Genomic DNA, 106,253 nt, shown 5'->3' on the forward strand with positions numbered 1-106,253 from the left:
CGGAGGCTCAGGGGTAGAGATCCTGTCTTAGAACACAGAAGGTTCCCAGTTCGATCCCGGGCACCCCCAGAGTTAGTGTTGAAGAGTCCTTGAGCAAGACTCTGAACCCCTAACTGCTCCTGATGAGCAGGTTGGTGCCTTGCATGGTTTCCTCTGCCATCGGTGTATGAATGTGTGTGTGTGAATGGGTGAATGTAATGCACAATCTATGCAAAGCACCTTGCATAAAGGCGCTATAGGCTACACATTTACCATTTACTCCTTTCAACATGCAACTCAGTGCAACCATTATCCCAGATGGTATAGGAGTTGCATTGATGTGGACTGGCCTTAAAACCAGCACCTCATGGTGATTAATTATCATCTGCTGTCCTGGTTTATAGAAAACCTCCCTAGAGCTTCAATTTGAGCCCAAGATGACCTTTCTGTCTTGGATATTATTATTGCTGTTGGTGGGGCAAACAAAGGCGGGGCACAATTTCAGAAAATGCTGAAGTCAAATCATGTTAATTCATGACTTAGGCCTACTGTATGTGTTGGTTTTATTTTGTTGATTGGAGATTGGTTTATCTCTTTGTCCTTCAACACAGGGATGGAGTTTGTTAAGTTTTATTGATAATGAGCACCTTATTGATCCTGCTTATTGAGCCGGGCTTTTATCCAGACCACTATTGAGAGTTTTATAATATTTTGTGGACAGATATGAGACGACACATTCTGAACAGAACTGGTATCTTTTATTATTGGCCAGTTGTTGCGACTGTGAGTTTGTTGCTGACCACCATCTATGAAGATGACAATAATGACAAAAGTAACAAATATCATTAAATATCATTAAAACAATCATTCATTTATAGTGTGCAATAAGCTTTAAATGGCTTTATATTATTATGGATAGTACTGTAATCATTTCTTGATTGTTTAAACATGACATCATGGGCCGCTATGCTCCATAACAAGCTTGATAAGCCCAAAGCTTATTGATACCGGGTACTCAATAAATGTGTTATGGGGTTATCGAGCTACCCTCGTTTAGGGCTCCATCCCTATTCAACACGAGTGGGAGCTGATTGGTCAGTGTCTGTGTCATTCAACAGGAGGAGGGAGCCGATTGGTCAGTCCTTCTTCATGCGTTTCACTGCACCGGGAAGCTTGTCCTGGAGCCTGAGAGAGAGAGAGAGAGAGAGAGAGAGATGTTTCATTATTCAAGTATTTTTAAGTTAGTATACTTAAGCAATATTACACGAGAGGGTGTGCCTTATCGCGGTTATTTGGCCCGACAGCCTTGCTGCAGGAACGAGCCGCAGGCGAGTTCCGTAGGCAGGACTGAAGGGATAAATAACCGCGATAAGGCAGACCCTCGAGTGTAATATTGCGATTATACAACTGTTGCCCTTAGAAGAAAAAAAACACGTCAACTTAATTTCATTGTAATTAAGATATTCGATAGGAATTTGTAATTTTTTTTTAATGCCTAATTTAGCGACTATGTCCCTGAACTTCACATGAAAACTATGCTAGCCTAGCCGCCTAGCATAGTTTGCTCTCTTTCGTGACAAACACAGCTGATTTCTTTATTTGATGAGACAGTGCAGTAGTGCTCAATATATGCACGGTAGGAGAGCCTGTTTTCCATTGAGAGCCCGACTGTACCTGTTGTATAATGGTTTCTACTGTCTGTCTGTCCTACGCTGTCTCCCTCTCAGCTGTCCTACTTTCTTTCTTTCTTTCTTTCTTTCTTTCTTCAACTCACCGTATCATTGTCTCCTCCAACCTGGAACCAACCAGCTGAATGTAGCGATCTATCTGAATCTGGAATACACACACACAGCACGCGCGCGCACACACACACACACACACACACACGCGCACGCACGCACGCACGCACGCACGCACGCACGCACGCACGCACGCACGCACGCACGCACGCACGCACACACACACACACACACACACACACACACACACACACACACACATATTAGCATGAGGGGGAACATTAGCCAAAACAGCCGATCTACAAGCACACAACGCCTCGCGCTGCGAGTCATTGTGAGCTTGTAGATCTGCTACTTTTGGCAAAGAGGTTTGGTGTAGAGGGGGGAAAAAGAGCAGAACCAAGTCATTGTAAGCTTGTAGATCTTCTATTTAGATCTGCTATTGTTGGCAAAGAGGTTTGGTGTAGAGGTAAAGGGGAAAAAAGAGCAGACCAAGTACAGAGCCAATGGTCAAAGTTTAGTATCCAGGCTTTTAGTGGTTAAATATCTGAAAATACACATGAAGCTATGAACAGTTTACAGTTTAAGCATTTAGCAGATGCTCTTAAAGGGATATTCCACTTTCAACAGGGAAACAGCTTATGGGATTTTCTCCACACACACACCCATTGTAACTTCAAACTCCATTTTAACCATTATAGATTCATTAAAAAACACCCATTATTTTTTTCTGGTGACTCATAATACCCTCCTAATATGTAAGCAGGCCGTGTTTTAGGGCGAAAAGCGCCCTAAAGGGTGAGGTCGCGCCATGTCTTGGCCATCTGGCCAGTGATGTATATCGGACCAGTTACCCATACAGTATATGGAGACCCCTGGTACCCATAGATATTCACAGATATGGGCTTAATATTGATGACATCATGGATCTCCATATATGGGCATAAAAGGGATTTAGTTCCCCTGGCATCACTGGGATCTCCATATATGGGCACAAAAGGGATTTGGTTCCTGTGACATCACTGTGATGTCAGAGCGTGAGAGTCAGCGTGATGTCAGAGCCGTAAAACCGTAAAAAACGTACACGGACGGACGGACACGGACATGATGTGCCGTTTCTCATATTAAACTGCGACCTTTGGTGGCAATAAGATTTACAATACATCAATACATGAGCATCAACACATCAAATGCACAGCAATAGTAATGATCAAATGATCTGTTATTTAATGAGACTTTAAATTACGCTCGACATTTAGACTGGAGTTCATAAATTATAAGCAAGGAGTTCTGCCTCAACGCACGCACGCACACACACGCACGCACACACACACACACACACACACACACACACACACACACACACACACACACACACACACACACACACACACAGGCACATACCTTGTGCTTCTGGTAGATCAGAGGGGAGGTGAAAGCGATGATGTCAGCTGTACACAGACACATGGTGACATGGTTCATTTATTATGTCAATTTATTTATTTACATATTTTATTTTTTAAATATATATAGCAGCTATAGAGTGTACAGTTGTCATCATTGCCTGGCATCATCAGACCAATGTCACTGCGTAGAAAGATAATAGTCTGGAACTTCTGTGTAATACAACTACTACTACTAATAATAACCCTAATACTACTACTACTATACCAATACTACTACTACTACTACTACTACTACTACTACTACGGGTAATAATAATATTAACAATAATAATAATTATAATACCTAGGATGAGGATGGTGATGCCGTTGAAGATGGATCCAATGTAGGTCATCACCCACATCACACCTGCAAGCTGTCACACAATGATTGATTTATTGATTGATTGAGCACTTTATTGAACATGGATTAAAACTGATAAATACACAAGAAAGACCCAGAAAACCTAACCTTATTCCTAACCCAGTAAAACTATGCCTAAACCTAACCTTATTCTTATACTTGTACTGTTCTCCACTTTTGTCTAATAAAATAATCAATCAATCAATCAAGAGTAAAAGTACTCATGTCCTCTCGGACCTTCAGGGAGTCCACCAGGTCCTCCACCAATAGGAGCCTCCTGCTGTGATGCAGGAAGTGGTTGAGGTGGACCAAGCCCTGGTCCACGGCCCCTCCCAGGGTCTCCTGAGACACAGAGATGTCCTTCTGTAGCAGAGACCTGAAGAGGAGAGGAGAGGAGAGGTTATATAGCATCTGATACACCTAGAGAGAGGAGAGGAGAGGAGAGGAGAGGTTATATAGCATCTGATACACCTAGAGAGAGGAGAGGAGAGGAGAGGAGAGGAGAGGAGAGGAGAGGAGAGGAGAGGAGAGGAGAGGAGAGGAGAGGAGAGGAGAGGTTATATAGCATCTGATACACCTAGAGAGAGGAGAGGAGAGGAGGGGAGGGGAGGGGAGAGGAGAGGAGAGGAGAGGAGAGGAGAGGAGAGTTATGGAGAGTTATGGAGAGGAGAGGAGAGGTTATATAGCATCTGATACACCTAGAGAGAGGAGAGGAGAGGAGAGGAGAGGAGAGGAGAGGAGAGGAGAGGAGAGGAGAGGAGAGGAGAGGTTATATAGCATCTGATACACCTAGAGAGAGGAGAGGAGAGGAGGGGAGGGGAGGGGAGAGGAGAGGAGAGGAGAGGAGAGGAGAGGAGAGTTATGGAGAGTTATGGAGAGGAGAGGAGAGGTTATATAGCATCTGATACACCTAGAGAGAGGAGAGGAGAGGAGAGGAGAGGAGAGGTTATACACCATATACAGTATAGGCATGGGGCCAATTCTGACAAATTGGTACCACTCAAGGTGCCCGTACGTTTTTTACATTTTTGTCTTCCTACATGTCTCTAGTTTACATTTTGGTATGATAACCCTTTCTGAGACCCAGCTTAATTGGTGTCATGTAGTAATTCTGAGGACCCCCTAGGGGTCCCGGACCCCCTGTTGAAGACCACTTGTCACTGTGGCAGAATAACTATGTGATCAAGGTGACTGATTAGATTACAAAGTGATAAGAAACCTAATGTGCAACATTAAAACAAACCAACATAAAGTTTAGGTGGATAGAGGGTATCTGCACATTTCTAAAGTGACAATTTAAGGACTTTTTTTTAATACCTCTAAAATTACAAATTAAACATTGGGAAAACTGTCAAATAACTGAGGCAAAAATTGTGAAAATAGACGATCTATCATCATGTAGATCTGCTATTTTCACAATGGAACCGCGTTATACAACATGTAATGCCTCAACTCTTAGTGCTCGTCAGGGTGGGGGGTCACCAGTTAAAACATGATTATTTTGGGGGTCGCGGCCTGAAAAGGTTGAGAACCACTGATATAGGCTGCTTATTAGGTGAGAAAGCCCAATGTTCAAGGTTGGCGACTAAACATGTAGCAGCCTGTCACCAAATGAGGGACAACGGGGGAACAATATAAGTGTTGAACACAGTTTAATAGAATGTTTTTCCTTGTCTTGTTTGGTGTGTTATTATTTGTTCTGATTCAGAATGCATTGTTATTATTATTTTGTATCACACAGTATGTACCCGTTTGGTAATATAAGAATTGCTTTTCATGCCGTATTTGAATTGAAGAGGAAGAGAGAGAGAGAAAGAGAGAGAGAGAGAGAGAGAGAGAGAGAGAGAGAGAGAGAGAGAGAGAGAGAGAGAGAGAGAATCACAAGCACCCCCCTACTCGTGACAGTATTATAAATTCATAGACTATTATTTCGTCGTTGTCGGGTCCAAAACCGTTCGTTTTGCATTTTTCATTTTAAAAATTATTTAAACTAGTGAAAACAGACGATCTACAAGCACACAACGCCTCGCACCGCGAGGCGTTGTGTGCTTGTAGATCTGCTGTTTTCACTACTTTTGTGCGACGGCCTTCTACGATGAAGCAGGGCTTTACTTTGCAAAAGAACATACAAATTTGAAACTTGGAGATACGAGGTTTACACCCGACAATGACAAATTATGTATTTTGTCATTTCCAATATATTAGGAGTCTCTAATCGCCTAATCTATGGCCCCCCTAACAGCAGTACAGGGTGCTTTTGATCTGAAAACCCATGCAGAATAAGATCTAATCTCGCCCCTGGAGATAATGAAAAAGCATCACATGGGTGCACCTGGGACGTAGCCTGAACTCATCTGGGTCTCACAACATCATACCCCTCATCCAGGTGAACCAGCCGGGATTGATCAAGTCCCGACTGTACGTCCCAGTAGCGACCCATGGTCAGTCCCAATTAGGGAAAGACAGGACCATTCACTCCCCCGCTCTGGTATACTCTGCCGAGACTGAAAGAGGAAATCTGGCGTGTAAGGACTATTAGGCCAGGGCCCAATTCTGATATCTCCACAAATTGGTACCACTGAAGGTGACCGTACGTTTTTTACATTTTCGTCTTCCTACATGTCTTAATTGGTGTTATCAGCTGCTAGAGTCGGTGTCCCATTAACTTTACTATACAGGGAAAAAAAGCAAAAAATAATCTGCTTTAAGTAGCATATGAGGGTTCTAACTAGGGGTTTTTCATGATTCAGAATCCATTGCAAGCATCTGTTTTGCACGAAAAACATTAATTTGGCTACAAATGGACCCACAATACTATGGTTTAGTGAAAGGCCTAGCCGTGGGTTTGTTGGGCTTCTTCCTCACGGAAGACACAGGCTGGGGCGCCGACCCAACCTGCTCCCGGGTGCCGCCTACATTCCAGCTGTCACCCGTCTCTCCAGTGGTCACCAGACTATTCCTGGTTGTCACGTAGTCTATTCCTATGAGTCAGTATAAATAGAATAACTATAGACAGAGACACAGAGAGACATCTTACTTGAATGGATGGCCCTCATCAGACTGAGATAGAGAGAGAGAGAGAGAGAGAGAGAGAGAGAGAGAGAGAGAGAGAGAGGTAGAGAGACATCTTACTTGAATGGATGGCCCTCATCAGACTTCTGCACAGCTTGGATCACAGACTTGTAGACCCTGGGGAGGAAATGAGGGATATCGTCAATATGAGCCTGGCTCGTGCCAATAAAGCTCCTTTAAATTGAATTCTCCTCTTGCCACAAAGGTTTACATTGTACAGTGCCTCTGGGGAAAGAGGGAGTCCTGCCTCTGATTGGCCTACCGGACTTCCGTCTCTGTGACGCACACCGAAGGATTCCGTAAAAAATGCCAATACTTTTTCACAGACGTCCCAGAGCCAGAGGGGGCGTCTACCTGAAGGTGATGATGTCATACAGGCCAGCCAATAGCAGGCAGGGTTATATACCTGAAGGTGATGATGTCATACAGGCCAGCCAATAGCAGGCAGGGTTATATACCTGAATGTGATGATGTCATACAGGCCAGCCAATAGCAGGCAGGGTTATATACCTGAATGTGATGGTGACACACAGGCCAGCCAATAGGAGGTAAGAAACCACGCTGATGAGGGAGAAGGTTGCCAAGGAAATCAAGACCAGCAGTGATAGGCCGAACACCGAGGCTGTCTTCTTAGGCTCCGCCCAGTAGACCAGCTGGAAGACTGACACACACACACACACACACACACACACACGCACGCGTGCACGCACGCACGCACGCACACACATTTTTGCCATTGTATTCATTTCCACATAAAAGAGAAATATACAAGGACAAGGACACAAATATTAAACCAGTAAGACTCCTTAATCGGGAGATAAGCGACCGTCAGAAGGACAGATCCATGTTGATGACATGACTTTAGAGCAGGGGTTCCCAAGCTTTTTTGTCTCAGGGCACCCCACGAATATTTTTCTTCATATGAGGCGCCCCTACATTATATCACCGTTGTCGGGTGGAAACCTTGTCCAAAACATTCTCTTTTTGTGTGCTTGTAGGTCTGCTATTTTCACTACTTGTGTGACACTTTTGTATGATGAAGTAGGGCTTTTATTTTACCAAAAACATACACATTTGAACTAAGGAGATGCAAGGGTTTTTGCCTGACAGTGACAAAATCGATAATTTTCACTCCCAGCACCTTATATTTATAGCATATCTTAGCGATTATGTTGCGAGGAAATCATTGAGATAATTTTGGTTAGAACTGACTGAAAATAACTTTGTACTTCACGTTTAAAATTATACTAAATACTTTTTTAAGTGTCCAAATAAATTCCAAATATTATAAAATGTTCTCGCTGCACCCCTGGAATGCCGTCACGGCACTCCAGGGTGCCCCGTCATCCACTTTGAAAACCTCTGCTTTAGAGATACCGTGTACCCCTTTGTGTGTTTTGTGGGCAAACTCTGTATGACGGACCCAAATATAAACCATGACATTATGTCTTCATTGAAACAATCATTTTGTCATTCATTACTCTATTTGATTGATTGAATAATTTATTAGAAGGTTGCATATAGGGGAAAAAAGTACAGTTTCATGACGGTACAAATCACTGTTACAAGGTCAACTAAAAGAAGATCCTAGTAAGCTTTACGGTTTATTTACACAGGAATGGATTCCTGTGTAAATAATGGATTATAACTGTGATCAATCATGACACACTATACATTATTATAATGTATTACTATGATAACTATAATACACCAACATAGATTATAACAGTGATAATAACAGAATATAATCTATTATCATGTATTACAACTATATATTGGTGGTCTAAATGAAACGTCAGTGAGTGATCAGTCATTATGAAGTGTTTGGCCCTTTTTGGCCTAGCTCAGACCTACTCTGGAGTGGATACTTTTTTACTTGTTACCATGTTTAGTACCACTTTGACACCACGCTACCCAGGTCCTTGTAGTGGAAAACCTGGCATATAGTCTGCACCTACAGCTACAGCCCAGCTCTGAGTCTGAGATGTGTTGGAATTTGACCTCGGTCATAAAGGCTTCCTCTATGCCAAGGTCAAAGGTGCAGGCAGGGGCGTCACAAGGGGTAGGAAAGTGGGACTGAGTTACCGGGGCCCAAGGTGGAGGGGCCCTAGTAACTTTAGCTATTGAAAAATAGCAGATCTACAAGCTGTAGATCTGCTATTTTTGAAAAGTTGTGAAAATGTGTGAAAATCTTATTATGTATTTTGCTTCTGGGGGTCCCTGGAACTAAATATTTTGAGATTGGGGTCCGTGGCCAAATACATATCATCTTGGGGGTCCTTGACATAGGTTTCTTGCACACATTTTCACGATTTAAAAAAAATAGCAGATATACAAGCTCGCAGCGCGGCACTCGGTGCCGCGCTGTGAGCTTGTATATCTGCTATTTTTCAATAGTTAACATTCATGGGGGGCCCGCAGTGAATGCTTGTACCCAGGGCCCAGAATTTGGTGTGACGCCCCTGGGTGCAGGTTATCTCTAAAAGCCATTCCACTCCAAAGCAACGTAGACCTTCAGATGTGCTACTACTTGCCACTACACTATGTGCAACCATTTCCCCCAGTGGCAGACAGATTCGCAGCAACGGTACACACACTTCTCTAGTGCAGGGGTCTTCAACGTTTTCAGGCCAAGGACCCCTTAGTTGAGAGAGAGATGAAGCAAGGACCCCCAGATTCCATCGGTGTTTGGATTTTGGATTCATGTCAATGTGTGTGTTCAGATATTTAACCACTTGAATCGTCAATACTTAATAAACTTGACCTTTCACTCTGTACTAAGTCTGCTCTTTTCTCCCTCTACACCAAACCTCTTTGCCGACAATAGCCGATCTACAAGCTCACAACGCCTCGTGCTGCGCGGCGTTGTAAGCTTGTAGATCTGCTATTTTTGGCTACAGTTCTCAGAATATGGACACTAGGTTTCAAGTTGTTAATTAATAAAATAAAAATCAAACCTCGGTTCGAAGTGAAGCGGAGAACTTTTAATCTGTGTATTGTAGAGCTATGAACTCTGTGATCTATACATTCTTCCAATTCTGAATGAATGAATGATTTTATCTGGAGGGCCAAATTGTCATGTGAAGCTTGACCATCCTCAAAGTATGGTCTCATTGGACATTTTTAATCATCCAATCATCAGACCGTGACGGACATTTCACACATACAGTATTCTGGACGTACGGGACAGATAAAACCTGTTAATTCTGGACTGAAATGACCATATATGGACATGAACGGGACACACAAAGCCACTCCTTGGAAGCGGCTTTCACCGCTTCAAAAAGGATTGGAAGATTTGGAGGACATCCTGTAGTGACTCTGAGGACCCCCTGTTGAAGACCCCTGCTCTAGTGGACTCTTCATCGACCACAACAACATCTGTATCGGCTGTCAAAGATATATCTGGGTTATCACAGAGATGTAAAGAATGTTTGTACATGTACGTACCGTATATGTTCTTGCCCTTGGTTATGATTGCCACTATTCTATTGTGACATGCTACAGTTTGTGCATCCCTTTGTATGCACAACAGCCATTCAACACACACACACGCACGCACACACGCACGCACACACACACACACACACACACACACACACACACACACACACACACACACACACACACACACACACACACACACACACAGCATTCTTGTACAGATCAGAGTATGTGAACCTCTTAGCAGAGCAACAGGGTTACAAGCTGCTTAAACGGGTCACGACACGCAGAAAAACATGTATTCTGCTGATTGGCTAATGTGATTGATGACATCACAGTTTTATACTGTAAGCATCCCCCGCATGTATAATGTAACTGGTATCTACTGTATTGTTGTAAGCTCTAAAAAAATATCCTTTTGGTGGAAATATCGAAAATAGTCAATGCGTTGTGAGCTTGGAGGTCGGCTATTTTCAGTGCTTGATACCACACTAAACTAAGCATAGATTTCTACACAGAGAGGGCAATTATTTCGACATAAGATTGAATGCTGCCTTCAGGTATGAAATGGAATGGAAAGAGGGCATTTGCATTTCTTTCACGATAGTAAAAACATTAAAAGCATTAATGGTCTGGAGAGGGCAGGGGCTCAAGCCCCCTTTGATGCCTCTGTGTGCACATGCCTGCATGGTCCCAGCCTGCTCCCACTGAACAGAGAGAAGTTTAGTCCATCCCTTGTTCCCCTGCTCCCACAACTAACATGACAATGTATTTTAATTGCCCTTTAGGGCGAGGTCGCTTCTTGCCCTTATAGGGCGTCTTACTTGGCCTAGTTCCAGACCCTGAATCGCTAGCCACACCCCTTTAATTTTTTGTTTTGGCGATTCAGGGGTCTTGAAGTGCTCTCATTGAAGAGTCCTCCCTCGGTTGAAAATCCGTACGGCGAATCAGCGTCGTGAATCAGTGTCTTGTGATCAGCGTGGGTGGGGGTTTCCCAGAACTCATGTGTGTTTCCAATGCAATGGCTCTGGCTCACTTAAAAGAGCCGTTCAAAAGACTGGCTCATTTGGCTCTTTTGGCTCATTGCATATTTAAAATATTTTCGTTGAAACATGAATCCACAAGGTGGCACGGTCTGGCACCACATTCCTCTGCTGACAGTTGAGATCACAATTTTGTATTTACCCTGTTAGGATAAATTATGATACATAATTATGTTATTGGTGTATGACGCTCATATGACCATATAAGGTTATATATTATGAACTGAACTCACAGTATAGAAACCACATTTTGTGGATACTGTAAAGCTCAGGCTAATAGATTACAGGTCATAGTAACTTTGGTTGCCCCGACTGTAATCATGTTTTGATATACTGTGATACTATGATATAAGTCACGAGTGGTGGAAAATTACCAACACTACGTGTCACTTTCTTCCTGTTACTTCCTTGTTATGATATAGGAACGAATCAATGAGTTCCTACTACTTCCTTGTTATGATATGGGAACAAATGAATAAGTTCCACGACTTCTTACTGTCATAACTGTACTCTTTATATACATGTTAAACTTCCATTTTGGAAGAGAGAGAATCCTCTGTCCTGCCGTTAGGGTGGGGAGAGATTTATCAAGCATACCACTAGGATGATATGCGCACTGTTTTGTCTTCTTTGTCTGCTCTCTCAAGAATACAGCAATCTAAAGAAATATAGTCCTTTGGCTCTTTGTCTTATTTTAACTATGGATTTAGAGATCCATAATTTATTAATAATGGTCCTTCTCGACTGGAAAAGCTGCGGTGCGTTTGACCAGCCAGGGGGGGACTTGAGGACCGGTACGGTCCTTCTCTCACCAGGGCTGGTCAAAGCGCTCCGACACGCTTTAAAAGTACCAGCCAGGATTTTATCTCTAATTGCTGTATTTTCAGACAAAGGATTTTATTTGACAACAGTGTTATGAGTTTTCGATTAATGTGGAACCGCGTGGACATCCATCAGCACCGGACCGTGACGAAAGGCTGGATATTCCACCGACGCTCCCCGTGTCCGGCTGCTTTGGGATTTCCACGCATCGGCAAATTCCTAAGTGATTAAGATAAGTACATATTTACTAAATCCCTGTAACGTGTCGTGTCTGTTGAATTTTGAATTAACGATGTTAATGTAATGATAATTAATTAAATATGAATGATGTTCTCCCTCTGTCTGGAGGAGTCTAATAATGTTTTGGTTTGACACGCGTCGTAAATTAACCCTTATCTATAGATACCGAATGGTCGTAACTCTTTGTTTCATCTTACAAAGTTTCAGGGAGGTGTACACAATCCCTATTCTATTTTTATCTATTTCTCATGGTTTGGTCTCCCTCTCTCGTCGTGATGAGGAGACAATACTGATTTTCAAACTTTAACTTTTTTCGGTACAGTTGTTTTTGTCATTATTTGTTTGTCTGGACCCTATGAAGGGTCATTATTTGTTTAATACCCACTGTTGACCCAGGCAGTTTTTCTGTAGACCCAGTACAGTTATCCCCACTGTAGACCCAGGCAGAATCTCTGTATAGTACAGTTGGATGTTATTTGTCCTCCGCAAGTCAGCGGAGTGTTTAGTTATCAGTTCACTGTACCGATAATACTGTGTTTATTTAGGTCTCTCACTTTCATGGCTTGGCCCAGCCATTTGGAAAGTGAGAAACAATATTTTTATCTTTAAGACTATGTTACTGACCAGTTCTGTTTTCTGTAATATTAAGTACTTTTAAGACATTTTAAAATGTCTCTGAGAAATTAAAGTTAAGATTTAAGACTAAGAATAACTAACTCATTATTTATGTCTAAATTAATATAATATGTTGTAACGTTAAGATTTAAAACCTCCAGAGGCTTCTGGGTGTGTATTATAGTATAATATCATTTATTTGATGAGTTCTCTCTGAGTATGAGTTTGTTATACAGTATGTGTGCGTGCGTGCATGCATGTGCGTGTGAGGTAGAGGGGGAATGTGTGAGCTCCACCCCCCCCTCTCTCTTGGTCAATGTGCGTGCCGCTCCAGTACTGTATGTGTGAGTGCGGGCATGCGCCTGTGTGTGTGCGTAAATGTCGCTTTAAGCCCTTATCTTTTTTTTCACTCCCTCTCCCCCACTCTTGTGTGAGTGTGTGCGTGAGCGTGCATGTGACTGTGATCCATTTTAGTTGAGGTGTGTGTGTGTGCACTTCTGAGTGCAGCGTCTGGTTGACTGTCTGTGAGAAACCACCTGGATCTGTCAAGGTCAGATGGTCTGTGTGTGAGAGAATTGTTTTGGGAACATGTCTCTGTTTAGACTTTCCTTTCTCCTATTTTTCGTAAACGTTCTGATTGTTTACTGTCTAAGGTATTTTGTTTAATTGTTCTGTTCTCTTACTGTTAAAAACTCCATTACCCATAAATCTCTTGTTTTGGAACTTCCTGTTCCCTGGTTACCATAACAACCAAATTAGACACAAGGTCGCTTCTCGCCCCTGAGGCGTATTACTTATCACTGACAGTTTCAACTGACTCCCCTGTGCCCAAGCTGCTACTGTACTGTACTGTAGTGTATGATTTAAAGCTCATTTCATTGATTTAAATAATTTAAATTATTTTATTTAACTTTTACAACTTGTTGTAAAAAAGGGGGGAGTCTAAGGATTAATTTGATTTTAATTTTGTTTTTGATTAATTTAATTTGGTTTTTCATTGATTTAAGATTTATTTGAAACTTAATTTGAAATATTTCTGTTTACATGGGCTTGAGACTGGACGGAGAGAGGAATGCAGAGTGTGGGGAGGAAGGAATCGGGTCATCATCATCGAAAACAACCTGACTGAGGCGGGCTGCAGACGAACCACCATCTGAGAGGCCAGACCAGTGCACGAGCCAATCCACCGCAATCGGCACGATGTAAAAATCGTGCCTGGTCGGTGAGTTTCTGTTGCACTGTTGAAACACAGCCATGTAGTACAAACGCTACCTGAATTAAATTGTTATGAACAAATTACTGGCCGAAGTTTCGTCCCCCGTAGGAAACACCTGAGAAAGAAGACCCAGAAGAACCCACAGCATACTGCAGGTCCTCTCCCCGACGTCTCTCCAAGCCCCACCGATCATCATCATCACCCTCATCATCATCATCGTCATCATCGTCATCCGATCAATGGTCATCCAATCAACTCATATTTTCTTTTTTCATTTTTCATTCTTTATTCTTTATTTTTATCTGTTTATTCAATTTTAATTCTGTCTTCATTCATCTGTAAGAAACGATGAATGAAGGTGTCAAGTTTCTTTAACTTTAAGGATTTATTACAGTTCTCTTTTGTCTTCATATTATTATTATTATTACCCTGATAAAATGTTTAATATGGAGGTCATATGAACCTCATACAAAAATTAAAAGGATAGATTGTTAGGATAAATTATGATACATAATTATGTTATTGGTGTATGACGCTCATATGACCATATAAGGTTATATATTATGAACTGAACTCACAGTATAGAAACCACATTTTGTGGATACTGTAAAGCTCAGGCTAATAGATTACAGGTCATAGTAACTTTGGTTGCCCCGACTGTAATCATGTTTTGATATACTGTGATACTATGATATAAGTCACGAGTGGTGGAAAATTACCAACACTACGTGTCACTTTCTTCCTGTTACTTCCTTGTTATGATATAGGAACGAATCAATGAGTTCCTACTACTTCCTTGTTATGATATGGGAACAAATGAATAAGTTCCACGACTTCTTACTGTCATAACTGTACTCTTTATATACATGTTAAACTTCCATTTTGGAAGAGAGAGAATCCTCTGTCCTGCCGTTAGGGTGGGGAGAGATTTATCAAGCATACCACTAGGATGATATGCGCACTGTTTTGTCTTCTTTGTCTGCTCTCTCAAGAATACAGCAATCTAAAGAAATATAGTCCTTTGGCTCTTTGTCTTATTTTAACTATGGATTTAGAGATCCATAATTTATTATTATACCCTTTTTATAAAACATGTGTGTGTAAATTAAGCTACCTTGACTAATGTTATTCATGCAACACCAAGCAGGCAACAATGAACTCGCTCCTCCCTAGCGGCGTATATAGCCAGGATTTACCAACTGGCTAGGCCTGGTACAATGTGAGCTTGTACATCGGCTATTTTAAAATAGCAAACATTTAAATATTTACAGGGACATAATACAGTCATTTGTCATGGAAGTGGACTTCCCAAGCAATATGGAGACGTTTTAATGATAGAAATCGCTTAATAATTGTCTAAGCTATGATCAAATCAAACTGTAGTGTCTTATTTGCTTCCTAGATAGCTGCACATTGCCGCGCCGCACCTCGCATCGCGGCGCCGCACCGCATCGCGAGCCAATTCAGTCAAATGAACGGCTCCCTACTCCGCGAACCGGATCCCATCGTTCACTTCAAAGAGCCGTTCAAAAGATTCGATTCGTTCGCGAACGTTGCATCTCTAGTACCGTACCGCGCATCGCGTCGCGATAAAATGCGGTAAATTGCGGTAAAATGCGATCGTATCGATCTCGCTATGAAACACCAGTAGCAGGCATGTTATGTTGTGTTTGATTACTAGTTCGTAGTGCTCCTATTCTGACTGTTTCTTTGGTTAGCAAGTAGCACTAGCAAGCAACAGGCTAGCCACTAGCCAGCCACACTATGTCATGTGTTGGTCGGTGAACCAATCGCTGAAGACTGCCTCTTTTTGGCAACGCCCATCCCTGCAATCGCCTTGGGGGAAAGAACTTTCAGACTGAATAATGAAGTGAAACGAAATGTCAATTCAGGCTGAGTGTCAGGCTACGTCTTACTTACTTTTATGCCCATATATGGAGATCACTGATGTCATCAATATCAAGCCCATATCTGGGAATGCCCATATATGGACATAATTTGTGTCAGTCTCATTTGGTCTATGACATCAAACATCTATATTTCCATATTTGGGAAAATATGGCCACATTTTGGGCCACATCTTGTCCAACATAAACAACCAACCAGGTCTGTGCATTGTTTTGGTCAAAGTTGATCCCATGCCAAAGCGCCAGCGGCCAGCGCTCGCCCAGCAGTCTGCTGTCACCCAGGAGGATGCCTACGTGCAGGCGCCCATGTGCACGACCTCGCCCACACTGCAATATTGATGATGATGTATTGACGTATTGACGTTCGGGATAAGGAAATCTTGAAGTCTCGACCCGATTTTGGATAAGCGGTTGTAGATGGATGGATGGATGGTATTGACGTTTACTGAAGTAAAACGTTTGAGTATTTATTTCTTCCACGACTGGGTCCGTTGATCAAAACCTTGGCATGCACGCAGGCACGCACACACGCATCCACAGCTCAACAGTTGTGAGCCAATAAGTAAGGCCAGTTTCAACACTAAGTCCTTCAGTCAGCTGATTGATCCACAACAAGGCTCCTTTGTTTAATAGGACTAGGATCAAATAATTATGTACCTTTATTTACAGTATCTAGGATAAAATAAAGATATAATAAATACAGTTTTGGGTGTGATTCTGATCCCAAGACCCAGAAACACCCATTACTGATTTTATGATCAAATTGACGGGAAAATACAAATACAAATACAGAACATTAATAAATATCCAATCTACAAGCTCACAGTGTGTTGCAGTGAGCTTGTAGGAGAGGAAAGTGTCAGGTTCTATTAATTAAATGTTATTCTCCACTGATGATGTCACTGAGGCAAGTTTCTGAACTGTGCACAGCCCTCCAATGAAACACAGAATGATGTTGATTTCATGGTTTTAAAGAATATTTGACTTTTTATAGATGTTTTATAGATAGTTATGGTCATGATTCACCATGGATCCTGGATGGCTTGATAATATTCATAGCAATTTGCAACTATGGATTTTTTTTAAACAACTTGGCCTTATAGGCTATATTAAGATTTGATAATAGCAGATATACAATCTCACGCTTATCACGACATGACACAATGTGAGCATGTAGATCTGTTTGAATAAATTAATAAATGAATGAATAAATAAATGAATAAGAAAATACACTTTTTAAAAATATATATATTTTCACCTGTATAATAACAAGCTCAAAATAGGGATGCCAGAATTAAGTGTTTGAAAAAGGGAAATCAATTATATCAGCCCTATTGTATTCCATAGCCAACCATGGTCAACAACTAGTGAAAATAGCAGATCTACAAGCTCACAACACATCACATCTTGAGTCTTGACACATTGTGAGCTTCTAGATCTGCTATTTTCCATATAGTTACAAGAAAGTGAAACATATATAGAATAAAAAACTAAAAACTAAACATAGGCCTAATCTTGTGACATTTTCCCCCAGAATGTCATGCCCAACATAGAAGCCGATAATCCATTATTTTGATTAAGATATTGATTATGTTTTTTTTTAAAAACTCTATTAAATTGATTAGTTTGGTTCACTGTTACTCATTAATAATCATGAATGAATGATTTGTAGGCTATTTATATTTCCTACCTGTGGCGGTCTTCTCTTTGATCAGGGAGGCCGTGGACTCGTCACTGGGTGTAGTGGAATCAGCCATCTTTTAGTTCTTAATTTAAATTCTAACTTAATTCAAGTCCTCTCCACCTGGTGCTGAAGTTGTTGTTGTGATGAACTTTAATAAAAGAGTAGATCAGAGGTGGCCGGTCTGGTCCTGGTCACTCAGACTGTCGATGCTTCCCCTGCTCCACTCTGTCTGTTCCCCGTGTTACAGCAACATTGGTGACCCTGTCCAATCCCGTGACTTTGTAAGAGCTCTTGATAATATCATCTCCTTTCGTTCAAAATAAATAAAATAAAATAAATATAATAATTTGTTTGATTATGGTAAATATTCAATGACGTTTTATGGGGGAGGAGCAGCAACAATAAATGTTGTATGGCTTATTCATGCTTTTATATGTCTGTAAATATCAATGTAAAGACCTATGTCAAAACATAAATTGAGACAAAGCGATAGTCACAGAGTAGATATAATGCTGACCAAAACATAGATATATTTTATTTAATATCAGAACAATTAATAATGAAACATAAAAATGCCCTTTCGGACTTTGAAAATAGGAAAACACCAAACCATTTACCACAGCAAGGTGACCCTGAAAACATTCAGAAACCATTCTCGGTGTAACACCGGGATGCAGGCTACCTAGAGGAGTCGCCCCCTAGCGGTGGCCTGGTGACATGGTTTGATCACAAAGTAACTATATAATATATAATATAGTAACTATATAATAGTACTCAAGTACTGTACTTGAGTACAATTCTGGAAGTAAAACAGAAATGTGGGAAAAAGAAAATGTTTGGTAAATAATTAACAATTCCAGGAGTCACTGCATAATTCCCAGCATAATTAATTAATACAGAATCACAATCATTTAACCACTTTATACATTATATATTAATTTTACATAATAATAATAAATAATAATACATTTTGTTTGGGGGGGGGGCTTATTAATAAAGGCTTGTTACTTGAGTAAAAGTAGGCCTATAAAAGTATTGGCATCAAAATGTACAGTAACAAAAGTGGAAAGTGCTCATTATGCAGAATGTCCAATTTCACACGTTTTCAAGTGCATGAACGTGTATAAAAGAATATAGCTGATCTACAAGCTCACAAAGCGTAATACAAACTCGTTTCCAGTACTTGAGTAAATGTAGCCTACTCACAGTTACTTTCCACCAGTAGCGTCAGTTCAGAAAAAGCCCAATTAAGGTATGGCAACATGACTGGTGTCGCATGCAAGACACAATCATGTTGCCATACCTTAGCAACAGGCATGATACATTTATTTTAAAAAGTACATTCTATTTCCCCCCCAGTTTCTACGGTTTCTTGGGCTGGATATGGCAGCCTGGAACGGTTGTTCAAGTGCAGCAAAACTAAACTTGGCATGTTAGTAAACGTGACCATTTTGTTACATTTTGCATTTGCAGCTATTTTACTGTAATTCAACAACATAATAACCAGAACAGATAGACAAAGAGACATTCATGGATTTATATTGTAAAAGTAACTTTTATTTCCCCCCCTGGACCCAGGGTATGGCAGCTGCATACCCCTGCCATACCCAATTGACGCTCCTGCTCATGTTGTCCTTTGTTTGACCAGAAAGTGAACCTCTCGCAGCACCCGCGGGAAGCCTCGGTCTCTATTACCAATCAACCAGTGTGTTCCGGTCTAGAGCCCGCCTACTCAATTCTGTCATGTACAACGCACACATACATGAGAGAAACGTTTCCGTATCCGGTCCACAGACCCAGACCGGATCAGCAACTCTACTCTATCCCAGTCTAAAGTTGAGAGAATCTCTCTCTAATTAAGAGCTTCATTAAGAACAGCTGTGTGTGTTAAACTGCCTCTTCTCACACAGGCTGCTAAACAAACAACAACAAACACAACGTTTGTTGCTTTATCGCGTTTTCATACGTTATAGATAATATCCACAGGTGTATCATTATTAAATATTAATAGTAGTAATAGATAATAAGACACATGTATCCCCAGGACAGCAGCATTATGATGCAGAAGGGACTGAAGAAGTACTTCGTCAACATGGACGAGTATCTGTCCAGCCTGGGGCTGTACAGAAAGATGATGGCCAGGGACGCCTCGTGTCTGTTTAGAGCCGTGTCTGAACAGGTAATATTATTATTAATATTATTATTCATATGTTTAGAGCCGTATCTGAACAGGTATGCATGGAGACATTACTCATATTATTGTTAATATTGTTAATTAATGTCTGCAACTAAGGGAACTAACGGAACTTATTTTTTTCTTTGCGCTTTCTCCATTTACGTCCCGTCCATCTGACTAAATGTTCATATTTCAAATATAAAGTACTTAAACCATGGCCAGGGATGTCACATTCATGTACGGCTCTTCAGAAGTAGCAGTTTGTTCCGTATTGTTGAATAAAAAGCCATTTTAATCCGTTCAGTGGCCATTTCCTCATAGTTGTAACGATGTGCCAGAGCGCAGTACACCTTCCCGACCGGTAGGATAACGTAGTTGAAAGTGGAGAAATAAGGAGAAAATGGCCACTGATATGATTAAAATGCATTTTAGTGAACAATGCGTAATAAACGGGTATTTCTGAGTGGCCGTACACAACTGTACCGTCCAAGACCATGAGGTCAGCGCTATGGAGATGAAATATGAAGGTTTATGTAAATGTAAGAACCGAAAATAGAGAAAGTGCAAACACCAGGGTCAAATTAATCCATGACGGTCATGGGAATCTCGTTCGTTCAGGACTGTTGCTGAACAGGTGTTAAAGTTCATTTGTTCATACATGTATCAAATTAAATGAATTGCATTTGTGCTTAAATGTCTGTATAAGTCGTGTAGGAAGCAGATTAAACGTTGCATTAGTGTTTAAGCTAACTAATTAACTCACTTAACTAGTAGCCTACTCGGCCATATGATATGACGCAGATAAAGTTTGTTTACACATTTATTTGACTCAGCTCTGGTGTTAGTAAATATATTCACGTCAGGGACCCCCGAATTGGCTCTTGGGACCCCCTGTTTTTTTGTAAATGTCAACAGAACATTCTCAATAGCAATATTTTAGGAGGCAATACTTGGTTCTGAAACTGTTTTAGCAGGGTTTCTTCAACCAACGTTTTTCAGCCCAGGGACCCCTTAGGGGGGAGAGAGAGAGAGAGAGAGAGAGAGAGAGAGAGAGAGAGAGAGAGAGAGAGAGAGAGAGAGAGAGAGAGAGAGAGAGAGAGAGAGAGATGAAGCAGGGACCCCTTAGATACTTTATAACGCCTCTTGACTTGTGAGCTTGTAGATCGGCTATTTTTTCGGCTATGTTCCTTCAGAATGGGGATGCTAGGGTTCAATTGGTAAAAAATAAAATAAAAATCCATATCATACAAATATTTGTTGACTGGTGATGCAAACATAAGCAGACACAAGTTTGGATATCCAGACCTGACAGCAAAAGTTAAGAATCAAGTGCCGGACTGAGTGAGACCAAGCTTGCAAATGCACACCAACGAGCATGAGTTCGATTTTTGATAAGGTTGAGTAATCGGGGAAAATTGACTAATAAAAACATTTGATGAGTGGACTCATCCAACTCAACCAGTGCTGATATATTTTTCCAATCGCCCAACCTTAGTACTTTGTGTGTGTGTTTACAGTTGTACTACTCTGAGTGTGTGTGTTGTGTATTTTACAGTTGTACTACTCTGTCTCAGTGTGTGTGGTGTTGTGTATTTTACAGTTGTACTACTCTCAGTCTCAGTGTGTGTGTTGTTGTGTATTTTACAGTTGTACTACTCTGTCTCAGTGTGTGTGTTGTTGTGTATTTTACAGTTGTACTACTCCCAGAGCTACCACCTGAAGATTCGCCGGGCCTGTGCCAACTTCATGAGCATCAACCGTGCCAACTTTGAACCAGTGAGTCTCCTCAACATAACAAAACCTGTGTGTGTGTGGGTGTGGGTGTGGGTGTGGGTGTTACGAACCATGACAGATCTAGGGGCATAGCCCGTAACGAAGGAGTTGACAGGACATCAATTTATCAAAAGACTACAAGATTTATTTACAAATAGTCCCATTAAAAGCATGATGGTCCTGCCATTTGCAGCAAAGGTCAAAGTTCTCAATGATGTTTCACAGTAGTAATAGTAATAAATGACATTAGATAGTCAATATTATATCATTACATGTTAGGGTTTAGACATAAAGGCAACACTAAAGATACCACTCAAAATAGGCCATTACCAGAGAACAGAAGCATAACTCAAATCAAAGCAAAACATCCCTTTCCGAAGGGGAATTAACTGAACACAATGGGGCTTTTAAGCCGTGACATCATTTTGTAGGCAGAGGAGAACTCTGCCCCCAGAGCATTTTCTGTCCCTCGCTATTTCAACAGATCCGAGACAAAAATAACGACTAAAGTATAATTCTAACACTTTCCTTTCAACAACAAAGAGAAGAAAAATGTGTAAATAGTAAAAATAGTAAAAAGATTCACGGAAACTTGGGGCAGAAATTCTCCTCTGCCTACAAGATGATGTCATACTTAACAGCCCCATACAAAAGAGTGGGCGGGGAGAGGGAGACAGGGTAACCGTCCCTGTGTGCAGTAGCACCATGCTGCTTCCTCCCCAGAGCCCAAGCAAACACTGAAGCTTTTATACTGCTGCTCTCAATCAGGCAATCAGTGTCGGTGGGCGTTGCCAGGATCCGTGGGTGGATCACCAACCAGGCAGGGGCCCCTCCCAGGCCAGATCTCCACGCCCCCGTCTCCATGACAACCTCCACCGACTGATCTATGAACAGAGGAAACACATGTCAGACTCAATTCATAGCATACAAGGAGACTAATAGTAATAAGAATCAATACCTAAGCCCAGCGGCTGAACTGTGTGTGTGTGTGTGTGTGTGTGTGTGTGTGTGTGTGTGTGTGTGTGTGTGTGTGTGTGTGTGTGTGTGTGTGTGTGTGTGTGTGTGTGTGTGTGTGTGTGTGTGATGGGATTCTTGATTATTGCCAGGACCAGTGTTGAGGGTTACAGCATTAAAATTAACAGCGTTACTGTCAATTCAGACAAGTTTTATTGGCATGAGAAAACAAACGTTTACATTGCTAATGGTAGTGCCTCTGATTGGATAACTTAACGTCCCCTTCTGTGATAGGCCAGTCAACCTAAGCCAATAAAAAATGCAAAAAAACACAAAATAAATTGCAGTAGTAATGTGATATAGTTTTTTGAGGTACCCGTATTCCCAACACCCATTTGTTTGCCGCATTTGGCACTCACAGTTTGTGCCACACTGCTCATATGGGAGTAAAATGATCTAACATCGTATAAATTGTTCCTTATAGACAATTATGACCCCTTAATAGTAACCCCTATTACATGTATTTTATGAAAAAAGGGGGACACATGACGGCTGCGCGCACGTAGTAGGTATATTAAAGGTATATTCAGTGATTGTATTTCATTCAAATAAAAATATAATTGGTACATTTTCCATTCATTCTCCTCACTAGAATGTGTGCTGACCATATAAGGACTTCCACCATGGCCCGTGTTGCGAGCATAGCTAGATTTGGTTTTCAGAGGTGGCCAGACAGTCCTCGACCAATCAGAGTAGAGTATGGCCATAGTTATGTTATGATGGTCAAAATAAAAGTTTTCAGAACCACAGTCGCTCTGAATTAAGAACGCCTGCCAAATGCCTAGATTGTAAACTACTGAACTCATAAAATGCCAGTCTCGTAGTAAATCAGTATCATACGTATCCTGAAGCTGGAGACGGGTTAGGGTTAGGGTTAGGGTTAGGAAGTACCCTAACCCTAACCCGAACATTATAATGGTGTAAAAAATCTATAAAAAAACTAAACATTTCCACGCTGTAAGGCCAGTAAGGGACAAGATGACCCCCGGCCACTTTCATTATCACTGAATACACCTTTAAGGGCTATGTCATCTCGGGTGGGCAGAGGGGAGCATGATATTTGGTGTTGGCCAAAAGTCTGCTTTCCATAAGCTTGTAAAAGGAGACCCTGTCCTTCGGTTTTGAGGGGGGTGATAGCTGAATGAGTATACAACCCCTGTCCATGAGAATGGAGAAAGCTGAAAACTCAATTTCCCCCCACAGAATTAGCCTCTTCCCCCCCCCCCCCCCTGTGCCAAAGCATTCACTGCACCTAACCATACCAAAGATGTGATTGAGGACTTGGATGCCAAATAATGGCTTTCCTCTTCAGTGGAAAGTGCACAGATTTTCCCAAAACATTGCCCTGTAAAGCTCAAACAACACAAACACACTTTTAAGGACACTCCTTGCAAATGCCATCGGTGATGATAATGGTTGCATGCAACTACTCGCAACCGCTTGGTTGCAAGGAGTTGCATGGCGAATGATTGCTGTGGTTCATGAGCTTAACACCGTTCAGCTTTATCGCTTGTAAGTTACGCCCCAACTCTACCTGATACCAAACTTCATAGTCTTAGGCCGGCTTTACACTGCCACTGAAATCTAGCCTGAATCAGATCTGAATCACTTCAAAAGTGGAATCCGATTTTTTTTAAATAGTCTAAATCCAAACATGTCACATGCAGGTCACATGAAATCCGATTTTGAAAAACCACATCCAGAGGTAGTTTCAAATCCGATCCATATCGGATCTGAGGACATCTGACTCAGTCTGAAAGCAGCAACCACATCCACCCCATAGAGTTATATGCAGGTCACATGTAAGTCACATCAAACTGGCCAAGCGTCACTTGCTGCGCGAGCAGCGCAACCCGAGCGTGGCTGTAAATTACATCATTACAGAGCGCGAGTATTTACTATTTGATTACAGCCCACTGAGCACATGAGAAAAACAAAAGAGAAGAGAGAAAACACGTGAGCTAAACAGTGAAAACGAGAGAGAAGAGCGAAACACAAGAGCAAAGAAAAGAAGAGAGAAAAACAATATTAACGTGTGTTTACTATGGTCTATTATGTCGCATTTCCTGAACGTAATCAGAACGTAATCAACCAGCGTCGACGTAGTGACGTAACGTCATGATGCCTACGTCGTTACCACGGTAACCAAAGCATACATGTCGCCGCAGGGCAGCTTTGGGCTAACACTGTCTGAACGCACAGATCAGATCTGTGTCACTTGCAAATTCGGGCCAAAAAAGATCAGATTTGACAACGAAATCGGATTTGGGCTGGATTTGACTGCAGTGTAAAGCCGGCCCTAGAGTTTGGTCTGGAAGGGGAAATAAGAGAGTATAGGGGTGGGATCTGAATGAACAGTCTCTTGGAGGTCATTACACTGTAACTGCTCCACTGCCTGCAAGACACGCTGCTATTCTTGTTGAATTACATGGACTACAATATAATAATGTCTATGGGTTGAGTCAACTTGAGGAATATGCTATCATAATGTTTTGATAATAACCAGTTAATAGTTCATCTTTTTGTGTGTGTGTGTGTGTGTGTGTGTGTGTGTGTGTGTGTGTGTGTGTGTGTGTGTGTGTGTGTGTGTGTGTGTGTGTGTGTGTGTGTGTGTGTGTGTGTGTGTGTGTGTGTGTGTGTGTGTGTGTGTGTGTGTGTGTGTGTGTGTGTGTGTGTGTGTGTGTGTGTGTGTGTGTGTGTGTGCGCGCGCGCGTCTTTCAGTTTGTTGAAGGTTCATTTGACAAGTATCTGGAACGGCTGGTCGACCCAAAGGTAACATAGTGGGTTTATTGTATACATATATTTATTACTGTTAGTTTAAAGATTGAGCTAATTACAACCTCAACCTTAGATGATTAAAGTTTTAGTTAATTGAAGTTTCAGTTAATTATACAGTTTTGAGGAGGTAGATGATTAACCCATTTAGGGTTAGAATCATTTTTGCAAGTCTTTGACTATATCTTTTTAAAAGTGAACATTTTTAACTCAAATATTTGCTTCTGGGGGGTCCCTGGAGGCTGGAACAACATATTTTGAGATGGGGGTCCGCGGCCAAATACATGTAATTTTGGGGGTCCTTGACATGAAAAAGTTTGAGAACCACTGATTTAGAAGACATTTATAGAATCGGTTCAAAAACATTTAAAGACTTAACTACAAATGTTCATGATTTTTCAAAAATAGCAGATCTACAAGCTTGCGGGCTTGTATATCTGCAATGTTTTAATAGTTAAAGCATAATATAATGGTTAAAGTGGTTCAAATAGTGTCTAAATGGTTAAAATTAAAGGAGTAGTTCACCCACAAAATGACTTCATTCTATTGATTACTCACGCCATGGAGACTTGAGTTCAATAATATTGTTTTGTATTCGTCGCATTCCTCAGACAAAAAATGAATTGTAATAAATTTACCCCCATTGATAACGGATGGAGACCCAAATGCATTTGGGTCTCCATCCGGAATCAGTGGGGGTAAATCTGTTGTTATCAAATTATTTTCTTAGCAATGTGACAAAAACTCAAAAATATGATTGAACTCAAGTCTCCATAGCGTGAGTAATCAATAGAGAAAAGGTCATTTTGGGGGTGAACTACTCCTTTAAATGAAATTACTGATGATCTTTATTTCGTCCAATCAGGAGACAGCAGGTCAGGTGGAGATCAAAGCCTTGTCTCAGCTGTACAGGTGAGAATGTCACATGACCACACGTCACATGACCACAGAACACATCTATGCATCCACAGCACGCGGGTGAAATCATCCAACAAGGACATTCTGCTTCAGACATATCAGCCTGCGCTCGTTACTTTGAATGGCATTTCCGTGCGTTTTTCTTTAATCAGATTTAACAGCCAACAGTTGTTAGCCAACAGACTTACATTGATTCCTTTGTTGCCAACAAAAAAAAGGTCTCTATTAACTACTTAGAATTCACTACGACATAAACATTATTGATGACTCAATGGCTGTTGTTTTTTGATATCATTAAGTTTAATTGATATCTACCAGGCGATTAAACACGCGCAACTGTGCATTATGTACAGTAGCGCTTTGGAGGCCGGACGCGACCGGACGCCGTGTGGTCGGAAAAATTCCCACACGGACGGCACCGAACGGTGCACGACCGTGTAAACGCGTGCACATGACGTCAATAAAAGACCGTCCGCCCGGAAAAGAAAATCCCAAAGCACCACTGATTATGTAATCATGTTTTGTAACACGGAGGGAGAAGGAGATGGGGGGGGAGAGAGAGAAACAGATCTCTTGTGCAACTTGAGAGGCATGTGATAATGATGTCAGGAAAATCTTACTCTGATTATAAACCACTTGAACCCCAGGATAGTTGTAGGCCAATTAAGTAGGCTACCTGTACCCGAGGAAGGTAGCTTAATAATGACTGCTAGCCTGCACCTAGTGTTAGCCATTCATAATAGTCTTGTATCTTAATAATAAGCCAACTTTCTGAGGGCGAGTTACGTACACCATATAACTCTGAGGCTGATCGTGTGTGTGTGTGTGTGTGTGTGTGTGTGTGTGTGTGTGTGTGTGTGTGTGTGTGTGTGTGTGTGTGTGTGTGTGTGTGTGTGTGTGTGTGTGTGTGTGTGTGTGTGTGTTTGTGTGTGCAGTCGGTGTTTTCATATCTATCGTTACCCAGGGAAACAGCCTACAGTCATCAGCGAAGACGACTATGAGGACAAAGTGAGTGTTTCTCCACTTTCTCCCCAAAATAAGACAATCTACAAGTAACTGTAACCAGCTAAACGTGTCCAATATAGTGTCAAAATCAATTGAACAACTTAAACCCCGGCTATTATTAAAGATCGGCTATTTGAAAATAGCTGATCTACAAGGTAACAATGCGTTGCTGATCTACAAGGTAATGAATGTTTTGCACTGCGACACTTTTCAAGCTTGTAGATCAGCTATTTTAATGGTCAATGTTTGAGAACCACCAATCTAGATCTGTGGTTCTTTACCTGTGGGTGATTAACTTAATGTGCAACATTGATTTGTCACTCAACAGTAAAAAGACCAACATAAGGTTTAAGTGTAGGGTATCTGCACAATTCTAAAGTGACAATTTAAGGACTTTTTAATACCTCTAAAATGACAAATATTGGCCAAATTGTCAAATATTAGAGGAAGAAATTGTGAAAATACATGCTCACAAGGCCTCGCAAAGCAAGTCGTTGTGAGCTGTAGATCTGCTATTTTCACAATAGAACCGTGTTATACAAAATGTAATGCCTCAACTCTTAGTGCTCGTCAGGGTGAGGGGGGGGGGGGGGGGGTGTCCCCAGTTAAAAGATGATTATTTTTTGGGTCGCGGACTGAAAAGGTTGAGAACCACTGGTCTAGATGATAGCTGTGTTGCTACAACAACGGCTGTCAAGGATACTGTGTTGTTGATGCTGTGTTGCTATAACAACGGTTGTCATGGTTACTGTGTTGCAGTTGATGCTGTGCTGTTCCAACAATGGTCACTATGACATTGTGTACCCTCGCTGCTACCCCACCACTGCTGCCCTCTGTCAGTGTGAGTAGGAACTGCACCCTGTCTGTCTGTCTGTCTGTCTGTCTGTCTGTCTGTCTGTCTGTCTGTCTGTCTGTCTGTCTGTCTGTCTTGTTCCTAGATTACTATTTCTATGCATTTGATGTATTGATTGTATTATTGATGTTGATGTATTGACCTTGCTTATTGTCACTCTGGATTAAGAACGTCTTCTAAATTCCATAAATTGTACATTTTAGTCCTTGAGTTGTACACATTAAAGGAACACGTCACCCATTTTCAACACTGTCTTCATGGTGTGTGTGTTTGTGTACGTGCACAGCTCTCTGAGCCCCTCTACACTGTAACATTGTTGTGTGTGTGCGTGCACAGCGCTCCTCTATGAGCTGTAACATTGTTGTGTGTGTGCGTGCACAGCGCTCCTCTATGAGCGGTAACATTGTTGTGTGTGTGCGTGCACAGCGCTCCTCTTTAAGCTGTAACATTGTTGTGTGTGTGCGTGCACAGCTCTCTGTAACATTGTTGTGTGTGTGCGTGCACAGCTCTCTGTAACATTGTTGTGTGTGTGCGTGCACAGCTCTCTGTAACATTGTTGTGTGTGTGCGTGCACAGTCCTCTATGAGCTGTAATATTGTTGTGTGTGTGCGTGCACAGCTCTCTGTAACATTGTTGTGTGTGTGCGTGCACAGCTCTCTGTAACATTGTTGTGTGTGTGCGTGCACAGCTCTCTGTAACATTGTTGTGTGTGTGCGTGCACAGCGCTCCTCTATGAGCTGCTCTACACGCGGGTTCTGGGCGTGGAGGGGGCGGAGCTACACCAGGCTCTGGAGAGCTTCCGGGTCGGAGGTCGTCGCTATAGAAACAGCCCGTCTGCATGCAGCGATGGAGACGCAGGGTAACACACACACACACACACACACACACACACACACACACACACACACACACACACACACACACACACACACACACACACACACACACACACCAGTTTATTTTGTAACTTGCCATTAACCCTACGCGGGCCGGTCAGAGTGAACCAAAGGGCCGCACAATGCCCAGGTCTGTCTATACACTTAAACTTCATGTTGGTTTGTTTACTGTTGAGTGAGAAAACAATGTTTCACATTAAGTTAATCATCTGGGGGACCCCCCGAAAAAATGTGGGGACCCCCGACCCACAGGTTGAGAACCACTGACTTAAACTACATCATTTGTTTGTTTGTTTGTTTTATCTTGCAGGGAGGAGTGGGATTCAGGAGGAGTCGACGACAAGGCCCGATCCCCCCCAGACGATAAGGTGGTCTTATAGATCTGTGAACCAGAGATCTGCTGTTTTTCACCATGACTTTCTTATTCCTGATTCTTATGAAAAAGTTCTAAATGTCAAAACCATCTCTCTCTCCGTCTCGCTCTGTCTCTCTCTCCCCCTCTTTCTCTCCCCAGCCCCTGGGCGAACAAGGCCCTCCCCCTCCCAGACTTTCTCTTCCATATAAGGTGTTGAAGTCTTTGGATGGAGAACTTTATCGGAACCTGGAGTTTGACGTTTGGCACGAGTCCCGCAAAGGTAAATAGTTGCATTTATGCACTATAGCGCTTTCTATCCAAAGCACTTTACAACGATGCATTACATTCACCCATTCACACACACATTCACACCCATTCACACACACATTAACACCCATTCACACACACATTCATACACTGATGTCAGAGTAAACCATGCGCTGCACCAACCTGCTCATCAGGAGCAACTAGGGGTTCAGAGTCTTGCTCAAGGACTCTTCAACACTAACTCTGGGGGAGCCCAGGATCGAACCCTGCGTAGAGCAGCTAGTCTCAACAGTCACATTACACGAATATGGATCTTATTCTATAATCGCACATTTTGTTGTGCCATCGGGGCTTGCAGCCACACAAAGCTGGAGATTTTGTCGGCTAAACCAGGATCTTTTTTTAACCGGATAAACAAGTGAAGATTTACAAAAATATCCGATTCACAGTGGATCTGTGTAGGCATGGATTTCTTTAGACCTAAATATTTTTGTTGTGTGGACCTAGATTTTTTTCTATGTGGGTAAATCTGAAGTCTGAGTTTAGAAAAAGATCCAGACTAGTGACGGGATGGTGTTTTCTGCTGGTGTTTCAGTCCGAGTGTATCAAAGGGTGCGTTCGGAAATGCGCACCGGGTGTGTGCTCAGTGTAGTGAGTGCCTAAACCTAACCCTAATCCTAACCCTAACCCCAGTAAAAATATGCCTAAACCTAACCATAACCCCTAACCCTAACCACACCCGGTGTGCATTTACGGACACACCCTTTGATACGCTCTGACTGAATCACCAGCAGAAAACACTCTCCCGACTAGTGACAGAGCAGCTAGTCTCATCAGTACACGGTTTCCTGGATATGATTTGGAATAAATAATTAAACTAATGAATGAATGTGTGTGTGTCCTTCCAGAGATGCAGAAGACAGACTACATGGTGTTTGCAGGCAGACAGTACTTTCTGGGAGACAAGTGCCAGGTACACACACACGCACGCACTCACGTACACGCGCACACACATACACAAACACAAGCCGTCCTCAGAAAAATGAGCTGATATCAAAATCACTTTTCCAGCTTGAACCCTGCTGTATATCCATAGACAATTTGAAAATAGCAGATCTACAAGCTCTCGGCGTGTCACGATGCAACGCGTTGTGAGCCTGGGATCAGTACCAAGATCTGCTTTTCTGATCCGGTCTGGAGGGGAAATCAATCTTCATTGTCTTCAACTACGGGCTTAACTCATTCACTGTGTGTGTGTGTGCGTGTGTGTGCGTGTGTGTGTGTGTGTGTGTGTGTGTGTGTGTGTGTGTGTGTGCGTGTGTGTGTGTGTACACGTGTCAGGTGCGTCTGGAGCCTAAGGGGAAGTACTACAACGCCTTCATCCAGGAAGTAGGAACTCACACCTCTGCTGTGACCGTCTTCATAGAGGAGCTGGGAGAGAAGTACACACACACACACACACACACACACACACACACACACACACACACACTTACTTTCATTCAAAGGGCTTTATTGGCATGAGAAAACATACGTTTTTACATTGCCAAAGCAGAAGTGTACACAGTACAATACAATCAATCAACATGATACAATCGAAATAAAATATGTACAATTGAAGGGAGTGGAACAGTTTTCATGTATGGAGCGTACTCCATGCAGAGAGTGCAGGGATATTATAGACACACTTTAGAGGACGCCGCCCGCCATTTCAACTTGTAGCCTACATTTACTTAACTACTGTACTTAAGTAGAATTTTGAGTATTTGTACTTTACTTGAGTATTCCCCATTTTCAATAATTTTACTTCTACTCCACCACTGGCTGCTGTTTGCGCCGCAGAAATGGTCGCCGGCGCTGTCTACAGGGAAGCACTCAGGAAAACGGTCTATACACAGTGATTAGTTGTCTAGTCTTTAAGGTGCTTGTGATATCCTTCTCCTATCACAGCAGCTCACCAGTCTTGCTGCTGTGTTTGCACATTGTTGTACTTCACCCAGCAGAAACACACACACTGTGTCTCTCATATTTCTCATATCAGACTTCTACTTGTCAAAGCAAATTGCACAGATAGGAACCATTCGATACCATTTTGATTTCTCTCTCCTCTCTCTCTCTCTCTCTCTCTCTCTCTCTCTCTCTCTCTCTCTCTCTCTCTCTCTCTCTCTCTCTCTCTCTCTCTCTCTCTCAGACACCTGGTTCCCTTGGCTCATCTCAAACCAGTGAACCCGGTGCCAGCCTGGAATGTGACCACGCCCACCCGCAAAGGAGAGCTGGGTAAGAACACTGACCTATGACCCCTGACCCCTAACCCAGTGTCTCAGGAGGTAGAGTGAACTATGAAGCTTCATAAACGCACCATTCAACCTAATAGTCGAGGACCCACATGGCCAAAAGCTCAAAGAAAAGAGGGGTACCTGTGATTTTCTGCCGTACTTTTTATTTCAGTTTTATCTATTAGGTTGGTCATTAAGGTCCACAGAATGAGAGGCCTGCTCTGCCGGAAACATCGCGAAAAACAGTTATGGCCATTTGTATATTCACTGTCCCATTGACTCCACTAGAAATATTAAAAAAAGAAAAAAAGTCTGCTTTAATTAGCATGTGAGGGGTCAAATTAGGGATTCTTCGTGATTCTGAATCCATTGCAAGCATTTGTTTTGCATGAAAAACATTCCTTGGGCAAGATATCAACCCCCCAAAACAGTCAAAAGTGATGAGTCATCACTTTTTTTCCACTTTTCACAGCTTTGGGCTGCCGAAAAGTAACCCAAGTAATGTTTTTTATGCAAAACAAATGCTTGCAATGGATTCAGAATCATGAAGAACCCCTAGTTTGACCCCTCACATGCTAATTAAAGCAGATGTTTTTCCTTTTTTTAATATTTCTAGTGGAGTCAATGGGACAGTGAATATACAAATGGCCATAACTTTTTTTCGCGATGTTTCCGGCAGAGCAGGCCTCTCATTCTGTGGACCTTAATGACCAAACTAATAGATAAAACAGAAATAAAAAGTACGGCAGAAAATCACAGGTCCTCTCCCATTTTGGGGACTGGGTCCCCGACTATAAGCACACCATCCTAACCCTGAAGACGCCAACTAGGCTGTTGCCTTATCCATTTACATAAATACATATTAACTCATTGAGTGCCTATCCCGAACTAGTTCGGGATTATTATCGCATCCCAGAGTGCTTATCCCGAACTAGTTCGGGATATAAAAAAAAAAAAAAAAAATTTAGAAAAAAATTTTTTGAATTTTTTTTTTTGGACCCCATCAAATCTAGTGAACATGATTTCAATCGCGATTTTGCATGTTCCACCCCCATACAACCCCATCTAACATACAGGGCAGCCATTTTTGTTTACATAACATGTAAAACATAATGGCTATTATCTCAAGAATGCCTGAACGGATTTCCAATCGGATTTTGTTGTTTGAAAGCTGTGAACAAACTGCACAAATCTACTCCAATGCAATCCAGGATTGCATTGGATTTTTTAGAGCTCATTCTTCTCTGTTTTTTCCCATGCATGAGGTGTGCAAGGTTTAATCGTGGCTAAATTGCCGAAAATAGATCTTCTAAAATGCTTGGTAGCCAATAGCTAACTTCAAGCTAACTTCATTCTCTTCCTGTACATGCACAAAGGAAAGTGTTCTGGCAAGTCATGGCTCCAGGGCTTGGGCATGCATTACCAGCATATCTCTATTATTCTATGGCCACTGGGCGCCCTCTAGTGGTGATAGGGTGGCACTAAATGAGTTAAAGGACCGCTTCACCTCTGGGACAACCAGATCTTATTTTATTGGTGTTTGGGACACGATCAGGACAATCCCGAGTTATTTTTTGTGTTCAATCTGTGTTTTTAGATATTTTAGTATTTCAGCATGCTAGAAAGCATCATATGATGCATTAGATGATGCAATATCATTCTACAAAGCATCATATGACCAGTTGTAGCATGCTGAAATACTAAAATATCTAAAAACACAGATTGAACACAAAAAATAGCTCAGGATTGTGTTGATCGTGTCCCAAACAACAATAAAATAAGATCTGGTTGTCCCAGAGGTGAAGTGGTCCTTTAACTCGTCTTTCTGACGCTTTATCAAGCCTGTAGGAGCCAGGGGAAAGCCCCAAGCTGGCAGTAGAAGCTGTAAAGCAGGGCTGCCCAAAAGGTAGATTGTGATCTACCAGTAGATTACAAAGGCTGTGCAGGTAGATCACATGGCATGCCCCTAAAAATATGTATAATTAAAATCACTAAACCCCCTTTTTTGACATCTGTCAATTAAGGTAACTTGCTTGAATTTAATCAAGGGCATGTCTGCTCCATCATGGTTTCTAAAGTAGGCAAACACCCACAATGCAATGCTTTGTTTTCAAGAGTCAGTAGCATTACAAAGAACCCGAACACCTACCGCTTTCATATAGAATAGGATGAAAACTTTTCCTCCCCAATATTTCCCATTTCAAGTGTGTTTGTCTTATATGTAACACCAGTGTTGCCATTCCAAAGCCCCCTAAGTTAAAAAATGTTTGGGGTGGGTAGATCATGTTGTGCTGGTCATTTTAAAAGTAGCTCTCAAGTCCAAAAAGTGTGGGCACCTCTGCTGTAAAGAGTGGAACTCCGCCACCTATAGCAGCATTACTGCCGTACCTTTGAACTTGTTAAAAACTTATATAAAAAAAAAAAAAGTGTGTAGAAAGAGCAACACAGCCAAAACGTGTGTGTAGCACCGTAGCACAGACCATAGATTTGCCAAAATGGCCTGCAAAACTGTTGGTATTCACCTTTGTTACTTGGAGCATTGAAGACTTATAGATAGATAGATACCTTTATTATCCCAAGGGGACACTAAGGTCCCTGACACTGAGTGTCAGGGACCTCAGTAGCATGAGGAAGATCCATACGCAGCCACAACAGCTTGGCTCCTCCTCCTCATGCTGGTCACCAACCTGTGGGATGGCATCCCATTCCTCAACCAGGATGGTTGGTCACTCTAGCACGTACAGCTCACCCAAGCTGATCCCACAAGTGTTCAACTGGGTTGAGGTCTGGACTCACGGCAGGCCATTCCATCCTCTCCACTCACACATTCTGGAGGTTCTCTCTGATGATCCTGGCTCTGTGGGGGCGAGCCTTGTCATCCTGGAGGATAGCATTAGAACCCATGCTCAGGTGCCTGGCACACACCTGTGACTGGTACACACCTGTAACTGGTACACACCTGTGACTGGTACACACCTGTGGCTGGCACACACCTGTGACTGGCACACACCTGTGACTGGTACACACCTGTGACTGGCACACACCTGTGACTGGTACACACCTGTGACTGGCACACACCTGTGACTGGCACACACCTGCCAGCACTTGAAGCCCAAGTGCTGGCAGGTGTGATCGGCGATCATACTTTTGATAGCTGCGACCGTCAGGTCGCAGTTACTTTGCACACACACTCCTTGGCTGCCAAACCACAACCTCCACCCCTCATTCCTCACATGGCCCTCTTCTAGCGCCACCATGAGGCACATTTTGAACACATTTTTGGACTACAGATTTTGCCCTAAAATCACGCAAAGCGGTACACAGTATCTCTAAATTATAAATATCTCTAAGTCATGTCATCAACATGGATCTGTCCCATTTCCCATATTCCCTCCTGATTGGCTACCACTGCCTTCTAAAGTTTGTGGATGCGACCTGACGGTCGTTTATCTCCCGATTAGGGAGTCTTACTGGTTTTATTCAGATTAAAGCACATTCAATTCACGGATTTCTCAGGCCTGACGTCCTGAAACGTCTTTTTCTCTGGTGTCTCGAATGGGGGCAGTGAATGAGTTAATGGGGAGATTGTGGACCCAAGTCAAGTTTTCCTTACGTTTTGTGCACAGTTTATAAACTTATGACTAACTTCTGACCTCCGCCCTGCAGAGGGGGATGGGCGCGGCCCGCGGCCTCGCCACCACCGCTACTTCCGGAAGACGCGGGGGGGCAAGGGGGGCGGCGGGGGGGAGCTGGTGCTGATCCACCGCCCCCCCTCCCCCTCCTCGCACTCCTCGCAGGCCGCCGTGCCCCCCCGCTTCCAGCCCGGCCTGCACCACCCCCCGCACCCCCCCCACGACCTACGACCCATGGCCTACGACCCCTACCACCACCCCCACCATCACCACCACCACCCGCAGGCCCGGCCCCCCCGATACGGAGCGCCCAGGTTGGTCACTTGTTGTTTTTTAACCAAACTACTAACCACTGCCAGCTATTATTGCTTTTCGCTTTTTTCGCTTTTCACAGGCATGCAAAATTGTAGCATCTCGGCTAAAATCGCCGATTTGAATCCAAAATTCGGTAATTTGTGTGAATTGTGCAGATCTGATGAGAAAATGTTTTCATTGATTAACTCATTGCATGCCAGGCCCGATAGTCCCGAGATTATTTCAATGTCTTTCCCTGCCAGGCCCGATAATCCAGAGAAAAAGAAAAAAAACTTTTTTTTTTATTATTTTTTTTGCCTTTAACTTGGTTAGAATCGTGCAAAGACACCAGACGAAAAAATAAATAAAAAAAAGTCTTGCGCCTTTTTCACCTTGGGGCTGTCTGCTTGTCACAGAATATCTTCCTATTTTTCGATCGATTTACCCGGTCGATCACAGACACTCACGTGCTTTCTCTGCTTCAGTGGGGGGGAAACACCAATCCATAGTTATCCACCATTGCAGGTCCCAGTGTCAGAGAAAGATGCCGCGCGATAAAAGGAAGCGGAGAAATGTTTTCACGGTTTTATTTTATTTTAAATTGTCACAGAATCCAAGGTTTTATGGTTCATGATTCACCAGGATCCTGGATGTCTTGATTCTTGGCTTAATCTAAAAATTGATTTTTCTTGGGGTTGATTATATTTTTCTGCCAACTGCAAGGGGGCAATGGACATCTTCTGAGAGCTTATTTTTTTCAAAAAAATGTTTTTTATTTTTTTTATTTTCATTTTAATTTTTTGTAAAAAGCCTGACCGTTCTTAGATAGATTTTTTTTTAACCCTTGGCAGGCAAGTTGTTAAAATAATTGGTATCAACATTTTTGTAAATCTCTATTCGAAAAATGAATGGCCAATTTATAGACCACACTGCTACGTCCTTGGCTTTTAAGCCGTGACATCATTTTGTAGTCAGACCTCCAAGCAGATTTATTGTCAATATCTGTCCCTCGCTATTTCAACAGATCAGAGACAAAAAAAAAAGATTCGCTTTTTTGGGGGGCAAAAGTTCTCCTCTGCCTACAAAATGATGTCAGACTTAAAGGTGATACACCATGCATTTAAAAAGTATTTATGTCATATTGTTTATGTCCCAAAAACGTTTTTCAAAAGGTTTGAGGCTAAATTACCACTCCTGAATAGAGAGCCTCTCATTTTTGAATGGCTCTCAGAGCATTTTCAGCTGCAGTACCACCTTTGGCCTGAACTGCGCCACCCCCCCAAAAATCCTTTTGAAAAAAAAAATGTTTTTGAAAAAAAAAAATGTTGAAAAAAAAAATGTTTTTGATTTTTTTTTTTTTTTTGTGATGACGTCACAATCGGCAGATGACGTCACAATCGGCAGCAAATCTGGACAGCCTGTTTTGAGAACCCGTGGGATACTTTTAACCTTCGCCTTCTCAAAACCAGAGAAAGACACGACGGTCAGAAATGGGACTTTGTGAGGATAGAAGGTGCTAGTGGGACCCCAAAAAAAGGTTTTAAAATAGGAAAAGTTAATTTTCATGGTGTATCACCTTTAACAGCCCCATAGTCCATATTGTCTATTGTCTGTTTAGTAATGTGTGTGTGTGTGTGTGTGTGTGTGTGTGTGTGTGTGTGTGTGTGTGTGTGTGTGGTCCTATCAGAAGCTCGGTCCGGTTCATGAACCGCCACCTGATTGGTCCCCAGCTGGCCTATTACCACCCTGGGAGGCGCTATTACCATGGTTACGACAACTACTCCTTCCGGTCCCGGTGAGCTCAACTGATGAAAACATTCATTATTATATATGAATATTAGGGATTACTGTGATTATGGTAAGATGTAGCTCACGTTTCATATCGCGCAAACCATACCTATAACGTTCATTAGCCTCCACAAAAAAAACGATTTTGGATTTTTTTTTTTTTTTTTTTTTTTTTTAATCTCTTTTTTTTTTCTTTTTTCTTAAATTGCTCCAGGGGCCACAAGGAAGGTCCCCGCGGGCCGCCAGTTGAATACCCATGGTCTATACACTTAAACTTAATTGTTTTCGTTGGTTTGTTTACTGTTGAGTGAGAAAACTATGTTGCACATTAAGTTCATCTGGGGACCCCCCAAAATAATTTGGGGACCCCCTGGGGGTCCCGACGCCACAGATTGAAAACCACTGCATTAAGTGAAATCTGAAGTTTAAGTATAACATAAGTGTGTGTGTGTGTGTGTGTGTGTGTGTGTGTGTGTGTGTGTGTGTGTGTGTGTGTGTGTGTGTGTGTGTGTGTGTGTGTGTGTGTGTGTGTGTGTGTGCACGTGCGTGTCAGTCGCAGTCGTCGTCAGATGGCCTCCATCAACAAGGACTGTCAGTTTGGTTTCCCGGGCAACGCGGGGGAGGAGTCATCTCAGGAGCTGGAAGGTTCCATCACCTACTATCACCTGGAGGAGGGGGGCGAGGCCGTGTTCCCCCCGATCAGCGTAAGAATGGTTCAACCCATTTACTATCACCTGTTCTTTTCCCCCTGCTCAGCGTAAGAATGGTTCAACCCATTTACTATCACCTGTTCCCCCCCGCTCAGCGTAAGAATGGTTCAACCCATTTACTATCACCTGTTCCCCTTCGCTCAGCGTAAGAATGGTTCAACCCATTTACTATCACCTGTTCTGTTCCCCCTGCTCAGCGTAAGAATGGTTCAACCCATTTACTATCACCTGTTCTGTTCCCCCTGCTCAGCGTAAGAATGGTTCAACCCATTTACTATCACCTGTTCTTTTCCCCCTGCTCAGCGTAAGAATGGTTCAACCCATTTACTATCACCTGTTCCCCCCCGCTCAGCGTAAGAATGGTTCAACCCATTTACTATCACCTGTTCTGTCCCCCCCCCCCCCCCCCCCCCCCCGCTAGTTGCGCTGTTATGGTACAAAAAGCAAGTGTTCGTATTGGCTTTGCGCCGCGCTCAGAATTGGGACGAGCGTTAACGTTCAAAGCAGTAAAAGAGTCAATATACATTGTCATAAATACTTCATGGTTCCTGTCGCTAGTTTAAAGCCTCGTTTCAATCACCATGATATGCATTTTGTGAAAATATGGTCCAGTTACAATTGATGTTATAGCAGGGTATGCTGTAGGAGGGGCTTGTGATCATAGGCTTGTGATGATGATTCTTTGTGTGTTTTATTTTCGGCAAGCTCAAGACAATGTTCCAAGTATCCCTCCGGTTGCACGTGACAGTTGGCAGCCAATAGCATTCCAGATGGTATCATTTCTACCAATGAACGTTGATTTCTATAATGATGGCGGCACCCGTACAAGGGCCAAAAAAAGCGTTGTTTTTGCAGCATAAAAACCAATGGCTTCCCACCATCCATATTTTTTACACACAGGATAGGGCACCCTGTGTGTCCGCATCATCAGTGCCCACACCCTAGGTTGGGGTTGGTGAAAAGGGCCTTTCTGTGTGGAGTCTGCATGTTCTCCCCATGTCCCCTAGGACAGCGGTTCTCAACCGTTTCAGGCCGTGACCCCCAAAATAATCACTGGGGACCCCCAGTTCACATTCACCCTGACGAGCACTAAGAGTTGAGGCATTACATTTGATTTTGTATAACACGGTTCTATTGTGAAAATAGCAGATCTACATGCTCACAAGTTTGCGAGGCGTTGTGAGCAATATTGATCGGCTATTTTTTTAAATGTTTGCCTCTAATATTTGGCAATTTGGCCAATGTTTAATTTGTCATCTTTATTGTCACTTTAGAAATGTGCAGATACCCTCTCTACACTTAAAACTTTATGTTGGTCTGTTTACTGATGAGTGAGGAAACCTTTGCACATTAAGTCAATCATCTGGGGACCCCCCAAAATAATTTGAGGACCCCCCTGGGGGTCCCGACCCACAGGTTGAGAACCACTGCCCTAGGATAGGTACACTCAGGAAAAAAAACATGCATTAATCCTGGTCTCTACGGCTGAACGCAAAACTCTAAAATGACACTTGATGATGCTTTTCCTGGTTTTAAATCTGCAATAGCGGCTGATACAACCAACATGATTCGTTGTTCCAGGGTCAGGCCGTAGCCCCGCCCCCTCCCCTGATGGGCCCGCCCCCGTCTCACGGCCCCTCCTACTGGGTCCAGAGGGAGTCCCACCCCTCCTCACCCCCCCACCCTGCGGGGGGGAAGCCCCCGGTGACATCATCAGAGGAGGAGCCGGAGGACACCAGCACCCTGGGGGACCAAGGTGAGCGCAGCGGGGTTGTTTTTGACAGCACATTTTGATTTAGTTTTAGTCATAATTTAGTCTCCTGAAACGTTTTCGTTTTAGTCTAATTTTAGTCGACTAAATGTCATGAGATTTTAGTTGACTAAATCTACAGTTGATTTAGTCAACTAAAATGTATTTTGGCGGGCCTTGATGGCATCGTAATGACTGATTTTACACTTGGTTGCCTGCTGAAAATAGCCGATCTACAAGCTCAAAACGCGTCGCAGCAGCGCGTTGTGAGCTTGTAGATCTGCTATTTTCAGCAAGCAACACCTGAGAGCAACCAAACATAAAATGACTTTCTCCTCCACTAGTCCCTCCCTAACGTTTTAGTCTAGTTTTTATTTTGTTGACGAAATTGTCAATAATATTTAGTCTTTGTTTTAGTCATCACAGCTTAGTTTTTTTTTTAGTTTTTATTTCGTTTTCGTCAGTGAAAGAAACGCAGTCGACAAACATTTTTCGTCATAGTTTAGGTCGACGAAATCTGGAGCGCAGAGTAGACGTACTCAACTCAATCATACGTCTGGGTCACCACTTTAACCATTATGTTATGCTTTAACTATTGAAAAATAGCAGATATACAAGCTCACAGCCACGCTGCAAGCTTGTAGATCTGCTATTTTTTGAGGGGGGGGAGGCTGTGTTCCCCCCGCTCAGCGTAAGAATTACTCCACTGCAATGCAATTATTTGAAAACATTGGTTATTAACTAATACAAATATAATTGGTCCTCACTAATATAATGCTGGTTATAAGGTGGCTCTCTCTCTCTGTCTGTTGGACAGATGGCTGTGAAACCTTTCCACAAAGGAACAACTTTTTATTTTCCCCTGCAGATTTTGTCCACGACTCTAAAGCTTATCTCTGGATGAATCTTGTCATGTCATATTTGTTTGCAAAGTTTGCGAGAGAAGCCCCCATTTTACAGGCACCGAAAATATCCCATCTCCAAGCTCCTTGAATGCAGGAGAAACGGCTTCCGTTTCAGCATGGCTAACTGTACAGCATAGGGCATTCACCAAATATTAGAATATCAAAGTAACTATTCGATGTTGTTCACCGAAGTCGAATATTCGCTTATTTTATTTTTACTGTTTTCTCTTTAAAAAAGATATAGTTTATAAAGCTTGGCTAGATAGGAAGTCATAAGAATGAGTTGTCAATGCCCCTGGTGGATGAATTTGTTAATGCTCTATACCAGGGGTTCTCAAACCTTTTTAGGCTGTGACCCCCAGAATAAACATATATGAACTGGGGACCCCCACCCTGACAAGCACTTGGTTCCGCAGATAAATATTGTGAAAATAGCAGATCTACATGCTCACAACGCCTCGCAACGCCAGGCGTTGTGAGCATGTAGATCTGCTATTTTCACAATGTCCGCCTCTTGCTTACTTAATATTTGTCAGTTTGGCCAGTCCTGTCGAATATTAGACTATTTGAGGTCGAATAATTCAAATTCTAAAAATCACTATTCGTGAATGCCCTAGCCCAGCCCAAGGAACACTGTAGGTTTCTGAACTGTCCACAGCCCTCCACAGATTGAGTGAGGGCAGGAATTTCATGAAGGCCATGGCTGTCGTTGCCCCTCAGTTTGGCCTTGTGCCCCTCAAACCAATGGCATGACCTGAGGCCACAGTGGCCTTAATGCCCCTCAAACCAATGGCATGACCTGAGGCCACAGTGGCCTTAATGCCCCTCAAACCAATGGCATGACCTGAGGCCACAGTGGCCTTAATGCCCCTCAAACCAATGGCATGACCTGAGGCCACAGTGGCCTTAATGCCCCTCAAACCAATGGCATGACCTGAGGCCACAGTGGCCTTAATGCCCCTCAAACCAATGGCATGACCTGAGGCCACAGTGGCCTTAATGCCCCTCAAACCAATGGCATGACCTGAGGCCACAGTGGCCTTAATGCCCCAGCTGACTGTACCACTTTCTCCTCTGTCTCTGTCTCTTTCTTGTCAATATGTAGACCGTAAACACCAGTGTCTCTTTCTGGTCAATATGTAGACAGTAGACACCAGTGTATCTTTCTTGTCATGTAGACGCCAGTGTCTTATGTTGAGATTCTGAAGTCTTAACCCCATCTTTAAACCAATCCAGTGACTTTGATTGGTGCAGGGCTGATAGTAAATACCATCATATATCTATTTCACTGCAGATTAGGTTATCATCCCTAGCCCTTAAATTCAACAAATTCTTTCAATGGACTAAAATCGTTGTTTTATTTGATGGCCTTCCTGCCCTGGCATTTGGCCTTTGTGCCCTCAAAAAATGGACAACACCAAAGGCCAAGTGGCCTGACCCTAAAATGATGAAATTCCAGGCCTGGTAGAGAGGTTTCTGAACTGTCCACAGCCCTCCTCTGAGACACAGAGTGAGTAGGTAGAAAAGATGTCATCTTAATACTGGTTATTAGTGAGGACTCAAATGAGTGAAGTGCTCCTTTAAATCTTTATTTCTGTCTGTCTGTCTGTCTGTCTGTCTGTCTGTCTGTCTGTCTGTCTGTCTGTCTGTCTGTCTGCCTGCCTGCCTGCCTGCCTGCCTGCCTGCCTGCCTGCCTGCCTGCCTGCCTGCCTGCCTGCCTGCCTGCCTGCCTGTCTGTCTGTCTGTCTGTCTGTCAGCTGAGTACTCGGAGGAATACATCTACGCCAGCCAAGGTGAGGATGTTTGTTTTAAACTTTAGACAGGATGTGATGTCAGAGATTATGTAAATAAGGTGAGGGCTTTGCACTTGGTGTATTTATATAGAGCTCATTACACACACACACACACACACACACACACACACACACACACACACACACACACACACACACACACACACACACACACACACACACACACACACACACACACACACACACACACATTCATACTCCGATGGCAGAGGAAACCATGCAAGGCACCAACCTGCTCACCGGGAGAAACTAGGGGTTCAGAGTCTTGCTCAAGGACTTCAACATTTAATTGATTAATTGTGATGAATGTTACGAATGATTTTAGTGGTTTAATTGTAATGAATGTAATGTTTTTTTAGTAGTGTAAATGTTTAATTGTAATGAATGTAATGTTTTCAGTGGTGTAATTGTTTAATTGTAATGAATATACCGGTAATGTTTTCAGTGGTGTAATTGTTTAATTGTAATGAATGTAATGTATTCTAGTGGTTTAATTGTTTAATTATAATATATGTTTTAAGACACAGACTTCCAGAGTCCAGTGGTTTACGCCTCCAACGATCCCAACAACAACCTGGTAAACAACTCACTTCTCATCCTAACCTGACTAATTAACCGGTCTAATTAACCTGTCTAATTAACCTGTCTAATTAACCTCCTGTCTAATTAACCCACTGTAACTAATTCACCTAAAGACCAGACCACCAATGGAGCTCCTTGCAACTGCCAGTGGGAATGTAGCCTCGCGTAGCCAGGCTTACTCCTCTGCGAAGAGGAAAGCCTGGTTACGACCATAGGCTGAAACGGCATTAAACCGTGCTACTTCCACCGGGAGAATTTCACCAAATGTTATTGTTTTTTCATATTCCCCGCTGGCGAAAAAAAAAACTGTTCTACTTCTCCCGACCCGTCGGTTGCGCTCGTAATAAACAATATCCAAACAAAAACATGGATTCTGACAAATGACACCTATTAAGAGCGAGTTAAGAGCTACAATCTTTATGTTAAGTACTGCAACGTATGACGTAACTTCCGTTAACCGCAGCACTTCCAGTGTCTGTAGGTTCATGCCGTTTTCATCGGGTATTGTGGCCAGGGTGGTGGGAATGAAGGTTGCATTGTGGAGTGGACTGGGTTCCATGATTATACGAGGAGGAAGATTTTCTTTTCTCCAAAAAAGTGTACAGAAAGAGTTACAATTATGTTTTTTATGTGGCCACACCCACCAGTTCATTAAGTATACCTGGTTGTCATGGTGGGTGGTGACCCAGCTGAAGTTAGCCACACCCACAGTGTTGGGTGTATGGTAAAAGGGGAGGGGATGATTTTATACTAAGGGAAGGCAAAATTGCACATTATAACCCCACCCTGTTCTATTAGAGTAATGTTAACTCCATAGGCTGCACTCAGACTGGAACGCACAAGTTGAGTGAGAGTTGTGTGGGGGAGGCGGGGGGCAGAGACAGCACAATGCATTGCGGATGGAAGTCCAGTGGTTTGAAGTCTAGTGCGAGTCGTGAGCAAGTTGGACGCAACCACACAACACCACACGACTCGCACTCGACTTCAAACCACTCGACTTCCATCCGGAATGCATTGTGCTGTGTCTGCCCCCCACCTCCCCCCCACGAAACGCACTCGTTTTTGTGCCTTTAGGTCTGTAGCCGGCCCAAGACGCATACAAAACATATTATAACCACACCTGGTGGTCTGTTAGAGTAATGTTAACTCCATAGACGCATACAAAACATATTATAACCACACCTGGTGGTCTGTTAGAGTAATGTTAACTCCATAGACACATACACAACATATTATAACCACACCTGGGGGTCTGTTAGAGTAATGTTAACTCCATAGACACATACACAACATATTATAACCACACCTGGGGGTCTGTTAGAGTAATGTTAACTCCATAGACACATACAAAACAAAGAAAGCACAAAACTAATACTTTAACTGGTATATCATCCTACACAGTGCTTTGTGTCTGAGGTGTTTATTTTGTATCCTGGTATGAATGTATGTACAGTATGTCTTTATATTCTAGTCTGGATGGTCTGTTTACTGCTTGTGTGTTTTTACAGGTGATCCAGGAGGACTCTCAAACACACTACAACTACACACAGCAGGTGTGCACACACACACACACACGCACACACACACACACACACACACCACCGGCGCCTAACTCTGTCCCCACTAGGGGGAGCACAAATCCTGGAATCTTTTTTTTTTTCTTTTTTTTTTTTGCGCCGCGAAAATCGGTTATTTGCGGTTATAAAGTCGTCCTTTATTAAGTCATTTTCGGGTGTCTTTGGGGCTTCAGGGGAGGACCTGGATATGTTGCTTGGTGCGCACCTTTTTTTTAATAGGCTCTGACATGACCAAATAAATACAACACTAGGTCTATGCAAGCCTTTCAGAGCTGCACATTAAATAGTTATCCTATTCAACAGTGCCATTTTTAAAAGCAATGATGAATAGATGGAGAACTATGGCAGATTGTATCAAGATATGCTGCACAGTGCACACCTCGTAGTTGCTCATGCAAGACAATATAAATAATAGCCTAGTAAAGAGAAAAGACGCTGGCGATGGCCGATCTCGTCTTTTGCACCTGATAACTGCACAGCAAGCGTTTTATTGGAGCTGCAAGCTCTGCTCCCACAACGTGAAAGCCTTGTGATGCGACATAAACCAGCATGAGAGAGACAGACAGAGAGACATATGAGATGCTCTACTCACATAATACTGTATGCTGCTACGGAGATTCCGAGAGGTTAACGTGCTGTATTTCCAAAGTGTGTTCTTGTTTAAGTCACAGCATGGTTTAAATATCCTATCGTAAATATGAACTGTGGCTATAATATGTTGTTTTTAATCCACGTGGGTCCGTGTTTACTTAGTTACACTAGAGTTTCGAGTGTCATGGCAGCTGGGTTAAGACGGACTTCCTCTAAAATCGGATTTCAAAATAAGAGAAATAAGAGACACTTGTAATGATTAGTCAACACACTACTTTTATTTTTAGGTCTACTTAAAGGACGTACGTGTTAACGTGCAGTAAGTGACGCCAGAGCTAGGGTCTGACGCTAAATAATTAAATAAGTACGCAAAAGCACTTCACGTTGTTTGATCGGCACGCAATATTCCTGCGGGGGGGGGGGGGGGGGGGGGGGGCAGATCTGGGGGAGCCGTTGCTCCCCTTGGCTCCATTGAACAGGCGCCAGTGACACACACACACACACACACACACACACACACACCCACACAATGTTAGGACAATAATTGTTGCATGTGTGACACTATAGTCTTACGAGGAAGTTACTAAGTGTTGGGCTTGTTGCTCAAAAGCAGTAATATATCAAATATAATATCGTCGTTGTCGGGCAGAAACCTCGTATCTCCAAGTTTCAAATTTGTACGTTTTCCCGCGAAGTAAAGCCCTGCTTCATCATACAAGGCTGTCGCACAGGTAGTGAAAACAGCCGATCTACAAGCACACAGCGCCTCGCGGTGCGAGCCGTTGTGTGCTTGTAGATCGGCTGTTTTCACTAGTTTAAACAGTTTTTAAAATGATAAATGCAAAGTGAAGAGTTTTGGACATACAAGGTTTCCACCCGGCAACGACGATATACAAGTCTAGGACGTGTGGAGCGCCTGTAGTTTGCAATGTGCACTATATTGTGTGTGTGTGTGTGTGTGTGTGTGTGTGTGTGTGTGTGTGTCAGGTGGTGAAGCCTACAGCTGTTCTTCCCTCTTCACCTTCATCGTCCTCATCCTCCTCTTCCTCCCCCACCTCCCCCTCCTCCCACCTGCCCCCCCCTGCACACAGCCAGCCACGCCCAGGTAACACACACACACACACACACACACACACACACACACACACACACACACACACACACAGTGTTTGCGATATGTAAAAAAAAACGTGCACAAAAAGTAAGGAACCCTGACTTCGGTATACCTCCCCTTTAATAATACAATTGGTATTGTGTTTTATCATTCTTGCGTTGATTCGTCACCTTTACAGCAAGGTACAGCTTGTAAGCATCATTCGTGGAATGAGCAACACAGCCAAATGTGTGGGTAGCGCCGACTCAAAATTTGCCAAAATGGCCTGCTATACTGTTTTGTTGGTGTTCACCTTTGTTGCTTGGAGCATTGAAGATTGCCCTCTCCCACAGTAATAAGGAAAATAAAAAACAACACATATTGGCCATGTATTTACTTTATTAATGTTACAACAGCTTGGCACCTCCTCCTCATGCTGGTCACCAACCTGTGGGATGGCATCCCATTCCTCAACCAGGATTTGTCACAAGTCAGCCAACGTGGTTCTGTTGGTCACTCTAGCACGTACAGCTCACCCAGGCTGATCCCACAAGTGTTCAACTGGGTTGAGGTCTGGACTCAAGGCAGGCCATTCCATCCTCTCCACTCCCACATTCTGGAGGTTCTCTCTGATGATCCTGGCTCTGTGGGGGTGAGCGTTGTCATCCTGGAGGATAGCATTAGGTCCCAAATTCTGGCAGAACCCATGCTCAGGTGCCTGGCACACACCTGTGACTGGCACATACCTGTGACTGGCACACACCTGTGACTGGCACACACCTGTGACTGGCACACACCTGTGACTGGTACACACCTGTGACTGTTACACACCTGTGACTGGCACGCACCTGTGACTGGCACATACCTGTGACTGGCACACACCTGTGACTGGCACATACCTGTGACTGGCACACACCTGTGACTGGCACATACCTGTGACTGGCACACACCTGTGACTGGCACATACCTGTGACTGGCACACACCTGTGACTGGCACACACCTGTGACTGGCACGCACCTGTGACTGGCACACACCTGTGACTGGCACGCACCTGTGACTGGCACACACCTGTGACTGGCACGCACCTGTGACTGGCACACACCTGTGACTGGCACACACCTGTGACTGGCACACACCTGTGACTGGTACACACCTGCCTGTTCCTCCTTGTAAAGGTGACAAATTACCAATAAAAATGATCTAAAACACAATAACAATTGGTATTCTTAAAGGGGAGATATAATGGAGCGAAGTCAATTCTCCTTACTTTTGTGTATGTATTTCTTTTTTTGTTAAACCGTTTGTTAAAATGTAACACTCTAGCAATGATTACTTATTTATATAAATTTACAATTTAGGTATTTATCCGACAGTCTTAACTCTTTGAGTGCCCCCTTTTTCACCACTAGAGGGCCCCAATGACCAGAGAATTCTACTTAGACAGTGCTGGTATATGCACAAGCCCTGCAGCCATGACATGCCTGAACACTTTCCTTTGTGCATGTACAGGAAGAGGATGAAGTTAGCTTGAAGTTAGCTATTGGCTACCAAGCATTTTAGAAGATCTATTTTCTGCAATTTAGCCACGATTAAACCTTGCACACCTCATGCATGGGAAAAAAACAGAGAAGAATGAGCTCTAAAAAATCCAATGCAATCCTGGATTGCATTGGAGTGGATTTGTGCAGTTTGTTCACAGCTTTCAAACAAAAAAATCCGATTGGAAATCCGTTCAGGCATTCTTGAGATAATAGCCATTATGTTTTACATGTTATGTAAACAAAAATGGCTGCCCTGTATGTTAGATGGGGTTGTATGGGGGTGGAACATGCAAAATCGCGATTGAAATCATGTTCACCAGATTTGATGGGGTCCAAAAAAAAAAATCAAATATTTTTTTTTCAATTTTTTTTTTTTTTTTTTTTTTTTTTAAAGCCGAACTAGTTCGGGATCGGCACTCTGCGATACGCTAATAAAGCCGAACTAGTTCGGGATTGGCACTCAATGAGTTAATCTAGAGCGACTGAAGCAAGTAAATATCATTTACTTTATTCATTTAAATGTACTGTGTGTGTGTGTGTGTGTGTGTGTGTGTGTGTGTGTGTGTGTGTGTGTTAGTTTCCATGGCGATCCCGGCCCCCTCTCCCTGGTTGGTCGGTGAGATGGGGGAGTTGCCCGTGGCGACCGTGATGGCCCCGCCCCCTTATTCCTACGACCCCAATGGCACTGACCTGCCCAGAGGTGAGCGCACGCACACACACACACATACACACACACACTGACCTGCCCAGAGGTACGTGCAGAGGTGAGAGGCCACAGACCCGTGCACCCGTGAAACCGGCAAATACTCGAAAACAAAGGTGAAACACACATTTGCAGCCTTAAGTTCACAGACGGCCCCCCTAAGCCATTGAGTCCTGCCGCCGGGGCTGAGGCCACCCTATTCAAATGGATACTTTAACACCTACTGTAGGTTTCCAGCGGTGACTGTATGTGCGTGCGTCCTCCTCATACGTAGGCTAACATGGTGACTGTATGTGCGTGCGTCCTCCTCATACGTAGGCTAACATGGTGACTGTATGTGCGTCCTCCTCATACGTAGGCTAACATGGTGACTGTATGTGCGTCCTCCTCATACGTAGGCTAACATGGTGACTGTATGTGCGTGCGTCCTCATACATACGTAGGCTAACATGGTGACTGTATGTGCGTGCGTCCTCATACATACGTAGGCTAACATGGTGACTGTATGTGCGTGCGTCCTCATACATACGTAGGCTAACATGGTGACTGTATGTGCGTGCGTCCTCATACATACGTAGGCTAACATGGTGACTGTATGTGCGTGCGTCCTCATACATACGTAGGCTAACATGGTGACTGTATGTGCGTGCGTCCTCATACATACGTAGGCTAACATGGTGACTGTATGTGCGTGCGTCCTCATACATACGTAGGCTAACATGGTGACTGTATGTGCGTGCGTCCTCATACATACGTAGGCTAACATGGTGACTGTATGTGCGTCCTCCTCATACGTAGGCTAGCATGGTGACTGTATGTGCGTCCTCCTCATACGTAGGCTAACATGGTGACTGTATGTGCGTCCTCCTCATACGTAGGCTAACATGGTGACTGTATGTGCGTCCTCCTCATACGTAGGCTAGCATGGTGACTGTATGTGCGTCCTCCTCATACGTAGGCTAACATGGCTCCATTACTGTTTGAGATTCCTTCAAAGCAAACGTTTAGTTTCTCTACTGCAGCGCAGTATTTTCTATTTGCTCCATGCGCACATGCAGGCACACACACATCTGGAGGCGCACGTGACGTCAATAAATGACCGCCCCTCTCTCTCTCTCTCTCTCTCTCTCTCTCTCTCTCTCTCTCTCTCTCTCTCATTCTCCAGACTACAGGATTCTTCAGTATTATTTCAACTTAGGAGTTCAGGTACAGTAAGACTACAATATGATTACACTGTTACTGAACAAACACTCTATAGCAATGATTACTGTCACAATATAGAGCTATTTAACACTGTTACTGAACAAACACTCTATAGCAATGATTACTGTCACAATATAGAGCTATTTAACACTGTTACTGAACACACACTCTATAGCAATGATTACTATCACAATATAGAGCTATTTAACACTGTTACTGAACAAACACTCTATAGCAATGATTACTGTCACAATATAGAGCTATTTAACACTGTTACTGAACAAACACTCTATAGAAATGATTACTGTCACAATATAGAGATATTTAACACTGTATCACTTTAATGCTTTACCTTTTTCAATGTTTGTTTTTTTACCAAAACATTTCACTTGCGCCGGCTTTAATGTAACGAGGTGTAATTCCCCTCCCGTCCAGTGGTGTCACCAGAACAGCTGGCAGCAGGTGTACCCGGCCCCTCCCCCTCCAGACGCACCCTATCACTACCAGGCCTACCCCGCCTACCTAGGCTCCGCCCACAGCCAGGAAGTCACCATACATGGTAAGATCACAGACCGCTGCCAGTCAAAGTACAGTTTCATGACAGTACAAATCACTGGTACAAGGTCAACTAAAAGGAGATCCTAGAAAGCCGAGGCTTATTTCCACAGGAACCACACTTTAAGTATCTCATATAACATTGAAAGACAGACGGATAGAACATAGTACTTTATCTAGGATAATATCAGTTTCAAAAGCATAACATCAAATACAAAGGCAGAAAAAAGAATAATAAAAAAGGGGGGGGGGGGGGGGGGGCATGGGGGCTTAGTCTATTTACAAGTCACGGGTAGCAGCTGTCTGAAGGTGACTTTTCATACCAATTTTGAAGGAGGCTAGGGATTTGCTCTCCTTTAGGGCTTGAGGAAGGGCGTTCCACATGTTGATGGTGTAGCAGGAGAACGAGTTAGAGCCTTGTTTAGTGTTAAATCTACGTTGATGATGATTAGTGGAGCTGCCTCTGGTGTTGTGGTCGTGAACATCCTTGACCTTTAAGAAGTAGTTTGTCAGGTACATGGGAATCTTGGAGGTGTAGTGTATCTTGTACACCAGGCCCATTGCAAGATGCTGTACTCTGTCAGCTACTTTGAGCCATCCCACGCTTTCGTGGTGATGATCGGTAAGGTGGGTCAGAGGAGGGAGACCAAGCACAACCCTAATTAGTTTGTTTTGGGCTGTTTGAAGCTTTAACTTTAAGGCGGCTGGGGCGTCGCGATACCAGACAAGGACTCCGTAATCAATGAGGGGCCCAATAAGAGCTCCTCCTAGTGTCTTTCGGGATTTAGTATTGATCAGCGGGGCAACCCTTTGCAAGAAGCGAATTCGTTGGTTGACTTTATTGATAACCTTGGTGGTCATTTTTTCACTGGATAGGTTAGCCTCCAGGATGCAACCCAGGTAGCAGATGTAGTTTTTTCTTTCTATCACAGTGTCACCTACTTTAATTGTGACTACTTACTGGCCAATCACAGTTTGCATTTTCCAGGACTTAGATTCAATTCAACAGAGCTTTATTGGCACTTTTCCATCCGGTTCCTGATGTTCAGCTGTTCTTTGAGGCTGCGTACGTAAAGACCCGCCCCCACCTGCCTCTGATTGGCCTATCCAAGTTCTGTTTCTGTGACACACGTGGAAGCGATGCAGATTCTCTCGGTCGATGCATAACCAAAGATATTTAATTTATGAAGATGAAGCGCAACCTCATTGGATCCACTAGAGTGCGACATTGTACACACATCCTACAAATAGCCTCCTAAGTGGACGCAGGCTCTGACGGCAAATCTCCCGCACGTCCTGTTTACTGGTGCTAGAGTCCCGCGAGAGAGTGTTGCTGGGACAGAGAAAGGGCGATAAAGTTGATTTTCTCCTTTTTCGTGTTGCTTAAAAAAAACACACTCACTTAACTCATTGAGTGCCAATCCCGAACTAGTTCGGCTTTAAAAAAAAAAAAATTTTTTTTTTTTTTTTTTTTTTGAAAAAAATGTTTTTGAATTTTTTTTTTTGGACCCCATCAAATCTGGTGAACATGATTTCAATCGCGATTTTGCATGTTCCACCCCCATACAACCCCATCTAACATACAGGGCAGCCATTTTTGTTTACATAACATGTAAAACATAATGGCTATTATCTCAAGAATGCCTGAACGGATTTCCAATCGGATTTTTTTGTTTGAAAGCTGTGAACAAACTGCACAAATCCACTCCAATGCAATCCAGGATTGCATTGGATTTTTTAGAGCTCATTCTTCTCTGTTTTTTTCCCATGCATGAGGTGTGCAAGGTTTAATCGTGGCTAAATTGCAGAAAATAGATCTTCTAAAATGCTTGGTAGCCAATAGCTAACTTCAAGCTAACTTCATCCTCTTCCTGTACATGCACAAAGGAAAGTGTTCAGGCATGTCATGGCTGCAGGGCTTGTGCATATACCAGCACTGTCTAAGTAGAATTCTCTGGTCATTGGGGCCCTCTAGTGGTGAAAAAGGGGGCACTCAAAGAGTTAAGTATGACAGTTGTATTAATATTGTGATGCTTGTGTCGATCGGGTCCAATATTTAGTTCAGTGACCATGGAGCAAAATAATAGCTCAGAACCTGTGTTCACGTTAGCTCTCTCATTGTAAATGAACAGACTCCAAACATGCTTCCACCTCCTAAAAAGGTATCCACCCACGTCGCGCAGAAACGGGAAGTACGGGTCGGTTCCGCCCTCTTGCTATCGCCCTCTTGGATATGACCCGGAGCCGATGGAGGCGTCTCCCTTTCTACGTCTACGGATCCTGGATGGAGGCTTCCCACGGTGGATTACCCATGGATTATGGGGATTTGAGTTTTTGTTTCAGTGCTCATAATGAATGCATGTCTATTGAAGTGGGAGCTCTCTCCACTATTAAAACCATCATAAGTCACTGTATTTTCAAGCGATTTTCATGCATTCTGGTTTGTTATAAATGTCAGACGTGTATTTATGCTATGATACAGAAGACACTTTGTTGGATAAATAACATTTTGGCTTTTCATACACGATCACAATGACCTGGCGGAGACGGTCAAGGGAGTCAAGTTGTGGAACAAATGTGATAATGAATAAAAAGAGTGTACAAATATGGCGAAGTTTAAGAAACTCTTTAAAAATAAAACTTAGTGGAGAGTCTTACATTTAAATTGGCTAGTGGTATTATTTTGTTATTACCAGATTTAGGGATTTATGGAATTAGGGGGAAATAAAATGTTTATTTGAATTTTTTATACTTTTGTATCTTAATCTTTTTGAATGCTGTATTAATGAGTGGAATCATGTTATAATTGTTTGAATAATTGTTATACTATAAATGATGTTTTACATGTTTTTAAAAACAACTTCAGGGTAGACGTAATAAGCTTAGGCTTCAGTCTATTCCTTTTTTTCCAGGGAAAGGAAACGTATATGAAATGTGATTATGAAATGTGATTATGAAATTCAATGTTTCTTTACATGGAAAAAATAAATAAATAAACTAAACTAAACTAATTCACTGCCATAGACCAGTGGTTCTCAACCTGTGGGTTGGGACCCCCAGGGGGGTCCCCACATTAATTTGGGGGGTCCCCAGATGATTAACTTAATGTGCAACATTGTTTTCTCACTCAACATTCAACAAAACAACAAAGTTTAAGTGTATAGAGGGTAAGTGCATGTTTCTAAAGTGACAATTTAAGGCCTTTTTAATACCTCTAAAATGACAAATTAAACATTGGCCAAATTGTCAAATATGGGAGGCAGACATTGTGAAAATGGCAGATCTACATGCTCACAACGCAAGGTGTTGTGAGCATGTAGAAACAGAACAGTGTTGTACAAAATGTAATGTCTCAGCTCTTAGTGCTCGTCAGGGTGGGGTGGGGGGTCCCCAGTTCAAATATGATTATTTTGGGGGTCCTGGCCTGTAAAGGTTGAGAACCACTGCCATAGACGACCTAAGTGGTCAAACAGAATCCTGCGGTTCGATGTCAGTAAATGTGCTAACAGGTGATTAAGTCATTAATTAATTAATTTGTGTGTTTTGTCTGCAGCGACCGCACAGCCCAGCCCTCACCAACCCCCCTCTCCCTACCCAGAATCCACCAGGGCAGGAGGGGACGGACAGACGGAAGGACATGCCAACGGTGAGTACCGCCGCTAATCGATTACTAATAATATGATCCGTCTCTTAATTGGCATATGCTGCAGGTGAAAAACCTTCAGAGGTAGCAGATCTACAAGCTCAGTTTGGGTGGCATTGCGACGCATTGTGAGCTTGGAGATCCATGGGAGTGAACGGAGTTGTCGGCAGGACTGATTGATTATGTGATCAAATATTATATTGAATAATGGTGAATGACATGTTGAAGAATAGCTGATATTGACATTTTGGCAAATCTTTTGAATATATCTTTTTCAAAGCAAACATTTGTAACTCAAAAATGTAGCTAAATATTTTTGGCTAAGTGGTTTATGTATGTTTTATAATATTAAAATGTATATCTGCAAAGTAACTAGTAACTACTTTTCAAATAAATGTAGTGGAGTAAAAGTACAATATTTGGATCCGAGATGTAGTGGAGTAGAAGTAAAAGTTTGGGAAATTGGAAATACTCAAGTAAAGTACAAATACCTCTAAATTGTACTTACTTTTAAACTTTGTACTTTACTTTTAAATTGTACTTATGCTCATGCCTACTACATTTTTGGAGGCCGATTTTTGCAAAACACATTTTCGGACACTCCTACAGATTTTGGCCTAAAATCATGCAAAGCGGTACACAGTATGTCTAAAGTCATGTCATTAACATGGATCTGTCCTATTTCCCATATTCCCTCCTGATTAGCCCTATTCACGCCCCGCCCACTCAGCAACTTCCTGGTGCTGAAGTCACGTTTTGAAGGGTAAACCCTGCTAAAAGCATGTAGAGTTAACACAGAAATAAACCCTGCTAAAAGGATGTACTGTAGAGTTAACACAGAAATAAATCCTGCTAAAAGCCCATAGAGTTAACACAGAAATCGCAAATTTTATGCAATTTCCGAATAGTAAAGCATAAAATATGGCTGTTCGAAATAGTGATTTGTTGGCTTTAAGTCCAGCGATTTCTGTGTTAGTTTCCCCTTCAAAACTGACGTCAGCACCAGGAAGTTGCTGAGAAATTAGCTGAGTGGGCGGGCTGTGAATAGGGTCTATTGGCTACGATTGCCTTCTAAAGTTTGTGTATGCGATGTGACGGTCGCTTATCTCCCGATTAGGGAGTCTTACTGGTTTCATAAAAGATTTCCACTACTAAAACTCTCTCTCTCTCTCTCTCTCTCTCTCTCTCTCTCTCTCTCTCTCTCTCTCTCTCTCTCTCTCTCTCTCTCTCTCTCTCTCCCGCCCTTTAGGCCACGCCTTGCCCCTGGATTGCTCCTCCTCCTCCGTGGCTACCTCCCCCGTGAGCCCCTCCCCTCCGGGCCTGCTGTACCAGGAGCAGCCAATCGGCGTGTCCCCCCTGTCCTATGACCCGCCCCCTAGCCCCGCCTACCTATCTGTCCCCCCTCCTCACCCCCACCCCCCTCCTCACCCCCATCACCCCGCCTACTTCATGCCCGGCCCCGCCCACTGGCCTCCGGGCGGGCACGGCCACGCCCCCCGGCTCTACTGCCCCGCCCCTAGCCTCGCCCCCTCGCACATGATTGGCTACATCGCCGCCGGCCCGCCGCCCACTCACCACCCCGCGGCGACGCACTACATGCCGTAAACGCACTGGCTGCGCGCACACATTCATAACACACTCACACACACTCACACTCACTCACACTCACACTCACACACACACATTCACAACACACACACTTGATAATCTAAGCAGTGTTTCTCAAACTTTTTAAAACTTCAAGGTCCCCCCTTAAAGGAGTAGTTCACCCCCAAAATGTACTTTTCCTATTGATTACTCGATGCCATTCAATTATAATTTGTTGTATTCGTAGCATCCCTAAGTCCCCCATTGATTCTGGACCAAATGCATTCGCGTCCCCAATCCAGAAACAATGGGGGTACATTTACAATAATATTTTTATTTTGTCTTAGGAATGCGACAAATTCCAAAAATAAATATTATTGAACTCAAGTCTCCATTGCGTGAGTAATCAATAGAAAGGAAAAAAATACGTCATTTTGGGGGTGAACTACTCCTTGAACTCTGACAGTGTACAAATGGAACCAAATGAACCCTAACTTTGTTCGGTGACAGTTATTTCATAAGCAGCTCCATCTCTGCGTCCAGAAGTCCAGTGTTCTGTTGTTCAAGAGATGGCGACTCGCCAGTGTTGTCTGATTCTAGACCACTTAGAGTTGGTGGGGCCTTAACGGGTTCATTTGGTTCCATTTGTACACTGTCAGAGTTACAGACTTGTTATATGGGTCAAATGTAGACCCCTCTAAAGGGAACCCAGATACTGAGACCCTGGAATTAAACACTGCTCTAAAGGTGGTATTTTACTTTAGAAAACACTTCTGGGGGCACAGGCGTTCTGGGGTCGTTCTGACGTCTACGCAGGCGTTGTGTGTTTCACTCCAGACAGTTATTTTAAGTTGATTGATTCATTTTCTTTTCTTTTTGCTTTTCTATTTTTCCATAACAATTTTATTTCATTTTAATTTATGTTATTTAATTTGTTTAGTTTTATTTTATTTAAAAGCCAACAGAAAAAAAAAACTAAAATTTAAACTTGTCTGGGGTGACATTAAATCCGGAGTATCCATTAAAATGACATCAAATGTGTTTTAAAGTGAAATACCCCTGTAACATGCACAAACACACACGCACTCACTCACACACACACACACACACACACACACACACACACACACACACACTCACACTCACACTCACACTCACACCGACCACACACACCACACAATCTTGTGGCGGATTGTTTTGTTTACATGTTTGCTGTGACGGTTTGATTTTTTTACATGTGTGTTGTTGGTTTGGTTTATGTTGGAGTGATAAAGGTTTATGTTGGAGTGATAAAGGTTTATGTTGGAGTGATAAAGGCGGTTTGTTCACCTGAAGTCAGCCTGTTTCTTTCTACCCTAATGCAGGGGTCCTCAACCTTTTCAGGCCACGACCCCCGTTGTGAGGCATTGTGAGCATGTAGATTTCTGCCTGTAATGATTGACAATTTGGCCAATGTTTAATGTGTCATTTTAGAGGTATTAAAAAGTCCTTAAATTGTCACTTTAGAAATGTGCAGGTACCCTCTATACACTTAAACTTTATGCTGGTTTGTTTACTGTTGAGGGAGAAAACAACGTTGCACATTAAGCTAATAATCTGGGGACCCCCCAAAATAATTTGGGGACCCCCTGTGGGTCCCGACCCACAGGTAGAGAACCACTGATCTACTGTACTGTACATACAGTATGCAACCACTTCAGAGATGAAAAGTAACACACATACGCCATCATGTATGTCATGGCAGTTTTGACTTTCCAATCATTTCAAGGGCCAAATGGAGAGATTGCATCTCCACACTGGCCTGGGAACGCTTTGGGATCCCCCAGAATGAGGTTGTTAATGTTATAGGAGTAGTTCACACCCAAAATGAAAACATTTCTATTGATTACTCACACCATGGAGACTTGAGTTCAATAATGTTTGTATTAGTCACATTCCGGTCCGTACACACTGAGGGCGAATTGGCGAATAGCGAATTAGCGTATAATTCGCCTTTTTAAAAAACCTTATAAAGTCAATGGCAGCATCCACACCAAACGCGAATTTCGAAAAAGCGAAAAGGCGTCTGTTTTTTATTCGCCCTTGTGTCGAATTTAGCGAACGTTCAAAGGCGAATTCCTCTCTCTCTCTCTCTGTATCAAAGTAAGCTCACTCTACCCTATTTCAAGAGAGAGAGAGAGAATGGTGGAGGGACCTTCACGTTACATTGAGGCCGAGGGGAACAGTGTCTTTCTACCTTTTCCGTGTCTCGTCTGCGTGGCTGCTTGGAAAAAGTAGCCTACTCGAATGTCTTACTGGTAAAAGCATGGTTTATGTGTTTGTTATTGTAGGCTACTTTATATCTGCAAAATGTTATATGTTATATCTAATGTTTTAAAATAAATCGCTGGGTATTAAATAGCCTACAATAGGATCCGAAATGAGTGGATTAAAAGGAAAGTACTGGAAATTCGACTCAAGTACAAATACCTACAAGTACAGGCTACTCAAGTAAATGTAGGCTACTTTTAGTTACTTTACACTGACTTTCTTTTTTTACAGACCGAAACCCGTGACATGTTGTCCCGAAATCCTTTTATTTCCGAGAGACCCGACCATTTAATCATTATTAAAACCCTCTTTCATGTAACTCACTGCAGCCGTGCAGCGTGCGCTGTTAACTGATTGACAGGCAGAAGAAGGCTACCAAGGAATCTATAATATTAAGATCGAAACAAAAGCCAGAGATTAAAAGGAATACTTTTAGGCTATTTTCTAACTACAGAGAGTAAAGTCATGGTTTAACTTGTACGCGGTCGCGGCTGCTTTCTCATCATCCTGGCAGCAGGCTACCATCACACATGCATTACGCACGCACCAAGATCTTTTTCCCCTGCTGTTAAACTGATCCTAGACCAGCATTATCATCTCACTGTTACACAGCCATTCATCTCGCTGCCTCACGGCTAACAGACCATGATCCTAGGTCAGGCCAGCCTAAACACAGCACAGTGTGCTGAGCACACACGTTAAACAGAACTCCAGTAGTTCGTTCCTTATAGCGCACGCCAGCGCACGCACACACACACACATTGATTGATTGCTTTACAGTTTGCATAAAAAAGCAGAAAGTACACACACAGTACGGGTCCTCTTGGGTCCTCTCGGGTAATACACATAATGATTGACAGCCCCGTATTCCGAGGGTGATGCGGCCATTCCGACCCGGCTATGATAAAACACTGACCGACCCTGTCTACTCTGCCCCCGGCCGGAGCTGAGGGGAGGGGAACGGAGAACGCGTGTTGTCACTTGTCTCTTCTGTTCTTTTTCTTATTTAATAGGCTAACAACCACGGCCAGGTCTCATCATCACTTGAGGATGTAGTTTCCATTGTTTTATTTGTTTCACTGTCTCTGTTCTCCTCTCTCTCCTTTCTTCTCCTTTCTCCTGTGGCTATGCAGGTAGATATCGCCCCCTAATTTTTAGGCGAATTAAGCGAATATTATACGCATATTCGCGTCGCTTTTTGGTGTGTATGGAAAAGGGCGAATGGCGAATTCTTCGCCTTTTTGGTTCGCTTATTCACGTCGCTTTCGCTAATTCGCCGGTCTGGACAGGGCATAAGATTAATTTCATCACAAAAAGATTACCCCTGTTGATTCCGGATACCCCTGTTGATTCCGGAATCAACGGGGGTAAATGTACTAAAATCGAATTATTGTCTTAGGAATGCGATAATTACAAAACAAAAATATTATTGAACTCAAGTCTCCATGGCGTGACTAATCAATAGAAATGTTTTCATTTTGGGGGTGAACTACTACTCTAATCAGGAAAGTGAAGGTTGGAGCTCTCTGCTGGAGCTGCTGCCCCTTAGACCCGACTCCGGATAAGCGGTTGAAGATGGATGTATGGATGGATGGCACCGTTCTGTCACTGCCAAGATCAGGAGGAAAGCGAAACTTAGGCCTACACTGAGAGAAACTTAGGCCTACACTGAGAGAAAATTGAGAAAAAGCGTCATCGTCATCATTCAGCGGGTTGACAAAGGTCGGGAGGACATTGACTTAAGATTCCGGCCCGCTGGTTTACAACTTATAACGGCGCTGAGTCTGCTCATGCCACCTTCTCAACGCTCGACACGGCGACTCGCTCGCTACTGCTCGCTCGCCGGTGTCTCGCGTGGCTCAAGGTCGCCTGAGACGTACGCCTCCGTCATGGTAAATAACTATACTTCATACAGCGCAGCTACTGAGCCCTGTCGGTAGGTCGGTTATCTCCCAAACAATGCTGTGATAACCACGCCCGGTAGCTCAGTATCTCAGCTACTGCACCATTCAATGACCTGAATACACGCGACAGATTCCCATTCAGTGCATTGATTGCGGCCGTCAGATCGCAGTTACTATCAAAACCTCCACCGGCTGTCAGTCTGTCACGTCACGGCTGTCAGTCTGTCACTACACGTCACACTTTTCTCCTACTCATATCTCCGCCACCGTTGCCCCTTTCAAATCTTTCGACACTGCTCCTACAGATTTTGCCCTAAAATCACGCAAAGCGGTACACAGTATCTCTAAAGTCATGTCATCAACATGGATCTGTCCCATTTCCCAAATTCCCTCCTGATTGGCTACCATTGCCTTCTAAAGTTTGTTTATGCGACCTGACGGTCGCTTATATCTCCCGATTTAGGGAGTCTACTGGTATCCTTCGAAATGGGTGCAGCGCTCCACACCATCTGAGAGAGTCTAGACTCTGGTTTAGACTCATCACTAAACCATTTTTATTTATTGTTTTTAGCCCAATGAACAAAAACAAATGCTTGCAATGGATTCAGAATAATTAAAAACACCTAGTTAGACCGGCCCTCACATCCCACTTAAAGCATATTTTTTGGGAGTGATTTTTTCCCTTATAGTAGGCTATAGTGTATAGTAAGTGAATGAGACCCAGAATTACCCTAGCTGTCAAAGATTTTCCTAGGGATGTTGAATTTCAATCTTTGTTAGATATTTTACTAGACACCTTTACGAACAAGAAATTGTCCGGACACGAAAATAAAATATTCATTCGTTCATTCACATACTGACGTGCCTGCCAAAAGGAAATCTACATCTTATCCTGTGTTTCATAAACAACTATTCATAATATTGGCATTTGACACTTAATCTATCATAAAACTACTACTGCTAATAATAATGATAGTAATGATGCTGTTTTTGTTTATAGAGAAGCCATGATATTGCAGTATAGGACACTGACGAATCCCTTATATTGAATACAGATTTATTAAATTAATAATCCCTTATAATAAAGACACAATAGAAATGTTGTATTAAACCCTCTTATATAATACATATTAAATGAAGAAACCCTTGCAATGGATATAGCCTATAGAAATGTTTTATTAAATAAAGAATGTCTCATAATAAATACAGTGTAATAAATGAAGAATGCCTCAATAAATACACATTAGATGAAGAGTGGAATGAGGAAATGATTAAAATTACATCATAGGAACACATGCTGGCCAGAGTGAATGGAATGGGAAAAAAATGAAAATGATATGGGATAGATTTCTGATGTATATCATGAACCTTTGATGAAGATGTGAAAGGGGTTTGATTGATTGAAGACTATTAGAAGTTTGCATAGAAAAAAGTACCGTTTCATGACGGTACAGTTCACTGGTACAAGGTCTACTAAAAGGAGATCCTTGGCTTATTTGCACAGGAAACCACTTATTAGTGTAAGCATCTCATTTAACATTCAACGACAGACAGATAGAACACAGTATAGGGCTACTATGCAGTAGATATAGTCCTACTTTTTATTTTTAATGTTATATTTCTGTTTGGAATATCTTGGACTGACTGTCTTTTGATTTGTTCTGCAATGTACCATAACCACACTTTGTTAAGAAAAATAAAAAACATTTTAATTACAAAAATAACAATGATATATAATAATAAATACATAGTGTACATTACATGAAGAATGCCTCATAATAAATATATAGCATATTAAAAGGAGAATGCCTCATACATAAATAACAATACATTATGTATATTACATATTAAATAAGGGATGCTTCCTGTGGAACCCAGATGGTTCCTGTGGAAATAAGCCTCGGCTTTCTAGGATCTCCTTTTAGTTGACCTTGTACCAGTGATTTGTACTGTCATGAAACTGTACTTTTTTCTATTGCAAACTTCTAATAAATTCTTCAATCAAAAAAAAAAAAGAAAAAAATGCTTGACATTGTGCTGGGTGTCGTCAGTGACGTCACCGGTGGGCAGCCAGATGAATCAAGATGGCGGCGGAGGAGAGCAGCTTGAAGCATCGTAAACACAGCCTGCTGCTTAATGACGGTAAAACACATCAATTAATCACTCATTAAGATGTCAAATCATTAATTTAATAAATCTCATTTCACAACAAAGGCACAGCCCGGAAGCCGTCCATTTCTCCAGGCGTCACCAGATGCTGTGTAACGTTATGTGGGAGATGCAACCTGCCGCGATACACCCAAACCGGTGACCCGTCGAATCGAGTCGCGCGTTCCCTTTTTTCCCCCCCATGTCACGGGTTTCAAAACACATTACTATTGTTATTGACTTTTATCTAATGCAAGAGCCGTGAAATTAAATAATAGCCGTTATTCCGTTTAAAACATGGCTAATACTCCCCCTGGAGGCGCAGCATTCCATGGGTCACCGGTGTGGGTGTGTCACCATTGAGCTAAATGATGGAATCCTCTGTCTGTGTGTGTGCGTGCGTGCGTGCGTGTGCGCGCTGCTACACTGCTGTTAATTGAAATAATATTTTAACATTAATGAACACACATCAGAGAAAAATATTACATATTAGAAACATAGCCTATATTTATTTAATTCAATGTAGCATTTATAATGATATGGCTATCAGGTATATCCAAATAAGGCTTATTACTAACCATTGGTGGAAAGTATGATACATTTACTTAAGTTTGTATTTTAATACAATGTTGAGGTACTTTTACGTTTTACAACAATATATATGTATTGCTTTTAATTTTAATTATTTATACTTTCACTCTCAGAGGTAAATATTGTGTGGTTTTTTATACAGCTGTAGTTACTACCCCTGGAGAGAAATAGGGGAGGGTCATGCCTTTCTAATTTTAGTCCAAGGGAGGGTCAGCTGATTTCATTTGAGTTCAATGGAGGGACATGCAAGATTTTATTAATAAAATAGTTGCGACTGAAGGTCGCAGTATACCATGAGAAATGCCGCTGCTTGTCTCCGTCTGTCTGCCTGTTCAGTCCTTCAGTCCGTACACATTTTTACAGTCTATTGGTTCCCTTGTCACTGTGACATCACTCTGACATCATGCTCGGATGTCACTGTGATGTCAGGGGAACCACTCTTAACAGAATGGGTTTGCTGCTCTGACATCACGCTCTCTCTTCATGTCCCTTTTATGCCCATAGTCGACAATGTGTTGTCAGAACATGCCCATATATGGGCATTCCCAGATCACGCTTGCAAATTAATTACGTCCTTGTCTGTTCTATGCCCATATATGGAGATCCTTGTCCCGATGCGGCATATCTGGGAATGCCCATATTTGGTAATTCACATATATGGGCATGTTCTGCCAATCTCAACAGGCACTGTTGAGATTGGGTAACCGGTCCGATATACATCACTGGCCAGATTGCCAAGTATTGGTGCGCATTTCACCCTGAGGCGTCTTACTTGTATATTGTAATGATCCCAGGAACCGGAGGCAGAGACGTAATCCACAGTTTAGGGTTAAATTTATCAGAGGTACTTTAATTTCCAACATGAGATATTTTCTTTTCAACAATGGCCATCATCTTGGCCCATTTGACAGTGGAGAAACACAATTGCTTTGATGCACGTAACATTAACGAGCGTCAATGAGCATCAGCTGGACACACACACCTGCCTTCTGTAGTGCTCTAAACTGAAAGTGACACGTTATTAATGATTCTTGTGATGATGGTAAACTTACATTTCATGTAAAAAAAAGCAACAAAAAATTGTTGCTTTGCAGACTTAGATTATTGTGACCGTCAGGTCGCAGTTACTATCAAAACCTCCACCAGCTGTAAGTCTGTCCGCCAGTCTGTCCGTCGCGTCACACTTTTCCCCAACTCATATCTCCGCAACCGTTGCCCCGATCCATGCCGAATTTTGCACACACACTCCTTGGCTGCCAAACCACAACCTCCACCACATGGCCCTCTTCTAGCGCCACCATGAGGCAGATTCTTGCAAAACACATTTTTGGACAATGCTCCTACAGCTTTTGCCCTAAAATCACGCAAAGCGGTACACAGTGTCTCTACAGTCATGTCATCAACATGCATCTGTCACATTTCCCATATTCCCTCCCTATTGGCTACCATTGCCTTCTAAAGTTTGTGTATGCGACCTGACGGTCGCTTTTCTTACTGTTTTTTATTACAAAACATCAATTCTTCTTCTCCCCCACAGGAGGTTGTCGGTACCAAACCCCGGCGGCCTCCAAGACTAAGAGTCCGGAGGAGGAGGAGCTTGATGATGACGACGAGGAGGCGGGGCTTGAGGCGGGCCGTCCCGTGCAGATCGTGGTGTCATTGGACGAGGACCAGCACGCCTTCTCATTGGACGAGCAGGCCCTGGAGCTCCTCCTCCTGCGCGATGACATCAGAGACCTGGGCGTGGTCGTGGTGGCGGTGGCCGGAGCCTTCCGCAAAGGAAAGAGCTTCCTGTTGGACTTTATGCTGCGATACATGTACAACCAGGTACTTCCTGTTTCCTGTTACCACTAGGTACTTCCTGTTTCCTGTTACGACCAAGGTACTTCCTGTTTCCTGTTACGACCAGGTACTTCCTGTTTCCTGTTACAACCAAGGTACTTCCTGTTAGACTTAATGCTGCGATACATGTACAACCAGGTACTTCCTGTTTCTTGTTACAACCAGGTACTGTCGCGAGGCGACCGCAGTTTTCCCGGTGAACCTGCGCGCAACGGTGGGGGCCAATGGGCAAGGAGGGTTGCAAGCTTATGAGAAACAACTAAAATAAGACCTTAAAACCTAGCGAAAACAGTTGTGTGCATTAGTGCAAGATGACGATAAAGGAAATCATTAAATGGAAAACAATACATTAACTTCTAAAAAGCCTACTAGGCTTCATGGCGAAAACAGTCGTGTGCATTAGCGCAAGATAGATGAGGATAAAGGAAATCATTAAATGGAAAACATTAAATTCATTTCTGAAAATGCTTCTAAGCCTACACTAGCCTCCAAGTAAAACTAGTGGAACCGCGAACTTGCCACACGTGAATAATTGTGGTTGTAAAGAATAACACAGACAATATACATTTCTAGTAGTGGGAAGAAAAGGTTATATCATCATGGCCCCAAATAACTTTTACATATCTTGGCGACGAGTCTCTTCTGAAATCGGCAAGTTTCCTGTTTCCTGTTACAACCAGGTACTTCCTATTTCCTGTTACAACCAGGTACTTCCTGTTAGACTTAATGCTGCGATACATGTACAAGCAGGTACTTAATTTCTTCGTATTTCTTATAATATTGGAATATTTGGCCCATTGATGAGTTGACCTACTGCTTATTCCATGAACTATATATCTCCCAAGAATCGCATTTTATCAGTGGATGGACAATCTGATCATTTGCTTCCTATTTTGGAAACGGCTGGATGGCAACGCAACTTGTGTGTCTCTGTCTGTCATGGGAGAACTGCAAGAAGTGACAGTGTTATTGTTTGTTACCATTTTGTACAGCATGACTTTCGCTGACAACTGTGAAAAATGTATTATTCTTATACAGTATTTGTATATTAATAGGAATATGGTAGGTGTAGCCCACCTACGCTATCCCATCGCTGTGTGCTGTATTTTAACATCAGTCATAATGGTGGTACTTTTAGAGACAGATATTTTCTGAGGTGGTATTGGGTGCAAAAAAGTTGAGAAGCACTGCACCAAGTGCCGCGCTGCGAGCTTGTAGATCTGCTTTTTTTGTCTTCTTTTTTTTAAATCGATAAAATGTGTGCAAGTCTTTGAATATATCGACCCGATTCTATAAACTTCTTCTAAAATCCTTCCTCTAAATCAGTGGGTCTCAAACTTTTTCGTGTCAAGGACCCCCATAATTACATGTATTTGGCCACGGAGTCATAGAGTGGAGCCCATAAGCCTATCACTTTAACACTATTTGTTGCGGTCAAAAGTGTTTTTATTTTTCATGAATGTGTTACTAGTTGTCATTACAAACACAGCCATGCTTTGGTTGTCCCACACAAGCCATCACACTCTGCTAAACACTAAACAGATGATATGCTTTTATGTGCCAAGTCCCGGAAAAGATGCCCTGTGATTGGCCAGCCCAGTACAGTCACTTTGATTGGCAGTTGTGCCGAATGCTCACCCCATACCATGATCTATGAGTTTGTGGGACAACCAAGGCATGGATGTGTTTGTAATGACAACTAGTAAAACATTCATGAAAACTGAACTTTTGAACACAACAAATAGGGTAAAAGCGAATAAGCGATAGGCTTATAAGCTCCACTCTGTGCTATGAGAGCTGCTGGGTTCTGCTGGGGAAACTGGACAACAGGGGCATTTCTGCCTAATAGACCCCATGGACAGTCATTTTGGATCAATATAAGTAGGAGAATGAGGCAATGAGCCTAGAAGTGATTTAGGTTGTCCTTTAAAGGGTAGATTTAGCTGGTGTTTGTTCATGAATGCTAGCCTGTATCTTGCAGAGTGAACCCAGCCTCACGGTTTAGCTTAAATAAAGGAAGTGTTTCATCCTATGGAAGGAATGTCTGTCATGAGTTCTACTGAGCACTAAAGAGGATTTGGAGATCTAATGCTGCGCTCACATTACCACACACACGCACGCACGCACGCACACACGCACGCACGCACGCACGCACGCACGCACGCACGCACGCACGCACGCACGCACGCACGCACGCACGCACACACACACACACACACACACACACACACACACACACACACACACACACACACACACACACACACTACAAGAGCTTTATTGTTTTAGTATTGCATTGGTTTGTCAACTTCTGGCCAGGGGACCATCAGCGGTCCAACTCCCTACATGTCTGTAACTCTGAGAGTGTACAAATGGAACCAAATGGACCTTACAGGTTTGTAACTCTGAGAGTGTACAAATGGAACCAAATGGACCTTACAGGTTTGTAACTCTGAGAGTGTACACATGGAACCAAATGGGCCCTTGCAGGTCTGTAACTCTGAGAGTGTACAAATGGAACCAAATGGACCCTTACGGGTCTGTAACTCTGAGAGTGTACAAATGGAACCAAATGGACCCTTACGGGTCTGTAACTCTGAGAGTGTACAAATGGAACCAAATGGACCCTTACATGTCTGTAACTCTGAGAGTGTACAAATGGAACCAAATGGACCCTTACAGGTCCCCTTAGCTGAGAGAGAGAGAGAGAGATGAAGCAGGGACCACCGTCACAACATGTTGGTTAAAAGTGTGTTGTTAGACTTTTAACCACTTTACTTTATACGCTTTGGCTCAGTACTTGGTCTGCTCTTTTCCCCTGTACACCAAACCTTTTTGCTGAAAATAGTCGATCTTGTAGATCTGCTCTTTATCGGCTAGTGTTCCCCCCAGAATATGGATGCGAGGAGTTAATTTATTAATGTAAAATAAAAATAAATAAAGGATTTCTCTGAGGACCCCCTAGGGGTGGCGGACCCCCTCCCCTGTTGAAGACCCCTGCTCTAGCGAAATTGATTTGAATTGAACGGAGCAAAGACAACGTTTTTACAATGCATCGAAGGGACTTAAATGTTGCCTCTGCTTTTCCTTTCACAAATCCCAACCTGTGTGTGTGTGTGTGTGTGTGTGTGTGTGTGTGTGTGTCTGTGTGTCTGTGTCTGTGTGTGTGTGTGTGTGTGTGTGTGTGTGTGTGTGTGTGTGTGTCTCTCCAGTCCTCCTGGTGGCTAGGGGGCGACGGTGAGCCCCTGACAGGCTTCAGGTGGCGTGGCGGCTGTGAGAGGGAGACCACGGGCATCATGGCCTGGAGCCACGTGTTCGTGGTGGAGAGACCCGACCGCAGCAAGGTCAGAGGTCACACTGAATGTTTACTGTCTCCATGGAGACACTTCCTGTTTACTGTCTGTCTCCATGGAGACACTTCCTGTTTGCTGTCACCCATTAACACAGTGGTTCTCAACCTGTGGTTATTGGTTATTTTGGGGGGTCCCCAGATGATTAACTTAATGCGCAACATTGTTTTCTCACTCAACAGTAAACAAACCAACATAAAGTTTAAGTGTATAGAGGGTATCTAAACATTTCTAAAGTGACAATTTAAGCACTTGTTAATACCTCTAAAATGACAAATTAAACATTTGCCAAATTGTCAAATATCAGAGCCAGCAATTGTGAAAATAGCAGAGCTACATGCTCACAACGCCTCGTTGTGAGCATGTAGCTCTGCTATGTTTACAACAGAACAATATGTAATGCCTCAACTCTTAGTGCTCGTCAGGGTGGGGTGTTCCCAGTTAAAATATGATTATTTTGGTGGTCTCGGCCTGAAAAGGTTGAGAACCACTTTCGCTGGATTTGCCGGAAATTTCTAAATGTCATTTATGATCTGAGACAGCATTCATTTTAAGACCATCAGCGAGATCCAACGTCATGTCATTCTTTTCACCGTATCATCATCGGTCGTTGTTTACTCACCAGCGAATTGTCTCAGCTCTGCATTGGCATATAGTGGGGATTTTGGCCGAGGCATCTTCCCCCCCGTGCGCTTCGCGTGCACGATCCGTGCACATCGATGTGGGTGCATGTGATCATTTCCGTATGTACAGACAGTCCATGTCAACTTTTTTCTGAGTGAGATCCCCTCGGACAGCAGCTAAGCTAACGCTAGCGTCTATACAGTAAGTCTATGGGAAATGGCTAATCTGCCCCGGAAAGCAACCAAAAGCAATTCAATTCAAAGGAGCTTTATTGGCATGAGAAAACATACGTTTACATTGCCAAAGCACTTCCGGTTCAAGCGCAGATACAACGATACGTTTGGATAAGCCGATCAAGAGACGGAGAAGGGGTAACAATAGGTTTTGTTTTTTTCGATCATTGATTTCGTTTTTTAATGATCTAGTATGATAAATTCCGGTCCGGCTAATTCAAGTACTAAAGAAGTCCGGTTTAATCCGGTTGGCATTGATTTCGGCTGAGAAAGAGTTAATACTGGTTTTCAGGTTGTAGTACTGCTAATCGACACACAGGGGGCGGTGATGTCATGTTGTATTGTGTGTTGTGTATTTCAGGTTGCAGTACTACTCATTGACACACAGGGGGCAGTAATGTCATGTTGTATTGTGTGTTGTGTGTTTCAGGTTGCAGTACTACTCATTGACACACAGGGGGCAGTAATGTCATGTTGTATTGTGTGTTGTGTGTTTCAGGTTGCAGTACTACTCATTGACACACAGGGGGCGTTCGACAGCCAGTCCACCATCAGAGATTGTGCCACGCTATTCGCTCTGAGCACCATGACCAGTTCTGTGATGGTAAAATACAGATGAGTTTATTTAACCCATTTAGGGTTAGGGTTATTGAATGCTTTAACTATTGAAAAATAGCAGATATACAAGCTCACAGCGCGGCACCGAGTGCCGCGCTGTGAGCTTGTATATCTGCTATTTTTGAAAAAGTCGTGAAAATGTGTGCAAATCTTTGAATATATGCCTTTTTTAAGCAAACGTTTGTAACTCAAATTTTGCTTCTGGGGGGTCCCTGGAACTAGATATTTTGAGATGCGGGTCTGTGGCCATGAAAAGGTTTGAGAACCACTGACATAGTAGTCTCTCAAGAACAGACTAACTGAGCTCCAGTTAAGTGAAAAGGACCTTTTCTTTGACCATAGCTGGCCAGATTGCTGAACATAGAAACATAGGGTTTTTCAAAAAACCTTAGAAGGATTCAAAAGACACTTATAGAATCGGGTCAAAATTCAAATTTTCAAGATTTTTCAAAAATAGCAGATCTACAAGCTCACAGCGTGGCCCGATATTTTTCAATAGTTAAAGCATAAAATAATAATACACAGTACTGTGTACCCGTTCTGAATGGGTTAATAACGCTTGTTAAATGGTGCATTTATATTTATATAGTGTCTTTATCCAAAGCTCTTTACATAAGCCCCTTTTCCACTGACATGGCCCAACACCACACCACTCCACACCGCCCACTTGTGCCAGGTTGTCCTCTACAAAGACCTGGGTAGAGTGGTGTGAAAGTAGTACTAAACGTGGTACTAAAAAGTATCCACTCTAGAGTAGGTCTGAGCTGGGCCAAACAGGGTCAAACAAACACTCACTGACTTTTCATTTAGACCACCAGGAGTTGTAATAGTGTATTATTATATTGATCATAGTTGTAATACATTATGATCATTTATAGTGTATTATAATCACAGTTATAATCCATTATAGTGTATTATAATTAGATTAGTTGTAATACATTTTAACACATTATATTGTGTTATAATCACAGTTAAAATGGTCAATTTGTTTCTTACTAATAGGGTTACTTTTGTGTAATGGAAAATGTCGATATGTTTGTGTGGTGTGGAGTGGTGTAGTGTTGTGTAGTGTGGTTCTAATGCTGCGGTCTAAAGGGGGCTTTAGGTTGTGCATTACATTCACCCATTCACACACACACACATTGATTACATTCACCCATTCACCCATTCACACACACACATTCATTACATTCACCCATTCACACACACATTGATTACATTCACCCATTCACACACAAATTCATCACATTCACCTATTCACACACACATTCACACACTGATGTCAGAGGAAACCATGCTTGGCACCAACCTGCTCATCAGGAGCAGTTAGGGGTTCAGAGTCTTGATAATTAACACCGACCTGCTCATCAGGAGCAGTTAGGGGTTCAGAGTCTTGATAATTAACACCAACCTGCTCATCAGGAGCAGTTAGGGGTTCAGAGTCTTGATAATTAACACCAACCTGCTCATCAGGAGCAGTTAGGGGTTCAGAGTCTTGATAATTAACACCAACCTGCTCATCAGGAGCAGTTAGGGGTTCAGAGTCTTGATAATTAACACCAACCTGCTCATCAGGAGCAGTTAGGGGTTCAGAGTCTTGATAATTAACACCAACCTGCTCATCAGGAGCAGTTAGGGGTTCAGAGTCTTGCTCAAGGACTCTTCAACACTAACTCTGGGGGAGCCCGGGATCCAACTGGGAACCCTTCAGGAACCCTCTGTGTTTATTTTAATCCATATTTAGCCATAACCATAAAAGGTAGACTCCTCCTCCGGCTCTGGGGCGTCTGTAAGAGAGGCTCTGGGGCGTCTGTAAGAGAGGCTCTGGGGCGTCTGTAAGAGAGGCTCTGGGGCGTCAGTAAGAGAGGCTCTGGGGCGTCAGTAAGAGAGGCTCTGGGGCGTCTGTAAGAGAGGCTCTGGGGCGTCTGTAAGAGAGGCTCTGGGGCGTCTGTAAGAGAGGCTCTGGGGCGTCTGTAAGAGAGGCTCTGGGGCGTCTGTAAGAGAGGCTCTGGGGCGTCTGTAAGAGAGGCTCTGGGGCGTCTGTAAGAGAGGCAAGGCTCTGGGGCGTCAGTAAGAGAGGCTCTGGGGCGTCTGTAAGAGAGGCTCTGGGGCGTCTGTAAGAGAGGCTCTGGGGCGTCTGTAAGAGAGGCTCTGGGGCGTCTGTAAGAAAGGCTCTGGGGTGTCTGTAAGAGAGGCTCTGGGGCGTCTGTAAGAAAGGCTCTGGGGCGTCTGTAAGAGAGGCTCTGGGGCGTCAGTAAGAGAGGCTCTGGGGCGTCAGTAAGAGAGGCTCTGGGGCGTCTGTAAGAGAGGCTCTGGGGCGTCTGTAAGAGAGGCTCTGGGGCGTCTGTAAGAGAGGCTCTGGGGCGTCAGTAAGAGAGGCTCTGGGGCGTCAGTAAGAGAGGCTCTGGGGCGTCAGTAAGAGAGGCTCTGGGGCGTCAGTAAGAGAGGCTCTGGGGCGTCTGTAAGAGAGGCTCTGGGGCGTCTGTAAGAGAGGCTCTGGGGCGTCAGTAAGAGAGGCTCTGGGGCGTCTGTAAGAGAGGCTCTGGGGCGTCTGTAAGAGAGGCTCTGGGGCGTCTGTAAGAGAGGCTCTGGGGCGTCTGTAAGAGAGGCTCTGGGGCGTCTGTAAGAGAGGCTCTGGGGCGTCTGTAAGAGAGGCTCTGGGGCGTCTGTAAGAAAGGCTCTGGGGCGTCTGTAAGAGAGGCAAGGCAACGTGGAAGACAAGCTTCCTTCCACGTTGGTCACAGAAGGGGACGTTCTGTGTCAGTGTTGATTTCGTCGACTAAAACTATGACGAAAAATGTTTGTCGACTGCGTTTCTTTCACTGACGAAAACTAAATAAAAACGAAATAAAAACCAAGCTGTGATGACTAAAACTAAGACTAAATGTATTGTCAATTCCGTCAACAAAATAAAAACTAGACTAAAACGTTAGGGAGGGGACTAGTGGAGAAGAGAGTCATTTTATGTTTGGTTGCTCTCAGGTGTTGCGTGCTGAAAATAGCAGATCTACAAGCTCACAACGCGTTGTGAGCTTGTAGATCGGCTATTTTCAGCACGCAACCAAGTGTAAAGTCAATCATTACAATGCCATCAAGGCCTGCCAAAATACATTTTAGCTGACTAAATCTTATGATATTTAGTCGACTAAAACTAAAACTTTTCAGGTGACTAAAACTACATCAAAATGTGCTGTCAAAAACAACACTGCTTTGGCAATGTAAACGTTTGTCTGCCAACAACGCTCCTTTGGATTGAATTTAAGTCTCGGAAAATACTTTCTGTGATACTCTGATATCGTGCTTCTAATGAGTGTGTGTGTGTGTGTGTGTGTGTGTGTGTGTGTGTGTGTGTGTGTGTGTGTGTGTGTGTGTGTGTGTGTGTGTGTGTGTGTGTGTGTGTGTGTGTGTGTGTGTGTGTGTGTGTGTGTGTGTGTGTGTGCGTGCGTGCGTGTGTGTGTGTACAGGTGTACAATTTGTCTCAGAACGTCCAGGAAGACGACCTGCAACATCTCCAGGTGAGCCACGCCCCCGATGGCGCTTTAGCACGTTAGCACGTTAGCATTACCAGGCCGTTTACCAAGTTATGTTTTTTTGGCTTTTATGCTTTTCTTGACAGGCCGGTAGTGGGTCTATGATGGACCCCTCTGAAACACTAGTGGTGGTCCCCGGTTTACTCATAGTCAGGATGGTGGATGATTACTAGGTGTAACGATACATTTTAATAGCGATTCGATACATATCACGATACATGGTTGACGATACGATACATGGATGATATTTGTTAATTCATGGCGATACGATACGGTTCGATTCAATTATTTAAAATCGATATAGTAACTATTTAGCAAAGAAATTACATCTGTGTGAAAGGTGTGGATAGTGCAGGTTTTTAACAACCTCACTGCCAAAAAAGACGTTTCTATAATAAAAACGTCTTTTTAACTATGGACCTCCCTGCCAGACGTCTTCTGGACGTCTTTTTTAAATAAATAATACAAAAAAATCACACTCGTGTGAACTGAGCGGTGGGGGGGGGGGGGGGGCGTGTGTGTGTGTGTGTGTGTGTGTGTTGCAGTTGATGCAAAGGCCAGGCTAGACTCAACAGCACCTCTCTGGTCACCCAGGGTACTCAGGCTACATACACCAGAGGCTACAGACACACAGACACACACACACACACGGACGGATACACACACGGCCACGCTATGGAGACGGTGTGACCACCGCTCAAAAAAAGTTTTTTGGACCTCCAACAATGTACTAGGCATGATCGCGATCGCGAAATTGCATGTTTAACCCCCATACCAACCCCATCTTTCAAACATGGCAGCCATGTTTGTTTACATTTGAAGAAAACATAAGGGCTGTTTTCTCCTGAATGCCTGAACGGATTTCCAAGCGGATTTTTTTGTTTGAAAGCTGTGAAAAGCATGCACATGCATAGTGCATGATCTGTGCACGAATGTGTGCACCAGCGTGCACACTATTTTTTTAACCCTTTGTTGGCGAAACGGCAATATAAGAGGTCCCACTTTAAATATGGCACCGACTGAGTTAAGGGAAACCTGTATTATTATGGATATCAATAAGTAAACACAGTGATTATCTGCCAAATACATGGACATTGTATATTGACAAACCTGCACCTTGACATGAACCCAGAGATTACACACATTTATCGATAGACCAGTGTAGCTTACAGTTTACAGTTTACAGTTTAGGCATTTAGCAGACGCTTTTAATCCAAAGCAACTTACAATAAGCAGATACAACATCACAATAATAAACAAGATAATATGTCAGTACATTAACAGCAATATAACAATGTAAATGGATATCTATCTAGAGAAAACACAATATAATCAAAGTTCTAAAGAAACCTAAAAAACAAAAACAAATGCTGACTAGCTTCATGTATGGTCATTGATTTTACTGTAGTGCTAAGGGTTTAGGTGGAGTCTGAAAAGGTGAGTCTTCAGTCCACGGCGAAAGGTAGCGAGTGAGTCCGTTGTTCTAAGTGCGACAGGAAGTTTATTCCACAACTTGGGAGCCAAGAGGGCAAACCGTCTCGGACGAGTGGATTTTTGCCCTGGAGTTTTTAGCGAGGGTTCGGTCAGCATCCCTGTGTTGGCTGATCTAAGTGAACGAGTGGGGGTGTAGGGGTTGATCAGGTTTTGGAGGTATGGAGGAGCCATACCTTTGGCTGCTTTGAAGATCAGCATCAGTGTTTTGTATTCCATGCGGGCCGCAACCGGGAGCCAGTGGAGGCTGCGGAGAAGGGGAGAGACATGTGAGAACTTAGGCTGGTTGAAGACCAGTCGTGCCGCGGCATTTTGGATCAGTTGGAGAGGTTTAAGTGCACATGCCGGGAGACCAGTGAGGAGAGAGTTACAATAGTCAAGTTTTGATATGACAGATGTCTGAATGAGGAGCTGCGCTGCCTCCTGGGTGAGGAACGGTCTGATTTTACGGATGTTGTAGAGTGTGAACCTACAGGACCGGGTGACTGATGCAATATGTGCCTTGAATGATAGCTGGCTGTCCAGGACCACACCAAGGTTTCTAGCAGTAGGAACTGAAGTCACCAATGCATTATCTATGGAAATAGTGAGATCTTGCATGGGGCAAGACTTAGCTGGGAAGAAGAGTAGCTCCGTCTTGTCCGGGTTCAGCTTGAGGTGGTGACATCCACTGTGAGATGTCAGCCAGACATGCAGCAATGCGCTCTTCCACCTGGGTGGCAGAAGGGGGGAAGGAAAAAAACAGTTGAGTGTCATCAGCATAGCAGTGATATGATAGATTGTGAGCAGAGATTACAGCACCAAGGGATTTGGTGTACAGGGAGAACAGCAGAGGGCCAAGTACGGATCCCTGGGGGACTCCCGTTTGGAGGGATCGGGGGGATGAAAGCAAACCTTTCCATGAGACCTGGTAGGTCCGGTCCGACAGGTAGGAGGAGAACCACTTTAGTGCCGTCCCGGTGATGCCTAGTTCAGCAAGGGTGTCCAGGAGCAGCTGGTGATTCACTGTGTCGAATGCCGCTGATAGATCCAGAAGAATCAGGACTGCAGAGTGGGATGCAGCCTGGGCAGCATGGAGTGCTTCTGTGACTGCTAGGAGTGCCGTTTCTGTGGAATGGGCCGGTTTAAAACCTGACTGGTTGGGATCCAGCAGGTTGTTCTGTGAGAGATGGAGAGAAAGCTGGATGGAAAGGAAAAGTAATTAAACCCCACCTTTTAATTTTTTCTTCTTAAAAATGCTAAATACAATGCACAAGTAGGTAGTATCGATACAATCGATTCTTTGCACTGCCGATTCGATACGATACAAAATAAAACGATAGGATTTGATTTTAGCTGTTTTCATTTCGATATACTTCGATTTTGTTGTTGTTGTTAAAAACGATATTTATATATATATATATATATATATATATATATTTAGACAGTTACTACATCATTACACCCCTACTGTTACAATATAGAGCTATATAACTGTTGTTGTGACCGTCAGGTCGCAGTTACCATCAAAACCTCCACCGGCTGTCTGTCTGTCTGTCAGTCTGTCAGTCACGTCACACTTTTCCCCTACTCATATCTCTGCCACCGTTGCCCCGATCCATGCCAAACTTTGCACACACACTCCTTGGCTGCCAAACCACAACCTTCACCCTTCATTTCTCACATGGCCCTCTTTTAGTGCCACCATCAGGCCGATTTTTGCAAAACACATTTTTGAACACTGCCGCTACAGATTTTGCCCTAAAATCACGCAAAGCGGTATACAGTATGTCTAGAGTTATGTCATCAACATGGATCTGTCCCATTTAGCACCACCGGTTTTTGCAAAACACATTTTTGGACACTGTTCCCACAGGTTTTGCCCTAAAGTCACGCAAAGCGGTACACTGTATGTCTAGAGTCATGTCATCAACATGGATCTATACATGTGACCTGACGGTCGCTTATCTCCCGATTAGGGAGTCTTACTGGTTTTAACTAAAGTAAATCACTGCCCCTTTTAAAAATATGATAAATGTGTTCTTTTCTGCAGCTCTTTACAGAGTAATGTGTGTGTGTGTGTGTGTGTGTGTGTGTGCGTGTGCGTGTGCGTGTGCGCGTGCGTGTGCGCGTGCGCGCGTGCGGGTGCGTGTGCGTGTGCGTGTGCGTGTGCGCGGGTGTGTGTGTGTGTGTGTGTGTGTGTGTGTGTGTGTGTGTGCGCGTGCGTGTGTAGCTCTTCACAGAGTACGGCAGACTGGCGATGGAGGAGGTCTATGAGAAACCATTCCAGGTACTGAACTGTGAGCTTTGAGCTTTTTTTAATTCATGATCCGATTCCTATTGCCTGAACCTGCTGTGGTTTAGAGACCAGAGTGAAAATATATTGTTTAACTGTGTTAAAGGAGTCATCCAGACCAAAACACATATACCTCTTCATACCTGCTTTAGTCGATTTTTTTCATAGCTGCCCCTGTTGCTAGGTTTTGGCTGCCCCTGTTGCTAGATTTCGTGGGCTCTCTAACACAGTGGATTGTCCTTAGGCTAGTGCAGTCATTTCTTGAGCTTCAAAGTTAGTTTTTTTTTTATTGGATTGTGTTTACACAACGTCCTGAGACGAACCACACCGCTGTTTTGACCTCACAGGGACCCTTACTTGTCAAACAGACCCCTCCCTCCCCTCCCTTTCTAGCCTCTCCTCTCCCTGCTCTGGTGCAGAACAGAAGCAGTTTGACAAGTAAGGGTGCCTGTGAGGTCAAAACAGCGGCTTGGTTGTCTCAGGACGTTGTGTAAACACAATCCAATAAAAAAATACTAACTTTGAAGCAAAAAAAATACCCGCACTAGCCTAAGGACAATCCACTGTGTTAGTTATGAGAGAGCCCGCGAAATCTAGCAACAGGGGCAGTTATGAAAAAAATCGACTAAAGCAGGTATGAAGGGGTATGATAAAAGGCAGATTTAACCCTATATGTGTTTTGGTCTGGATGACTCCTTTAATATTGTAAAGTATAAATTATTGTTATAGTTAGTGTTAATATCGTACAGTATTGATCATATTGATCCTTACAATAGTGTTGTGGTTATAGACCGTAAAGAATATGGACGCTGGGAACCTTTTCTATCAGAGCAAAAAATAAGCTGTTTTTTGCCCTTGTATGGACCAGAGGAATGCTACTGCTATATTTATACCCTGCTTTAATGTCAATTATAACATAAATGGGACCATATTTTCACAATATCCATATCATGGTTCTGGGGTGCACTCATAAAAAAAAAGGTTGAATCCACAAAACTAGCGTCATTTGTATTGTGGACCCATTTCTACTATACTGTAGCGCTACTTTGATTCCTTTGTATCCTTTGAAAACGCTGTGATGAATTCAGAGAAACGGTACTAAAAAGGCATATAAAACAGACTATTTTATTAATAAAACATTGTATGACCCGCCCATTGGGCTCAAATAAAATTAGCTGACCCTCCCTTGGACTAAAATGAGAAAGGCATGACCCTCCCCTATTTCCCTCCATGGGTACCTCTCTTTAAAAAAATGTTTGCTCCCTAGGGTAAGAAAATCAAATGTAAACGTTCTGGGAAAATGAATGGAATCCTATGGAGAACATGTTGCTTCTGGTACCAGAACAGCGCAACTAGCGGCCAATCATAGGAACTTTCAGTTCTGTGTTTGTTTCATTTTAAATCCGGACAACTGTGCCCCCTAGTGGTGGTACAGTAGTAGTACAGTATTGATCCTTCCAGATGCTGATGTTTCTGATCAGAGATTGCATATTCTGAGAACGTTAGCCAAACATAGCAGATCTACAAGCTCACAATGGCGTTGTGAGCTTGTAGATTGGGTATTTTTGTCAAAGAAGTTTGGTGTAGAGGGGAAAAAGAGCAGACTAAGTACAGAGTGAAAGTTCAAGTTTATTAAGTATTGACGGTTCAAGTGGTTAAATATCTGAAAACACAAATTGACATAAATCCAAAATACACTGATGATTGTGCTGTCAAACGATGAAACTATATGGAATCTATGAACAGGTTCATCTCTCGGTCTCAACTAAGGGGTCCTTGACGCGTGATTACGGCTCCAACTGGGAAAGATGGATGGAAACGGCATAGAGCGCTCGTTTTCACAGTTATTGTCCACGACATTGCAAGCGGCGCGAAGGCCAGCGGACCTTGGTCCTGCTCTTCGCCCCCGAGCGCCGCAGGCGCGAGTGGCCGCGAAGAGCCGTGGTGAATGCAATCGTTACGGCCTGGGCAAGCGCACGATAAACGCCATGATAATTGGGTTTTGGTGCACCTCGCGCGGTCCAAGTGACTACAACGGAGCGCTCCCTACGTCCGGTCCAGCCAATCACAAGCTTCAAAAATGAGTCCGGGGCGTGGTTATCCATCTTTCCCAGTTGGACCTGTAATCACGCGTCCTTGACCTGAAAACATGACCCCTGTTGTATTGTATTGAGTGGTTGTGTGGTGGTGTTAGTAAAGTATTGATGATATTGATCTTTCCAGACGCTGATGTTTCTGATCAGAGACTGGAGTTATCCTTATGAACACCCCTACGGTCTGGAGGGAGGGGCCAGCTTCCTGGAGAAGAGATTACAGGTAATAGATTACTTTACACATTACTTTACACATTACTTTACACATTACTTTACACATTACTTTACACATTACTTTACACATTGGACGAACCAGATGCATTGATATATAAGTGATTTTAGCACAAGTGCTAATTCTCATCACCTGTCCACAGGAGGCTTTTCTATTTTACAATAATCAAATCTAACACCCAGTCAAGTACAGTAAACATTAATACTAATCTAAAACCCAGTCAAGTACAAAACCAATAATACTAATCTAAAACCCAGTCAAGTACAAACAAGTATAATATGCATTTACTAATAGAGACTAACATACCACAATCTGACCCATCAGCTTGTGGGACATATTGTAAGTCGCTCTGGATTGAGTGCGTCTGCTAATTGCCTGTGCGTGTGTGTGTCTGTCTCAGGTGAAACAGAACCAACACGAGGAGCTTCAGAACGTTCGTAAACACATCACTTCCTGTTTCTCCAACATCAGCTGCTTCCTGCTGCCACACCCGGGGTTAAAGGTCGCCACCAACCCACACTTTGACGGCAGACTACGAGGTAAAAGCACTCAAACCAGAGGTCCCACGGTCAGGACATTCCTAGAAATATTTAGAAATTAGAAAAATATGTTTCCAGTACTGGGAACGTTTTGGAATTGATCAAGGGTCCTGGAAGGTCCTGGAAAAAATAGCTGTGCATTGTCTTTGGTTATTGATTTTGTTAATACCTCTAAAATGACAAATGAAACATTGGCCAAATTGTCAAATTTTAGAGTCAGAAATTGTGTAAATAGCCAATCTACATGCAAACAACGCGGTGAGCATGTAGATCAGCTATTTTCACCATGAAACCGTGTTAAACAAAATTCCTCAACTCTTAGTGCTCGTCAGGGAGCCAGGGTCCCCAGTTAAAATATGATTATTTCGGGGGTCACTGTCTTTGGGCATTGCGCATAGGAGTAAGCGACTCGTTATTGAGCTGAATTATTGTTATATAGTCCTGGAAATCGGGTTAAATATTCTGGAAAAGTTTTGGAAATGAATTGGTAAAAACGTGTAGGAACCCTGTCAAACTGTAGAGGTAAAAATACTCACACTGTAGAGGTAAAAAATACTCACACTGTAGAGGTAAAAATACTCACACTGTAGAGGTAAAAAATACTCACAAAGTAGTCAAAGCAGCCAAAGGTACGGCTCCTCCATACCTCCAAAACCTGATCAACCCCTACAACCCCACCCGTTCACTCAGATCAGCCATCACAGGGATGCTGACAGAACCCTCGCTAAAAACCCCAGGGCAAAAATCCACTCTTCCTAGACAATTTGCCCTCCTGGACCCCAAACTGTGGAATAAACTCCCTGTCGCGCTTAAACTACAGACTAACTGCCTAGTCTTGCATAGCCAGACAACTATTCCACAATCTCTGAATGCTATATAGAGTCTGGAACGGCAGCTCCCGAATGGCGAGTATCGGAAGTAGCCAGTGCTGCACTGAACTGTAGTCCCATTGGAAACATAACAGAAGCACACTCGCACAGACAGAGTCATTTGAGCGGCATATTATTCTTGTAATGGGTGTATAGTTTGAGAAAACCTGTCCAAGGGAGCGGTTGCGTCACATCCGCTCTATCTCGCACTCATTGGGTGCGTTCGGAAACCCGCACCGTGTGTGTGCTCGGTGTAGTGAGTGCAGTGGGCGTGTCGTTGTATAGTGCGTTCAGTGTGGCTTATTTACGAACGACCAGTTTTAAGAGGCAGCTGTGTGCTTTTTCAGTAGCCTAAACTTTCTGAAAAGCAGCAGTTGCTAAGTATGCTAACGTAACGTTGCTATTGAAAGGAGATGTCATTCATAACATTGGCACACCTGCTGTTAGTTTACACGTTAATGTGTGTGAAACTATCAAGGCCAAACGACCAATTAAGCTCCAAATGCTGCATTTTGCGGTAATGTCCGCCATTGTTCACAGCTGAGAAGCGTTCGAGACATGGCTATGAAAACCAACCAATCAGAACACCGAACCACCGCACCACACCGCCTAACCCCATCCTCTGAGTAGGGTTGGTGAGTGCGTGCACTCAACACACCAGTGCGCCGCGCACTGGATTTCCGAACGACAACGCACCAAGTGCACCGAATAAACGAACGACAACATGGCACACCAGTGCGTTGAGTGCGCATTTCCGAACGCGCCCAGGGTTTCTATTTCCGTGCCCCAGACTGTTGACGGGAGCATTTGCAAATCGCGGAGGCAACAGTCTGGCCATGCGAGACGACTCACTCACAAGCTTCCACTTTGGTCTGAAGTAGAGATGTTACCGATCAATTGGCAATGGATCGGATCGGGCCGATCAAAGCATGATCGGCGATAATCGGTGGTTTAGATCAAAAGGTAAATTCACCGATCCGATCGGATCGGTGCATCTGATCAACCAGCCGTTCAGTATGCCCACTTGAGGCCATTTTGGGGTATTGATTTCCACAGTGCTGAAGGAATAATTAGTTACTGCTATGATAATAAATATATAGTAATGCTGGTAAATATATAAATGAATTCATGAGTGAATGAATGAAATAAAGTTAAAACATTAACATTTAGAAAATATAAATAATAACTTGATCGGATCGGTGATTGATCGGGATCGGGTGATCAAACTTTTGTGATCGGTGCTCGGTGATCGGTTCCAAAAAACCTGATCGGACCATCCCTAGTCTGAAGCCCATAGCACTTACCGTAGCACTGGCCTACCGCCAATGACCACACATGAAAGACCAATGACCACACATGAAAGACCAATGACCATACATGAAAGACCAATGACCATACATGAAAGACCAATGACCATACATGAAAGACCAATGACCATACATGAAAGACCAATGACCATACATGAAAGACCAATGACCATACATGAAAGACCAATGACCATACATGAAAGACCAATGACCATACATGAAAGACCAATGACCAGACATGAAAGACCAATGACCATACATGAAAGACCAATGACCATACATGAAAGACCAATGACCATACATGAAAGACCAATGACCATACATGAAAGACCAATGACCATACATGAAAGACCAATGACCAGACATGAAAGACCAATGACCATACATGAAAGACCAATGACCAAACATGAAAGACCAATGACCATACATGAAAGACCAATGACCATACATGAAAGACCAATGACCAGACATGAAAGCTAGATAGCATTTGTAGTTTATATATAAAGTTTACTGATTAGGTGCTTGGTCTACCGGCGTCATTTTGTCTAGATCAGGGGTCTTCAACAGGGGGTCCGCGACCCCTAGGGGGTCCGCAGAGGTACTGCAGGGGGTCCGCGAAATTATTGCTTGAAAAAAAAAAAGATTTCAAAAAATGTGTTTTTTTTTGTTTTTTTTTCATTTTCCACATTTATGTTAAAAAATAAATCATGATTCTATCCATTTTGAATAGCTTGAATACATGATTACTATGCAATTGACAGATTGTTGATATAATTGACATTTGTTCTCAGTTAATAAGTAGTATGTTTAGAACTGGTAGTGGTACGGCCCACGCTGCTCGCTGTAACTTGTACTTGTTTAAATAAAAAATATGTCGTAGCCCCGACCCCCCCACCCTACGAGGTGGTAGGGGGTCCCTGCTCCATCTCCCCATCAGTTTGGGGGTCCCCGGCCTGAAAACGTTGAAGACCCCTGGTCTAGATTGATATTTCTATGCATGTGATGCATTGATGTTGATGTATTGATGTATTACCTTGCTTATTGTAAGTCGCTCTGGATTAAGAGAGTCTGCTAAATGCCTACATTGTAAATTGTAAACTTTAAGAACCAACTGAAAGTTTTTATTAGTATTATTTATTTACTATCAGAACCGTCACAGCTTGTCATTTCTTACCGGACGGGTAACGCCCGACACTGTGGTTCCCCTGACACGTCACTGTGACATCACAGGTGACATCACAGTGATGTCAGATACTCAGAGCAGGGATCTCCATATATGGGCATAAAAAGGATTGTATGCCAGATGAGGCTCTGTTAGGAGAACCACACTAGCAGAATCCATATATGGCCCTTAGGCGTCTTACTGGTTAATATATAATTAAAGTATAATTAACATATTATTATATCCTCAGATATTGCCGAGGATTTTAAAACCCACCTGAAGGTTTTAATTAGTATCATATTAATGTATAATTAAAGTATAATTAAAGTGTAATTAAAGTATAATTAAAATATTATTTTTTATAATTCTCAGATATTGACGAGGACTTTAAAACCCACCTGAAGGTTTTAATTAGTATAATTAAAGTATAATTAAAGTATTATTATTATTATATCCTCAGATATTGACGAGGATTTTAAAACCCACCTAAAGGTTTTAATTAGTATTATTAATGTATAATTAAAGTATAATTAAAGTATAATTAACATATTATTATATCCTCAGATATTGACGAGGATTTTAAAACCCACCTGAAGGTTTTAATTCCTACTCTATTGTCACCTGACAACCTGGTGGAGAAACAGATCAACGGACACAAGATCACCTGCCAGGACCTTCTGCACTACTTTAAGGTAGGTTTATCTACCTGCCAGGACCTTCTGCACTACTTTAAGGTAGGTTTATCTACCTGTCAGGACCTGCTGCACTACTTTAAGGTAGGTTTATCTACCTGCCAGGACCTTCTGCACTACTTTAAGGTAGGTTTATCTACCTGCCAGGACCTTCTGCACTACTTTAAGGTAGGTTTATCTACCTGTCAGGACCTGCTGCACTACTTTAAGGTAGGTTTATCTACCTGTCAGGACCTGCTGCACTACTTTAAGGTAGGTTTATCTACCTGTCAGGACCTGCTGCACTACTTTAAGGTAGGTTTATCTACCTGTCAGGACCTTTAAAGTAAGTGTATCTACCTGTCAGGACCTTTAAAATAAGTTTATCTACCTGTCAGGACCTTTAAAGTAAGTGTATCTACCTGTCAGGACCTTTAAAATAAGTTTATCTACCTGTCAGGACCTTTAAAGTAAGTGTATCTACCTGTCAGGACCTTTAAAGTAAGTTTATCTATTGTCAGGACCTTTAAAGTAAGTTTATCTACCTGTCAGGACCTCCTCCACTACTTTAACCCTAAGTCCGATTAAAAAAAACAAGAGAAAAAAAGCCTTAAAAACTAGAGATGGACATCGGTATCGGCCGGTATCGAAAATCGGCCGGTATTATATAAAATCGGCCTCAATCGGTGACCGGCCGGTCCTAACGTAATTTCCGGTTTTCCGCCGATCAAAAATGACACGCATTCGCAGTACGCAACATGTGGCTCAACGCGCGCTGACCAAAACAAAGCAGCAGCGAAGCTAACTCTAACAGACTCATGAAGAAAACATGTCGCAGATTTGGACTTATTTCACTGTGTGCCAGGATGATCCAAAACTCGCTCTTTGCATTGATATTACCCGTTCGCTCAAATAAATAACTCCATCTCATTACAGTACATCTGAACAAAAGCAACGATGCGAGCTGAACGGGGCTATAGTGTTCCGTCTATCTCTCTCGCTCTCTCTCCCCGTCCCTCCCTCCCTCCACACACACTCTGACTCTCACACCCACAACGAACAGCAGCTCGTGGTGGCTGGCTGCGTGAGTTTAGTCGAAAACAGCTGATCTACAAGGCATACAAACTCACATCATGCTAAAGAATGGCCAGATTAATGCACACGCTTTATGTGCTGCAAAAGTGCTGAAATCTATAGCAAAGGCTGCCGAAGAAGCGCTAAAAATGTCCGTGAAGCGTCTATTTTATTTGCCGTGCGAATCGTCTATTTTACGTGCTATCAACAGTGATTTTCCGATGTTTCCTCCCTGTTGGTAGCCAGCCACACATATCCCAAATATTGCGCTACATAAATGCATGTAATCATGAGCAGCATGAGTGTCCACTGTAGCCTGCTTGTTTAGCGTCCTGTGCTAAGATAAACATTTCTCTGAGTCTGATCTCTGATCACCCAATGTTGCCAGGTTTTGTTTTTGAGAGAGAAACAAGCAACCAGGGGGGTTGCTTGTTGATACTAATGACAGTATAAAAACAGAAAGGATTGCCAAGCCAATTTCACCAGCATATTAATAACAATGATAATAATAATAGTTAAATAGCACCAGCTTTCATTTTTCAAGTACAAACATTGCACTAGATTGAGTTCAAGTTTTATTTTCTTAAGTTAACTCAGTGCTGCTTAAAAAATTGTTGATTGTGACATTGAAAGTCAACTATTCCAGTGTTTAACTGGGGTACTACGAGTACCCCTGGTGATACCCAGAGGTACTGCATGGGATACTGAAGAAATTACATGGTAGAATACCAGCCAACTGAGATGTGTTTTTGAATTTTGTTGATCAGTTGATGATTGGTTGTTGATTACTAGTTATTGACATGAAAACTGACTGAATCTTATTGTCAGTGTTGAAAATAAATCTGCTCAGGATGCACTGTTTGAAACTCACTCCATTTCTTATTTGTGATGTTATATTGTTGAACAGGGGTGTTATGCATATAGCCTACCCAGTGATTGCGCTAGGATTTTTAACTGCCGGTCACCGTGACCGGCATGATTAAAATTTACCGGACATCTGAAGAATATACCGGACATAATCATTTTAATGCATACATTACAAGCAGGTGCACAAACAGCCAATAGCAACAGTTAAAGTATTAGGCCTACTGCATAGTTGGGACTGAAAACGAATTGAATGAAAAAGTATAGGCTAAAAAGAAAAAAACGCTTCAATCTTGCATAAGGGAATTAATTATATTGGACTAATCGCGCTGTTCGCGCAGGCTGTCTGCATGTGGCACACGCACACTGCTTTCACAACAACGTCTTTCTGTTGCATCATGTTTCATGCCAACAATACAATACCATGTCTTGACTTCAGAATAATGAAAAGGTTGATATTCATCTGGCCAGCAATTAATCCAATACTCACTGTCGAGTGGTGACAGTCCATGTTATGCAACTTTGGGAGAGTTGAAAAGGCTTTGTTCTTCCTACTGTCTCCACTCCATCTCCTCTCCTCATAACTTCAATCAAGTGTATAATGTTTGTTTATGGGTTGATTGCTGACCGTGCGTGCATTCCTTAATTCCCATGGCTTTACATGCTGTGCGTGCATCGCAAACTGACACTGAAATGAGCGAGCGAGAGAGAGAAAGAGAGAGAGAGAGAACGGGGGAGCGCGCGGGCGAGCGAGCGAGAGAGAGAGAGAGAGAGAGAGAGAGAGAGAAAGAGCGAGAGAGAGAGAGAGAGAGAGAGAGAGAGAGAGAGAGAGAGAGAGGCAGGCAGCCTGCGCATGAGGAGCAGACGGCGATAATGATAAATGACCATTGGTTTTTCAATCGGTCAGGATGTCCGGGAGGAATTTTATTTTTCGGTCTTGGCCATAAAAAATCGGTCAAATCCGGCAATTCCCGGTCTAACGCAATCTCTGAGCCTACCATAGTTGTGGTTTTAATTGCAGTTATATAAGCAAAATGTTGTCTGGGAAAGGGAGTACTTGGATAAAAAAATCATGGAAAGGGTACTCAAGCCAAAAAATATATGGTGTATTGTATAATTATTGTTCTTTCTTAGATAGAAAATCGGTATCGGAAAAATCGGTATCGGCAGATCAGAATTTAATAAAACCGGAAATCGTAATCGGCCAAGAATTTTGCAATCGGTCCATCTCTATTAAAAACCTATGGTCGATTTAAAAATGACCCCCTAAAACATAAGGGTTTTATCTGGAAAACGTATTACTCAGCCTCTGTAGCAGCTAGAAACACAATTCCAAAACTATTTGATAGCTTAAAACTATTTGATAGCTTAAAACTATTTGATAGCTTATATGAGTTTAAAAAGGATCTCAATTGAAACAAGCCATAGGCTTTTTGAGGTGTCATGAAACCTGATTATGCAAACTGCCAATAAAGTAAATAAATGAACATAGCATTTCAATTAATGTTAGATGATACGTGTGTGTGTGTGTGTGTGTGTGTGTGTGTGTGTGTGTGTGTGTGTGTGTGTGTGTGTGTGTGTGTGTGTGTGTGTGTGTGTGTGGGTGTGTGTGTGTGTGTGTGTGTGTGTGTGTGTGTGTGTGTGTGCGCGTGCGCGTGTGCGTGTGCGTGCGTGTTGTAGGCCTACATGAAGATCTACCAGGGGGAGGAGCTTCCACATCCCAAGTCCATGTTACAGGTAGGATGATGATGATGATGATGATGATGGTTACCATGGTACTAGGTAGCATGGTGTAGGTCACATGGGTACTGCTGGCTGTTGTCCAGTGGGTCTCAAATTGTGGTTCGGGGCACCTTTTAGTCACAGGGTGTAGCACTGGGCGTGGTCTACTGGTGCCACTCAAAAATCCTCCATTCATTTTTGTCCCATAGAGATTTACAATTACTTTAAACCTAGAATCAAAGACATCCAGGATGCTGGTGAATCATGACCATAAAACCTTTGATTCTGTGATAAAATAAAATAAAAACACGCTATGCCCTATCGAGACACAAGGGCGCCCAGTGCCGCTGCTGCAAATGACACGCATGATACACTGTGCGCGCGTGATGCCTGCTTAATGGTTTCATCCATTTTAACTGGGGGTGGGGCCGCAGCGCAGTACTCAACTCAACCTCTGCACTGACTCAGACAGACATTGGCCGGGTTTCCCAAAGCAATTTTAGCCCATCGTAGCTCATGCATGGTCGTAGAGACCAAGCCCCAACGGTCATGTTCCTGTGTTTACGTGGGTTCGGGCAGAGCGACTTATTTAGCCCCCTACAACTACACAATCACTCATTTCACAAACAAAGTGCTTAATAAAATCTCACTCCTGTCTAAATACGGTATGGGTTTCTATAATTACCTGTATCCTCTGTGTTCTTTAATATGAAGCCTTTTTATCCGATCGCTGTCTGTTATCTCAGTGGGGTTGGTGCGCATGGGGAACGCCAGGAAATACATGGGAAAACAGAAAGCGATAAAAAGGATTCTTATTAAAAAACACGGAGGATACGGGTAATTATAGAATGCCGTACCGTATTTAGATATGGTGTGAGACTTTAGTAAGTACTAATTTGAATGTTGGTGTAGTTTTAGGGGGCTAAATAAGTCGCTCTTCCCGAACCCATGTAAAATGGTAAATGATAAATGGTGCATTTATATAGCGCTTTTATCCAAAGCGCTTTACAATGTGCATTACATTCACCCATTCACACACACATTCATACACCGATGGCAGAGGAAACCATGCAAGGCACCAACCTGCTCACCGGGAGCAACTTGGGGTTCAGTGTCTTGCCCAAGGACACTTCGACATGTAGACAGGAGAAGCTGGGATTTGAACCACCGACCCATGGATCATTGGCCAACCCACTCTACCTCCTGAGCTACAGCCGCCCCCGTAAACACGGGACCATGACGGTCGGGGCTTGGTCTCTACGACCATGCGTGAGCTACGATGGGCTTGGTCTCTACGACCATGCGTGAGCTACGATGGGCTTGGTCTCTACGACCATGCGTGAGCTACGATGGGCTTGGTCTCTACGACCATGCGTGAGCTACGATGGGCTTGGTCTCTACGATCATGCGTGAGCTACGATGGGCTTGGTCTCTACGACCATGCGTGAGCTACGATGGCTTGGTCTCTACGACCATGCGTGAGCTACGATGGGGCTTGGTCTCTACGACCATGCGTGAGCTACGATGGGCTTGGTCTCTACGACCATGCGTGAGCTACGATGGGGCTTGGTCTCTACGACCATGCGTGAGCTACGATGGGGCTTGGTCTCTACGACCATGCGTGAGCTACGATGGGCTTGGTCTCTACGACCATGCGTGAGCTACGATGGCTTGGTCTCTACGACCATGCGTGAGCTACGATGGGCTTGGTCTCTACGACCATGCGTGAGCTACGATGGCTTGGTCTCTACGACCATGCGTGAGCTACGATGGCTTGGTCTCTACGACCATGCGTGAGCTACGATGGCTTGGTCTCTACGACCATGCGTGAGCTACGATGGGCTTGGTCTCTACGACCATGCGTGAGCTACGATGGGGCTTGGTCTCTACGACCATGCGTGAGCTACGATGGGCTTGGTCTCTACGACCATGCGTGAGCTACGATGGCTTGGTCTCTACGACCATGCGTGAGCTACGATGGGCTTGGTCTCTACGACCATGCGTGAGCTACGATGGCTTGGTCTCTACGACCATGCGTGAGCTACGATGGCTTGGTCTCTACGACCATGCGTGAGCTACGATGGCTTGGTCTCTACGACCATGCGTGAGCTACGATGGCTTGGTCTCTACGACCATGCGTGAGCTACGATGGGGCTTGGTCTCTACGACCATGCGTGAGCTACGATGGGGCTTGGTCTCTACGACCATGCATGAGCTACGATGGCTTGGTCTCTACGACCATGCGTGAGCTACGATGGGCTTGGTCTCTACGACCATGCGTGAGCTACGATGGGCTAAAATCGCTTTGATAAACCTGGCCAATGACAGTGGATATTTGTCATTTTTCCACCTCATGTGAATTAACTTTTCCCTACCCTATGCCCATTTATTTAGATCTCTTAGTTGGAAATCAACTTTGGCAGGGCTGTTATGGTGCTGTGGCGTTTAGGCTTGTCACGATACTGGATTTCTACCATTTTCGATACCACGCAACCAAAGCGATTTTAGTGCAAAAATGTTTCTTTTTATTTAAAGAAAAATACAGAACTTCTTGAGGTAGATGGTAGTACACTTTTTAAAGGCCTGCCTTTGATGTTCTCACATTCCAAGTACAAATAGGCCTTTAAAATAACTAGGAATATCGATATTATCGATGCTATGGAAAAGTCTTATATATGCAGTTGTTACATAGCCCTATGTTATGGCTCATGGTTGCTGTTAGTACAGTGTGCAAAACTCTGGAAAAAAAAAACACAAAATGTTGCCAAAATGCCACCCTGCATGTCTGGCTGAAAAGGCCTCGGGTTCACTCAACCAATCACCTTGCTCCTCTCTGTCTCCTCTGTGGTTCACTCAACCAATCACCTTGCTCCTCTCTGTCTCCTCTGTGGTTCACTCAACCAATCACCTTGCTCCTCTCTGTCTCCTCTGTGGTTCACTCAACCAATCACCTTGCTCCTCTCTGTCTCCTCTGTGGTTCACTCAACCAATCACCTTGCTCCTCTCTGTCTCCTCTGTGGTTCACTCAACCAATCACCTTGCTCCTCTCTGTCTCCTCTGTGGTTCACTCAGCCAATCACCTTGCTCCTCTCTGTCTCCTCTGTGGTTCACTCAACCAATCACCTTGCTCCTCTCTGTCTCCTCTGTGGTTCACTCAACCAATCACCTTGCTCCTCTCTGTCTCCTCTGTGGTTCACTCAACCAATCACCTTGCTCCTCTCTGTCTCCTCTGTGGTTCACTCAACCAATCACCTGGCTCCTCTCTGTCTCCTCTCGTTGCTAGGCAACAGCTGAAGCCAATAACCTGGCAGCGTTGGCCGGAGCCAAAGACCTCTACAACAAGAGCATGGAGCAGGTCTGACATCACTTCCTCTGACATCACTTCCTCTCTCTGAAACTGCTCTGTGTGTGTGTGTGTGTGTGTGTGTGTGTGTGTGTGTGTGTGTGTGTGTGTGTGTGTGTGTGTGTGTGTGTGTGTGTTGCGTGCGTGCGTGCGTGCGTGCGTGCGTGCGTGCGTGCGTGCGCGCTAACTCATACATAGCGCTGCTCACTTCACACTGGGTATGATTTTTCTGCACAGTACTGGGGTAAAGGTACTTGGTATTTATGTACAGTACTTGGTTAAAAGTACTCAGTATTTATGTACATCACTAGAGTAACAGTACTCAGTATTGTTCTACAGTTCTAGGCCAATGGTTATCAACATTTTCAGGCCACGACCCCCCAAATAATCATATTTTAACTGGGGACCCCCACACCCTACGAGTTGAGACATTACATTTTGTATAACACGGTTCGATTGTGAAAATAGCAGATCTACATGCTCACAACGCCTCGCATTGCAAGGCGTTGCGAGCATGTAGATCTGATATTTTCACAATTTATGCCTCTAATATTTGACAATTTGGCCAAAGTTTAATTCATAATTTTAGAGATATTAAAAAGTTCTTAAATTGTCACTTTATAAATGTGCAGATACCCTCTATACACTTAAACTTTATGTTGGTTTGTGTACTGTTGAGTGAGAAAACAATGTTGCACATCATGTTAATCATCTGGGGACCCCCCAAGATAATTTGGGGACCCCCCAGTGGTTCTCAACCCACAGGTTGAGAACCATAGAGGTTGAGAACCATAGTACCAGGGTAACAGTACTCGGTGTCGCCCCCTCCAGGTGTGTGGTGGTGACACACCCTTCCTGTCGCCCTCTGAGTTGGAGCGTTACCACGGTGACCACCGCCGCGCCGCCGTCCGGCTCTTCTGCTCCGTCAAGAAGATGGGCGGGGCCGACTTCTGCCAGCGCTACCAATCACAGGCCAGTATCTATCTATACATCTACCAATCACAGGCCAGTATTTATACATCTACCAATCACAGGCCAGTATTTATACATCTACCAATCACAGGCCAGTATTTATACATCTACCAATCACAGGCCAGTATTTATACATCTACCAATCACAGGCCAGTATCTATACATCTACCAATCACAGGCCAGTATCTATACATCTACCAATCATAGGCCAGTATTTATATACCTACCAATCATAGGCCAGTATTTATACATCTACCAATCACAGGCCAGTATTTATCTATCTACCAATCACAGGCCAGTATTTATACATCTACCAATCACAGGCCAGTAACTATACATCTACCAATCACAGGCCAGTATTAATACATCTACCAATCACAGGCCAGTATTTATACATCTACCAATCACAGGCCAGTATTTATACATCTACCAATCACAGGCCAGTATTTATACATCTACCAATCACAGGCCAATCACAGGCCAGTATTTATACATCTACCAATCACAGGACAGTATTTATACATCTACCAATCACCGGCCAGTATTTATATATCTACCAATCACAGGCCAGTATTTATATATCTACCAATCATAGGCCAGTATTTATATATCTACCAATCATAGGCCAGTATTTATATATCTACCAATCATAGGCCAGTATTTATATATCTACCAATCACAGGCCCGTATTTATATACCTACCAATCACAGGCTAGTATTTATATATACTGTAACCAAAATAGAGACCAGGATTTATTTCTACCAATCAAATGCTAGTATGTTATTGGTTCTGAATAGTTGCTAGTTTATTAGTGTGGTTGCTATAGAGCAGCGCTATTCAACCTGCGGACTGCGGGCCGCATGCGGCCCCTGCAGCATGTTGAACCCCGCCCCTTTGTCTCATCAAGCCTTCTCCCAGCAGCTGACCTTCAACTTACCTAATGAAAACCTTTTCCCTTAAATCCAGCCATAAAAATTGTCCTAACTATGAAATCGCTAAAGTTTTAGAACACCCACTCTGTTAATTTCAGCCCTGAAAGCCTTTTCTTTATATGTTTTTTACTGAGCCAGTGAGCAGTGACGGGGGCTGCATTTCGCGGCAAAATTACGTCATCTGTATCACAGCGTGTGTTGCCGTCTCTTCAGGAAGTAGCTTGCTTCAACAGCAGTGTTTACGCTGGTGTAGGAGTCTAGCCTGTTACTCCCCTGTTACTGGACGCAGAGGGACGTGAGACGCTTCTACGGATGCGTATCGGCGAGCTGCAGGCGGTCGCGGTGGTTTTGCGGCCCGCTCCGGTGGTCCGCGGCGACCCCGGGCGAAAAACGGACGAAAAAAGCAATACCGCTACTGACCAGTAGTTGAGCAACTTCCATAGTATAGCTTTAAGGGAAGCTTCCCTTATTAAAACATGTGACTTCCGTAGGGAATGAATTGACCAGTCGCTATGCCCCTCCTAAAGCCGTCCTTGTCCAATGCCAAGTTAGCAACAGGTTACTAACGCAGCTGACTTGGCAAGCTGCCATGGCGGCGCGCATCGGTGTACCGCGAGTCTGGCTGCTAGATAGAGATGGGATTTATGGTTCTTTGAAGTGAGCCGGATCTCTGATATCCGTTCCATTCAAAGAGCCGTTCAAAAGACTGGCTCATTTTAGTTACTGGTTACTTTGTAGATTTTGATTATGATTGCAAATCACTGCACCCAAATAGGCCTATACATTTTGGCCATTGGATACATTTCTGGCATTTGAAAATAGGTGATCTAAAAGCTCACAATGTGTCACGTTGCGATGCATTGTGAGCTTGTAGATCGGCTATTTGCAAATGATTTTTCTACATTTTACTCATTGGAAAACCTGTGAAACAGGACATTCTGCATAATGAGTACAGTACGTTCTAATATTGGTACTTTAAGTACATTTTGATACCAATACTATTTTACTTTTACTCAAGTAGCCTACATTAATAACATTCCAAACTTGATTGCACTGCAGTATTGATATGTTTACCTAAGTAAAGAAATTTAGTACTTTTCCCACCACTGTTCATTAGAAAGGAACGGCTCCCTACTGTGAACCGAATCATATCGTTCATTTCAAAGAGCCGTTCAAAAGACTCGATTCGTTCGCGAACGTCCCACCCACTCGCTCCGTGTCACAAACACTGAAACAAAAACAGAACGGATTGCACTGATCTACACAAACCCACGGGAATAATTTAGGAGCACTTCATGAGAAAATATAACTGGTAACACTTGTGTACTGTATGTTAATCTGACTTTAGTATAGGTTATTGTTTTCTTTCTGGACGTGCGTTTGTGGCAGGTTTAACATGGGATTTTGACAGCTGGCTTCTCCTCCTCTGCACGCCGCCATGGCAGCTTGCCAAGGCACCCGCCTTAGTAACCTGTCGCTAACGTGGCATTGGGCAAGCACGGGTTTAGGAGGGGCATAGCGACTGGTCAATTGAACGGAGCCTTATCCCCCTTGGAAAAGGGTTAAAACCTACATGTGTGTCCAGGCCCTAAATGCTTTCATCTGTATTTGTTTCTAATTCAATTAATATAAAATCCTTATCATGGTTTATCATCATTCTAGCTGGAGGCGGAGCTAGACGAGGCCTACGCCCACTTCTCGTCGGCCAACGGCGGTAAGAACCTGTTCACGGCGGCGCGCACGCCGGCCGCCATCTTTGTCCTGGTGTTCCTCATGTACCTGGTCTCCATGGTGACGGGCTTCCTGGGCGTCAGGGGCGTGGCCGCCACCTGTGACATCATCATGGGCGTGGCCCTGGCGGCGCTGTGCGTCTGGGCGTACGCCAAGTACAGCGGCAGGTCCGTACGGAACAAACACTCTTTATTTTTGTTTGGGTCTTTTAATGCAGTGGTTCTCAACCTCAGGCAGCGACCCCCCCAATTATTTTAACTGGGGACCCCCAAAATAATCATATTTTAACTGGGGACCCCCCCCCCCCCCCACCCTGACGAGCACTAAGAGTTGAGGCATTACATTTTGTATAACACGGTTCTATTGTGAAAATAGCAGATCGTCTATTTTCACAATTTCTGCCTCCAATATTTGACAATTTGGCCAATGTTTAATTTGTCATTTTAGAGGTATTAAAAAGTACTTTAATTATCCTTTTTAGAAATGTGCAGATACCCTCTATACACTTAAACTTTATGTTGGTTTGTTGACTGTTGAGTGAGAAAACAATGTTGAACATTAAGTTAATCATCTGCCCCCGAGTCCCCGACCCACAGGTTGAAAACCACTGTTTTAATGTATGTAAATGTTTATTTTTATATCTATCGTTTTATGTCGTTTATTATGTTGTATGTTTCATATCTAGTTTATATATTTAGTATACTTCATATCTCTTTTATATTCTTTAAATTTGAGTGCTTGAATATGTGGGCTTGTAGATCATCTATTGTCATCACATTAAGTTATTTCTATTATTTATTTTTCATCCAGGTTCAGGGATGTGGGAGGAGCTATAGACCGCGTCGCCTACACTCTCTGGGAACAGGTCTGTCTGTCTGTCTGTCTGTCTGTCTGTCTGTCTGTCTGTCTGTCTGTCTGTCTGCCTGTCTGTCTGTCTGTCTGCCTGTCTGTCTGTCTGTCTGTCTGTCTGTCTGTCTGTCTGTCTGTCTGTCTGCCTGTCTGTCTGTCTGTCTGCATGTACCTGTCTGTCTGCATCTGTCTGTCTGTCTGTCTGTCTGCCTGTCTGTCTGTCTGTCTGTCTGTCTGCATGTACCTGTCTGTCTGCATCTGTCTGTCTGTCTGTCTGTCTGTCTGTCTGCATGTACCTGTCTGTCTGCATCTGTCTGTCTGTCTGTCTGTCTGTCTGTCTGCATGACAGTACCTGTCTGTCTGTCTGCATGTACCTGTCTGTCTGTCTGTCTGCCTGTCTGTCTGTCTGTCTGCATCTGTCTGTCTGTCTGTCTGTCTGCATGACAGTACCTGTCTGTCTGTCTGCATGTACCTGTCTGTCTGTCTGTCTGTCTGTCTGTCTGCATGACAGTACCTGTCTGTCTGTCTGCATGTACCTGTCTGTCTGTCTGTCTGCCTGTCTGTCTGTCTGTCTGTCTGCATGTACCTGTCTGTCTGTCTGTCTGTCTGTCTGTCTGTCTGCATGTACCTGTCTGTCTGCATCTGTCTGTCTGTCTGTCTGTCTGTCTGTCTGCATGACAGTACCTGTCTGTCTGTCTGTCTGTCTGCATGTACCTGTCTGTCTGTCTGTCTGTCTGTCTGTCTGTCTGTCTGTCTGCATGTACCTGTCTGTCTGCATCTGTCTGTCTGTCTGTCTGTCTGTCTGCATGACAGTACCTGTCTGTCTGTCTGCATGTACCTGTCTGTCTGTCTGTCTGCCTGTCTGTCTGTCTGTCTGCATCTGTCTGTCTGTCTGTCTGTCTGCATGACAGTACCTGTCTGTCTGTCTGCATGTACCTGTCTGTCTGTCTGTCTGTCTGCCTGTCTGTCTGTCTGTCTGTCTGTCTGTCTGTCTGCCTGTCTGTCTGTCTGTCTGTCTGTCTGTCTGTCTGTCTGTCTGTCTGTCTGCCTGTCTGTCTGTCTGTCTGTCTGTCTGTCTGTCTGCATCTGTCTGTCTGTCTGTCTGTCTGTCTGTCTGTCTGTCTGTCTGTCTGTCTGTCTGTCTGTCTGTCTGTCTGTCTGTCTGTCTGTCTGTCTGTCTGTCTGTCTGTCTGTCTGTCTGTCTGCATCTGTCTGTCTGTCTGTCTGTCTGTCTGTCTTAGGGCATTCACCAAATATTCTAATATTCGAATATCAAAGTCATTATTCGACATTGTTCACTGAAGTCCAATATTCGCTTATTTTTATTTCTTTATTGTTTTCTCTTTAAAATATAGATGGTTTATAAAGCTTGGCTAGATAGGAAGTCATAAGAATGAGCTGTCAGTGCCCCTGGTGGATGAATTTGTTAATGCTCTATACCAGGGGTTCTCAAACCTTTTTAGGCTGTGACCCCCAAAATAAACATATTTGAACTGGGGACCCCCACCCTGACAAGCACTTGGAATTGTAGGTATTACATTTAATGTGACTCGGTTCCGCAGATAAATATTGTGAAAATAGCAGATCTACATGCTCACAACGCCTCGCGTTGCGAGGCGTTGTGAGCATGTAGATCAGCTATTTTCACAATGTTCGCCTCTTGCTTACTTAATATTTGACAGTTTGGCCAGTCCTGTCGAATATTCGACTATTCGAATACTTTGAGGTCGAATAATTCGAATACTAAAAATCACTATTCGTGAATGCCCTAGTGTGTCTGTCTGTCTGTCTGTCTGTCTGTCTGTCTGTCTGCATCTGTCTGTCTGTCCCTCTCACTGAGTCCCTGTCTGTCTCTAATGCTTCTTGTCTTTCTCTCTCACCGCCACACAGAGGACTCCACGGAAGGTGAGACACCTTGGCCCTCATTTATCAACGTTACATTTTTGGCGTACGCCGAGATTCCTGCAATTGTCTGCATTTATCATCGTGGCATCGTGACTTTGACGTTGGCGTGCGGTAGGATCAGATCTCGCGTCAGGTTCTGAGGTGGTGTAGGATTGATCTTATTCACCTCTTATTCCATTGTAGACGTGCGGAGCAGCAATGTCTAACTATCTGACACATGTATCCACTCCAAAATGTATACAGGGATTAAAGTTCTCAGTCCTGGGGACTGATTTCAGTCTTGAGGATTCCATAGGAGCTATTTCTGAGATCAGTGCAGATCCGCAAAATAATATTAACTATAACTAAAAGCTGTTATAAGAAGATACTTCTATAAAATGAAGCATGGATTGGCACACACACATTCAGTGAAGGCAGTTCAGAACTTCAGGGAAACACCCCAAATATTGGTGTACGCTGCATGCGCCACGTTTCAAAAATCTCATAATTGGGACATGGTCTGAAAATAAATTTCAGTCTTGGGATTTCTTGTGGCTTTAACCCCTGTGTATATCTAACACACTAATACATAATCCCTGTGAAAATATATTTTATACATTTTATAAAAGCATACATCATGGACATGCATGACGATTTTATTTCTAAATTACAATGGCAAGCAATTCAAATCTAGCTACTGTATATGGAAAGCAATCTAACAACAAGTGCTTTAACAGTCATTCAGATAAGATTGCCAATTGGCTCAGAACAAGGATATATGCTATTATACGAGCGCTTATGCGAGAGCAGTTTCGTGAGTCGGACCGATTCTGAGGGGAGTGAGAAAATCATATAACACCGGCACCACTGTAATCTTTTCATGGACCGTGAGGTCTCCAATTCATACAGTGAAGTGTGTCCTATATGGAGGACACACTTCATGATCATAAGGTAAACCACCGACAGCCATTCTGGGAGGCTTGGAAAGCTTTTTTAATAACATGTTTTCTCTCCAGCTATGGTCTAAGCTGATGGAGACCTTATGACAGTAATAGTTATATAAAGGAGCTATAGTCAACTTTTTCATTGTAGGGCCGACACTTTGTTTACATCCTAGTCTATAGACTAGAATGTAAACAAAGTGTCGGTCTGACAATGGCCAAAATGATTATTTTATCATTATTTTACGCTTTTTGTGGTCATTTTTGAATAGAAACACATATATGAAGCTTATTTCTTTTATAAAATATTTTCGAAACATTATTTTTATTTTAGCATCCGTTTTTCAAGAAAAAGTTGACTATAGCTCCTTAACTCTCCTACTGCCAGATTATTTATTTATTTATTGGGTCTGGCGCCATCAAAAAGCGGCTTACCTTTGCGACGTTATAGTAGATAGACAGACAGACATTTATTTTTATTTTTTTTATTTTTTTGGTTGTGCAATAGTGCACTTTGGTCTGCCAGGCAGCAGAGGGCGGCGTCATGCGAGAATGAATGTGAATTTGCCTGTTATGTGTTGAAGAAGAAGAAGACCAGTCACTGGCCACAGAGCCTCAGAGCCAGAGAAAATCAACAAGGAAGTGAATTGTTCTCCGTTGATGTTAACGCATAATGGATTTTTTACACCATCACCGCGGAAAATGTGTTTACAGTAGACGGCCGCGCGACGCCTCATCAGCTTACAGTCATCAGACGAACGAACCGAACGAGCGCCGTATTGGCATCGAGGTTCTGTAAAAAATGGGGCGAACGTGAACGTTCGAAGCGGCGGGAGAGTTATGGTATAATATAACTTTATGATAATATTAACAACATATTGTTTTCTCTTCAGGTCTGGTCTAAGTTGATAGTTATATAAGTTATATAACTTTATGATAATATTAACAACATAATGTTTTCTCTCCAGGTCTGGTCTAAGCTGATGGAGACCTTATGACAGTAATAGTTATATAAGTTATAATATAACTTTATGATAATATTAACAACATATTGTTTTCTCTCCAGGTCTGGTCTAAGCTGATGGAGACCTTATGACAGTAATAGTTATATAAGTTATAATATAACTTTATGATAACATTAACAACATATTGTTTTCTCTCCAGTTCTGGTCTAAGCTGATGGAGACCTTATGGTAGTAATAGTTATATAAGTTATATAACTTTATGATAACATTAACAACATAATGTTTTCTCTCCAGGTCTGGTCTAAGCTGATGGAGACCTTATGACAGTAATAGTTATATAAGTTATAATATAACTTTATGATAACATTAACAACATAATGTTTTCTCTCCAGTTCTGGTCTAAGCTGATGGAGACCTTATGGTAGTAATAGTTATATAAGTTATATAACTTTATGATAACATTAACAACATAATGTTTTCTCTCCAGGTCTGGTCTAAGCTGATGGAGACCTTATGACAGTAATAGTTATATAAGTTATAATATAACTTTATGATAATATTAACAACATATTGTTTTCTCTTCAGGTCTGGTCTAAGCTGATGGAGACCTTATGGTAGTAATAGTTATATAAGTTATAATATAACTTTATGATAATATTAACAACATAATGTTTTCTCTCCAGGTCTGGTCTAAGCTGATGGAGACCTTATGGCAGTAATAGTTATATAAGTTATAATATAACTTTATGATAACATTAACAACATAATGTTTTCTCTTCAGGTCTGGTCTAAGCTGATGGAGACCTTATGACAGTAATAGTTATATAAGTTATAATATAACTTTATGATATCATTAACAACATATTGTTTTCTCTTCAGGTCTGGTCTAAGCTGATGGAGACCTTATGGTAGTAATAGTTATATAAGTTATATAACTTTATGATAATATTAACAACATAATGTTTTCTCTCCAGGTATGGTCTAAGCTGATGGAGACCTTATGACAGTAATAGTTATATAAGTTATATAACTTTATGATAATATTAACAACATAATGTTTTCTCTCCAGGTCTGGTCTAAGCTGATGGAGACCTTATGACAGTAATAGTTATATAAGTTATATAACTTTATGATAATATTAACAACATAATGTTTTCTCTCCAGGTATGGTCTAAGCTGATGGAGACCTTATGGCAGCGGTTTCCTCTCCTGGGTTTGATTCCCGTGCACAGAGCCAGACTGGTATCCAACAACAACATCAAGAAACACTAGCTTATTATTTATTATTTATTATTATCACTTCTGATCATGATTTAAATAGATTTTACTTCCATTGGTTATTGGTCATTTTTTTAGGGGTGGGGTTTGGGTGGGTGGCGTTTAGGTTTGGGTAGGCGGGGTTTCATTGTTTGTACCAGTGGTTCTCAACCCTTTCAGGCCGCGACCCCCAAAATAATCATATTTTAACTATTAGAGTTACAATAACTCTGTTCTGTTGTGAAAATAGCAGAAAAAATTTCTGCCTCTTAACATTTGACATTTTGGCCAATGTTTAATTTGTCATTTTAGAGGTATTCAAAAAATCCTTAAATGTGTCACTTGTCACTAGAGAATGTGCAGATGCCCTCGATACACTTAAACTTTATGTTGGTTTATGTTTACTGTTGAGAGAGAAAAACAATGTTGCACATTAAGTTAATCATCTGAGGACCCCCCCAGAATCATTTGGGGACCACCGCCTGGCTGGGGGTCCCGACCCACAGGTTGAGATCCTCTAGTTTATATCATTGCACCATGTGATTTAAAACCATGTCTGTCTGTCTGTCTGTCTGTCTGTCTGTCTGTCTGTCTGTCTGTCTGTCTGTCTGTGTTGTTTAGAGTGAGCAGGCTCTCTCTCCCTTAAAGACCCAATGAAATGACTATTTTGGGTATTTTATTTTGAAGTTTCAGTTTGAAAAGGAAGCCTGTGTGTTTCTGAACCAATCCGAGGGGACCAGCCCTTCAGGCGATGGGATTTAAAATCTGAGTAATGGGAGCCAGCAATGGGAAACAAACAGGTGAATGTAATCAAAGGTTCATTTATATGCAAGCGGACCTGTCTATGTCATCACTTTTTTTTATTTCTGTTCACAGGAAGTAATTAAGAATGGCCACCTTTGATATAAATATACTCAAAAAATGTTTATTTTCAATTTTTTGGCATCTAGTGTTTTTTTTTATTTCACCCTGTCTTTAACAGTGTTAAACTTAAACATTTCAAACCGTTTTGAAACGTTAAACCACGGTCAATGTCCAGTCATGTTCATCGGACTTTGGCATGCATTATATTCATATTATTGCCAAATAATTATATATAATATAATAAATCATCAATATCTAAATCCTCCAACGCATTCAAAGCAGGAACAGATCTGTGTCATCGAAGTGTTATTAATGGTGTACACAATACGTTGTGTAATGTGACAGTAGTCAATGTTTAGGTTTTAATTTGACACCGATGGACACAAACCTAATGTTTAACTATGTTAAATCTATTGATCTCCAGTCCATCCATTGATCAAATTCCGTTTGAAGGTGTTAATATTAAAAATCCTCTGTTGATAGGAGACGAATGCATGCAGTGAAAAGCACTTCTCTCCATAGGGTTAATAGTTAGGGCAAATTATCAGAATACCGTCAAATCTGGGAATAAATTCCTTATCAAACAATTTCTTCACCAATGTGTTCATAAAGGTGTCTAGTAACATATCTAACAAAGATTGAAATTCAACACCCCAAACAAAATGTTTGACAGCTAGGGTAATTCTGGGTCTCTTTCACTTACTTACTTTCACTTACTTTCACTACTATACTATAAGGGAATAAATTACTCATTTTTAGCCCAAGGAATGTTTTTCGTGCAAAACAAATGCTTGCAATGGATTCAGAATAATTAAAAACCACCTAGTTAGACCCCTAACATGCTATTAAAGCATATTTTTGGGAGTAACTTTTTTCCCTTATAGTACAGTGTATAGTAAGTGAATGAGACCCAGAATTACCCCAGCTGTCAAACATTTTGCTAGGGATGTTGAATTTCAATCTTTGTTAGATATGTTACTAGACACCTTTACGAACACATTGGTGAAGAAATTGTTTGGTAAGGAATTTATTCCCAGGTTTTATTAACCCATTTAGGCCTGACCACATTATGACGCAATATTTTATGCTTTAACTATTGAAAAATAGCAGATATACAAGCTCACAGCGCGGCACCGAGTGCCGCGCTGCGAGCTTGTAGATCTGCTATTTTAAAAAAAATAGCATTTTGACCCGATTCTATAAGTGTCTTTTGAATCCTTCTAAGATTTTTGGAAAAAACCTATGTTTCTATGTCAACAATCTGGCCAGCCATCGTCAAATAAAAGGTCCTTTTCACTTAACTGGAGCTCAGTTAGTCTGTTCTTGAGAGACTACTATGTCAGTGGTTCTCAAACCTTTTCATGTGAAGGACCCCCAAAATGATATGTATTTGGCCATGGACCCCCCTCTCAAAATATTTTGTTCCAGGGACCACCCAGAAGCAAAATTTGAGTTACAACCGTTCACTTTGAAAATACATTATATTCAAAGATTTGCACACATTTTCACGACTTTTTCAAAAATAGCAGATCTACAAGCTCGCAGCGCGGCTGTGAACTTGTATATCTGCTATTTTTCACTGGTTAAAGCAGTCAATAATTCTAGGCCTAAATGGGTTAAAATCCCCTGACTATCAGTTCAGTTCTTCTGAAAAAAAGACACTTTCCTGTGGTTCTAGTTTTCCACAGGGCCCACACTCTGTGTACTGGAGGGCCCACACTCTGTGTACTGGAGGGCCCACACTCTGTGTACTGGAGCCCACAGGGCCCACAGGGACCACAGGGCCCACACTCTGTGTACTGGAGACCACAGGGCCCACACTCTGTGTACTGGAGGGCCCACACTCGCTGTGTACTGGAGGGCCCACACTCGCTGTGTACTGGAGCCTGGGCCCACACTCACTGTGTACTGGAGACCACAGGGCCCCACAGAGACCACAGGGCCCCACAGAGACCACAGGGCCCACACTCACTGTGTACTGGAGCCTGGGTGGGCCCACACTCGCTGTGTACTGGAGACCACAGGGCCCACAGGGACCACAGGGCCCACACTCGCTGTGTACTGGAGACAGGGCCCACACTCGCTGTGTACTGGAGCCTGGGTGGGGCTTCAACAGGGCCCACACTCGCTGTGTACTGGAGCCTGGGTGGGGCTTCAACAGGGCCCACACTCGCTGTGTACTGGAGCCTGGGTGGAGCCTGGGTGGGGCTTCAACAACAGGGCCCACACTCACTGTGTACTGGAGCCTGGGTGGGGCTTCAACAGGGCCCACACTCGCTGTGTACTGGAGACTGGGTGGGGCTTCAACAGGGCCCACACTCGCTGTGTACTGGAGCCTGGGTGGGGCTTCAACAACACACTCGCTGTGTACTGGAGCCTGGGTGGGGCTTCAACACACTCGCTGTGTACTGGAGCCTGGGTGGGGCTTCAACACACTCACTGTGTACTGGAGCCTGGGTGGGGCTTCAACACACTCGCTGTGTACTGGAGCCTGGGTGGGGCTTCAACAACACACTCGCTGTGTACTGGAGCCTGGGTGGGGCTTCAACACACTCACTGTGTACTGGAGCCTGGGTGGGGCTTCAACACTCGCTGTGTACTGGAGCCTGGGTGGGGCTTCAACAACACACTCACTGTGTACTGGAGCCTGGGTGGGGCTTCAACACACTCACTGTGTACTGGAGCCTGGGTGGGGCTTCAACACACTCACTGTGTACTGGAGCCTGGGTGGGGCTTCAACACACTCACTGTGTACTGGAGCCTGGGTGGGGCTTCAACACACTCACTGTGTACTGGAGCCTGGGTGGGGCTTCAACAACACACTCGCTGTGTACTGGAGCCTGGGTGGGGCTTCAACACACTCACTGTGTACTGGAGCCTGGGTGGGGCTTCAACACTCGCTGTGTACTGGAGCCTGGGTGGGGCTTCAACAACACACTCACTGTGTACTGGAGCCTGGGTGGGGCTTCAACACACTCACTGTGTACTGGAGCCTGGGTGGGGCTTCAACACACTCACTGTGTACTGGAGCCTGGGTGGGGCTTCAACACACTCACTGTGTACTGGAGCCTGGGTGGGGCTTCAACACACTCACTGTGTACTGGAGCCTGGGTGGGGCTTCAACACACTCACTGTGTACTGGAGCCTGGGTGGGGCTTCAACACACTCGCTGTGTACTGGAGCCTGGGTGGGGCTTCAACACACTCGCTGTGTACTGGAGCCTGGGTGGGGCTTCAACACACTCGCTGTGTACTGGAGCCTGGGTGGGGCTTCAACACACTCGCTGTGTACTGGAGCCTGGGTGGGGCTTCAACAACACACTCGCTGTGTACTGGAGCCTGGGTGGGGCTTCAACAACACACTCGCTGTGTACTGGAGCCTGGGTGGGGCTTCAACACACTCGCTGTGTACTGGAGCCTGGGTGGGGCTTCAACACTCGCTGTGTACTGGAGCCTGGGTGGGGCTTCAACACTCGCTGTGTACTGGAGCCTGGGTGGGGCTTCAACACTCGCTGTGTACTGGAGCCTGGGTGGGGCTTCAACAACACACTCGCTGTGTACTGGAGCCTGGGTGGGGCTTCAACACTCGCTGTGTACTGGAGCCTGGGTGGGGCTTCAACAACAGGGTGGAAATCAGGGACGTGCTGGCCTTTGGGAAAAGCGGGACAATTCCCGAACGGCCGGTTCATTACCGGCCGGTCCAGGCCGGCCATTAGGAAAAAAATAAAATAAAATGTCGGCCGTCGTTCCATTTTGGGGGCTGTGTGGACAACTGTTTTCACAGTTTTTCGCAAAGCAAAGCCCTGCTTCATCATACAAGGCCGTTGCACAAAAGTAGTGAAAACAGCAGATCTACAAGCACGCAACGCCTCGCGGTGCGATCGCCGATCGCCTTCGGAAAACACGGCACAAACCCTGAAAACGCTGGCAGAAGTTACAGGATTAATTCATAAATAGCTGGCACGATTTGTGTTAAGGTTGTTGTTGCACACTGCTGCGTTTTTGGGGCTGAATATCAGAGTGTATTTCGGAGCGCGTAAAAAAAAAATCAACCTCACGGTTCGGACCAGGGTTGATTTTTTTTTTTTTTTTTTTTTTGATTTTCGCAACTGTCGCCACTTTGCTCCCTCTCTCTCCTTGGCCTTAAAAATGCTTTCCAGGATTTCGGATTTCCAAACCGCATGAAAAACCGCAGTGCAGTGTGCAACCAGCTTTAAACAGTGAAGCTGAATTGGACAGTGGGCTGTAAGCAGCTTCCTGTCTGTTGTTTTTCGTCAACTGGTCAAACTGTAACGTACCGTTTATATCTCCAAATAAACCGTAACGTGCCGTTTATATCTCCCAATAATCGCCTGGGCGTTTCATTTGCAAAATTGATTTGAACCCCAGGCAGTTAAAAGAACAGGGTGGTTGTTTGCATTATTTTATTTTTATTTTACATCCGTTTGAATGGCATGGATGTGTAAAACATTAGAATGTGTAACACCATGTCAGACCCCCGACGGCTGTTTGTTTTCCCCCGGGTGATTATTATCTGCAGGGGGTCCTTCAAATCTTTGTTTTTATATGAACCACTTGAACCCTAACATCCATATTCTGAGAACTTTATCCAAAAATAGCAGATCTACAAGCTCACAACACCTCGCGCTGCGTGGCATTGTGAGCTTGTAGATCGCCAGCAAAGAGCTTTGGTGTAGAGGGGAAAAACGTGCAGACTAAGTACAGAGTGAAAGGTCACGTTTATTAGGTATTGGCGGTTCAAGTGGTTAAATATCTGAAAACACAAATTGACATGAATCCAAAAATACACTGATGATTGTGCTGTCAAACAATGAAACTATATGGATTCTGGAGGTCCCTGCTTCATCTCTCTCTCAGCTAAGGGGTCCTTGGCCTGAAAATGTTGAAGACCCCTGTCCTAGTGTATTTATGTTAATATAATCGAATTGGATGACACGAGTGCTGACAGACAGACAGGCACTATTTTATGTCTTTAAAGGTAATGATGAGGTAAATGTTTTATTTTGTATATTCCTACATGTCTCTAGATTATATTTTGGTATGATAATCCCTGCCAATCTCATAGCTTAATGGCAGTTATCAGTCTCTAAACAAACCTGACCCCAGATGAATCATCTATTATGACTACTTTTTTTAAATCAGTGGTCTCATAAACAGTTGACCCTGAGGTCATTTTACCAGTAGAATCCATTTCTGCACAC

General features: G+C 43.2%; 3 protein-coding genes across 3 annotated transcripts; 2 read left to right on the forward strand and 1 right to left on the reverse strand.

Moving 5' to 3' along the window:
- Window positions 1-1,115: 1,115 nt before the first annotated feature.
- On the reverse strand, window positions 1,116-17,640 carry LOC308282439 (reticulon-3-like; the record flags this gene model as incomplete). The annotated part of the gene is made up of 8 exons (XM_080722784.1): window positions 1,116-1,164; window positions 1,754-1,812; window positions 3,123-3,169; window positions 3,468-3,537; window positions 3,762-3,900; window positions 6,657-6,713; window positions 7,107-7,257; window positions 17,574-17,640. 8 exons carry the CDS (start codon window positions 17,638-17,640, stop codon window positions 1,116-1,118), a joined length of 639 nt encoding a protein of 212 aa, XP_080578910.1.
- A 1,986-nt stretch (window positions 17,641-19,626) lies between these two features.
- alg13 (ALG13 UDP-N-acetylglucosaminyltransferase subunit) lies at window positions 19,627-55,862 on the forward strand (the record flags this gene model as incomplete). The annotated part of the gene is made up of 25 exons (XM_080722785.1): window positions 19,627-19,746; window positions 21,436-21,519; window positions 25,252-25,302; window positions 26,171-26,217; window positions 27,159-27,231; window positions 27,988-28,069; window positions 28,805-28,940; window positions 29,288-29,345; window positions 29,492-29,612; window positions 30,508-30,572; window positions 30,941-31,041; window positions 31,791-31,876; window positions 35,542-35,821; window positions 37,489-37,596; window positions 38,143-38,293; window positions 39,881-40,055; window positions 42,712-42,747; window positions 43,290-43,345; window positions 44,859-44,903; window positions 46,509-46,623; window positions 48,731-48,853; window positions 50,022-50,062; window positions 50,495-50,618; window positions 54,168-54,260; window positions 55,507-55,862. 25 exons carry the CDS (start codon window positions 19,627-19,629, stop codon window positions 55,860-55,862), a joined length of 2,727 nt encoding a protein of 908 aa, XP_080578911.1.
- A 6,280-nt stretch (window positions 55,863-62,142) lies between these two features.
- On the forward strand, window positions 62,143-100,183 carry LOC308282441 (atlastin-2-like; the record flags this gene model as incomplete). The annotated part of the gene is made up of 16 exons (XM_080722786.1): window positions 62,143-62,200; window positions 64,335-64,624; window positions 67,852-67,983; window positions 69,346-69,450; window positions 72,929-72,979; window positions 76,698-76,754; window positions 78,984-79,076; window positions 79,486-79,624; window positions 83,527-83,654; window positions 87,252-87,308; window positions 90,577-90,648; window positions 91,468-91,608; window positions 94,204-94,439; window positions 95,083-95,137; window positions 97,012-97,026; window positions 100,076-100,183. The coding sequence occupies 16 exons, from the start codon at window positions 62,143-62,145 to the stop codon at window positions 100,181-100,183; spliced, it is 1,737 nt and encodes a 578-aa protein (XP_080578912.1).
- Window positions 100,184-106,253: the final 6,070 nt, after the last annotated feature.

This window comes from Nannobrachium achirus (genome assembly GCF_963921795.1).
Source record: "Nannobrachium achirus genome assembly, chromosome: 3".
Classification (NCBI taxonomy): domain Eukaryota; kingdom Metazoa; phylum Chordata; class Actinopteri; order Myctophiformes; family Myctophidae; genus Nannobrachium; species Nannobrachium achirus.